This window comes from Marmota flaviventris, chromosome 19 (genome assembly GCF_047511675.1).
Source record: "Marmota flaviventris isolate mMarFla1 chromosome 19, mMarFla1.hap1, whole genome shotgun sequence".
NCBI classification, from domain to species: domain Eukaryota; kingdom Metazoa; phylum Chordata; class Mammalia; order Rodentia; family Sciuridae; genus Marmota; species Marmota flaviventris.
The window spans coordinates 17,116,836-17,260,601 of NC_092516.1; the positions used below are offsets into that span (position 1 = coordinate 17,116,836).

Sequence of the window (143,766 nt, forward strand, 5' to 3'; positions counted from 1 at the left end):
CTGCACGAACCCTTGTCCTTACCAAGCTGCTGAGGAATGAAAGGAAGCCAGGGACCCTCCGAAGGCAGCAGTGATGTGGACCAACCCCCTGGAGCCAGCACCCTCCCGAGGGCCATAGACGACCCAGGGAACTGGAGAGAGCTCAAGACAGGAAACCCCAGCTTTCCTAAAGTCCCCGTGGATGCTGACAAAAGGAGATCTGAATTGTGGGGAGAGCCTGTCCTAGGTTACACAGCTGCAGAGTGATTTTTTCTCCTCCGGCACTGAATCTCCCCCCACCCCACCTCCAACCCCCAGACGTCCAGAGTACCATGAAGAATTATGAGGATGTGTGACAGAGGTATCCAGATGTTGATCACCACCGTGGGAGCCTTCGCAGCTTTTAGTTTAATGACCATTGCAGTGGGCACGGACTACTGGTTATATTCCAGAGGCGTGTGCAGGACTAAATCTACAAGTGATAATGAAACCAGCAGGAAGAATGAAGAAGTAATGACCCATTCGGGGCTGTGGAGGACCTGCTGCTTAGAAGGTATTTACAAATTCCTCTCGATGGCTCTGAATTATCCAGCTTCTGATATCTGGTGGGTGTTCAGGGAGCTGTGGAGGCAGTGGTGGGGAAAGAGGAATAGTTGGGATTATTGCTGAGAATGTGCAGGTGTCCAGACTGTTCCCAGCAAGACCGATGCTGTGTGGGATGGAAGTGTTGGATCTTGTTGATTGTTTTTGGTGTAAGCTTCATGTGACGAGATTTGGGTGACACTCGAGGCAGCTTCTGCAGTTGAGATATCTTGAAATCCAGAATCCTCGGGCATGTTGTGAACTGCTTGGGTCTCTGGTTAGAGAAGAGGGTCTTCACAGTTGCTTTGATTGCATTTCAGTGGTGGGGTGAGGAAAAGAGGAAGCCAAGATAGAAGGGAGAGAGAGAGAGAGAGAGAGAGAGACCGACCCTGGTCTGACCTGGTGCATCCTGAGCTATTTCTTAACATGGTCTTTTCAGTTTCTTCTGAGTTTGGTCTAACTAGATATTGTCATAAACTTCCAATGCCAACCAGTATCAGGGTAACATGTGGAAACCCCCACCTCCTGCTACACACGTTTAAAGAAAACTTCCTTATTTATACCTGTGTCATTATTTTGGATCAAAATAAAACGGAAGTGTTAGGAATTGAATCCACCTGCCTTCATTCCTAAATCATCCCCAAACCCCACAAATAATATTTCATGGCATTTACATAAGGTTGATTCCCCAAGAACTGCAGCTCATCACTTCTAATTCTAAAGATTAGAGGATTTGTTCTACATTATAATGAAGAGGACAGAGCCGTTTTAGAATGGGTAGCCTATCTCACTCTTGAACTTGTTTCACTACATGAGGGTTGACTCTCAGTAGCTCTGGGCAGTGCCTGGGTATCATGGGGAGAGAAAAGAGAGATAAAGAAGAAAATCAAAGCCCTGTGGAACCTGGATGCCTGAGGGAAGTCACTGGATTAGAGGGACAGTAGACAGTTTTGTTTTTTTTCAGGCTTCTGAGGAATCTGTCAAGCTTATCACAATGATAAGCAAGAAAATATGGATTTCCTATGTCCTCCCCTCCCTTCCTGTCATAGCTCTCTATACCTGCATTCCCAGTGGCTGATATTGTCAGAGCTTCTGGAGAACTTGCATTTATGTAAATGTCTTAGGAAGTCATGCTATGACATCACTCACTAGTGTAATATTGCACCATCCCTGGCCTTCTTCCCATGCCCTGACTCTGAACAACTGCTCTCCTGACTGTAGCGCTACTACAATTGATTGTGTTTCCAACGCATATTTGCAACTGGTGGGAAGCCCAGGTAGGAAGGGGCTACTTAAATTGCAACTACGATCATGTGAAGTCGAAAGACCCGAGCAAGGCTGCAAATGACCTGTGTAACCTTGGCCAAGACCTTTGCCCTCTCCAACTCTCAATGTATCAATAGGAGCAATGATTAGTTTGCAATTGGTGGTCTTGCCTAAGCATTCTCCAACAGGTTTACTGTATCCAGGGCACTGACTGAAAATTGTGAGATGAATCTTTCTTAAACATTGACAAAATGCTAATATTTGTGATTCTTTGTGATCATGCACAAGCTGGATGGTGAAGTCATTTTCCTTAGGAAATTCCATGAATTCCTTTTCCTATGTTGGCAAGAAGGAATCAAATTATATTTTGGTGATACTGGGATATGGTGAATGTTTGGATGCCTACATAGTTCCAGAGATGGCATTTAAAAAATCTGAAGCACCTCTCAAGCCCCAAATGGCACATAGGTATATCATGTTTTAGTCATTTATAGTCCTTCTGCTTCTTGCAACTAAACCTGGAAGTACCCAATGAAACACCAATTTTGGCTTTCCCCATTATACTCTATGAAAAAAAAAATCTGTCAGAGCAGAAGTGTGGCCTAAAATTTCTGAACCCTTGCTCAGAATTTCTCAAGTGATGGTTTCCTCTTTTTTCCCAACATCATGTCCTACACCCACAATTTGCACAAGGAATTGGAAATCCACCCAGGCTTTCTGTGGGCTTGGTGGGAGAAGTGAGAAATTGACTCAAGAAAGAACTGGATGAATTGAAGATGTGTTCTTAGGCAAGTGAATTCTTCTGAGAAAATTCATTTGCAGTCTTCCTACAATTTGGCCCAGCTAAATCATTTTTATACTTTTGAAATATTAAATACAACAAGATGCACAAACATTAATGAATCACAACAAATTTTTTAGCTAATGTATACAGCCCTATCACTAACATGTAGATGGGCCTGGCTAACATTTGAAATGGGATTCTTTCTTAATATACCCAATATATCAAGTGTTCGAGGAATTTGCAGGACCCTTTGGTGTCTGTATGGTAAGATACAGGCTGTAGGCAACATCTATTTCCATCCTCTGAGATTGAAGATGCATAGCCATCTCCTATTTGGTATCTCTTTTCTGTCCCCGAGCCTCAACATCTTCATCTTCTGGTCCTTTATGTATCCAAGGAGACCAGGGGTGGGAGTGGATCTTGTAGCTCAATTTTCTTACAGATCCAATCAGAAGAGTTCCTCCTTCCGTACATTTTTAAAAGCCAAGAGACAATGTGGCTAATTTGTCCAAAAGAAGAAAATGCTCAGGAGGGACATGGCAGTTGTCTGCAAGTATCTGAAAGGCTGTCATTTGGAAGAGAGATTTGAAATGTTCTATGTAGCCTCAATGTGGGTAGAAGTAGGGACTAGAGTTAAAAATAAATAACTATCCAATGGGGAATGGGAATCTCCAGGAAGCCTTGGAGTCCCCAACATCAATGATATTCACATAGGAGAAAATAACTTCAATTGTTCCTTGACTTGACTAGACATTGGAATCTCATGATGAGTTTTTCTAAAATAGATCATCAGAACCCACAATTAAATCTCTTGCTTCTATATGTCTATGATGGATCGCTAGAATCTGAATTTTCTAAGTCCTCCAGGTAATCATGAGGTTCAAGCCAACACATATTGAGTATTTACAAGGGGCTTGGACATGACTATGTTTGATAATGAGGATCACATCACTCAAGGAAGAGAAGGATATTTCCAGTTTTTATTCCCATAACCCACCAGAATGTCATTTATCTTTAGCCCTTACTACATGCTAACACTGCTCTATGAATTTCAAAAAAAAATCTTAAACTTTTGATGAAATGCTTTCCTGTTCAGAAGAGCTCAGTGATGTAGGTACAATTATCATTAATCTCATTTTATAGATGAGGAAACTGAGGGAAAAAAATTACATAACTTGCCCAAGGTCACAAACCTCCACTCAGCAGTCAATACTTAAAATCTACACTAGGCTGCCCCTCAGAGCATTTGCTAGAGAACATTAATTCGTGTTCTGATGGATAGTTTGCTACTGGTACAAGCATCAGCTCAGGAGAATGCCCAGCCACATGGGTTTTTCCATTCTAGAAGTCCCCGATCTCAGAACACTCAGCCTGTGTGGCATCAGCAGGAGAGCAAGAGCCACCAGATACCACCAACTCAGAGGTGACAAAGGACACACTTTGAATGGGGGAAAAAAAAAAAGATCAACCTATGTACAGACACCCACACTGAGAAACCAAAACGAATGACTGACTCATTATCTGGAAGAGCATGCGAGGCATTCACAAACAATGGCAGCCCGTGAAGTGGAGTGAGAACATGTGCAGTATGGAACTCTCTCATTAAGAAAAACCTCTTCAAGTCCTAGCTACAACCAAAGCAATGTATTTCATGGGTAGAAAGACCACTGGCCTAGGAGCTTGGAAGCTCTGGGTGATATATTCATTTAATGTTACTAACAGTTAGCTCCATCGTGTGACTGGTTGTCCTCCGTTGGAACCCAGTTGACCCAATTCTAAGAAGAAGAACTTATGGTGAGATGGGGGAGTAAGAAATACAAATAAATGTCCGTGTGGCCTAGGCAAGCAGTGTGAAGTGTGAAACAAGTATTTCAAAGTCCTCTGGATTCTATGGGGCAGGGTTTTAGAATACATTTGGGAAGATATATGGTACCTGAAACTTGGTCTCAGTGTGGGGGCAGCAGGGAGTGGTGGGGACTGTGGCAAATTGAAGGGCACAAGCACCATCTAAAAAAGCAACTATGACTTGACTTCAGTTGATTTTCACCTCGGGGAGATGTGCACCCAATGGGGCCCAGAATTCCCTGTAAAGAAAAGCCAGGGTGCAAAAATCTCTTCGATTTTAAAACTCGGGCAACTGGTTTGCCTTCTTAAAAAATCTGGCATTAATTGTTTCCATTGTAGCTGAACTTGGCCTACGGGATGCCAGTTTTGAGTCCCCCAAATTGCCTCAGTGCCCTTTCTAATCCAAATTTTGGATATTTTCATATCTGATCCCTAAATTGTCCTTTATAAGCCAATAATCACTTTTTCAATTCATTTTTTTTTAAATGAACTACTAAGAAAAGAAAGCCCACTTAGGATTTTAGGACAGGGGACTTAAAATTTATGGAAAAGAGGTTCAATAAACTGCTGTTTCTGCTCCAGATGGGCCTAGATGACACCAAACATCTGGCTGAAAAACTGGAAAAAAAAAATTAGCCAGTCATTAGAAGTTCCCCCATATTTCCTCGTCTCCAGATGGTTGACTTTTTCAGCCAGATGGGGTTCCAGCTTTATTTATGTGTTCGGAAGGCTTCAGGGAAGCTGCAAAGATGTGGTTGAGCATGAGGGGAGACAGAGACATCCCAGTTATGGAGGAATTCCTGTGTGCCGAGCCCTGGGCTCCGATGGGGTGACTCACATTTGGCATCTTCTACCCCCAGGAGACTTGGAACGCCATAAGGACCCCTGGGTTTGGAGACACGGCTGCTTAGACACAGTTCCTAAGTAGCCCCTTCTGCTCCCCCAGTCCTGGACTGAATGCCACACACCCCCCCTTAGCCATGGGTGTAGAACGTTCTAGAGCTCTTCTCCCTGTACCCTTCTGTGTTCTTCCTCCTCACCCACAAGGCCCCCCCAAAAAACACATAGGAAGGAGGCTGGGGTCCTAGAATAGGCGTGGGTGACCTGGCCGTGTGTGGGTTTAGTCAGGACTGGGCAGGAAGTAGAGGTCAGAACGTAAGCATGATGAACAGGCAAGTTTCCACCGACTTCCCACCTCGGCTACAGCCCCCCTGGCCCCTTCTGGAACCTCCCAGAGAGTCCTAAGATCCATCAAGTGAAGGGTGAAGAGCTGACCCCACAGGCACCCTCTCGGCCCTGGGAAACCATCTGTTCTTCTGGGCTGGCCTTGTGCTCTACTGATGGCTGAATATTTGAAATCTCATTCTGAGTTGTGTCATCGCTGGTAGAAAGACCCTCCTTATGTTTTTTCTACCTCTCCTGTGTGACTCCACAATCCCACCCATCTTAAGAAGTAGATGCTTTGAAAATACTGTTGTTGGTTTCACCGCTCAAAATTGTATCTTCTGGATTAGAATAAAGGCCCGTGGCTGGCCTGTGTCCCAAAGCTGGGTGATCAGTGTGGTTTATTTGTATGGGGTAACTAGTGGGTGTCAAAAAAATGATTAAAACAAGGAATCAGGCAAAACGAGGGTGCATTCTTTTAACGTTCTCCCAGACTGTGTGCAACAAGTTCACCTGAGAAGTCATTCCATTCTCTGGGGACATATATGTTTAACTTTTCTTCTTCTTCTTCTTCTTCTTCTTCTTCTCCTTCTCCTTCTCCTCCTTCTCCTTCTCCTTCTCCTTCTTCTTCTTCTTTTTTTAATAAATTTGGGCCTAGCTGCTACATATCCCCTAGTAGAAACCTGAGAAAATGCATACATATAATTTTTGGTCAGTAGAGGGACACATGATTTCTGTTCATTAAAAGAGATAACCCCAAAGATTGTGGATTTAGTACTTGCTTTCCAGAACACGAATCCGTTTTATATCTAACTTAGCAATCTTACTTGAGAACTTTTTCCCTGAAAAATAAAATAACCCAGTTTTTCCCTTCCTTATAGTTGAGTTGGAAAAAAAAAATCTGACATAAACTCACTACGTATTTTAGAAGAATTGTCTTTTTTTTTAAGCAATTTGAAAATTATGCTATGACATGGGGAAGTCCCCCCAATGAAAACAATGTTTCTGAGGTTGAAGAGAAACCTGGAAAACCCCAAGGCTGATTTCCTCCTCCCACATCCTTGTGACCCTGGCAGAACGCACCGCTCCAATAGAGGAGCCGACGTGCCTTCACAATTTATTCAAGACCAGAGTGGATGCTGGATAATAGCAGGGGTTTGGGGGCCTGGTGGAGTTGGGGTCTCATCTGGATCCTCCCACTTCCTGACTGGGGGACCTTGGAAGTCCCTCCCCCTCTGAGCATTATTTTCCTTACCTGCCGAAAGGGAGAGAACAAAAACAGCAAGTGCTCTGAACGGTTTTACGTTTAGTTCTTGTGGCTCCTTCAAGCTTCTGAGTAACACATTGGCCATGAGCTCACGATTCATTCATTTTAGACGATATCTATTTGCAAAGAAAAATGGTGGTTAGCCTCATATACCAATTTCTCCCCTTTCTCCAAATACTTTGAGTTCCTCTGCCTGTGGCTCCAAGAGAATCATGCATATCAAACAGGGGACCTGGGAAAAAGAGAGACTAGTATCTCATCACCAGATTGGATGCGCTCAGGTACCAGTCTCAGCAAGGGAGTTGGGCGGGGAACAGGGTGGGTAAGTGATGGGGCAGCCTTTTTGGAATGGTGATGCCCTGTGAATGGACTGGTTCCAGTGATGGAGAGCTGAGTTTGAGCCATTGTGCGCCTGTCCCCAGGCAAACTGCCCCTAGCCAGGTCTGCAAGTTGCTTGTGAAGACATTGCCCTACCCAAAGCTGTCTGGCCTTGGGGTCCAGCCGAGGCTGAAAGTCACCCACACTCCACTCATCAGACTCACACCTTGGCCCAGAACTCTGTCTACCCAAAGGGAAGAGGATCTTTTAAAAAAAATGGTACAGGTCAACTTGGGTACCAAGTGCATGGGTCTGTGAGTGGCTGATAGCAGAAGCCAACGCTGAATAGGAAATCCTGCCCCAGAGTTAGATGTGCCACATCAGGGAAGGAAGTGGCGGTGGGAGGGCACCCTAAGACTCTCCACTAGTCAATGCATGTTCCCTGCTGAGAGTCAACATGTAGGTCCCCGCCACACAGAGAGAGCCCAGCCGTGGGTGCTGGCTGGAAAAACTGTAACAACCAATCAGAAAGATTTGCAAGGTCACCCAGCAAAATGAAGTGACAGGTTGATTTTTATTTTCTCTCTCTCTCTCTCTTCCTGCTCTGGTCATGGGTCTCTAAGGGAAATGGGATTTGCTATCGTTTGGAAGCATAGAAATCTCCTCCCTTCCCGAGGAGAGCCAGTAAAGCAGAGATAAAGGAGGAGCATTCTGGATTGGAGTGGCATTTCAGGGGTCTGCTGAGGCTTGCTCCCCAATGCCGCAGATGAACAGCAATGTCTAGAAACTTCTCAGCCGAAGAGATATCCCTCCAAGGAAGGGGCTCATCTGTGGCTACTTCCTGTGAGCTTGGGTGGGACAGCTACCTCCAGAGCAAATCTTCCCTCCTTCCTGGAATTGGTAAGCCAGAGAGGCAGTGTTATGGATCATGAGGGTTTGCTTTTAAGGGAGCTATAGGAGTGGACAGGCCATGAGAACCAACCCCAGAGAGATCCAAGGACCAGGCCCTGAGCCTTTCTTTCTTTCTTTCTTTTTTCTTTCTTTCACAGATTCTGACACACACTGATGTCAGGCACTGTTCTCAGGAAGCACTCTACAAACACTGCTTCATCTCCACGACTTCCTCCGGAGATAGATCTTATTATTATCCCCATTTTGCAAAGAGAAGTGTGCAATCAATCAGAGCCAGGATTCAAACCTCACTCTCTGCTGTCTTTTATTACCTAATGCCGGCCTAAACAGGCTGCACTGATCTCATAATGGGCCTTGTCTACTTCTGGTTTTTCTGCTCCACTAGCAAGAGGACGGAGGCTCAGAGGGTAGCTTGTCCAAGATCATGCTTCTAGGTGACAGGGACGTGAGCCTCAGCCTCACTCGCCCTAACCATCACACTACACTGCCTTGATTTAAAAGCCCAGGCCTAACGGGCTAGGTTTCCTTCTACCTGTCTGCTCTGATGTCAAGGAGAGTGTGGTATCAATCACTAGCTCTGAGCCATTCAATGACTAGGAAAAAAAAAATTACTCCAACAGTTGCCACAAGCAAGGTCAAGGTCAAAGAGAAAAAATAGTGAAGCCAATAAGAGTTTTAGCCTCTGTAGCACTCGGCTGTGAAGAAGCACTGTCTCTGGAGGTTCAATGCAAATTTTTATTTTAAAAGGTGACGTGTCAATCATTTGGAAGTGAGAAGCACAGGCGTCTGAGGGGGGCGGGGCGGTGCACGTGAGCAGACCACTGGAGGGCCTCACATCTTCCCTACCGGGCCAAGTGTGTGCAAACTTGGGCATGCCATTAGGTTTGTGGCTGTCCCCCTCCCTGAGGATTAATCTTGGCACAGTATTTATTTGACCTCTTTGAGCTTTCGACTCTGGGTCAAGCAGAAGTCAAGGATTCCATCCCCAGTCCACCTCCTGGTTTTGGGTTTGGACAACTCTATTCCACAGGCAAAATCCATCTGCAGCCAAATCCCCAGTGCATCCCTCAGAGGCCAAAATCATCTCTGAAGAGCACCAGTCAGTGCACCCATGTACCACCAGGCCTGATTTTTGCTGACCTTGGGCTTGAGTGGACCAGAAATGGGCAGATGGATGAAATTTGGGGCGGACAGGTCCTAAAACCAACAAATATATTGTTACCATCCCCAAACTCTATTCGCCACCTTTCTCTGAATCACCAGCCTAACGCCAGAGCCTGGGGTATATAGTAGATGCTCAATAAATATACATTACTTTGTTGCTGGAGGGAGGATAACTCAATTACCTTGCGCTTCTCCTGGTGTAAGCACACTAATCCCTAACGATTGCTGTTCTGCTCCTGAGTGCTTACAAACCACCCTTTTAATAACATATCCTATTATGCCGGTCATGATTTTTTTTTTTTTTTATAATTCAGCAGCCTGTAGTTTATGGAAATCTGGCTTTCCAGTCTTGAAAAAAAATTCTCCATGCTATTTGTCATCTGTTATTTTCCAGTTTGTCCTTGAAGATTGTCCAGAATAGTTCAACCATCGCATCTTAAAATTCCTCCAATACCTTGGGTGCAAACTTATTGTGTGGACATATTGTGTATACACCCAGCAGACTGCTTCTATTCCTTGTGCCTAAGAGTCTCTATATATATTTAGTTACCTGGACGTTTAGGAAATGGAATTTCCACTACTCTATATTCTGTAGCATATGCTGTTTGGTATCATGCATTGCTGCTCTGGAATCCGATAATACCTACCTGTTAAATGAGAGAGATTCAAAAACTCACGGGTAACGACTGGGGGGCATCTTCTCTCATCTAATCCATTACAAAATTCTACTGTCGCCCGTGGAAATTGGTTTTGGCAGAGGGCAGTTAATAGAGATGCATATTTACAACAAATCATTTTGACCCTTTGCAAATCCCGGGGCCGCAGAACCAATTAGCTGTTTCTCAGCTGAAGATGCCTTAAAAATCTGCATCACCCCATGAGTTTGGATTCTTCAAAATATTGCTTTTCACCAAAGATGAATCTGGCGTGGGATCAAAATGTTCTAGGTGTTTAGAGAAAAATAAAAAAGATCAAATCAAGAGGCAATGATGTTAATCAGAGTCAAAGGGTCTACTATGCAGCATAATAATTGCCCCTTGTGCCTTTGCACTCTGCGATGGGGGGAGGATTCAGCTCCTGAGCAGTGGGGAGATGGCAGGGTTAGGGATGGAAGGAATTATAAGGTCTGGACCAAGGAAATCAGGGCGAGGCCAGCTCTGGAGGACTATTTGCCAGCGAGAGTCCCTGGGGCTTAGCTGCAGGGACCTCTCATCGCCTTAAGAAGTAAGGAATCATTTCCCAGCACAAGGGACTCCTTCCAAATCACCCTGACACGGGGCGCTGGGGTGAAGTGGACACCGAAGTTTGAGCTTCCTTGAGAAGGGGACACTTCATTTACAATGTGAAAGAGGCGAGAACCAAGTCCAGTGGTTGATGAGGGAAGGGCATTGAGGCAAAAGGAACAGCAACTGCAAAGACCTGAGGTCTCAAGGCAGCTGTGTGGCTGAGGAGGAGGGAAGTGGGTCAGTCGAGGTCCTGGGGGAGCCAGGCCACCCCCAGGCCTTGAAAGGAGCTATAGGGACTTTGACTTTGACTCTGAGCAAACTGGAAGCCTCTGGGGAATTTTGGACTCCTGTTCTTGAGTTTGCCAGGTCTGAGTCTTCTCCACGGTGTCACCTGCTGTGGTTCGTCCTGTGACTGTCCCTTCTTCCCTCAGGCAAGAACTTCAGCTGTCTCTTTAAAACCTTTGCCCTGCTCTGTCCTCAGCCTCCTGGTGACAGGGCGCCGTGAAACAGCATCTCAGCCTTGTCCTCCTTCTTCCCCTAAAGAGGAATCCATGGTCCCTTATGATTCTCAGTGTTTTAATTCTCCCTGGGGCGGGGAGGGGGGCGGTTTAAATAAAAAGTGACATCCATGTAGAAACTTCTGGCACTGATGGAACCTTGCAAAGATCTTGCAGTCATCCTTCCTGCCGGGCAGCCCCTCTCCAGCTCACAGATCTTCTCCCACCCCTGCGGCTCAAGCTAGCACGTCTTCCCTGCAGGCCCCCCATCCAGCCTGGAGAGCCCATCAGTCATGCTAAACGAAGGGTTTGCAATTGGTGGGTACTCTGGCCGGGGTTCCCTGCCCTCTGGGTACCTCTCCAGCAGCCACTGTCTGCTGGACACAATGCCAGGTCCTGAGGACTTGGACGAGGACCAGGGAGACAGAGTAGGTAAGCTAACAACCATGAAGGGGAGGTGCAGGCAAAGATGGCGCACCCAGGTGAAGCTCCTGCAGCATCGAGTAGGAGGCCCTGGCTTAGTCAATGTTGGGGTTGTCATGGAAACGCTCCCTTAGGGCTTCTGCCTCCCCAAAGTGCCTGGTCCTCCGGAGGTGCTCGAAGCACTTTTGCAGAACACACAGAGGCTTGTGGAGAACACACCACCGAGGACTGTCCTCTCCTGGTCCTGGGAGTTGGAATCCAAGGGAATTCAGACCTCCTGGCCTCTTCCCCTTAGGCAAAGGGGACAGAGATCCTTGAGGACCCTTTGAGTGATCACACATTTATTAATGAAAAAAATTATTATTGAAAAAAATTGACCCTGGCTATTCAATTATAATGGTTTTCTTTTTTGCATGGTATTTTTCCTGGTGTATTTTCTTAATCAAAATACTTTCAAAATGTATAAGTGAGAGGCTGGGGCACAGATAGAGAGCTTGCCTAGCACGTGTGAGGCACTGGGTTCGATCCTCACCACATAAAAATAAATAAAATAAAGGTATTGTGTCCATCTATAACTAAAAATCAGAAATATAAAAGTAATGCAAAAGCGCATTTTTATTTTTATTTTTATTTAAAAACATTTTAAAGCCCACGTCCTTTTATTTATTTATTTTTGGTACTGGGAATTGAACCCAGAGGTGCTTAACCACTGAGCCATATTCCCAGCCCCTTTTTTAAAATTTTTATTTAAAAACAGGGTCTCACTGAATTGCTTAGAGCCTCGCTAAGTTGCTGAGGCTGCCTTTGAACTCACAATCCTCCTGCCTCAGTTTCCCAAGCCACTGGGATTACAGACATACACCACCAACACGCATTTTTTTTAATATAACACAAAATCTAACTGAGTTTATCTTTGTACCCTTACTATAATCTCATCCACTCCTCCTTCCCCCAAAATGATTGCCATTTCCGTTCCAATGATTGCCATTGCCATTGGTGAATAGCTAATAAATATCATTTCCTTATTTTTCCACCCTACCAAATCAAAGGGATGAGAGAGGGTATGATTTTCCTCTTTGAGTTCAAATTCTTCAGAATCTACTCAAAAGCTTTCTAAAATCTATCTTATTATGTATAAAGGCACTTAATCATTCACACTATTTTAAAAATTAAATCAGAGAGAAGGGATTTTAATGAGAGTCACCCACCTCCTCTTCCCCAGTGCAAGTTATTTTTTTAACCATTTCTGATTTGGTTCTGCCGGTGTTCACCCACATCCCTAAATAATATGTTTGTCTATTTCTTGATTTATCATCTATTGACTTCCTGCCATGATACGGGAGGACTGAGCTAACTTACTCCACCCTCTGTATCGATTAACTTTCTAATTTTTAAAAGTAACATAAATCTTCATTTCTTTTCCCACTCACCTTGGATAGAATGTCTTAGCCTCCTGCTTTCTGGGAGGAGGATGGGCACATCCTCCATCAGCCTCTACCTGTGTCTGTTGGTTATATCTGTTCCTCATTGTCAAGATTCATCCGGGTGCGTCCTGTTCTGCGGCTGCACCAATACCTCCCTGCTTGGGCTGTGGACAGACTCTGAAGTTGGACAGCCAATGGCCATGATGATGACTATGTAGATCACATCCGACTCCAAGTGAAGGGGTTTTCTGTCAATTCCCCTTTCTGGCTTCGATGTCACCATCTCTGAGTCACTGGAAGGAAAATATCCAAATGGTGTTCACCAGTTGCTCAAAATTATGTCGTGTGTGTTTACATCACAGTTGGGCAATTTAGTACAATTTTCATTTTTTTTCCCCTGGAGTTTCTGAAGGACCCAAGGGGGTTTTTAACATGTTCTTTTAGAGCAGAATTAGGTTTTTCAAAAAACACAAGCCCTGTGTGTGTGTGTGTGGGGGGGGAGATCTTTCTGGAAGAATTACTCCTCTTTCCCCACCTCTTTTTCCTACTTCTTCAGTAGAGTCTGAGGTTGAGAATTCAAACTCTCCCACCATGAGCTCAAGCAAGCTCGAAAATCAAGTCAACCACATAGGACCGTCTGACTTCCGGTGCGTCACTTAAGCTGAGTTGGTTTCCTCATCTAGATTATCATTGCACCCACTCATAAGGTTGCTATGGGTACTTAATATTTGGATGGCACTTAGAAGAGTGCTTGTCACACATAAGTACCAAGGTGGTGGTGGTGTGCTTATCCCATTTTCCCGGAATAAACAGATTACACAGAATCTCCTCATCTGCACTGTTCTGTCAACAGCAGGAAATCATCTGGGCCATGGCTGCTGTATCCCCTAGAATTTTCTCCAGCCTCAGAGAAGACTGAGGCAAAGCCAAAGATACAGTTGATGGAGACCCCTCCCAGGGAACCAGGCTCACAGTCTTTAGGGACCAAGTCTTGGGCCTGATTCTTTTCAAAGTCGCTGATAGGGTCATCAAAATGTTAGGAAATCTATGTCCCTAACATTCTCCTAGCTTCTCAGTGTTCCTATTCTCGTAGCTTCTCAGTGACAGCAGCAGGATTCAAACTCGGGTCTTGCAAATCTGAAAGCCAAAGTCCTTAATTCCGATGCTACAGCCCAGCCTTCTCAAGGGTGGACTTCTACCAGAGCCAGGGGGCAGGGACGCAGGCTTCCCAAGATCCTTCCAGAAAGTCCACAGCATCAAAACTGTTTCAGAGTAATCGTAACCTCCTGTTTGCCTTTTTCATTGTGTTGACATTTGCACTAATGATGCAAAAGCAGACATGGGTACACCTGCTGGAGCCCGATCACAAACCATGACAGTGACTCAGTCGGCATTGTGTGAATTACCACCACTCCTAGGCAGAGAAAACATTAGTGTCACTTTAAGATATTCCTGGCGGAACAGCAAGAAAAACAGAAAAGAAAAAGTGTTCATTTTATTAAATCTCAAGGCTTGAGCAGTCGATTTTAATAGTGTGGGTAACACAGTGGGAAGCATCTTCGAGGCACCTCAGATGCAAAGCCAAGTGCACTGGTGGTCTCTGGCAAAGACCCTCGGGGGTCTGAGTCGTGAGCTGCACTCGCTGCTTTCCCCCCCCCCACTACCCCATGAAACGTCATATTTACTTGAAAGAATGACTGACAGGCAAATTATGGTTATTCAGACTTGGGTATTTGGCAGATTTTTTTTTTCAAAAAATGAGCTAAGTAAGCCTGTCACTTCAAAGAAAGCAACTAACAGTATTTGTTGCCAAGGATAAAATTCAAGGTTTCAAGTGAAAATTCCAATTTGGGAAAACTTGTATCTGGCCCCATGAACCAATGTGATGTTCTTTTTTTTTTAATATCGTGTACTGAAATGTGGCAAATTTAGAAGACCTGCATAAGTTAGTGAATCAATATTTCCCAGAAAACCAATGCATATGCCCAGGAAAAGATCCATTCAAGGTGCAAGATGAGAACAATGGCTTTTAATAGGCCAGAACATGAAAAGCTAATTAATATGGTTTCAGATTCTACATTGCAACCAGCTTTTAAGAATCTACACTTGTTGAGATTTGGTGTAATAAAAAAGAACAACATCCACAAATATTTTCGCAGGGTATTCAAATATTCCTCTCTTTGCCATCCACATATTGGTGTGAGATTAGATTTTCTTCATTTACTTCGGCCCAAACAACCTTTGGCCAAGGATCAAATGCAGAGCCAATGAGAATCTGACTTCTATGAAGCCAGACATTGAAGAGGGTTGCAAAGAATCTAAAAACAAATGCCACTCTTCTCATTCAATATTTTTTTTTCTGGAAAGTATATTATTTTTTTTTTCATGAAAATGTGTTATTGATGGTAATGTGCAACTGGGGTTGCTCATCATTTGGAAATGAATTGAAAATTTAAAAGTTTTTTTTTTTTTTTTGCTTCTTTCTAATTCAAGAAATACCAAATAGATACAAGTCACAAAAACAAAAAGCTCAATCATTAAGCATGAAGCCAGACGGAGAGCAAAAATTTGAGGGCTGTATTTTAATTCTGATGACAAATTTCAGATGGTCCAGGAGAGACACTGAAAGAGTCATTTTCTAACCTTGTCACATTGGCTTCTGGGCTTGCCTTTCCTTCTCCGGTGGGAGATGAAACACGGTCCCTTGGTGAGAACTGCCTTCTCTGTTTCTGAGTTCTTTTTTAGTTGCAGCTAAGCAAAGCCATTGTTCCTCCATTGCAAGAGGCAATGGGGGACTTCAGCAGCCCCCGGAAGAGGTGTCTTTGATTAAAATGCAGCCCTGCTGGTGTAAAGTCTGATGGGGCCCGGAGGACGCGTAGCATCTTGTGTCTTTGTTCACAGTGACAAAGCCAAGCCACAACTCCACGGAGTCGGGATCTAAGTGCAGGAAAACCATGCTGTAGCTCCTCAGGCGTTTGGTGGCTTAAATTTATGTACTGTCCACTTTCTACCCTATAAGCATAGAGACTGCGGTGAGGATGCAGAGTTTATAGGATGGAAGGGACTACTGGGAAGTCTCTGAACACACACTCCCCTTGGCCCATCTGCTGCTAGGTTCTAGAAAACAAAGAGAAATCAGAAGAAAAAAATAAGGCTGGGGTCTGCAGCCCGGTACATCTCTTCTGTTTCTTTGTTGCTCGCCCAGCCCCACATCTGTTCCTCTTTTCTCCTTCTGGGAATGGAGTTCTCGTTTTCTTTGGGGGATCTCTACGTCACCCTGTTCACAATCCGTGTGGTTCATATGGAACCGACCCAAGCCCGGCTCTCAGGATGAGTATGTGACCTAGGAATGACCTTGAAGATTACCATAAGGCACCTGGAGTTTACACCAGGCCAGTGATTCTCAACAGGGACATTTGGCCATGTTTGTAGACATTTGTTTGGTTGTCACCATTCGGAGGGGAGCAGTACTGGATCCCGTGGGTGAGGCTGGGGAGACTGCCAAACACCTGGCAAAGCACAGGGCACCCCCTACACCCACACCAGCAAAGGACTATCAAGTCCCAAATGTTGAGAGCATCAAGGCCGAGAACCTGCTGGGAGGGGAAGGGGGAGCCATGGGAGGGCTGTAAGCAGAGGGGCCATGTGACCTGAGTCGGAGCTTTTACAGTGAAGTGGCTATTCACAGACTGTGGCTACTGCAATCGCCCTGGTAAGAGAGGACTTGAGAAACGTGAAGCTCATGTGATCTGGAAATAGACATTTGGAAACTGGCGGAAGTAAAGAGCAGAGGCTTAGTGGGGAATGAGAACCTCGGGTAAGCTGTGACACATAGCGCGTAGGTCCAGACACAGAGCCCTTGGGAGCTTCCGCATGTCACAGTAAAGTCATAATCTCCACATCTAACATTGCACGTGCCACACCTGCTACGCTACATAATTTACATGATCACATAAGCAACTCTTACTGTCCCCATCTGGCAGAGAAGAAAACGTACACACAGAGAGTTTAAGCAACAGACCCAAGGCCACACAGGTAGCTATCACCTGAGACAGAATTTGAACTCAAAGGCTATGAGGCCATGGCTTCCCTCTATAACCACCAGGCTACCTACCCAGATGGAGAAGAAAGAATCTTCCAGAAGAAAAAAAATCACAAGTCTCAGAAGAGCTGACGGATGCATGAGAGTTAGGGAGACCTAAGCAAGGTTTCATCTGGAGGCTCCTTCTGGCTGGACTGTAGAGAGCAGAGTGGGGAAGGGAAGAAGAATATTTGAAGATGGATTATGAGGACTTAGTGCAACAATGCAGTAACAATGGATTCCCATATTAAGGAAGGGGCAGAAGTGATAGAGGCTTCGGCCAGCACTTTGGCAGATACTCAGAAGCAAGAATCGGACAGAATTTCCTGATGATTCTATGTAAAGGGTGAGGGAGAAGGAGGTCAAAGACTCTTCCAGCCTTCAGATCCCCTTCGGTGACAGCAAGCTCAGTCATGGAGAGGTGGCGAGTTAGCTTTTGAACACGTCGAGTTTGCAGTCACCTATGTGACATTCAAGCGGGGCTGTTGAGGGGGCCACTGGATCGTCTGCTGTGGTGCTCCTGGGGACATCTTGTCTAATTATTTCTACGCTTTCTGATCACAAAACACTCAAACATGCACATCCCAACCCCCGCTAATTGTAATCGAGACAACCCGATGAAAAGGCCATTAGGGGAGATTCCGGGTGACAGATGAACTGATGTTAAAAGTCCGCGTGCGACATCAGGAGGTCACCGCGGTCTAATTGGGCACGGATAAGGTTTACTGGGTCACGGGAAGCAAGTTGTGCGTAACCATTCTGTCAGCCCCTTGCCTGCTATTTCTGACTTATCTTCTGGTTTTGAGTGAGCATTAAGGAACCCTTTCATAAATGGTGACCTTTCGAAATTTGAAATGATGGTTTCTGGCTAATTTCCATAGCAGCCCTGGGGCTGCTGTTTGAAGGTCATGGGCTGGAAGCTCTTGACTTGTCTGCACCCTGTGCTCTCAACCATAATTTGGAAAAGGGCAGTGTTATTTTCATCCTTAAAATGCCTATCATTCAGATGAAGGAGCATCTTCATGGTTGTGTGGTCAAACATGGTTTGAGGATGAAAAATGTAATAAGCTTATTTAAAAAAATAAAATAAAATAAAAAAGACCAGACCCAATCTTTTGTGCAGAATTCAGGAGCCTTTTGCCTGAAGTCGTAGTAATACAATAATACTGTCCATGTTACCTGGAAGTCTCTGAGTGGCACCAAATTCTGTTTTAAGACTGGAGATACAGAGAAAGGAGAGAACCTGATTGGTTCACATAACTGGAGAGTGTAGACAGGGTTAGATGTATGGGGTTGAATCTATTGTTTCCTTTGCTTTCTGCACCGACTCTATTTTGAAGCCATGAATGGGCGACTCAGGAATCCACCAGGATGCTCTCTTCCAGGCCAGAATCCAGCATGAGTAGGCGTTTCCTGCCCAGCAAGCAATTCATTGGCTGGGGTTAGGTCACGTGCCCACGACTGAACCAATCACTGCAGGAAAGGGGTCTCAAAGAGCTGATTGGCTGAAGCTCAGTCAGGGGTTCCAATCTAGGAGTAGGAGAGCCAGAGCGCCCCCGCCCCCCAGAGACAGGTGTGCTAATAAACAGCAGCTGTGATTGGTGGGCTGCGACCTGTCCAGAACTGTTCTAAGCAATGTGCAATATTTTTTTTTCTCATTTGTTCCTTATAATGACCATTTGGGGTAGGTATTATTTTATCACCTTTTTAATCATGAGGGAAAAAAATTGTGATAATAAGTAAATTGTCCCAGGAGCCACCACTGATAAAAGACACAACCACAGAGAGGTGAAGTCTCCTTCCCAGAGACCCCCAGGAGATTCCAATAGTGGAATCCCGATACATTCAGGCAGCCTGAGAGCCCAGCCACAGCCTTCTGTTACCACCCTGGGAGAGGATGGAGTTTCCAGATGGCCACTCTAACTTAACACTCTGCAGTTACAGAGGCTTTCAAATATGATTTCGTTTTTTCCCCCTCCCAACAAACTTTATGAATGAGACTGGATGCAAGAGCAGCATTCCCATCCCCCATGAGGAACCTGGGGTTCAGATTCATTGATCAGCTCTAGATCAAACATGGAGGCAGCTGGGCCACAGGAGAGTGGAATCTCATGCCCACCCCTTCTGACCCCGCAGCAGCGGAACCTAAGAGCTTGGTAAATGTTCAGGGCTTATCCCAGGCTTTTCCAGAGGACTTACCTACATGTGCCACCCCCTTGCTACTTTCTGTACTCCTTATAGGCAGAGGTCAAAAATCCCAAGAACTTGGACACAAAATTACCCTCGCAGACTATAAACTGTAAACCTATTTATGCATCAATGTGTCCATGTGAAATTTATCTTTTGTCAAATTCACATTCATGCATAATAGATATGCACACATACACACATAAAACAGATTGATTTCTGAATATTCTAATGTGATTTTTAATCTATATTTTTATTTCTAAGATTCTGTCATACTGGTTTTTGAATTAATGTAGCTTTGCAAGACTCTGAATACTACATGGGCTTCCTTATCGATATCTTAACTCATGATCTGATTTTCCCAGCAGATGTTCTGACTGTTCTATCAGCTTGCCAGAAAAAAACTGGGATAGCAATAAAGATTTAAATAATAGATTTATTTGGGCACAATCAAAACATTGATTTCATATTTTAAATGTCTCTTTTATTTGTTAATATTCTATTCTATGTCTTTTAGAGAAATTTTAACATTTTTCACATTCAAGCTGGGGATAGTATTTCTGGGTAGTTTCTATATTTTGGGAAAGTCATGTTACTTTCCAGGATATTTTCCAAGTTATTAATATTACTGCTATAGAAGAAAGCTACTATTGATCTGTGATTATCTATTTGTAAGATGCTTGAACTTTTCTTTTACTGGTGCCTATTGTAATTAATTTCATTTAGGTTTCTGGTTATACAATCTTTTTTTTTTTTTTTTTGGTACCAGGGATTGAACCCAGGGGCACTTTACCACTGAGCCACATCCCCAGTCCCTTTTTATATTTTATTTGGAGACAGGGTCTCACTGAGTTGCTTAGGGCCTCGATAAATTGCTGAGGCTGGCTTTGAACTCACAATCCTCCTGCCTCAGCCTCCTGAGCCACTGGGATTACAGGCGTGAGCTACCACACCCAGCCTCAGTTGTACAATCTTATCGTCTATAAATAATAGATAAAGCTTCACGTCTCCCCACATTTCTTTTCCTTGGGATGAGGTTTAAATCGCAGTGTTAGGTAACGTAGTGGCCATGGACCACCTTGCCTTACTCCCCACTGTAATAGCTTCCTGTGAATGGTACTATCAAAATGTCACTACATGGCATAAATGTCTGAGTAGACATCTCATAATTCACACAAGCCCAGTGATCTGCATTGTAGTAACTCCTCTGAAGTGAAAATTTCCTGCAGGATTTTACCAAGAAGCAGGGTATTTTCCATTGGTTGAGACAGGTTTTCTATATTACTGGTATTTATCAAGGTTTCCACTAATGTCTAGCTAACTAAGAATTTCAATCAGGCAAGGAGGTTTATATATTTGGATATCTATTGAAATTATAAAACTTTTTTTGTTTTGTTTTTAGTAGCAGGGATTGAACCTAGGGGCACTCAACCACTGAGCCACATCCCCAGCCCTTTTCATATTTTATTTAGAGAAAGGGTCTCGCTAAGTTGCTTAGGGCCTCACCTAAGTTGCTGAGGCTGGCTTCAAACTCTCGATCCTCCTGCCTCAGCCTCCTGAGCTACTGGGATTACAGGCATGCACGCACCTGGCTGAAATTATAATTTTTTAACCCTTTTGTTTTATTAATAGGACAAGCTGTATTAATGCCTTTCATCTTAGCAAACTAAAGCTTCCATTCTTTGTAATAAATCCTTGGGAGTCATATTTTATTTTTTGTTATAATGTTGAAATAGATTTGCTAAAATATAATATGGGATGTAGTCACCTGATCAAGTGATTTTTCTATACTCTGAAATAGACTAAAATGGCAGGTAAATGTTCGTATAAAAATTTATGACCTGGGGCTGGCCTTTTTTTTTCTTTTCTTTTCTTTTTTTGGTGCTGGGGATTGAACCCAGGGCCTTGTGCATTTGAGGTAAGCCCTCAGCCAACTAAGCCACATCCCCAGCCCCTTCCTGGGGCCCTTTGAAAGTGGTCTATTAGTACCTTCTTTCTCATTTGTCAAGATCAGGAGTCATTTCTGTTTCCTAGAAAGCCTTCATTTCATAGAAATGTATAAATGTTGGAGTAGAGCGTTCAACAGTGTGATTGTTTACCACTTATTTTCTTCCAAGTCTGCCTTTTTTTCTTCTCTGTTTTCTCATTTGGTCTCCAACTGCATTTTTAATTGGTGTCCTCGCCTCTCCCAAGATTGTGCCACGAAGTTGTCTTTCAGTCTTCAAACTTCAGGCTTCGAGTTTCCATCTTTTTCTGGGCTTTCTCGTGTATTTTTGAAGAGGTTGAGAAGAACCGTCGAAGGGAAGCTCGCCAAATGCCATTTTGAGTAATAAATTCTTGCTCCTGTTTTTTTAAAAACCCATATTTAAAATTTCATCTTGTTGAGGTTCACAGGTTTTAGTGTGAGGAGATCCTTTGGGGGATCCTAACCCACATCTCGCAGAGTCACTGGCTGTCTTGGGGAAGGGACATCTGCCGATGGGGTTGACTAGATTGTCACCTCTGTTCTCAGAAAGTCGTTGGTGATGCCATTGGACAGGGGAAAGTTCCCGGATGCAGTCCTGGGGTCAGGGAGGCGCTGAGCATCCTCAGCACCGAAAGTCGCACCTGTGAACTCCGGTGCGGTTCCCTGAGCGCCCCCCGGTGCAGGTGGAGTCCGGGTTGTTCACTCCTATTTCCCACACGCTCCAAGACTGACTCCGGTGTCCCCTGGTGCTGGTCTGGCTTAGACCCATGAAGCCAAAAAGATGTGACCCCTGCTCTCAATGGACTTAAGTAGGAGAAAATCCTTTCTTGGTTGTGTGATTTCCTGTAGCGCAAGGTGACCGCAGCATTATTTTCTTATATGTGTGAACGTTGATAGTTCTAAGTTCCTTCTTTAAAGATTATAAAAGCATGTATTCTGGATATGCGTTCTTTATTGAATATGCATATTAAAGAATCTTCTCTAACTTAAAAAAAAAAAGATTATAAAACCAATGTATTTACCAGCAAAACTCTCCAAAAATAGGAAAAGAAGTAACAGTACACCCTGCTGTATTCCTCCCCTGCCTCACCCTCACTGACTCCAAACTAGCCATTGTTAACAGTTGTATTTCCTCTACACCCCTCTTGACCCTCAAAACACACACACACACACACACACACACACACACACACACGAGAGGGCCATTCTTTGCCTTTAGAAATTGAATCACGTGTTAGACATTACTCTGTCACTTAATCTCCCCCTGATACCTTCCGGCTATCCTTCCAGGTCAACAGATACTAACTCAGTCTTTTTCATGGTGGCATAATATTCCACTGGTCAGAATCCCCCCATTTATTCAACCATAAAGTGGACTTTTCACTCTATTTCCAGTTATTGCTGTTGCTATCCTTCTTATTCCCATATCCTTGTGTACTAGTGCTTTTGTTTTTCTGCCTGGGCTTCCAAAAATGAGACTTCTGGATCAATTAGGGCGTAGTCTAGTAGATATTGTCAGATTATGATTTTAAAAGATCGCAGCAAGGGGGGATTTGTTATCAGACCAATGTCTTTATTAGTAAGATAAAGAACCCCACACTTAGAAAGGAGATCCCCCAGAAGGGGATGGAAGCACAAATGTGAGCCCTGAGTTTCGGTCTGACCTTGGCCTTGGGCAATGGCAAAACCAAGTCTGGCCTCCTGTTTTGTGGTGGACCTTGTTCTGGGAACAATAAAGGCAGCGTTGCCATTTATTGAGTGTTTTCTGGGTGACATGGCAATGCCTCAAGCCCTCAGCTTCCACCTCACTCTCATTTCTGTGTATTTTTAGTTTATTTTTATTTTCTAATTTTTATTGTTTTGGTACTGAGGATTGAACCCAGGAGTGGTTGACCACTGAGTCCCATCCCCAGACCTTCTATATTTTATTTAGAGACAGGCTCTCGCTAAGTTGCTCAGGCCCTCGCTAAGTTGCTGAGGCTGGCTTTGAACTCGAGATCCTCCGGCCTCAGCCTCCCGAGCTGCTGGGATGACAGTGCATGGCCCTGCCCCACCCGCCTCGTGTTCTGACCACCACGGGGGTTTCTTCCAATGATGCCATTGCCGAGTCCCATCTGCCATGAACCCAGACACTCGCCTTGAGCAGGGTCAAGGCCGATCCTTGCTTCCTGTCGTGAAGGAGGACACTCCTGGGTAAGGTCCTTGCAGTGAGTCTGACCTGCAGGATGTGGGCCCTTCACGGGGACCTCTCTTTGCTCTCTCTTGACAGGAGACAGTCCTAGCTGGAGTGCAGACTCTGGGATCAGTTGGGAACCCACCTGTGTCCTTCAGCAGTTGTCCTGAGACTCTAAGCCTCCTGCTCTCTTGGCCCATGGCTGCCCGACTCAGTCTCCTGTCTTCTCCCAGAGCACCGTCCCCTGGGGGGACAGGCCATGTCCCTGCCCCTTGGCTTACAGGTCCTGAGGCAGCACAACACTGGCGGGTGTGGCTTCGTGATCATTACATTCAACAGTGTTTTAAAGTAACGGCGAGGGCTCTCAGGAGAGAGGGACAGTGAATTCCCGGTTATCGAGGGCTCACCGTGGGACAGGTGCTGTCTTGGAACCTAATAAGCATTCACTCTGCGGAGCAGGAATGATTATTTCTATATGGTAGTTTTCTATGTAGTATTATTTTATAGTCATTTCTATGAGCTGTAGACATCCCCACTGAATGAAGAAGAAAAATGAAATTTAGCAGAATCAGGGTGACTTTGCAAGAATCGCCTTGGTGGTGGCGATGGTGGCTGTGACAGCATCTTGAGCCTTTTCAATGAGCAGTCATTCATCTCAGGCTCTGTCTGCACTGTCTCTGTTAGTGCTCGAAGCCACGAGTCATCCAACCAGCAAATTCTACTATTATTATCCCCGTTCACAGATGGAAAAACTGAGGCCCCAGTTCAGTGACTTGCCAAAGGCACTTGGTGATGGTTGGCACTCCGGTCTTTCTGATTCCTTAGAAGGGCCTCTTCCGCTTGCTTTGGAAGGGAAATCTTCTGTGGCAGTGATTCAAATCTAAACATCCAGCTTCCTGGGCCACTCTGAGATGCAGTGTCATGCCACCACCCAGGAGGCCTGGGGACAGGAAGCCAGATCCCATGTCCCTCCTTCTTCTGGACCCCGTGGGCAACATGATTCTGCATCCTGTCTCGTGGCTCCACAGACGGTCTGTGCTTGGCACGGCCCGCTGTCCCCATGGAACATCTGTGCCCACTACTTCTGTGAGTGATTCTATTTTCCACACATCCCCAGCTCGTTAGAAAGCAAGGCTCCTATTTGTTGGTGGATGTTTGCAATCTGAAGCCGAAACAGACAAGAAAAATGATTGAGCTGATTCACGCTGGAGGGGAGTCTCACACACACACACACACACACACACACACGCACGCACAATTAGTGAGGACCGATCTCTGGCATCTGATCCAAGGCCTGAGGTGACTTTGTCCACCCAGGGGCCATTTGGCTCTTGGTGACGCCTGCCCAGTGGGGAGATGGTCATGCAGCGATGGTGGTCTTCCCCGACCAGGGCTGCAGCCCAGCGTCCTCTGGACCAGGCAACCAGGCGAAGTGTCAATGTCCTAAGACACCCTCCCTCAACCAATGTAATGTGAAAGCTGAACTAAGCAGCGCCCCGCAGCCAGGCCAACCCGGGGCCCTGCACAACGGTCCCTCTGCCCCTTTACAAATGCACAGAACTTCCTCAACATTCCTCTCAGATTTTCCACTTTTGGTCTTTGGCCAAATGCAATCTTTAAAAATACACATTTGGCAAGAATCTGGAAAAAAAAATCCCTTCAGATTGTTATGTGATGGTGGGGAAAGACACGCTTTTTTTTTTTTTTAAACTCTAAAAAAAGCACCTTAGCATTTTGTAGGCTTTTATAATTCTCAAACAGCTGAAATGCTAAAACTTTCAAGTTGGCAGGATTGAAACTGAGAGCTGCAAAGCCGGTTCCCTTTGACAGGAGTGGGTTCCTCGTCTTGCAGACGGGTTTGATGGACCGGCGTCCTGAGCCTTCAACACAGCGGGTGGCCACCCACCGGCAGGGAGCCCTTCACCCCTGGGTCTCCATCTCCCTTCTAGCTGCAGGTACAGACCACTCTGGGAGCCACTGTGGGGCTAACCCACAAAGGCTACCCCACTGCCCTCCTAGCTCCTGGTGGTGTAGCCTAGTGGTTAGGGATTCGGGCTGTGAAACTAGACCCACCCAGGGTTGGCAGACTGCCTAGTTCCATTGCTATGAATGACATGACCTCACTCCAGCTCCTCTGTGCCTCGGTTTACTGATCTGTAAAATGGGAATCATCCTGATCTGATGGGATTGCCACGGGGCCCAAGCAAGTTAATTTTTATAAAGGGCCTTAGACCCATACTAAGAACCCAGAGGTCATTCCATAATATTGGCTATCGCTTATTAACAAGACAGATGTGGGTCAGGAGCGAGGGACCGGGGGCACTCCCGCCTGGAAGGAGAGAAAGGCTGGGGATATAGCTGGCAGGGGTGAGATTAGCCCAAAGTCCATCAATAATGAAGACCTACTATGTGTCAGAGACTCTCCTGGGATTCAGAATTAACAGTTAGTATATTGGTGAGCTATGCCCATTCAGTTTCTAGAAAGGACTGAAGGAGATTCCTAGCCATACAACATACATTGGGGTGATTTTAAATTATACCCCCAAAAATGGGAATATAGAAAAAAAACAAGAATGACTCTAAACATGTGTATGGTGATGATTTAGGGTAGTTCATGAAGTTGCCTGCAAACCAAGCTTCCCCGAAGCCCCTTGAAACCAGCATGCGCCATCAGTCAGGCCGGGTCCAGGGCTCGTCCCTGGACAAATCATTGCATATCTCAGAGTTCTGAGTTTCTTCACCAGTGGTGAGAATAATGATTGTACTCCTGGGTCATTTTGAGGGTAAGACAAAATAACAATCGTAGGTAGATAAGATTGTTTATCACCGCTCAGCCATGCAGCAAGTAATCAATAAGTAGTAGTTCAATAAAATTGACCGTTTAGAGATTACACAACATTCCTTAGTACCAAGATCAGAGAGGAATGCCCCCCTTCCTAAGAGAGAGAGAGAGATGTCACATAACAAGGCACAGTGACCTCAGTGGTGGCCGATGGCAAAATCCCCAGTGCTCAGGACCTTGGCAGAAGCACAAGTGCAGTCCCAGCTCTGCCGCTGACCAGCTGGGTGACCTTCAGGATGCTGCTTCACTTTGCTGAGACTTGTCTTCATCTGTAAGAGCAGAATGGCAGGACCTCCCCCCTGGGATGGTTCTGGAAATGAAAGGCGGTTATGATGAATGAAGGACTTGAACAGGTGGGGGCCGATGACCCCCGGTGGCTGCCACGTTGGTGGTTGTCTTGTAACTGATCAGGGGTGATGCGGAGTGTCAGTCAGAGTACTCGGGAGGCCTGCGGCCCTGGCCTACCTCTCAGCCACCCCAGCCGTGGAGCCACGAACTTCAAGACTGCACTGCAGAGTTCAAGTGCAGCTGGGCTTATCTTGCCAACTGAGCACCGATCCTGCACAGCCCTCCCTCGGTACCCAGGGGGACGGCTCTCAGGACCCTTCACAGACACCAAGCCCACAGATCCTCAAGTCCTTCCTATAAGATGATGTCATACTTCTATGTAACCTAAAGAAATCCTCCCATAGGTGTTAGATCATCTCAATTACTCCTAAAACAATGTCAACTCTAGGTAAACAGTTGTTCAATGGCCTAGTTAGGGAATAATGACCAGGAAAACCGTCTATATGCGCCCAGTACGGATGTGATTCTTTTTTCCTGAATATTTCCAATCTGTAGTTAGTTGAATCAGAAACCCACCTGTAGGCTTAAATCATCAAGAGAAAAGTGCAGAGAGAATCCTTTAGGGGAAGAAGATGAGGGACAATGGAAGGACCTGGGCCTGCATGAAAGGCCATTTTAGGATCTTCTTTAGAACAAAGACAGATGCACGGCATGGAGTTATTTGTGAGTTATTGCAGTTAGGAGCAGGCTGTCCTGGGTTCAGGGTCTGCTTCCACTACTTTCTGGCTGTGTGACCTGCAACAAGTTGCTTAATCTCTCTGTGCCTCTGTTTTCTCATCTGTTTAAAAAAAAAAAAAAAAGACAATATTAGTGTACCTGAACTTCATGCTGTTGGAGAAGGATTGCGGGAACTGGTACCTGTGAGATGCATTCAAAGCATTGTTCAAGGAGTCCATGAAGGTGAGGAAGGGCAGACCGTATGGAGGAAAGGGATCAAGGGGATGCCATTCTGAAGGGCGGCAGAGTGGAGTGAATGCATTTTAGGATAAGCCAGTGGGGACAGAGAGACTGAGGCAGAGGAAGGCTGGCGATTGAGGAGGTAAAGACACGGGGGCGACAGACAAGCTGGGCTCCTGGGCACAGGTGGAGCGGATACCCGGCCGCGGAGGAGGAGGAACACACGCGTTGGGGCTGAGCAAGGTGGCAGCTAAGTTTAGCGCTGGAAGGGAAGGCTCTGAATATGCATGTCCCGTCCCACTGTGCCAACCGCACGGGGGAGACGCTGGCGCAGGGATTCCTGCAGGCTGCGCTGTCCCCAGGGTCACCGATCCCCTGGACTCTCTTCAGGGGCCCAAGAGGGACCCTCCTCGCTTTTGATAAATGAAACTAGCTCATGAGCGGCTTTGGATCTGCAGGGGCCTGGATTCCCTTTGGACCCCAAGAAGCTCTGCTCTCCCATCCCAGGCTGAGACCCTCCGAAACCCAAAAGGGTCCTGGTGGGGTTCCTGTCCCCTGTCCCTGGAGCTCAGGTCCCTCCCACTCCTGCGGCCACACCCTCCCCCAGCCCCAGCCCCCAGCCCCCCGATTCCCCTCTGCTCCTCTCCTCCGGCTCCCTCTGTATCTCGCTCCCACAAATCTATATTCAGTTTCTGTCTCCCAAAAAGAAAAAGGCGAGTAGGAGGACAAATTGTTTAAGCAACGCAGCTATTTTAACAAAATGCTTTTTTCCCTTTGAGTCAGTCCTAAGAAATTTGAGTAAAATCTAAGCCGGAATGAACTTTAAAAAAAAAAATTAAATGAATTAGGAAAAAGTGTACCCCCCCACCACCACCACCCCAGGTAGAATGGGGAACAGGGGAGGGAAGGGCCGGGCCCATCCAGAAAGGAAACCCACCAAGCGCTTGCTGAGAACGGACAGCTGCCAGACGAAATGGGGACCCTGCTTCTGCTGTGACAAGGCTGAGAGTCTGCGGTGCCCAGCCCCGAGGCCAGCCGCTGAGGCTCCTGGGAACACATGGAGGATGGCTTGTGGCCATTCAGATCTCAGCCACTCGGACCTGGGTCCCTCCCTAAGTCAGGAAGTCCTTACCCCTGGGATTTAAAGGTCCTGGAGCTGTATTTACCCATGAAAAGGCTTCTCTGTTGGAAGAGCCGGAATCCTAGCTCTGACCTCAGCAGTAACAGTAACCAGAGCGTGGCTCACTCCACATTTCCCCCACTCTTGTTCTAGAAAGTTCATCAGAGCGCAAATGAGTGGGAACAGAACCTGCACTCATGAATAAGGATAGAAAGGATATCATGTGATTCTTGAGCCACTGAGATTAGGTGCCTCTCTCTCCTAGATCCATGTTGATTTCAGCTTGAGAAAGCTGAGGACCAGAGACACTAAGTGGTCTGCCCAGCGACATTCAGCAGAGGCTTTTCACTCCCCTGCAGGGAACCCCAGGAAAGAGCCAGAAGGGGAGATTGTCTCTCACAATGGGCCCCCTGCATCGGACTGGGAGATCCATGCCGGGGAAACCTTAAAAACCCATCCCCTGCTTCTCCTTCCAATCTCCTCCCTCCAGCCTCGTCCTCAGCCGCAGGAAAATATTTCCATAGAAAACGACTCTTGTCTTATCTCCCTTCTGAGAAAAGGTGCTGCTTTGGAGAAAATGGATTCTTCCCACAGACCTGGTGTGGTGCACCTGCTTGTAGGTGGAGGAGCAGGAAGGAAAAAAATCTACGGAGCCGTAAAATTGCTTCCTTGGCTTCTCTGTAAACTCATCTTAGGACACTGAACGAAGATTCTAGAAAGTCCCCACACACACACACTCCAGGCAGCTGGGCCAGCCTCTGCTTGGCTTAGGAATGAGAAATCCCCTGAGTCAGCCCGTGTCAAGGGACAGGACACCATCCCTGCTGGCAGCCAAGCTGCCCGGCCACAGCCTGGGGGTTCCCGCCACTGTTCATTAGCGCTGGCCACAGGCTGCGGGGAAGTCTGTCTGCTCCAACGGGCAGAAGGTCCGGGTTCCGGGGCACTGGAGGAGATAATTGCCTTTTTATCCAGGGGACTCTTGGCAAGGGGGTCAGGTGGCTTGCCCACTTCAGAAAGTGCGGGCGGATGATGAGATAAAGCCACGCTGGCCTCCACTGCTGGCCAACACACAGAAGAAGGGTGGTGCGGGAGCCGCTGTGCCGCTGTAGAGGGAACGACAAGGGACCGGAGGGGACTCGGGCCTGAAATCTCGCCAGGGAGGACAGCCCTGTGACAGTTCATCTGGCAAAATTAGGAAAGGGATCCTTGCCCTGAATATTTCATACGACTGTCTTGAGAATTCAGTGGGATGCGAGGTGGGAAAGGGCTTTGAGGATCATGCCCCACTTCATGCTGCATTCATTCATCCCTTCATTCATTCATTCCTTCACATTCCTTCATTCATCCCTTCATTCATTCTACTGGTGGATGGCGGTGCCCCACCCTGGGGATCGCTGGTGCCAGGCAGCCAGGGTACCTGCCCTGACGTCCATGTGTGCACAGCAGTCTGTGCTGAAGAGCGCCCTCCAGCGGCCAAGTCCTGACCTCCACCTGCCTTTTGAGGGTGAAGAGGTTACCCGGGATGGAATTCAGGGGCACTCGACCACTGAGCCACCTCCCCAGCCCTATTTTGTATGTTATTTAGAGACAAGGTCTCACTGAATTACTTTGCACCTTGCTTTTTGCTGAGGCTGGCTTTGAACTCACGCTCCTCCTGCCTCAGCCTCCAGAGCCGCTGGGATGACAGGCATGTGCCACTGCACCAAACTGGAGCCCAGATGTGCTCCCTGGAGACCCCGACATGTCACAACTGCCACCGAGATGCTGGCTTTGGAAGGCACCTCCTCCCTGCCGAGTTCCCTAGGGTGCCCGCTGGGACTGGGAACCTCCAGAGATCTCGGCTGGCTGTTCCCCGGGCTGGTGTTGGCTAGCTCTCAGCCTTCAGAGATGGTGCAATTTCTGCCCGGGCTGCTGTGATTCTTTGAAGTGTGAGTAATAAAAACAACTGGCATCTATTGAGTGCTTTATATGCTAGGTGCTATGCCGAGAAATCATACCTCAGCACAGACTGCGATGGGTGTGTCTCTCCTTCCCCACATGCACGTGGGGAAGAGTGGTCTAGGCTTTCCTTTCCTGCACGATTCACATACTAACTCATTAGTCCTTAGAACAACTCTAAGGGGTATTAGGATTCTCTCCATTTCATAGATGAGTAAACTGAGGTGCAGAGAGCTTAACTAACTCTTCAAGGTCACTGTTAGCAAGCGCAAGAGCCAGGATTTGAACCGGGGTCATTGCTTTAACTAACAAGCTCTGCGTCCTCTCAGGAGGACGGCGATTCTGCAATTTGATGCATCACATCCAAATAAGACATAGCTTTAGATCCAGGTGTGAGTCTTCCCGCAGGATGGCGAGGTGGGGTGCCCCCGCATCCACCCGTCCACCAGGGCTGACCCCTCTCCACGACCTGGCTCCGGCTCCTGTCCCCTTCCTGGCACTTCCATTTAGGGGTGTGAAGTCCATCTTCTCGCCTTCCATCTTGGTTTCGCCTGCGGGGTCTCAACGTGGCTTCTTGGTTTCTTCTCCAGGTCTGTCTTCCCAGCCTGCATCTCAACAGACTCCCTTGCAGAAAACAAAATGAAACCTCTTCCTCAACAGACTCCCAGCTGTGCCAAGAAACTAATCAATTACAGTTGAGATAAGAGCTGGGGGAACAGCAGAGGAGGCAGAGGCGGGTGTGGTGAGGCGCCTTATCTCTGAAGACACGCCTCAGCCCTTCCTTGCAAGAGAAGGGCCTGGCTTGCTGGGGACCTGCGCTTCTCCCGTGGAGATTTCCACCTCTGCTGCTTCCCCACAATGCCTCTCCCCTCCTGCTCTCTCCTCCTTCCGTGAAGATATTCAAGAATTAGTCCTCCTCCTTCTTTCTGGGTGTGCATGACAACTATCGCTGTGTCTGAATAATTAAATTAACTTCCTATTATACAACCAAGACTCTCAAAAGACCGTCAGAGGGAGGAGAGAAGGGCTTCTGGTGCCTCCTTGAGTCACAGTTCTGAGGAAGTGATCCCTGGGTTGGAGAGAGCGTCCTCGTCATTCAGAGTATGCCAGGCAGATTGGGTCGGCGAATGGTGCTGGAACTGTCCCGCACACGGGGACGGGAGCTAGAGAACAGTGGGGCTGAGGGGCCTCAGTCCTGGCTGCACAGGACCTGGGGACTGCCTAAAAATGTTGCTATCTGCCCCCCTCCTCCAGATCCACTCAAATCAGATTCCTGCGCAACAACTGGTTTTGAAGCCACTCAGGGGATTCTAACTGGGGTGGTACAGGAAGCAGGGCCTCCAAAAACAAAATTAAAACCTCTCTAAGCTTAGAATTTCAAATAAGAGAGGACACATCCATCCACCCATCCACCCATCCATCCACCCATCCACCCATCCATCCACCCATCCACCCATCCATCCACTCATCCATCCACTCATCCATCCACCCATCCACCCACCCATCCACCCACCCATCCATCCACCCATCCACCCATCCACCCATCCATCCACCCATCCATCCACCCATCCACCCATCCACCCATCCATCCACCCATCCACCCATCCACCCATCCATCCATCCATCCATCTACCCACCCACACATCTACCCATCCACCCATCCATCCACCCATCCACCCATCCACCCATCCATCCATCCACCCACCCACTCACCCACCCACCCATCCACCCATCCACCCATCCACCCACCCACTCACTCACTCAGCAAGTATTTATTGAGAACCTATTATTCACCAGGAACATCGGAGTCTCCCCCAGACTCAATACCCAGGGCAAACACAGAAACCTCCTTGGCTAGAATTTAGACATGGAACCCAACATGCTAGAACTTGGGAGACTGAGACCTCCTAAGAGTCATCTAAGGAAGGAAGAAGCACCCAGTAATGGGTTTTTGGTAGATTTCTATAAGGTTCTAGAATCTTTCCACTGTAAGTTGCCTTTCTTTTTCACTACAGAAGCAATGGATTCTCTTTGTTGTTGTTGTTGTTCTAATTAGTTCTACATGACAGTAGAATGCATTTTACACATCATACATAAATGGAATGTGAAGCATTCATCTGGTTGTACATGATGTAAAGTTGCACTGGTTATATAATTTTATGCACATAAGGTCATAAAGTCTGATTCATTCTACTATCATTTCTACCCTCATATGCCACCTCCTCTCCCTTCATGCTCCTCTGTCTAATCTAATATACCTCTACTCTATGCCCCCCTTATTGTGAATTAGCATCCACATATCAGAGAAAATATTCAGCCATTGGTTTTTTGGGATTGGCTTATTTCACTCAGCATGATAGTCTCCAGTTCCATCCATTTACCATTTACCAAATGCCACAATTTCATTCTTCTTTAAGGCTAAGGAATATTCCATTATGTATATACCACATTTTCTTTACTCATTCATCCACTGAAGGGCACCTAGCTTGGTTCCATAGTTTAGCTATTGTGAATTGAGCTGCTATAAATATTGATGTGGCTGTGTCACTGTCGTATGCTAATTTTAAGTCCTTTGGGTATAGACCAAGGAGTGGGATATCTGGGTCAAATGGTGGTTCTATTCCAAGTTTTCTGAGGAATCTCCATACTGCTTTTCAGATTGGTTGCACCAATTTGCAGTCCCACCAGCAAAATATGAGTGTGCCTTTTCCCCCACATCCTTGCCAGCAAGTAATGCATTCTTCATTATAGAAAAAAAAAACTTAGAAAATAAAAAAGGTTGAAAATACAATTAATTACCCTTATAATCTGAGTACAAAAATAATCCCCACCAAGTGTGTGTGTGTGTGTGTGTGTGTGTTTGTGTGTGTATGTTCTAAGTTTTCCATTATTTTTAACCCAAATTGAATTATACCATAGGTTTTTTTTTATGATAAACTTTTTCATTTTGAAAAACATAATGATCATCCTTCCTACGTCAACATGTATTTTACTGTACCATTTAATGACAGCATTTCATTGTATGAAGTACCATAATTTATCTAGTTAATCCCCAATTCTTGGGCACTTAGCTTGCTTCCCATTAAGAACAATAGGTATTCACACATGCATATCACTGCAAATAAATGCAGGCACACATTCATAATAATTTCCTTACGATGGAATTTCTAGAACTGAAATTACAGAGTCAAAATTTAGCCTAACTTTAAATAAATCTTTTACTTTGGAATAATTTTCAATTCATAGAAAAACTGTAAAGGCAGGACAGGAAGTTCCTGTCCACACCATTTCCTGTTGTTAAGGCTTCATATTAAAATGACGCAGACAGTTGTCCTAACTAATGAACCAACATCGGCACATTATTATTGACTAAATCCCATGCTTTATTCTGACGCCCTTAGTTTTTACCTAACATCCATCTTCTATGATCATCTCCCGCTTAGGCTGCTCTAGGCTGTGACAGTTTCTCACTCTTGCTGATTCTCAGTGACCTTGACCCTTTGGAGAAATACTGCCCAGTCACTCTTTTGCGTCTTTGGAGTTGTCCTCTGATAACAGGAGGGGGTTATGGTTTTAGGGGAGGAAGACCATGAAGGTAGAACATCCTTCTCATCTCCTCGTCGTAAGAGGACATCTTTTCAACGTGACTTGTCACGGATGGTGTTGACCTTGAGCGCCAGCTGAGATTGATTGACAGGTTCTTCTGTAGAGTTGCTCTCTCTTTTCTTCTTTCCCTCCTGGGCACATTGGAAGGTAGACATAAGCACAGCCCACGCTCATGTAGTAGGGAGTTAGTGTCCATCTCCTCGGGAGGTCCAGGTCCTCACGGGCTACTGCGAACTCTTCTACCCAGGAGACTCATCTACTCTCCCCCATTTATTTATTCACTCATTCATTTATATCGGCAGGGCTGAATAGACATATATTTTATACATTGGCTTATAATTCACTACTGCATCACCCATGTTGCTCAAACTGTTCCTTTGGGAACTCTTCTAATTTGTTCCATGTCACTTTATGCTACTCTGACATCCCTCTAGCAGTTGTTTTTTTCTGGGGTACCAGGGATTGAACTCAGGGGCACTCCATCACTGAGCCCCACCCCCAGCCCTATTTTGTATTTTATTTAGAGACAGAGTCTCACTGAGTTACTTAGCACCTCGCCTTTGCTGAGGCTGGCTTTGAACTCGCGATCCTCCTGCCTCAGCCTCCCGAGCCGCTGGGATGACAAGCGTGCGCCACTGCGCCTGGCTTCTATCAGTTTTAATTTTGATCACTTCCTTCTTTTCTGGCACCACAAGATCTCCCGGCTCATACCTTCTATTCCCTGCCCAGATCCTGGAAGCAGTTGTTTCTCCAAAGATCCCTGGTGCCTTTGGCTGGAGGATGGTGTTAGAAACCAAGATCTGGGTGTCGGATGTGCTCATTGCTACTGGGACACTGGGCCACTCTTGTTTCTAGGTGCTCTCAACGGTCAGAGCTTGGAAATGTTTGTGTGTGTTCTACTTCATCAATGGGGACATGCTCAGAAGTGTTTTATGTCAATCCATCTATATACAAAGCTAAACAGGACTTCATAATGGTGTCTCCCATTTGAATCCAGTTCACCTGAATCCTGGTTCACCTCCCTTTTCCCCTCCTTGAAGATTAGCAATATTTTAAAAGCTTTTTGTTCATCTTGCTTTTTGTAAATTTTATGGGGATGTGGGGGAGAAGAGGTGTGCCCTGAATCTATTTGCTGCTCATCAGGTTTTAATCAGCTGACTGCACCAAGATAGTCCAGTGCACCCTAGGATAATCATTCTCATGAGACTTAGAGCTTATTTTATTTATTTTTTCTTGAAGAGATCAAAACCTGAAAGTACAGCGTGCACAACTCACCCACTTTGAGAACCAGAGACCATTAATATCAAAGAAAAAGTCCAGATGGAAAGCAACGGCTGTTTCTATGTTTATTTCTCACTTTGTAGAGTCTTCTTTGGAGCTATGACTAAGGCCTTTTGATCTGAACTGCTTCCAAATTGCCTTTACATTCTAGATAAAGAGTCGGTCTTTGGTCCCCACCTTGGGAGCCGTATACCTCAAGAGGAGAACAGTGGGCTGTGAGCTCAGGTAGGGCTCACAATGTCAGGTGCCTGCAGAGCACTGGAGGGTGACCTGGGGAAGGTCTATCACCAACACGAAATCCACGTGGCCTGTTATAGGAAGGAGACTGTGTTGCCAGGTGTTCTGATTCTGGGGACAGAAACCCAAACTAGATTTTTGTGTGAACTCCTGCACTTTGTAAGCTGTTGACTGTGATTGCCAAATCTTCCCCAAATGCTGTAAGAGCTAACCAAACTATGACCTCTGGCAGAACCACCAGAGTAGGATCTTGGTACCTTTACTCTCTTATTGATAGAAAAAGAATAGCAAGTCAATGACATGGGACTCTGTGAACTTTTTTTTTGCGCGGGGGGTGGGGGGGTTACTGGGGATTGAACTCAGAGGCACTCAACCACTGAGCCACATCCCCAGCCTTATTTTGTATTTATTTAGAGACAGGGTCTCACTGAGTTGCTTAGCGCCTTGCTAATTTGCTGAGGCTGGCTTTGAACTATCGATCCTCCTGCCTCAGTCTCCCAAGCCACTGGGATGACAAGCCAGAGCCACCTTGCTGGCTCTGTGAACTTTTTTTTTTTTTTAAATATTCAAAAGAGGTCCCAACTACTAGAAAATCTGCGTGGCATTGGGTCATTTTGTATCCCAAAACATCGACCTTTCTCCATTTCCTGGGTTGGGATCTCGATTCTCTGGAGGTTGAGGAATTAATACTGGCATTGAGCAAGCCAGCAGACGCAGTCCAACCCACGCCAGTCCACTTCTCCGTGAAGTTGGAAGAAGAATGGAGTGGTGTCCCACCGCCAAAAATGGTCCCCAGGAGCACTCAGGCAGGGAAAGATTTCCATCTGCTAGCCACGGTACACCCCTCATCCCCTGAGGACTTGGCTGCTTCTTTTGATTTCCTGACTCCTGATTCTTTTTCTCAGGGATCTGGGGATTGGTTTGAAGGCAGGGGATGGGACTGGGGGAATTATTCTCCAACTGGGAGCGTCAGGCCTCCAAATGGAATCCATGCTTCATTCATTCATCTGGGCAGGGAGCCTGGACTCTCTGACCCAAGAGACCTATTAGTTGGCAACAAGCGTTGAGATATGGGTGATCATTTTCATAGCGCTTTACCCCTGTTTCTTCTTCTGGTCTCTGTCCCACCCCCCTATCTGCTGTCAGAGATCTCTGTGGCTGGGAGACAGATCTGGGTTGGGGAGTCATCACCGGGGTGAAGTTGGGAGAAGATCGTTCTGAGCATCTACAGAGATGACACAGGTAGGGGGTCACGGTCAAGGTCGTGGACACTGGACATGGCTAATCTCTCCCACTAGCCTGATGCCCAGAACCCCCAGGGCCTCGGGCGGCGAGTGAGCAGCAGTTACTCAGCTTTCCTTCCTCCTGACTCCTCCCGACTGATCTTCCGGCTCCCATTCCAGTCTGTTTTTCACATTGTTGTAGCCTCCGTAATCTTTGGAAAACATCCGTAAGGTCGCTCTATCCTTCTGCTTAATATTCTCCAGTGGCTTCCCATGGGTCTGTGAAAAAAATAAGCCTCCTTATCGCAGCCAAAAACCTTGTTACTCAAAGTGTGGTCCTCGATCCCCACAGTTTGTAAGGGACGCAGCTACTGAATCCAACCTACGGACTCAATCTGCATCGTCACAAGGTCCCCTGGGGATTTGGATGCGCATAAATTTTAAGAAGCTAGGCTTCTGGGGGGCTCCCCACCAGTGTGTCCTCCTTGCTGGACGCACATCTCAACTCCTGGGGAATTTTTAAGACACACCTGGACCTGGGCTCCATCCACCATGGGGTGGGGGCGGGGATAGGTTCTCAGCATCCATTTGCTTTGTTTTTGTTGTTTGGGGATTGAACCCAGAGGCACTTTGCCACTAAGCCATCTCCCCAATTCTTTTAATGTATTCAGGTTTTTCTTTCTTTCTTTTTCTTTCTTTTTTTTTTTTTTGGAGACAGAGTCTTCCTAAGTTGCTCAGGGCCTCGCTAAATTGCAGATCCTCCTGCCTCAGCCTCCTGAGCCGCTGGGATTACAGACATGCACCATCACACCCAGCCAGCACCTGTATTTTTAAGAACTGCTCACGTGGTTAGTTGTAAGTCGCAACAGGGGTTAAAACAACTGCTATCCCTCATGGGCTCCTTGCTCACCTCTCCAGTGACCTATCCACCACTGTCCCCTCCTGGTGGACTCCGACTGCATCAGGCCTTTCCTCATTCTCTAGGAAATTCTTGTGTCCTTAACCCTTGCATTCCCACAACCTAGAATGGCCTTCTTGTGGGTGTGTATTATCCATTTAAGTGCCACCCTTTAGGGAGCCCCGCCTTAAGATCCCCCCAACCAGCTCTGTGTCCTGTGGCCCTGTTTTATCCTCTCTGATGTGTGACGTCTGCAAAAAACTTGCTTCCACGTCTGTTTGCTTCTGCAATGGCTGTTTTCCTTCATTAGAATTTCAATTCCAGGAAGACGGGCATCGTGTAGGTTTTATTTACCAGCAAGATTGGATTAATGGCCTACCACGTCTGTGCTCTGGGCAAGAATGTGTGCGAGCCGAGGAGAGGAGAAAGGCTTTGAAAAATGAGACTTGATTTCCCCCCCCCCCCAAAATGATCAAAACAGACATCATGGGAAAAGATTTGAATGTGTTGACTTTCTTACCCATATTTTAAGGAGAGTGTGTTTTTTCAAATTACACCTGGGAGAGGGTATTACCAACTTCTTAGCACTTGGAGCTTTTTAAATGTTTTCGCTTCATTTGAAAGTATAAGAAGCACATGAAGAGATGCAGACATCCTAAGCTTACAACTCAATGAAACGTCAAAGTGTTACCTGTGTCACCAGCACCAGATAGAGCCCCTGAGAGGCCCCCGAAAGCCCCTCACATGCTCCTGTGGTCTCTGCCCGTCCTGGGAATCACACTAACCTGACTTTTTTTGGTATTAGGAATTGAACCCGAGGGTGTTTAATCACTGAGCCACATCCAGCCTTTTTTAAAAATTTAATTTTATTATTATTATTATTTTTATTTTAGAGACAGGGTCTCACTGAGTTGCTCAGGGCCTCACTAAGTTGCAGAGGCTGGCTTTGAACTTGCGATCCTCCTGCCTCAGCCCCCAGAGCTGCAGGGGTGCCACCCTGACTTCCAACAGCCCAGAGTGAGGTTTGGGAAGTTTTATTCCAACACAGCTGCCTCTACGGACCAGTGGCCAGGACAGCACCTCACCACACAAGGCACTTTAAACACTGGATTAATGATGTGAACTCATCGCTTCCCTCCTGTGATCTCCATTAACATCTTTTCTGGAGAATCCAAAGGCGTGTGACTCTCAGAGGCCCAACTGTCAAGTTTTAGTGGCAAAAAAGTGACAGGCGGCTATTGCAAACGCTGGGCTCTGGGTGATCCCGAGGCGTTCACGCGGGTGTCCCAGGATGGGAGACCCTGGTCCTAGGGCAGCCTGCGCATGTGGGGTCCCAGGATCGGGATCCCCCAGCCCCTCTGCTCACCTGCCGTGGACCTAACCCCGAGTCAAAGGCTCAGAGCGCATGGCCACCTCCTCTCAACCCATGGCGGTGCCTGGTGCCTTGGCCAGGTGACTTTGGTGGAAGCGGCCTGCTGAGCCCTCCTGGGTGCTTGTCCCCAGCGTCCTGCAGCTTGGGGATGCTCTCGCCCCTGGGATTTCCTTTGGAGCCAGCGCCTTTGGGTTTCTGTGGTCTGGCTGCAGCCTGTGGCTCCGTCCTTCCTGTGGCCTCTTGTATCCTGACTTCTGGCGGATGCAGTGGTGCCCAGCAAGGGGACAAAGGGAGTGGCGGTGTCAGAAGCAGAAAGCTCCCCCACTAGTCCCCTGTGTGCAGGTAGGGCCCCCCAAGTCAAGGCCCCCCATGGCATGGACGCCTTCTAACCACTGGACTCCCAGTGCTGTCTTGTGTCCCATCATTTGTCCCTCCCTCTGCCCCTCCCTTGGCTTCCACAGCCAGGTAGCACAGTTTTCTCAAAGTTCACCTGTCGCCAACCCGGAGGAGCCTTCCTGGCCGCCGCCCTTCCTGCTCTGAACTCCTGCCCTCCCGGGGTTCGCGTGCATGTCCCCGCACACCCACGGTACAGTTTGCCTTAGATGGGGCCCTTTGCACTGTCACGGCACAGTAATCACGACCTCTCATCCGGCTGCCAAGCCCCCTACCCAGCCTCCCCCGGAACACTCATGCAGTCCCCACCCCTCCCTATGAGGTCCCTCCTGGCCCCAGCCCCCACTCACAGATGGGACAATGAGGCTCCAGGCTGTGGACTCACCCACGGTCCCTCGACTAGGAAGAGCAGAGCCAAGGCTGGCCTCTCGGTCTGCATGACCCGGGTGGCAGGGGCTGGGGCACTGTGACCTCTTCCTGCGATGGAGCCGCAGCACAGGTGACAGGTCCCTGGCCCAGCCCTTCCCTGGGAACTGCCTGAGCACAGGACAGCTGTACCAGCCGAGGTCACCCTCCCAGCGGCACCCACGTCCAAGGCCTGGGCTCTGCCTTTGTCAGGACATCTCTACCTGCCATCGCAGGGCCGTGGTCCCCGTGGGACTGGCTGAATCTGCTGTCACGACTGCACCACAGTCTGCTTCCCTCGCCGCCCCACCTATGGGGCTTTTTCCCGGGGCCCCTCCCTGTAAGCCTCTGGCCTGCGGATCTGTCTCAGGTTGTGGATCAGAGCAAACGCAGCCCAGGACAGCCCCGGGTGCCCGCTAAACACCTGGCGGCACTCTCCGCAGGGCCTCAGTCTGCTCAGCACAGATGCCAGCAATGGAATGACACAAACCCTGCCTCTCTCTGTGCACCTCTGAGTGCTCTCTCGGGCTCCCCGTCTTGCTGTGTGATCTCCTCCTCTCCCGTGTTCTCTGGGCATGATGCCATCTGCCGCGATACAATGCAACCAACAGAGCCTCAGCAGAATTAGTGCTATGTGAACCTTCAGTCTTCAAAACTGTGAACTAAGTAAGCCTCTTTTCTTCCTAAAGTACCACGTCTTTGGTATTTTGTTATAGCATCAGCTATTGGACTAAGAGAGAGACTGGGGAGGGGCCCGGCTCCCTCTTTCACAACAGCCCCCCCTTAAGACTTCACCAGGGTCGCAAGAGAGTGACATCAATTCCTTCCAAGGGCAGGCCCCCCAATGACCTCCCAGCAGCCCCACCTCTTAAAGCCTCACCATCTCCCACCACTGCCACACTGAGGATCCGGTTTCCAACACAAATCGCATCCACACCTTAGCATTCCGACACTCCGTGCTGAACTCGTGACATGCATTACCAGGGCTTATTGTCCTGGCCTGGGACAGGGCTTTTGACTTTATGACACTCAGAAAACCTTGCTTGAATGAAGAGACAGGCCCCCCCACGACCCTCTCCTGCCCTAAAGAACCTGGATGGCGTGTGCGACTTCCCTGGGCATGGCCTCTCAGAGTCCAGTGCTGCCCTTCGTCTCTGTAAGGGCCCCGTCTCCTCTGCCGCTGTATCCCCCGACTTCCTGTCCAGGCCTGAGGCCACTGTAAGCACGCCATTGATGGATATGATCAAGGGTAAAAGCAAAGAGTTCTTCAGCTTTGCTGATGTGGCTACTAAGGCACAGACACGCCAAGCAACCTACCTGAGGTCACACAGCTAAGAAAGCAGGGACTCAAGCTCTGCGCACAAGCACTTGATCCCTGGTCTGTGAATCTCCAGAATGCCCAAAGTTGAGTCATGTGAATAAAAAAAAACAAGGACTGAGAGTCTACAGGGTAGAGAAAGAAGGCAGAGAGCAAATGATATTTACTGTCTAACCCATGCTAGGCGTTTTCCCACACTCTATATCTTTTACTCCCAACAGCTGGGCTGTGAGATAAAGGAAGCTCAGAGAGGTTAAATAACTTACCCAAGGTCTTCACAGCTAATGTCAGAGCCAGGACTCAAACTCGGGCCTCCTAACACTGGTTAGAAAAATGTCACTCTTTACAGAAAGTTTCCATCCACAAAATGTTTTCTGCGTGAGAAATCACCAGGTAACCTCCCAGCTTGGGTGCTGACCTCCCGACGGCTGCCGGGTGACTCATTCGTCTTGGTTTTGTACACAATCCCCAGCACAGCGCCTGTCAGTGAACAGCTGAATTACGATTCACGGAGGTCCACGCAGGGGTGCCTGGGAACAAGCTGTGTAAGCCACGACTTCTCCACAAAGCTTTCGAATCATCGTCTTAAAGCGTAAATCAGATCCTATCCTGCCATGGGATGGCAGGGAGGGGCCTCTCTGAGGTGGTGACATTTGAGCTGAGACCTGAGTGGAAAGGGGAGGCCGCTTGGGGAGAATGTGGTGAAGATGGATGTGCGAGGGTCCTGGGGCAGTGAAGACCTTGGTGCATTTGCTGTGGCTGGAGCACAGTAACCAATGGGGGTCCAGTGGTAGGAAGTGAGGGCTGGAAGGTGCACAGGGGCCGGAACATGGAGCACCTCGTGGCCCCTGGCGGGGATGTGTGGCAAAATATCTCTAAGGAAAAGAAATGAGGGAGCCTAGAAGTGGGGGATCACAGAGGAGGTCACTGGAGCCATCCGGGTGACTTGTGACTAGGACCGCATGAGGCAGAGAGGCTGCCAGAGACAGGAACTTTCTGCAGATTGAGTTGATGGAAGCCTCTGGCAAGTCTCCAAATGAAAGGGACCACATCAAGAAGAGGAGCTTTTGGAGCCAGGGAAGACTTGCCAATGACAATGGCCCTGACTTTGATGGTGTTTGCCGGCCGCCTGGCGCTTGTCTAACCCCGACACATGTTACCCCCTTTAGTTTGCATGAAACCCTAAGACACAGGTATCCTTGTTACCCCCATTTTATAGATGGGGGAAACTAGGCACAGAGAAATTGTGTGATTTGCCCAAGGTCGTACAGCGAGTAGGTGGTGGTACTGGGATGGGGACCTGGGCAGCTGGCTCCAGAGTGTGCGCACTGGACTCTCATCCCAGATTCTCCCCCCCACAGAGGCACGTTCCCCAAGCAGGAGCTTAGGGTTCCCACACCCTGCCCAGAGCCCCTGTCCATACGCACAGTCATACGTGCCCAGGGGACCGGTCCTCCGACGACGCTGGGGGTCAGATGGGGGCGTTCTCCCAGGACACCTAAAAAATGTCCCTGCAGGGAGCAAATCCTAGGAACCCCCAGGGTCCTGGGTCCTGGCTAGAAGGGACCCAGGGCCTTGGGACATTCTCGGGAGCTTTCCTTTGTGGGGTCGGGAAGCAGGACACCAGCGGCCGGGCACCTGGCTTGCCCCTTTCAGCCTCAGGGCGGCAAAAGTTAGGAGCCAAAGCTGCCCAGATGGACGCCGTGTCTCCATCTCCCCAAGGATAAAGTGGGGACCGTGAATGTCCCCTGGGACTGTGATGGGTCACCCACAGAAAGCGCCACAACTGGGGACCACCTAAGCGCGTTTCAAGTACGCGATGGTGAAATGAGCCGGCGGCCAGTGAGGACCGGGCAGAGGCGGTGCCCTGGGAGCCGGGACTGTGGCCCGGCGCGTCCTCCCTGGACGTGATGGCTTCGGGGGTAACTTGGAACCAGCGTGAAGTCAGTCTTCATCCCTGCGCTCTTGGTGGGAAACCAAGGAAGGCGAGGGGCGTGGCCGGAAGGCGAGGGGCGTGTCCGGATGCGAGGGGCGTGGCCGGATTGAGGGGCGTGGCCGGATTGAGGGGCGTGGGCTAGCTGGAGGGGCAGGCCTGGCCGGGGCGGGGCCGGCTTGTGCGGTGAGTCCCGCCCCCTGGAGGGGAGGCTGCAGGTCGGGCAGATCCCTAGGTGCACGCAGCCCACCAGGCGTGGCCCCTCTGGTGTTCTGCAAGCCTGGCCAGTCCTCCTGTCCATAACTGAGCCAAACATCTTCTCCCTCCCTGTGGATGCCTTTGGTTCCTTTTCCTGATTTGATGGGTTGCAAAACAAAGAGAAGTGGACCGCCAAAGGTACTAAAGCCAAAGCCAGACCCACTTGGGTTCTAAAGCCCAGCTGTGCTTCTTGGCACAAGTTACTTACCTCTCTGTGTCTGTTTTCTCATGTCTTAAAAAAAAAAAATTGGGTGATGATAACTACCTTTATGGAGTTATTGTGAGAATTAAATAAACGTATACTTCTCCCATCTAGCAAGCACTGAATAAATAGCAATCCCAGGGTGTAGAACTATTTATCTTTTCTTCAAATAACAATGGCTAAGACATATTCATAAAAACATTCATTTTTTTTCCTCTAGGAATTATATATATATATATATATATATATATATATATATATATATATATATATATGAGCTCCTTTATTTCTCACAGCAACCGCCTGAGATAAAGCTTATCATATCCAATTTACGGGAGAAGACAATGAGACTCAGAAAAGTAAAGCAACTTGCCCCAGATCACACAGCTTGAAGTGGTACTGCTGGGATTGAACTCAGGCAAACGTGGCTTCAGAGGGAGGCTCAGGATCTGTACTCTAGGCTGTTCCTTTAAAGCCAGGCTCAGAGACGCACACCTGTAACCCCAGTGACTCAGGAGGCTGAGGCAGGAGGATCACAAGTTTGAGGCCAGCCTCAGCAACTTAGTGAGACTCCATCTCTAAATAACTAAATGTCACAGGGTTGGGGGATAATTCAGTGTCAGAGTGCTTGCCTAGCATGTGCAAAGCCCTGGGTTTGATCCCCAGCACCAAAGGTTAAAAAAAAAATCTTTGGCACATTTATGTTTTAAAACAAATTCTATTTTCTACACCTTTCAGAATCAAGAAAAGATGAAACTGGACCTATTTGTAATTGACATGTTTTTAATTCCTTAGAACAGCTGCCCTCGAGCTGGCCAGTGTGGGTCACTCGTCTGGGGGTTCTTGGGCCATACTGGCCCCTCCCTTCCTGGGCCACCCCAGTGAACCCCACCTCGGGGCTGTCATTCTGGCTGTCCCCACTGCCCCTGGACACTTTCGCCCAGAGGCCACTCCTCCATGTCCCCTTCATACCCCTGACCCTTCATCTTCCCTCCTAGCGCTAAGTACTATCCCCCGGGCTGTAGACAGCAGCCCACAGCCTTGGCCCTGGATCTGCAGACCCAACCACAGGTTGGAAATATTTGAGGAAAAAAATTCCATCTGTCCCGACCATGTGCAGACTGGATTTTTCTTCTTGTTATTTCTTTTTATTTATTTATTTATTTTTGGTACTGGGGATTGAGTCCAGGGGCACTTAACCACTGAGCCACATCCCCAGCCCTTTTTTTTATATATTTTATTAGAGTCAGGCTCTCACTGAGTTGCTTAGGGGCTCGCTAAGTAGCTGAGACTGGATTTGAACTCTCGATCCTCCTGCCTCAGCCTCCCGAGCCTCTGTGATTGCAGGTGTGCCGCCATCGCGCCCTGCTCCTTGTTATTCCCTCGCAGGACAATGTAACAACCATTGGCGTGGTGCCCACGTGTATTGGGTACTACAAGTTGCCTAGAGATGGTTTGAGGCGTAAGGGGCCAGGCTGGGGGTGTAGGGCAGGGGCAGAGCATTTGCCCGGCATGAACAAAGCCCCGGGTTCGAGTCCCCAGTATTACACAAAGAACAGGCGGCCAATCTCATAAAGTATAAAAGAGGGTGTCTGGAGGTGGTGTGCAGATACTATGCCTCTTTACATAAGGGAGTGGCGTATCCGCAGAGTACGGCGTCCAAGGGGTGTCCTGGGACCCACTCTTTGTGAATGCTGAGGGACAGGGGCACTCAGTGGGGTTCAGGGCAGATGGGGAGTCCTTTGTTCAAACACGGTAAGAATCTCAAGTCAGAAGAGGGCATTAAAAGAGGACCTGGCTGGGCTTGATGGTGCACACCTGTAATCCCAGGGGCTCAGGGGGCTGAGGCAGGAGGATCGCAAGTTCAAGGCCAGCCTCAGCAACTCAGTGAGGCCCTAAGCAACTCAGTGAGGCCCTGTCCATAAATAAAATATAAAAAAGAGCTGGGGACGGGGCTCCGTGGTGAAGCACCCCGGGGTTCAATTCCTGGTACCTCCCCTCCCAAAAAAGTAGCATCTGACACTTTTCAACATGGGCCCCTGTGTGACTGCTGTGGTGCCCACAGAGAGGTCCCCACTGCCCTGTATGCCCTCAACCCCAGGGCAGCCTGGTGGCCCCGGGTGGCTGGAATTCCCTGGGTTCCAAGGGCTGGGATTGACCCTGACCTTTTCCCTCAGGGCACCACCATGTGGAAGGGTCCCAAGCCCTGTCCTCAGGGACACACGGACCTAGACAGCAGCCTCTCCGGGTCCCCCGCCCAGCAGAGCCAAGCCCAGCTCTTCTCTCTGGGGTTGATTAGCCATCAAAATGCTCTGGTGTGTGGGCTGCCGCTCCCCCACGGTATAGATACATATGTCCCTGCGAGCCCACGGACGCCACAGCACATATGTGGCCGCTGCTCTCGGAAACCTGGCAAATTCTCCAAGGACTCGCCTCCTCCCCCTTTCCCCTCCTCCCCCTCCCCCCCTCCTCCCCCTCCCCCCCTCCTCCCCCTCCCCCTCCTCCCCCTCCCCCCTCCTCCTCCTCGATGCCTCTGTCACCTCTATCCCCACCCAGGTAGGCCATGGGGCAGGGGAGCACACGGTGAGCAAGACCCCAGTCCCCAAGCTTGCCAGGCTGCGGGACCCTCTTGGGCCACTGCACAAGGAAGCCCTGGGTTCCTGCAGGATGTTTCAGTTTCCACCTGGATTCTTAGGGAAGCTCCTGAAAAAAAGGAGTGGACCTATCCACCTGGCCCCCCAAGAAATGGAGCTCCGGCCTGCGGGCACGAGCTGCCCCGCCCCCATGTCAGCACCCCCAGCCCCTCAGCGCCTCTCAGAATTATTCTTTCCTTCTTTTCTTTTCTTTTTTATTCAACAAGTGTTCACTGAGCGCTTACCCAGGCCACCCTGCCTGCTGCCGACGTGCTGTGTGTCTTTCGCCAGGATTTATCCATCTCTGTGTCTCACCCAGACAGTGGGGGAAATGTCCCCCCCATCCCCCCACCCCAGCCCCCGACCCAGGGAAGGGACGTTTGGGCTTCTCGGTTATCCTTCTGCGGCATTCAGAATAACCCGCCACTCTCTTCCTCCCATTCTGGTCACCACCCTGACCACCAGCACCGTCATCTTCTTAACTGACAGGGTTTCCTGAGCACATACTCTGTGCCAGACTTCCAGTAGCACCATGCCCAAGCCCACAGTTCCTGTGTCCACCCTCCTGCTGCCTGATTATGGGGTCTCCTGGAAGGTGGGTGGAGGAGGAGGAGGAGGAGAGAGTCTTGGGGAACTGGCCAGGATTCAGAGTGAGGCCGCCACATGGCTGTGGGGAGTCTGTGGGAACACAGGGACATCTATATCTATACGGCGAGGGCTGCGGCAGCCCCCACGTCCGCTCCACAGACGTCTCACTTAATCCCACAGCAAACGCAGGGTTTGCACGATCATCTCTGTGGGGAGAAGGAACTCAGGCTCAGGCGTGGGAGGAACTTGCCCGGGTCACACGGCCCGGGAGCCAGGCTGCAGGAGTCGCTTCGGAGTCTCCCCCACTTGGAGGACCTCAGGACCCCCTGGGCCTTCCCCACCCACTGGACACTGCGCTTAGGCCCAGCTTCGCTTCTCAGCTCCCCCTCCCTGCTGGCCCGGGCCTGGCCAACCCCTGGACGGGTTGCCCTTGAGCCCCACCCAAGTGCCTGGCCTTCTGGAAGCCTCCACCGCCTCCCCTGAAGTGGGTTTCCCCGCCCTGCCTCTCTGCGTCCCCATGGGGTGGACGCCCTGCTGCCCACTGGAGCCACCTCTGATGGATCCGTCCTCACGGCCACTCCACTGAGAGCTCCCAACCCCCTGAGCCCCCCGCCCGACCCTGGCTGTGCCCATCAGCCCTTGGTTCCTGGGAGTGAGTGGCATGGCTCTGCCCAGGGTCCTGATACGGTGGCCCCCTGTGGGGTAGCGACCAACAGAGCTGGTCCGAATCCCAAAGGAACAGCATATTTCAAACAGAACTTGGTTCAGATTCCAGCGCGGCTACTTGAGCATCCAACCTGAGATAACTTCACGTCCATGACCTCCTAATGTCCTCATGGGCAAAATATATTTTATAAAATGCACAGGAAATCATGTCACATAGGAAAAAACCATCGAATATGGTGACGGAGACTGTGATATCTGACACCCACCTCCTAGGGAACTCCCAAGGACAAAGGGGTCCCACAGGGGGAGCCATGGGTCGCATATGCTTTGTTGTGACATCGTGAGGGTTGGCGGGTTTGGAAGCCTAGAGGTGTGGCCCCACCCCAATGTCCTTAGTGGTGGCATCTGTGTTCGCAGATAGCATCTGTGTATCTACTTGCTGTTGCTGTAATAGAATACCTGAGGCTGGTTCCTTTATCAAGTAATGAGGTGAGTTGGGCTCACAGATTGGGAGGCTGAAAGTCTGGGATTGGATGGCCACATCTCTTTAGCCACCTTGACTGCTCCGTGACATAGAGAAATGGGAAGAGAAACCACCGTGAGCATAAGAGGCCAAGTACATGGGGTGACCTCGCTGTGTAACTGACTCTCTCCATGAGAGCATCCTCAATCCCTTCCAGGGGCAGCGCCCCGTGACCTAATCACCCTCCACTGTACTCAGAGGAACCTGCCCCCAGGGGCTCCTGGTAATTGTAAATGGGGTGTGCTGAGGTGTGCAGAACAGAAAGACCCGAACCCACAGCATCTTCCTCTCCCAGGAGCTTGTTAGAAATGCAGAGTCAAGTCGTGGGCTCCAGCCCAGAGCTGCCGAGTCAGACTCCCCGGAGATGCGGCCCAGGCAGGGCCCGCAGGGGACTCTGCACACCCTGAAATGTGAACGGCGCTACCCTGAAGGAGGGCTCGTGAGACGGGGAATTCCAGCCCCCGGGCCTTTGCACAAGCCGGTCTCCCTGCCCAGCTGCTCTCACTCTTGCTCCTAGTGTGGCCACTGTGCTCAGCAGGGGTGTTGGCTCTGATGCCTCTGGTCTAGGCTCCCCTAGCCAGCGGCTGTCACTGGCCACCTGAGCACCTGTCTCACGCAGCAATGGGCTCCCCTCTCTTCTCTCTGGTATTCACAAAGGCCTAATGTCTCTGCACCCACAGAACCTGGCGCGGTGCTTAGCACAGAGTAAGTACTCCGTCTTCCTTTTTTGGATGAATGCAGGAACAAACAGCAGGTTCCTGAGCCAGGCGCGGTGGCGCACGCCTGTCATCCCAGCAGCTCAGGAGGCTGAGGTAGGAGGATCGAGAGTTCAAAGCCAGCCTCAGCCAAAGCGAGGCCCTAAGCAGCTCAGGAGACCCTGTCTCTAAATAAAATACCAAATAGGGCTGGGGATGGGGCTCAGGGGTCGAGTGCCCCTGAGTTCAATCCCTGGTACCCAGAAAATCCATGTCCCTACCCCAGATTGAAGGGACATGGGGGTAACTGGGCAGGCCACCCACCAGCCCCACCAGTAGGCGGCTCCTCCACCAGGCGCCCACCCTAGCTGAGGTGTGGCCTCGCGACACAGCATCTGAGAACATGTCACCACGCGGCGGCGAAAAAGCTGTTTCCTTTTGGATTCTGGGCCTCTAGCGGGAATGGAATCACCTCACTTTGTTTTGATTGTGTTTATTTTCACAGTGGCCTTCTATTTATGGCCAAAGGTACCAGCTTTCCATTTACAGTCGAGTTATGAAGTTTCCGTGGAAAACGTATTTAAGTTAGAGAAGAAACACAGTTGCCTTAAAGAAGAAAATGGAAGACGGATACTAACATATGTGACATGGACCTGTGACAAAAGAAATCAAGACCAGAAACTCGGGGTGGATAGATCCCCGCGGGGCAGAGCCACAGCCTCGGAGGCAGGGGAGCCTCGGGGATGGGGGTGTTGGGATTTTTTAGGAAGAGATGGGGGTTCATTTGCCCTGGGTGACTTAACCATTTGGGGACAACACTTCATGATCAAGTTCATTCATTGCTCTGCGATAAAACTTAGTAATGGCCCCAAGAGGGGAGGTAGAGAGAGGCCAGGAAGAGGGTCTCCGCTGGCTCGGGTCAGGATGCACTGCTGGATGGACTCCGAGGAGTGTGGACCTCAGGGATGGTGCTGGTCGGCTGTTCATCGCTGTGACCAAAAGGCCTGAGGACAACTTCCAGGGGGAATGGTTCTTTGGGCTTGGAGTTTGAGAGCTGAGGTCCATGGAGGACCAGCTGCCTTGCTCCAGAGCCTCGTGGCGGAGGGACGTGACCAAGGGCCAGGAAACTTCTTGGCAGCAGGAGGCAGAGAGAGGGGAAGGGCCGCAGGGACAGGAATCCCGCCAGGTCGTGCCTCCAAGGCCCCCTGGCCTCCAGCCTCGACCCTCCTGCCAAGTCCTGATGAGGTCCCAGTTCTCACCGTCGGGTCACTCCGCCTGTGACCCCCGGGGACACCTCATACCCCGACCATAACAGGGATCATACCAATGCCCACGTACCAGCGGAAATCCCGGCTGAGAGTTAACGAGAACCTTCTGGGCCCCACGCTTGGCCCATTTGACGGTCTGTAACCCTCAGGCCACCGCGGAGAGGGACTTACTGAGGTCCCTTCCCCAGATAAGGAGCTGAAGCCCTGGTGCCTAGGGGATGGATGCGGAGCCAAACGGGCTGGAGGAGGGGAGCGGGGGGTCGCCCCCAACTCAGACCTGGCCCCGCCTCCCCGTCCCCCCATGAGGACTCCCCTCCCGACCTGGATCAAACTCTGACAGCACCAACACTTCATCCTGCGACCCCAGGCACCCAGTGGGACGGCCTGGGGAAGCGCTCCGGTGTTTTGGGCACCCCAGAGGGAACCCTGGCTTCCCTGGGGTCCGCCATGGGAACTGCTTCCTGGCTGCTGTGATTCTTCTTTATTATTATTATTATTATTATTATTATTATTATTATTATTTTGTTACCAGGGATTGAACCCAGGGACACTTTACCACTGAGCCCCAGCCCCAGCCCTTTTTAAAATATTTTATTAGAGACAGCAGGGTCTCACTGAGTTGCTTAGGGCCTCGATAAATGTCCCAGGCCGGCTCTGAACTCGCGATCCTCCTGCCTCAGCCTCCAGAGCCACTGGAGTGACAGGCCTGCAATTTCCTTGAGCTTGGGACCTGCTCCCACCTCAGCAACCAATACACTCTGGACTGACTCTTTTTTTCCCTAGAGTCCCCCATTTTTTTTTAATTGAACACTCAAACCTGGTGCCAAACCATTCTTAGCTAAACATATTTTTATATGTTACCTATGATTTTTTAAAAAAGATTTTCAAATTGGAAATATGCAAGAACATGGAGTCCAAACAGTAAAGTTCTGTTACGATCCATTTTAAAAAATAGAGTGTAAGCAGCGAGAGTCGCCCTCCCCCAGCCTTCTGCCAATTAAAGTCGATCCCTTCCTCAACCCACAGAGGTAACATTTTGAAAATTGCTCTCAATTTTTCTCCTATGTGTATTAAGACTTTTCTACGTCCAGATCTTTATCCATGATTATTATGTCTATACCTAAATCAGTATCTACCTGTTAAACTGTCAGTTCACACACACACACACACACACACACACACACACAAATGACCTATATATGGTTGCTCAGGTGGTGCACTGCCCAATTCCTGAGGCGATCATTCACATGAATTGCCTTATGATCCACTCATAGGTAGTTTTTGCCTGACCAAAAAAAATGAAATAAAACCTTCCAATATTGAACTACAACTTTTAAGAAATATATATATCCCTTGTGGACATTTTTCCTGGCCATAGAGCTTCCTGTTTCTCCGTGATAGCTACCTGTCAGTCCATAGTAGGATAAATCTCAATCTCAATGGCTCTCACCCTTCCTCTAAGGAGGCTCATCTAAGATGTCTCCAGGCTTTATCACTCTTACACTGACCTTTCAATATTCATAGCAGCCTTGTGAGGATGGCATCATTATACCCACTTCAAGCTAAAGAAATGGATGTCCAGAGAGGTGGAATAACTAGCTCAAGGATGCACAGCTCTATAGGGTAGTTCCGCAATGCACCTTAGCTCAGCCTGCTCTCATGTTTACGTAAAGCATTTGGTACGGAGGTTGGATCTCAGTCACTCAATAAATCAACAGCACCATCTTTATGGGTTCACACTGGTAAGCACCACCTTTCCCTGGAAGAGCAAGAATTTTATTTAGCACCTACTATGTGTCCAGAACCTTAATAGACATTTTTAAATTGAATTCTCAAAATGACAAAAAGAAAGCCAATGAGAAGCACCAGCATCTCTGTTTACAGAAAGCTGAAGTTCAGGACAGATAAACGGCTCAGGGTCACCTGGGACGTAGCAGAGCTGGGATCTGAACCCCCATCTCCCATGCATACAGATTTCAGCCCCAAATCCAGGTGTGTATGAATATAGCTTTATTTTTCTGCAGGTGAGCTGGATTTCCTAATTCCCTTTGTCTTCCTGGGCCTCACACAGCTTTCCCCGTCTCATTTCCGAGCACAACTATTTACTCTGGTCACAGGCCCAGAACTCGGCTGTCCTGGGTGCCTCTGTGTACCCCGCACCTCACACTCAACACACCAGGTCTTGTCGGCTCTGCCTTCAAACCACAGCAGCCCCTCGGTCCCCACAGAGAACGGGTTTCAGCACCCGCTGTAGCCCCAATCCAAGGGTGCACAAGTCCCTTATATAAAACGTCACCTTCGCAAGCTCCGCACATACCTGGAATCATCTCTTGATTGCTTACAAGGCCCCATGCAATGTCAATGTTATGTAAATGGTTATTACCCTATTGTTTAGGGAACAATAACGAAAAAGAAGATCCAGCCTGTTTATGTCCATCACAGATGCCATTTTTCCCCTAATATTTTCAATCCGTCGTTGATTGAATCCACAGATGCAGAAGCAGCAGACCCCGAGGCCCGGCTGAGCAATCTCGCCTGAACACGAGGGCTCCTCCCGCCTCCAGGGATGCCCACTTCGTCCCGGCTGCCATCACCCATTGCCCCCACCCGATGGCTTTGGCCCCCAGCTTCCCCCAGACGACTGTCCACCCCGAGGCCTGGGGACCCCTGACATACACATCATGTCGCTGTCCTGCCCGAGCTCCTGACCCAGGCCCCAGCAGCCTTGGAACAGAGCTCAGTCCCCTGCCCTTCGAGGTGCACAGGTCCCCCTCCCACGTCCAGAGTCCAGGGGGAAGCCAGATGGACAGGGTCAGGTCCCTGAGGACCTCAGAGGCTGGGTTATGGCCCCCCAACTGGGGGACGCACCTACGAGAGAGAGAGAGAGAGAGAGAGAGAGAGAGAGAGGCTCTGTGCAGGGTTCACAAGACACTCCAGACCCCGAGACGTGCTCTAGGGGCGAAGCTAAGGGAGAAACGACAGTAAATACAAAGGACATCTTGAACACACTCGCAGTCTCAGCTCCAGCCAGGAAGCCACCCGATGGGTTTAACGGAGGCTTGGACCTCAGTGGTCCCTGGGGGGGCCAGGAGAGAGGGGTCCAGGGGGAGACAGGCGGATGTGAAGGCGTCCAAGCCACAAAGCACGTCCTCACCAGCCTGCATAGAGTGGCAGACACATCTGGCACCTCTTGGCCATTATAGCCTCTGCTTTCCCCAAACACAGTGACAATCACCTCTGACAATGCCGGACACCGCCTCCACCTGCACACGCGTGCGCGCACACACACACGTGCACAAACACACGCTCCTCTTTTTGGGCACACCCTGCTCAGACACAGCCCTGCCACACCCCCACTGATGCTCGGGGCTGGGGGCAGGGAGAACGGGCCATCTGGAGGAGGGGACCCCATCTTTCTCCTGGCCCAGGACCCGCGTCCAGCCGGGAGTTCTGGAAGGACGCTCAGATCCAGGCAGGTCAGAGGGGGCCGGCCAGCCGTCACCTCCCTCTGCCAAACCCCAGCGCGGTGTTTGCTCCACACGCCAGGACTATTCCTGGATGTCAGGTGCGGTTAATGGTTGCTGTGGCAACCACCCATGCTTAATGAATAGAAGAGAGTCAAAGACGCCAGATAAATGTCAGGGCCCCGGATGGATTTGCTGGCGAGCAAAGCTGGTGGCGCTGGGCAGAGCTGACCAGCGGAGGTTGAAATGAGCATCGCAGGGCAGCCGGCTCCCTTCCCAGCCTCAGGTGGACACCGTCAGAATGGGACCAAATGTCAAGCACGTGTGGCTCTTTATAGCCACTGTCAAATGCGGGCTGTGTACGTGTGGGTTTTCTTTTTTTTTTTTTCTTTTTTTTTTTTTTTTGCGGGTCTGATTCTGGAAATTATTTATGGAAATTGAAAGGAGCAGAAATCCAAGCACAGGTCCCTGAGGAACGAAGAGACACCACTGGAAATGAATAAATAAATAAATATGAACTAGGCAGGCTGGCACCCGCCTCTAATCCCAGAGACTCGGGAGGCTGAGGCAGGAGGATCCCAAGTTCAAGGCCAGCCTCAGCAACTTAGTGAGACTCTGTCTCAAAATAAGACATAAAAATTGCTCCAGATGTAACCTTCCTGTTGGAAGACTTCCTATGAGTTTCCTGAATCCACTGGGTGCTGCTATCCCCGAATATCTGCGACGGGATAATTTATAAAGAAGAGAGATCTATTTCTCACATTCAATGTTGCATTAGGGATTCGGTTTCTATTACAGGCAGTTTGGGGTTCACGTTCAAACATAGCGCAGGTTTGACGTGGCCTCCACCCTGAAACCCTCTGAAACCTCCAAACCCACCTTGTGCGTCCCCCAGCTGAGGTCTCAGTCACCGGCAGAGCCTCGGTCCTTTGCAGGCGTGTTGGTCCTCGGTGAGTGCCTAGCTAGAGACCTGGAGCCCCTCTGGAGGTCGGGGGTGGCTCTCAGACGCTGGTGCACGTCAGGACCCCGGCAGAGCCCGTGACACCACAGGTTCTCGGAACCTCCCACTCAGCCTGTGTGCAGAGGGCCCAGGACAGTCTCACACACGGGAGTCCATCTTCCTTGGGCACCTCTGGAGGAGAGATGTCACTGCCTGCAAGCAGCCGAGACAGAGAGGCACCAGCCACGGCCCTTGCAGTCCCCCAGCCCCTCTCCCCAGAGCCTCGGCCGAGCAGTGGCAGCCCATGTAGTCTGCGGGGGGGCGGGGGGGGGGGGTGAGGTCTCCACTGGGGGAAGGATCAAGGCTTCGGGACTCTAAGCAACCGACTGTCATTGACATCCAACATTAAAATAATGCAGCCAACTCTTCACTAAGGAAGATCACTTTGGATTTTTTCTATTACATTTTAATGCTCTTTTGTAAATCATTTCCAGGTCTCGCTTTCTCTTTCTCCGTGCCCCTGCTTGGCTGGCACCCCAAACCCATGATGCCTTGTGGGTTCATCCTATGTCAGTGTTCATGGGGTTTGGGGGTGCCCTACGGGGAACCCGCCTGCAAAGGTCAACTAGAATCCACCCTGTGGTCTGGACCAGGATGGGTTGTCTCTTGGTTTGTGCCACAGGACGGATCAGACCCTGGGCGCTGGGTCAGGTTGGCGTTTCAGTTGGATCCTCAATTAACCAAATAATTAAGGACCATGGAAAATATTTCACCCCAACCCTCCACGGCTCACCCCCAGTCCCAAAGGCCCTCCACGTCAGGCTCTTCAGAAATCAATCAGGACTATTAACTGTGTGCACAGAGGGACAAGGGACACCAACAGCCCATCTCACGTCTCCAAGTCCCCCCTTCTTGGAATCTAAGGCAGGACGCTCTGGAGCCTGGGCCTGCCTCTCTCTCTCTCTCTCTCTCTCTCTCTCTCTCTCTCTCGGTGGCTGTGTGGAATCCAGCTTGACCTCAGCCCCATCCACAATGTCAGCGGCACCTTCAAAGGGTTCAAGGTCACGCTCAGGGATTCCTCTATGATGCACTTCTACTCCGGCTCCTCTGCAAGCCCTAGGCATCCAAAGACATCTTTGAAAACTCTAAGTCAGATTGCCCTTCTCATTCGCTGGAAGCTTCTAAAAGCATGACCCACACTTTCTCCCAGCTTCCGGCCAGGCTGCAAGGTGCACCATGTTCTGTGCCTGCCGCTGGGTGAACGTGGCCTTATTCTGCTCTTTCTCTCTCTCTCTCTCTCTCTCTTTCTCTCTTGCCCATTCAGCTCCAGTCGCCAGACACCTGCCTTGTTAGCCTCTGACCCTGTGGTTTCCAGATGGTCCCATGAATGGGTCCCTCTTGTCACTCAGCTTACCCTTCCCTGTCCAGTCAATCTCTCCATGGTCCTCCCTGACCCATCCCACCCATCCCAGCCGCTCTCTGTCCCTCCAGGTCTTGGGGCTTATCACTCTCTGAAGTTATCTCTGTCTCTTGGCTGGTTCCTCCGATTCCTCCATGACCTTGTTTACTCGGGGTCTCTCCCCATCAGACTCCCAACCTAGATGGCTCTGTGTCCTGATGGACGCCTGCCGCCCAGAAGGGTGCTTCGCGGGACAGAGGCGCCGAGGATGGTCACCAACAGCTCTTCCCTAACATCAGAAGAAGCTGCTGATTTCTCATTAACTCACTCTCTCTGTCTCTCCTGCTTCTCTTATTAGAAGCGGTGACTCTTAATTGCTCTACCCCAAGTGCTTCCACCGGCTCAGAGAGACCCAGCTTAGTGCAGGGTCCTCATTATCCATGAATTCATTATCCGATCCCTGCAAAGGCAGAGGCAAACCCACTCTGTTTCCTCCGGACACGGGCAGGAAAGCCCGACCGCTTATAAAACATCCCAGCCCCCACCGCAGCCCCTGCCCCATCCACTCTCCTGGTCTCTGTCTGGTGGCCCCTCAACCCCACCCGTCGCCAGCTCTTGGGACTTGGCCAACACAGAGCAAATAGAAGGCGCCCTGTGATGACCGATGATGATGGCCGTGGGCCAAGGAGAGTCTGCCTGCGGGACACAAGCCAACAATGGAAGAGAGAGTATTGATAAAGAGGATGACAAGACAGACCATCCAGTGATTTGAATATCAAAGGGTGAGCAGCCGCCGCCCTCAGGAAAACTGATGCTGTGCTCAAACTTTTGTGGGTGTGCAAAATGACCCACTTTATGATCCTGCTGCGAAAATCAGGCTTCATGATCCCATCAGGGAAGTGAAAGGGTGGCATATGGGACCATCCTGCGACTGTCTGAAAAAAATGACCCCCTCCCCCATCCCACCCCCTGCCAAAAAGTCAACATGACTCACTTTTTTGTTTGTTTGTTTGGAGGATTGAACTCAGGGACACTTCGCTACTGAGCCCCATCCCCACCCTTTTTTTAGTTTTTATTTAGAGACAGGGTCTCACTGAGTTGCTGGGGCTGGCTTTGAACTCGCGATCCTCCTGCCTCAGCCTCCTGAGCCCCAGGGATCACAGGCACGCGCCACGAGAGACCTGGCTGACTTCCTGTTTTTGTTCGCCATAAGCGGAGTTACTCCCAGCAAATCTGCAAGAAAATCTCCCAAAACCCCCAAACAGTGGCTGAAGAAAGCCAAAGTAGCCCAGTCAACCCCAAATCAGTGACTCGCCCAGCCGGAGCGGCGGTCACCCCAAGAGCTTTTCAGAAATACTTGGGCCCTGGGCTGGGTGGAGTACTAGAGGAGCACACCCACGGCCCTGCGTGCCCTCCCTCGCACCACAAAGAACCAATTAAAAACTCAGTCCTGACCCCCTTGCAACCTTCTCCAAAAGGGTGGCCTATACCTAAATATCTTAGAAACCTGCACTGGGGATTCTGACATGTACCTGGTTCTAAGAGCCAGTGCTTTGAAGTGAAGTCTATTTTTTTAATTTTGTCCTATGTATTTGCTAATGTAATAGAGGGAAAGTAGAGTGCTTCTCCATGGTCGTGTTGGATTATTAAAATATAATGTGAATTACAGTTTTGTTATTTTACTATTAAAATGTAATGTTGGCAGCGTCAAAAAAAAAAAAAAAGAAAGAAAAGATGAGGCCAAACAAACATATTTTCCTAAATCAGAATCTCGCGTTCAAGATGATGTCGGAAGCACCTCTTTTTACTTCACCTCTTTTTACATTTCCTGTGAAATGGCAGCCCCTGGTTTTAAGCAGACTTGTGAGGGTTGTGGTTCTCCACCTCAGTTGCACAGTTAAAATCACCCAGGGGGGCTTGAGAACTCCACATGCCCCAAATCTCTAGACCTAGAACCCGAGCCTTGGTAGATGTTGGGTCTCTCTCCCTCCTCGAGGCGAGAACCCTGTGAGCCCCGATCGATGATCACTGTTTCGGGCAAAGCCTGCTCTACCAGCAGGAACCCAGACATTCTTCCCGTCCAGAGGTGGCTTTTGTTTCCTTAAGCCACGTACTTGGGAAGCGTAAACAAACTTGATATTTGCTCCTCTTTCTAATATCCCAAGGCAAATCCATTACAATGAGAATCCAACAAGAGACGCTCCTGGCGGGACCCAGAGCCCTGCTTTCTAACCCGCCTCCGTCGTGAGCTCTGAGCTGGGCTCTTGGGGCCTGGTATTTGGAGGCTGAGGTGGGTACCCAGCTCTAGGCACTGGGTGAGCTGAGGTGGGGGGGCTGTTCCCCTCATCAGGGCACCGGGTGACTGTCCCTCTGATGGGTCACATAGCCACCAAAGCCTACCTCAGCACCACCACTGTGGGCTGTGCGTGGTCCTGCAGAGATGGACGTGGATGGTCCCCACTGGAAGTCCATCCAGAGGCCTTGGTGACATCTTCTCCGTCCAGTGGACAAGGCACATCACGGGGAAACCTGTCCCTACCCCCATTCAGGATCCCCCTTCAGGACTGCAAACTTAGAAAAGCTCAGCCTGAGGTGACAGGCCCACTTCCCCAGGCCTCTCTGCCCCAGGGTCAGTATTTCTTGACTTGAGGCCCAAAGCGCTAGACGGTAGAGCTGTTCTCCAAGGACCCAGGAGAACCCTCTCTGGTCCTCGGCCAGGCTTGGCATAGCAGATGGTCTAGGTCTAGTCCCTCTAGAGGGTGACACTCCTCAGTTTCCTGAATCAGACCCTCTCGGCACGTACACACCCATGGACCCACATGCACTGGTCTGCACATGCGCTCGTGAGTCTCTGTGAGGGAGGGAGAGAGACCATACTCTCTGGATTCCCCCTGATTTCCTCTCACTTCAGGCCCAAAATAGAGATGATGATACTAACCCGAGGAGCCGTCCCCTGTCAATCACATCTGCGAGCCCAGCGTCTTGTTAGGACCATCAAGAGGACTTCTGCTAAGAGGTGTGGTGCTGGAATTAGACTTTGCTTTGATGGCTTAATCTCCCATCTCTAAATGTGTTTGTTGAATTAACATACACTTACAGAGGACTCGCCATGGACTAAGCATCGCTTTAAGTACTTGACAAATACGGACTCCTCCACTCCTCATAAAAACCCAAAGAGGTAGATCCTATTAGGTACTCATAGCTAAGTAACTTGAAGCTGATGTGTGGCAGAGTCAGGATTCAAACCCACTCATCCTAACCCAGAATGCCCTCTCACCCCACTCTCTGACTGACAGTAGTGCCCCCTTTGTGGGGCTGTGAGGAACGCCCCAAGAGTCCTTCACCTTCACCGGGTGCCTGGAAGAGTATGTCTAAACAAGCAATGGATTATGTAATGGGATTTCTTCTGAAACTCCCAACAATCAGGAGATTTTCAATACTTTCAAAATGAGGGTATCCAGGCTCAGGGGAATAAATAAGTTGCCTAAGGTATCTCAGTCAGTTTGAGTTGCTGTAACAAAACACCAGAGACTGAGTGGTTTATAAACAACAACAAAAAATTCTCTAGAGTTCCAGAGACAAAAAATCTGAAGGGTGCCCCCACAGCCGGGCTCTGGGAAGGACGCTATTCCAGATTTCCTACTGATGTCTTCTCCTTGTATCTGCCTTTGTGGGGGAGGGCAGAGAGCTCTCTGGGGTCCGTTTTATAAGGGCACTAATCCCATTGATGAGGACTCCACTCTCATGACCTACTCACCTCTTTCTACCATCCCATGAGGGGGTGAGGATTTCAGCATGAGAGTTTTGGGGAGACACAAACATTCAGCCTGCTGCACAAGATCATCCACCAGTAGGTTAGTAAGTGACAGAACAAGGATTCAAAGTTGAGCCTGGGAAAGCTCGTCCCTCCCCCTCCGTAGGCTGAATATGCACCCCTGGCAGAAGAGGCGGCCTGTTTCCCTCAGATTGCAAGAATCTGACTTGTGTCTAAAATCTCCCAGCCAAGCAGCCTTATCCTCTCTTTGTGATTGTTGATGACCATTTTGAGAGACCAGGTTTCAGAATGGGGACATTGGGCCCAAGTCACTTGAAGTGTCACTCTTCTTGGTGATGGTCAACAAGAGCTTTCAGACTTGAAAACACAAATATCTCATTTTTCAGACCCTTTCCCCACCCTTGCATGTCTGGAAGCTACCCTGGACCGTGTGGGTCCCTCAGACGGTCCGAAACCTCGTTGCTTTCACCTAAGAACTAGGGCTGATCTTGGTCCGTGTGCAGCCCACCTCCAGGATATCCCAAAGGGCAGTGCTGAAGGGACAGGCCAGAGGGCAGGGAAACTGCCATTGTAGCCCCCTCCTCCCACTGGCCTATGGGAGTGGATTATGTAATGGGATTTCTTCTGAAACTCCCAACAATCAGGAGATTTTCAACACTTTCAAAATGAGGGTATCCAGGCTCAGGGGAATAAATATCTTGCCTAAGGTATCTTAGTCAGTTTGAGTTGCTGTAACAAAATACCAGAGACTGAGTGGCTTATAAACAACAACAACAAAATATTCTAAATATTCTCTAGCCCCATAAATCCAGACTCTGTGATTACGTGCTTCTTGTTTTCTTTATAACATCTCTGGGCCTTAGCACCTTAATGTCCCACCCCTGGGCCTTAGCACCTGAATGTTCCCTCGAGCTGAAAATCTCTTTCCCGGGTCCTTCACACACCTGCCTTCACCTTTTCTTTCTGCTCTGAGATCAAATTTGGTGTCCTTCAAAGCACAGTCATCTTGCTCATTCATGTATGGTTCCAGAGTCTCTCTCTGCAATGAGAATGTGAGCTCTGAGGGCCAGAATCTTCTGTCCTGCCCCCGCCACCCTCGTGAATCCCTAGGACGGAAACCCAATCTTCACAGTTGAGTTCTTCTCTCTCACCTCCCGTATCCCAGGATCCCAGCACCCCTCCCCTCTCACCTGTACCCACTGGGTCTCTCCCGAAGGCCACCAGCCACTCATCTTCCACTCCCCACCCCCAGCTACGAGCTCATTTTCTCTTATCACCACATGAGCTATTCCTTCTGCTTTGAGAAACACGCCTCCCTTTCTCTGATCAACTTCTAATTAACCTTCAAGTCTCGGCTTAGACATGATTCCATTCATCATTCCGTTCACAAAAAAAAAAAAAAAAAAAAGTTCTGCTGATTTATCAGGTGAGAGCATTTGGGGTTGGGGGGAGGTGTGCTTCCCCTTGAACCCTGTCTGTACTGCTTGAATTTTTTTCCTGCACATATTGTTCTTCCAATTTAACAAGGATTATCTGAAGATGGGAAAAGGAACGGTTTCTTGTTTTCTTTATAACATCTCTCTGCATTGAAAAATGGCCTGATAAATGTTATTCTTAAAGCCAGTACCACAATGTCTTAATTCTTGCAGCTTAGTGGGTAGGACTTAATATCCCATGAGAAATCACTTTACTAAGCCCTTTTCATTCATTCTGATATATTTTTTTTTTCCTACCAAATTGCTTTCAGCTTCCCAAATAGACGAATTCTTATCACCTGGAAAAAAAAATGGTCCTCTTATTCCATTTTTTAAAAATTATTGCTTCTAACACAATTCTTATGCTAACTAGAACTTGTACGACTATCTAGTAAATAATAGAGGCGATGATGTGGATTATCTAATTCTTGATTTTAATAATATCTCCAAGGTTTGTCTTTAAGGGGTGTTCGCTCAAGGGTGCATCTTTATTCATGTGACGGGTGTTTTCTTCCACTGTGGGAGCTGGAGATGAACTGCTGATATCGTCTTTTCTATCTAGGATGAAGCCAGAGTCCTAGGGATTCACGGGTGGCCAGGACAGAAGATTCTGGTCCTCAGAGCTCACATTCTCATTGCAGAGAGAGACTCTAGACCCATAAATCCAGGCTCTGTGATTATCCCTCAACAGCTCAGGAAATTTCTTCCGGTTCTGTCTCCCATTCTCAAACTCTTCCCAAGGTCCTGCAGTCCATTGGTTCTCATGCCCAGTTCTCACGCCTGCCCAGGGCTGGTTCTCCATCACCTCTCCCCTGTGGCCCCCGGTTCTGTCTCCAGACCACACTCCTTTGGTCCTCTTCCTGGTTTGCTTCTCTCTGCCCCAGGGCCTTAGCAGTGTTGATCTCTGTGTTCTGACTTGCTCCTTACCTTTTAAAGGTTTTCAACCTCTCTCTTGATTTCTTTCTGTGCAATTGGTGGGAAATCCAGCCCCCTTCTATTTCCTTGGATTGACTGATATGGGGAAATACTCCTAAGAAAATGTGAGAAGAACAGCATGATCTCAATCTTGTTAAGTCATTTTTGTGTGAAAGCACAAGAAAGACGAGGGGGGGGGAGCCTGAAAGGAAATATATATATATATAAAAATGCAAAGCAGTGGTTATTTCTGGGAGCTAGCAATATGCTACCACAGGAATGGCCAAGTTCACTTTATAATGAGTGTGTGGCTCGGGGTGCCAGCAGCTCCATTTTCAGTGTGGAATCTTCCTTGAGGAAATTCCTGTTTCCCTTTCCTTTTATATTGCTTTCTAAAATCTCACCATGTCGCCGATGTGTCTCTGCTGGTCCTAAAATACCTACCCAAACCGGCGATAGTAATAGCTGTAATTTATTGAGTGCTTACTAGGTGCCAGGGACTGTAAAAAGTCCTTTACATCATTGCCTGATTAAAAGATTTATGTGCAAAGTACCGAGAACAGCGACTGCCACCGTAACTACTATTACTGCCGCCATTAATTCTGGTGACAACTCCCAGGAGTGACTATTATTATCTCCCTTTGGTAGAAGATGAAGCTGAGGTTTTGGAGAGGTAATCTGGGGCAGGCAACCACAAGGAGTAAGCGGCTGCTGAGTCAGGATTCTCTCTAAAGGGTGACTCCGAAGACTGGGTTCTCACCACATTTTGACTCTGGGGTTATAAGCTGAAATATCTACAGGGACAGGGAAGCATCCTAAGTTGGGGACTTTGGCCAATTGGAGAGTTCATGCCCAGGCTGAAGAGGGCTGCTGATGTCCAGCTACAAAGGGTGTTGTCCCATGCAAATGTGGGACGGACGGAGCACCTCATTTTTTTAAAAGAGAAACTGCCAATCAGGCTTTCGAATGAGATACCTTGAATTTTTTAAATTGTATCGACACGTGTAATTTTTTGAAAAAATGCATCAAAACATGCAATAAAATTTTGCAGGTAAGAAAAGCACAGAACTATTTATTTAGCAAACAAAAAAATCACCAAACCAGTCTGCAACTAGATTTTTCTAAAAACTCACCACTATTTGCTTTGGAGGGACCAGGCTGAATTATTGCCTCCATCTCAGGAAGGGACCAACCCCTCTTCACTTTTCACTTGTGACTTCACAACACAGAAATCATCAGACCAGGGTTCAGCAAGATGTTTCCAAAAGGGCCAGAGGGTAACTATTTTCAGCTTGGCTGTCTCTGCCATACCTCACTCCGCCACAGGAGCATGAAAGCCACCATCAAAACTGTGTCAATAAGTGGGTACAGCGGTGTCAATAAAATTTATCGACACCCGAATTTGAATTTCACGTTTTTCATGTGTCATGAAATAATATTCTTCTTTTGATTTTTTTTTCGAATCATCTAAGTACACTAACACCATTCTTCGCTCATGGGCTGAACAGAAACAGGTGGGAGGCCACTTTAAACCATGGAAAGGACACTGGTGCCTGTGACTTCAAAAGCCACTGGTTCTGAGTCCCAGTTTCAAGCCACCTGGAGTCATCTGAGTAAGGCCATTTCACAAGCAGATGCAGGCAAGGGCGTGGCTCCTAATTCCCACAGCGATTCCGACTGGGCTGTTGGAGGAGGGTCCACATTCCATTTTTCGCCAGGACCTTCTCTTCCCCAGGAAATCTTTTGTGGAACAGGTGAAACTGCTAACCTGCCCATTGTTCCCTGGAATACATTATAGAAAAAGTATAAGTTGATGGGAAGATGACTGGTGCCGTTCAATGCCACATCAATAGCGGGGAACAGACCACAGAATGACCACTAAGCCACCTATCGGGGGACTTGCTTGCAACTCCAAAGCCACTGAAGGGAGAGCAAGTCACAATAGTGCTTAGGAACCTTGACCTTGGAGTCAGCCAGACCTGCCCTTGAGTGACGCAGTTACTAACCACAGCCTTGTTAAGCCTCTCGGTTTCCTCACCTATCAAATGCGTAGACTGGTCCTGGGGCACATGGTAAAAGGAGAACCTATAAGTTACTTATGAGGATTTATTATCCAGGCAAAATACATAAAGGAAACTCTGAAATCTGAACAAGAAAAAAACGAAAGGCCTTTTATTTCAATATCAGGGAAGACGATACAGGTTTGTCTTTTCTTCCGAGAAACTTCCTGGAGACTTCTCTCCTGAATCCTTTCCTTAGTTCGAAGTCTATTCTTTGCCCGGCGAGCTGGGGATCAGAACCAAAGAGATGTTCTACATAGCTCATTGCAATTATCGTGAAATGTCCCTGGGGAGCCTACTTATGATAGAGGTTAAATAGATAGTACTGTTATCATTATAAGATAATAATAGACATAATAATAGTAGACATGAGAGTAATGGTTATTCATAGAGTAATGATGAAATCACAGGCTTTGGAGCCTGGATTCGAATACCAATTCTGCCACTCACTGACTGGGACACCTCCATTCCCCTCTGTGGCTCCCCTGCCTCGTCATAAATGTCACTATTAATCGACCTTACCTCCTGGGGTGCAGGGGGCGAGAGTCAGTGAGATAAGGACTGTAAGTTTTCACCAACGTGCCTGGCTCCTTGGAAGGACTTTATAACTGGCAGCTGTTATTATGATGTGCCTAAAGCTTTGCAGAAAAAATTATCTCCTGTTCATGAGTGTGGCTTTTTTTTTTTTTAATATGCAATGACTGCTCTGAAACACAAGCTCAGCTCTGTCTGATTCTCCCACCAACAACAACACTCTTTCTCACCTCCCTACTGTCTTTGCAGACAGGGAAGAGGACAGGAATGCATAATTTCATGCTGTGTGGCGGCCAGATGAGACATCCTGAATATTGTTTGTCATTTATAAGAACTGACAGAGCCATTAACTGCCCCAGAGAATGGCTAATTGGCTAGTTAATAAACACCCACAATGATTATCAAACACACACACACAAAATGAGTTAAGTCCAATCTATGCTGAAGAAAGGAGAGGAAGTCAAAGGCTGACAGTTTCTTTGAGATGTTTCCTCGACAATTCTGTGGTTCCTGAAGGGGTGAGCCACCCAGCAAGGGACAGGGAGCAGTGACTCTGCAGAGCAGGGAGAGGGAACAGGAGAGTCCTGTGGTCTGATAGGAGCATTGTCTGAGAAACTAGAATGTTCCACAATGTCTGGATTCAGATCTTGATTGGGAACCTGGCTTGACCATTTATTTACCTGAGTGATTTCAAGCAAAATTCTTTTATTTTATTCATTTACTTTTTTGTTAAAGAATAATAGGACTAACTTTTTAAAGTCATGTGTGTGTATATATATATATATAATTTTAGTTGTTGATGGACCTTTATTTTATTCATTGATTTATATGCAGTGCTGAGAATCGAACCCAGCACCTCGCGCATGGTAGGCAAGCGCTCTACCACCACGCCACAACCCCAGCCCTCAAGCAAAATTCTTCAAGCCTGATTTCCTCATCTATAAAATGGGAAGATAAATTACTAAACATAATCCCCACCTCTTTTTCCTTTCACTTGGGGAGAGGTCAGACCCGACAGTGTCCTGAGACCTGCTTTCATATTCCTACTTCTTTTGCTCTTCCAAGGTGGATGCCAACGTCGTGCAACATGGAAGAAAGAGAATATTTGAGTCTTTTCCTTTTTTATTTAATGAATGGCTTGCCTCTAGTGGAGTGCTCGCTTTAGGTCACTGTGACAAAATCCCTGAGATAAATCACCTTTTAAAACAGGAAGAGTTTATTTGGGCTCACTGTTTCAGAGGTGTCTGTCCATGGTTGGTTGGTTGGTTGGTTGGCTCCATTATTTTTTTTGGCCTGTGGCAAAGCAGAACAACATGGGAGGGCAGGTGATACCCCAAAGCTGCCCACCTCAGGGTTTTCAGGGAGCAGACAGAGGAAAAGGCCCGGGATCCCAATAATCCCTTCAAGGGCATTCTCCCAATGACCTCACTTCCTGCCACCAAGCTCCACCTCCTAAAGGTTCCACCACCTCCCACTATGTCACTGGCTGGGGACCCATAGACCTTTGGGGGACATTCAAGATCCAAGTCAGAGCAGCTCGTCTCTTTTTTTGTGTTCTGTATAAAGATGCGATTGAGCCTCCCTGGGCCCAGCTTCCCGACAACCAGGGGAAGGAACGGTCCCATGAGGTCAAGGACTCAGGCTGAACCCGTTGGGTTCTCAGGACCACGCTTGTTTCCGCAGGGGCTTTCCGAGGAGTGTGCAAGAAAATCGACCACTTCCCTGAAGATGCAGACTACGAACAGGATACAGCGGAGTACCTCCTACGTAAGTCTCTCCTCTTCCTGGCTTTCTCTTGGGGGAACCGGGGGTGGGATGGCAGGGTCCCCTGCCGTCCACCAGCTGCTTCTGAGTTTGAGGTCCCTCCATGTCCACATCTATGTGCAAAGGAGCAGTTCCAGGCGCCACTAGACAGAGCTATTGACAGGGTTCTGAGACCTGAGTCTCTTAAGTCTGAGACCTAAGTCTCTTTCATTTTTAATGAACTAGAAACAGGGGTGGGAGAGTGGGTTGGCTAAAATGGAAAGGTCCTTTTTAGTCTACTTAGGATAAAAATCTAAGAAATTTTCTTCAACTTGAATTCAAGTTTTCCCCTTCCGCAGAGGGTTGATTGGAGGTGCTAATGGGCGAGGTGCTAATGGGTGGGGTGCTAATGGGCGAGGTCCCCAGGGGTAAGTCCTAGGAGGATAAACACAAACCAAAGTTCACTTTCCTTTGACTTCCCTTCAGTTTCAATCCTACTGGGACAGGGCCAGTGTCGCCATAGGATTTTTCCAAGGTCAGTACCATGGATCTGATATAGACTGTCACAACTAAAGCACATAGGAGCCAGTGGAGTGTGGTGACTTCAAGCAAGGGCTCTGGAATCTGACAGATCTGGGCTGTGACCCTGGTTTGACTCCCTCCCAGCGAGGTTCAACCTGGGGCAAGTTGTCTCACCTCTTAACCGTTCTTCATCTATTCCGAAACGGAGATTGTCATGTCCTCTGTCTGACAGGGTCATAAAAATTAACTAAGCTAATAATGCACAGTACGCTTAGCCCCGGGCCCAGCATGTAACCGTGAGGCCGTGTGTGTGTGTGTGTGTGTGTGTGTGTGTGTGTGTGTGTGTGTTAGCTCTGGTTTGTTGCAGGGGATTATATTGGCACAGTTCAGCCGCAGAACCGAGGTATGGCTTGTCATTTATAAGAATTGACAGAGCCATTAACTGCCCTAGAGATTGGTTAATTGGATAGTTAACAAACACCCACAATGATCATCAAACACACACAATGAGTTTAGTCAAGTTTATGCTCAAGAGAAGAATAGAAGTCAAACTGGTTCCGGCCCAGAGGGAACTTGGTTTGGGGTTTACATGTCATTTCTTCAAGAACCTGTTTTCAGATCACTCAAAAGGAAAATTTCACCGGCGTTGACTAATTTGCTCTTCAGAAGTGTTAGACTTCGGGTGATTTTTTTTAAAAACGGTGATTATAAATTAAAACTCCAAGAAATTTTCCTATTCAGCTTCTGTGTGTTAGCTCCTACCTCAAGTGTTTGGGGGCTGGGGATGTAGCCCAGAAGTGGAGCACGCACTTAGCAGGCAGGAGGCCCAGGGTTCTAGCCCCGGCACCAGAGAGCAAGGAAGGAAGGAGAATTTTTAAATTAAAATCATTTTCATCTTTAGTCATGACGTGATTCTAGATGCATATGGCCGTGAGTCTACGTATGAACCTTTAATAACGTAACAGGAAAAAGTTATTGTGGAAGAGCTAATGTGAAAAGAATCGTCGTGCCTAGGCCCACTTTGCACACGGAACACACTGTTCATCTTTCTTCAAACCCCTTATATCAGCAGCTCAAAGAGATTTGGTGTGCAAAGTCAAAACCACATTTGGAGCTGCAAGCTTATCCAAAGCTTAGGGTATGACATTAAGGAGAAAAATCTCAGGCATTTTCTTCAACTCAAATACATGCTTTCAAAAAATCTCCAGAGGGTAGAACTTGGACCTCCTCAAAAGAGAATAGCTTGGACGTCATGACCAGTGGGATTTCACCAGCGCGCCCACAGCTGATCCTTGTTTTTCTTTCCGACTTGGACGAAACATTTTGATGTTTGCTCTGTTGGAGGCTCAACAGAACCGTGACTGCTATTGCACAACTCGGAAAATTGATTTTTAAGTTCTTTGGAGAGGTCAATTACTTTTCCATCAAAATGCTTTTCTCCCTTCTGGGAAGGTAGAGTCCTCTGTTCCTTTATCTCCCCTCAGCCTACCTCACGGTTCACGTAAGCTTCACCAATCTCCACACCATCTGGCTAAGTTGAAGGAGGACCCTTAAAAGAGCCCACAGGTCAGGAATATTGGAATCCCCGACTCAGCCACGGAAGGCCAGAGTCTTGTTCCTGCAGGGATCTCCTTGCCCATCCAAGAGTATAGGCTGCTAATTCTGTTGGGACCCACAGTCCTGATGGGATCGGACCTCTGCACATGATGTTTTTGTTCTATTCCCTTTTTTATGTGCCCTTTGGGGTAGGCTGCAGCTTAAACCCGTATGTCTCAGTCTGCTCTACACTGGTATAACAAAATGCCTGAGGCTAGGTAATCTATAAAGAATAAAGGTTTATTTGGCTCACAGTTCTGCTCAGCCTCAGGTGAGGGCCTCCTGTCTGCATGACATGGAGGAGACTATCACATGCTGAGATAAAGCAAGCGTGCCAGATGGGGTCCCACTTCTTCATCTCCTAAGGTCACCAGGGCCGTCGTGGGGGACCCACCCTCATGACTTCCTCTAATCCTAATTACTCCTTACCCACCTTCAAATAGCATTAACATGCAGATTTGGGGATTCTGTTTCCGGTACATAAATTTTAGGGGAGAGCACCCTAGAGGGAGGTTTCAAAGGCGTCTGGAGACTCCCCATAACATAGCGTGGACTCGGCAAAGTCCTACTCAGACTCGGATGGTGGAAGGACCCTGGATCAAGCTTACCTCCCCGCCCTGAGGCGTTCCCTTAGCTCCAGCCAGTGCAGTGGTCAGCTTTTTATCACTGTGACCAAAACACCTGACTTAAGGGATGGGAGATTTATTCCGGTTCATGGTTTCAGGACACTCAGTCCATGGTCAGCTGGTTCCAAGGCAGAAATAGTGTTGGAAGGTCCTGGTGGAGGAGGGCTGCTCAGCTCACGGCACCCCGGGGAGGGGTGGGGGAGAGAGAGAAGGGGCCGGGAGAGGACAAACCCCTCCAAAGCAGGCTCTCAGTGACCTACTTCCTGCAACTCCCCCCTCCCCCCACCTCCCATTCAGCTGAAAATGGATTAATCCATCCACCCACTGATGGGGTCAGAGCCCTCAGGGTCCAGTCAGTGCCCAGAAGTCCAGAGCACCTCTGCCCTGGCTGCACTGGGGACCAAGCTTTCAACATGCGAACTTTCAGGGAACATTCCAGATCCAAACCAGGTCAGAGACCTTGAGAAGGAGAAACAGGGAAAAAGACAATATATATATATATATTTTTTTTTTTCTGAAGCCACCATGTGACCCCCTGGGCTAAACCGTACAGGGTGGACTCCAACCTACTCAGAGAAAATGTCAGCAGATTTAAAAAAAAAAAAAATCCTGCCTTACAGACACCTGTAGCCAGAGATGACAGAATCTGTTCATGTCTTGTTCATTAAAAGTTACTTAATGGTTACTTTGCCACTTTGAAAACTGCCACGTTTACATGTCACATATTCACACATTGCAAATATACACTGTCACAACCAACGTGAGTCAATCGCTTGAAATGTTCAGATCTTTTCCTTTGGGCACATTTCAAAGGTTAATCATTTTTTGGAAAAAAAAATTGTAAAGGATTCTCTCTCTCTCTCTCACCAAGTAAACTCATCCCTTTGAATATTCAAGTGATTCCTGTCAATACGCAAAGCAAATGTTCACTTTAAACATCAGTTCGCAAGTTCCAAATGGGCGCTTGAAGCCACTGGAGGGGGTGGATCCCACCCCCTTAATAATTTGGGGGGTTCCAGGCCAAGAGTCCAAGTGGAAACCCGCAGGCCAGATATGTGAATTTTTAGAAATTATCAATGAGCTGCTCTCCCACATTTGGGCTCATAAGAGATCAGTTATAGCCACACTCAGGACCGCAGAGCCCACGCCCTGAGATGACACGGCTTACCTGGGGGCTAACGAACACCAAGGTGAGCCTGCCTCCTGTAGGGTTAGGGTGAAGGGAAATCGGCCCTCTGCCCCTGAAGGTCCATGGAAATAAGCTGATTGCATCAGTCAATTTCTTGTTGCTGTGACCACAATACCTGATAAGAATAACTTAGCAAAGGAAGAGTTCATTTTGGATCATGGTTTCAGAGGTGCATGGTCGGCTCACTCCATTGCTCTGAGCCCAAGGTGAGGCAGAACATCATGGCGGAGGGGCATCCAGAGGAGCACTGCTCATGGCAGCCAGGAACAGAGAGCACAAGGTCCCAGGGAACAGGATACCCCCAAGGGCAGGCTCCCAGTGACCTGCTCCCTCCAGCCACCACACCCCACTTGCCTACGGTTACCACCCAGTGACTGTCTAAATCACCAACCATCGATGGATCCATCCACAGACTCAGTGACAGTTCTCCTAACCTAATCATTTCATCTCTGAACGTTCCCGAAAGGACATAGGAGCTTTGGGGCGGGGACTCCTTATGTCCAAACCACAACACTGACATAATATGTCATGGACATTAAGAAATGGGAGAAATAATCTGCAAATTTATTAACAAGCAAAAAAACATCACAACGTGTTGGAAACCCACAGGAATGTGCTTAGACCCTGTGCAACGTGATGGAGAAGCTTCTTTCTATACCCCTTTGGCTGGGGGTGGGGGGCCCCATAAATGAGGTAAATGATTTTTCAGGGGACTCCATGAGCCTGGAGAGCACACGGTGACCTGGGGCGGGGTCTGGCTGGAAGGACAGGCTGGGTTGTAAATGATTCCCTCTGGGACTAAAATAGAGGCAAGGGTGTGTGACCAAAGTCCGTCCAGGGGTGTTGACAGACTCAAGTCTTTTTTCCTGTGAAATGAGTTTAGCGAGTGAAAACCCAGGAAGGAACCCAAGGTAACGGCTTCTTCTTTAGTGGGTCTGGACCTCAGGCAGATAAGGGAAATGTGCAGAAAAACCTCTCCCTGTGCTTGAGGGAAGGACGAGGGTGTGCGTGGGGCTGGGATGGGGAGGAGACAAGGTCAGAGGGACCTTTAATTCTGAAGTTGCTCTTTGAAAGCCTCTTCATTTCCTTTAGATCAAATTAATCAGCATGCAGGGAAAAAAAACCAAAAAACGTTGTATTTCCACGTTACCATTCTCTGAGCCCCAACCCGAGCCAGTGTGTGAGCAAAAATCTTCAGAACAGCCAGCACAGGCGAGAAGCCCACAAAGGGACTGATCCCTTCATGTCCCCAGGGTGACAGGGTGGCAGGATCCTCTCCTCTGTGCCCGTCTTCCTCTAGCAGGTTTCTAGGAAGTTTGAAACTGCTCCCAAAATGTCACCATCGCAGCTAAGGATCAAGAGGGGCAGAGTTATCTGGGGCCCTGGACAGCCCAGACCCTTGCGTTGGGTCACTTGGGGCAGCCAGATTGAATCAAATGCTAGAAGCATTCTGTCTTCTCTCTACCCCTGTGAGCTCAGCTCCTGACCCCAGGGCTCCTCCACTGTCCCCTTCAGATAATCCCAGAAATCTGAAGGTAAAAAACAAACAAGCAAGCAAGCATTTCTTTAATTTATTTAAACACAATCATGACGCTGTGGAGAGAGCTCTTGTCCGTGGGGTCTTGAGCATCTCTTGGGTGGTGAATGGAAGTACCCGGAGCTAGACCACTTCCACTGTGGTCTAGCCTAGGACACTTCACTGTGGTCTAGCCTAGAACACTGAGTAATGCAAACAGCTGTGAGTCCTCCATGGCCCAAAAGAGCTGCGTCCCTCCCTGCCCCACCCTCGTGTTGCTCCTTTGTCAACACAGATGCCACCATTGCTCAGGGCTGACAGAACTTTTCCTCTCCCGTCCACAACTGCTCCATCAGCAAATTCTGTCAGCTTCACCTTCAAAACATAAAATAAAGTGCCCGTGCCTCTGTGGTTGTTAAACATTCTCCCTGCAGCCAGCACAGCACCTGGAATCTAGTAGGTGCTCAAAAAATACGTGTTGAGTGAATAAATTCATTTGCTCATTCAGTGACTGAATGGGTTTTCAATGGATATGAGCAGGCTCTGCACTACGCAAGTGCAGGTGTGTGCTGGGGAAGATTCTGCATGTGATGAGCATCGAACGTTCTGATAGGAGTCCCCGCATCCAAGGCTGGGTGCATTATCTGCAGATCCCAATACAAAATAAAGATCTTGGGCTCCTCGTTCAAAATGCAGGGGGGAAAAATCATTTACTGTCTTCTGCAATCTCTCTTCTGACCTGTCATAGCATTTTCTATTGGTTGTTTAATGTCACACTCCCCTGGGCCTGGGGACACTGTTAGAGTGAGTGCTAACCCTCCCAGGGGCCTGGGGCTTACACCTGCCCCTGATTCTCCCTGTGTTTATATGCACAGGCCCATAGCAGGGACAAAGGATGATAGTGGTCACCGAGCAGAGGCAGGAGAGGACAGAAAACCCGGCCCAGGGAGTTGGGGAGTTGGGGAGGTGGACAGTAGAGAAGTTGTGAACGAAAGCTCACAGCTCACAGTGCAGAGCCCTCTGTGCCCTTGGACTTGGCTTCCACCACACGGATTCAGAGACAAAGGTTGTTAAGACTCTCAGGACGGTGACTGCAGAGTGCCAACCCCTTCCCAGCTCAGGTCCCCAAGCAGACGGCACTAACCTGGGCCCACATCACATGTGGCCTTGCTCTGCAGCTTCTGCCCCGTCTTCCCCTCAGGGACCCCCATGCCCGTGGCAGGGGGACCCGGGGCGGCCGGTGTGCAGGACGCGGCCTCTCTCTTCCTCTCCACAGGGGCTGTGAGGGCCTCCAGCGTCTTCCCCATCCTCAGCGTCACCCTGCTGTTCTTCGGGGGGCTCTGCGTGGCGGCCAGCGAGTTCCACCGCAGCCGGCACAATGTCATCCTGAGTGCTGGCATCTTCTTTGTGTCTGCAGGTGAGTGACTTGCCCCAGCCCTGAGATCGTCACAGACCCCCAACCTGAAGCCAGGTGGACAGAGCCATGCTACCCAGGGTCCCCTCCAGGAAAGAGCCAAAAATAAAATAAAATAAAAAATGTGCAATTCGTTGTGCTAAAGCAGAGCACGCGAAGAATTTCATTAAAACCAAAGATGCCAAACCTGCAGCTGGAAGTGGGGAACCGGAGCAGCTTGGGTGTACCTGCCAGGGCTGCACCTCTCTGTCCCCCTGGGCATGCTCCGTGCCAACTTTGGACCTTTGAAACGTGCTTATTGTAAACCCCACCCCTCTCAAGACACATCAGTGCCCCTTGATGGCATGCGACAGAGAATCAAAGGACCAGGCAGGGCTTGGGGAGGAGGGGACCTACCTTCTCACCAGTGACCACCTTCCAAGGTTTGCACAGCACTCTAGTCCCCAGGTATCCACAGGCGACGCTTTCCAAGACCCTCTGGTGGATGCCGGAGCTGCAGATAGTACCAAATCCTCTGTGGACCACTTTTTCCTACCAATACACAACTTATGATAAGGTTTAATTTGTTAATGAGACATTAACAAATATATTTTAAAAATATATTCTATTTCTAATATAGAACAATAAAAATAGAAGAGTCATAACAATCTATGCTGATAAAAGTTCTTTAAAACTTATGAATTGGGTTTTTTTTTTTTTCTGGAATTTTCTATGTGATATTTCCAGACTGCACATGAATAAAACCCTGGAAAGTGAACCTATGGCTTAGGGGAGCTGCAATGGCGGGATGTTTATTGAGGTGGGGACAAGGAAGGCTAAGAGAGGGTGATAAACAAGACAGGGGTCCTCCTGGGTTTGAATCCTACGAGGCCTTGGGAAATGTCACCAAGACCCTGTAACTTGGTTTCCTCATCTGGGAGATGGCGAAATGATAATCGTATCAACTTCCTGGGGTGGTTGGAAGGAGACTGAGTCAAAGGGACCACAATGTTACTTCTCAATAAATTCCTAACATATTCCACAGTCGGGGACCCTGTAAATCCCTGCTCAGGTCCCTTCCCCACTGTGTACCCTTCTACAAAGTGAGGATGTGAGAACGTCTGGCGGAGTCTCTGGGAAGCCACAACAATGACAGGCCAGGGAGAAAGCCACCACAGGGTGGCTGTGGCCTCTCTCTGGGCTCTGGGTGGACAGATGTTCCCAACTGGCAAACCCAGGGACTTGTTTTGCTTCGAGGCACGTTTCTGCAACTGGTCGGCCCCCTCCTGGCTCTGACCCAGCCAGAGCCTCAGAACCAGTGTTGTGCTGATGTGACAGTTTCCCAAGAACAAGAGAAGATCATTATTTTATCCCCCAAGGGGATTGTTAGGGAAGCATGTGTGTCGCCAGCAACTCTGTCCACACAGGGCTATCATGAGACATGGCAGGTAGATTAGGTTCAGAGGAACTGCAGAGCCCAGAGGGGGATCCCAGAGCTTGGGGTCTAAACCAAGACCCCTCCACCAACCTCCCCCAGGAACCCCAAGAGTCTCAGGGCTTTTTTCCACTTATAAAATGGCGGAAAATGGAGGATTCAACACTCTCTAGGGCTCTTTTTGCTAAACTACAAAAATCAACAACTGTTTATTGAGCACCTACTGTGTTCCAGGCACTGGGCATAAATAATAATAACATGATCTCTGGAGCTACTGTGCCTGCTGGAAAGCTTGCCTCAGCTTCTTCTCTGTTGTGTGACCTTGGGCAAGTCACTTAACCTCTCTTTGCCTCAGTTTCCCCATCTAAAAAATGGAGATACTCATGGCCCTACTTCTTGAGGCTGGGAAGATGAACTGAGTCCCTATACATGAATGTGCCTGGATCATTCCCAACCCAGTGTGTGCCTGACACGGCAGCTGATCCTACGTGCACTGGGTCCTTGATTTTCACGTAAATAACTCCATTCACTCCCGCATTCCATGCTTGCTTTAGGTCAGGCTCTAGACTAGGAGTTGGGGGCCATAGCAATGAGCAAACCTGGAAGTTTACAGTCAGACAGGTGGGACCAAGTCACTGCCCACTCACACCTTGTTCCTCCTGCGCCTCGTCACTGAAATCTAAATCTACTACCACGGCTGAGCTGGGGCTTCAAGTTCCACTTGGAGCTGGGTGCAGAGGCGCATGCCTGTAATCCCAGTGACTCAGGAGGCTGAGACAGGAGGACTACAAGTTCGAGGCCGCCCTTAGGGAGACCCTGTCTCAAAATTAAAAAATAAATAAAAATAACTGGAGATGTGGCTCAGTGATAGAATCCCCCTGGGTTCACTACCCAGTACCAAAAAAGTACTTAAGTTCTGCAGTTTCTTTATCTGCAAAAGAGGAATAATTAAAAAAAAAAAAATCAGGCCTGGCACAGAGTTAGTACCTTATACATAAATGACTGACAGTTCACTTGGCTTCCTGCCTCTTTAACCCAGGTTGACATCTGAGCCTCTCTTGGAACTTCTTTTTCTTTCTTTTTTATTCCCGACCCCCAGCAAGACCCCTTTGGGGGGGCTTCCTAAACTTTGCCACCAAAATGTCCCTGCTAGCGGTGGAGAGAGAGCAAACTGGCCCTGGGGAATCAGGGGGCATCTCTAGAAGCCGCCTTCAGGGAGCGGAAATGCCTTTGAAGTCAGCTTCTCATTTTACTTAAAAATTCATGTGAATTCTGCTTTCTCCTCCTTATTATATCCGTGCTCATTTTAATAGAAAAGAATGTGCCTTCCTTACTAATCTTCCAGCCAAATTGACACTCCAGGAAGAGGGGACCGTTTTTTATCCTGTCGGGTCCCTTGCGGCCTGACACCGAGCAGGATGTGCCAACCCTCAGAGTGACAAATAGCAAGGTGATTAGCATTTGCTGAGTCCCTAATGAATGCCTGGACCCAGTCATGCCAAGAGGACCCACAGCAGGAGCAGACCCCAGCCCTGCCCCTGAGGGCCAGGTCCTAGATGGAGCATAAGCAGAAGTCCCACCCCAAATATTAATAATACCCGTCACCCAGGTGCTCCTGCCAATCACATGGTAGCACTTGAGCAGATGCTGTGACCCTGACATGCCAAGCTTTAGCCCTTAGTTGCTTGATTTGGGGGAGATCTAGGGGAGACCCAGAAAGAATACGGAGAGTTCAAAGAGTGTCAGGAGGACTCAGGAATCTTCTGGAAATGATCACTTACCAACTGGTGCTGGGAATGGTCATGAAGGACAGATTCCATTTCGCACTAATTGCCGGGTACTATGTCAACCTCCTCGGGGTCACTGTTGGCACCAACTCTGAGTGAGACCCCATGAGTAGAGGGTCCAAAAGAGACATTTCCCATCTGGGGTAATAATGTGGGAAGGTACCCGAGATGAACACAGCCCTTAGAGATTCCTGTACCTTTTTGTCATTCTCTAGGGAATTTATTTCTCTCCGATAGGCTGAAAGGAGCTTCCCAATGCTATTCTGTTGGCACTTGGTGGGGGGAACTAAGTCTGCAGACCTCGCCTTTGGGGGAAAACAGCTTTGTGTTCCCCAATTTTTGACACTCAAACATCAGCCAACCCAAGACTGGTTATCTTATTCCACACAGACAGAAAGATGGTCAATGACTGTCCTTGCCCCCTGAGCTTATTAGTTCCCCCAAATTGCAGCCCCAGATCCGTAGACATCTAGTGGTGGATGTCTCCCCCAACACGTTCAACTTGGTGTATCCAAATCTCTGTTCTCTAAACATGGTCTGTTGGCTGCCTCTTATTTTAGTTTGAGATGCCACCAGCCTCCCAGTCACCCAAGCTGACTAGCCGGTTATTCTTGGTCCCTCTCTGGTGCTTCACGGTCCCCGCCTTCTTTCTCAGCTGCAGGATCTGGCTCCCATGGGGCCTCATTTTCAAAGCAAAATTCTCAGCCTTTCTCTCTCCCCCTTTGCCTCTGAATCATTTCCTAAGTACCCCCAGTAAAGTTCTACTGTATTTGGCTCCGATGGCATTTATCCAATCGCCCAACGGTGAGAAATTCAAGGGCAGGGGACAGTCGCTGGTTCGCTTTATCACTCTCATGACTTAAAGCCAAAGATTCTGTGTTGCCTTGTTTCTAAGGGGACACCGAGGTCCCCCTGAGTGCTACCACCCTTGCTAGAGAAGTAGGAGGGCATCTTGACCTGAAGGGGCACAGCCCAGGACGGGAGCTGCAGAAATTCCCCACTTCCCAAGACACAGACCTTGCAAGAGGAGCTCAGCCCGAGGATTTCTTAGCCATCATCCATGTCTCTTCTCCTCCCCACCTTAATTCTGCATTTTCTATCCATATTTCAAGACCCAAAGTGACCTTGACCTTGGAGGTTTTCTCCAACACATGTGTGTATGTGTGTGTGTCTTTTTTTTTTCTTTTCTTTTCCATTTTTTCTCAGGCTTAAGCAACATCATTGGCATCATCGTTTATATATCAGCCAATGCCGGAGACCCCGGGCAGCGTGACTCCAAGAAAAGCTACTCTTACGGCTGGTCCTTTTACTTCGGCGCCTTCTCCTTCATCATCGCCGAGATCGTGGGCGTGGTGGCCGTGCACATCTACATCGAGAAACACCAGCAGCTGCGCGCCAAATCGCACTCGGAGCTCCTCAAGAAGTCCACCTTCGCCCGCCTCCCGCCCTACAGGTACAGGTTCCGGAGGAGGTCCAGCTCCCGCTCCACCGAGCCGCGGTCCCGAGACCTGTCCCCCATCAGCAAAGGCTTCCACACCATCCCCTCCACCGACATCTCCATGTTCACCCTGTCCCGGGACCCCTCCAAGATCACCATGGGGACCCTCCTCAACTCGGACCGGGACCACGCTTTTCTACAGTTCCACAATTCCACGCCCAAAGAGTTCAAAGAGTCGCTGCACAACAACCCGGCCAACAGGCGCACCACGCCCGTGTGAGCGGACGCGGCTGGCCCTGACCGCTGGCCGCGCGCAGCACCGCCTGCGGGGGGCGCAGTGTCCACAGACGTCTCCAAGGTTGCATGGCATGGTCCTCGTGATGGTTCTTACTTCTCACAAAGAAATGAAGACCAAATGGACTCCGCCCTGTCCCACGGGGGTCCCCCCACCCCATCCCCACAGGACCCCCACCTTTCCATTCCCAACCTCTCCAACCGGATCCCTTCCTGTCGTCCCTCCCTCCCTCCCCTCCGTGTATCTGTGCCCACATGTCCTTCTGTCCTTCCTTCCTCCACTGTTCTTCCCTCCTTGGGAGAGGACTTTATCAAAAGTCACAGGGTGGTGGCCAGAGGGGGGGGGGATCTGCAAATCCCCCATCAGGTGCCGGCGTAGCTGTCCCCATTTGTCCACCCAACACAGATCCTCAGGAAACCCACCACCGCCCAGGTGGCCCTGAGGGAGGCATTCACCTTTACGTGTTAGAAAACAAATAATAATAATAACATGACCGGAAATCAAAGATGTCAGAGTCCCGAAGCAGCTAATGTAATAAGCACTCATGTTATTAAAGGTTTTGCCTTGTCGTAATCAACGAGCTGGGGTGGTTTTTTGTTTTTGTTTTTCCTTTTGATTTTGATTTTTTTTTTTCCCTGGGTGCTTCCCACATGAGCTCACTCACCTGCCACCCTCCCCCCCGGGGTTCATCTCCCTCTTAGAAGCTGAATTTCATTCAGTCACACTCCAGCCTCTATAGGAAGGATCCTCTCTGCCTCCCATGAGGCCAGCAAGGTGTTCCCCGTAGATGCTGGAGTCAGTGTGTCCTCCGGGGTAGTGGGAACAGTGGCATTTGAGGTCTAACTGTGGCACCCAGTAGCTCTAGGACCTTGGGCAAGTCACCTGAGCTCAAGTCTCAGACTTCATCTGTAAAATGGGATGTGATAATCTTTCTCTCCTCCACAAAGTTTTGAGGCTTAAATAAAATGCTACAGATAAAACGATGAGCACGTTATAGATAACCAATGAGTGTTTTTAAATGTTTAGATGGATTTAAATTCAGGCTAAGCATTATATTGTTAGTCAGTTCCTACTGCTATAACACAATAGTGTAGACTCAGTGCTTAAACAATAAACATTGTTTTTTTCACACTTGTGGAAGCTGGAAGTTCAAGGTCAAGGATCCAGCAGATCTTGTTCCAGGTAGGGGCTTTCTGCTGGCTTGTGGACATCTGCTTTCCTGCTGTGGCCTCACAAAGTGAGAAGAGAATGTTCTCTCTTCTTCTTAAAAAGCCACAAATGCCATCATGGGGGCACCCACCCTCAGTGACCTCATCTGACCCTCATGAACTCCCAAAGCACATCCCCTTCCAATATCATCATACTGGAGGTTGAGGCTTCAACCTAGGAATGTGAGGGTACAGGGAGACAGAGACCTGCTTCAGGCCACAGCCAAGCATGGCTACCGGACAATAAAAACCAAATGGAAATTATTCTACATGATGGGAAGGAAGGAGACCACTTCTTGCAGGTTCTGAAGTCTCTGGGGAGAGAGAGGGGAAGGAGAGCTGAATATTTTGAATTTTTGATATTAGACAGTATGAGAATATGTCCCCTCCGCCAGCAATGACTTCCTAGAGCACTTTAGGCACACACCCAGCACGCTGCCATTCAAAGATCTTTCCCGTGTAGGACTCCAACTGCAGCAGGAGGCAGGGTCCACCGACCTAGGAGATGACAGTTCCCTAGTATAGCCGTCTAGTGCCCCACATGTGTCAAATCAATTGATTCCCCCAGTATCCCCATGGGGACAGTGTTAGTAATATTCTCATTGACCAATTAAGAAACTGGAGGAAGAAAGATATGGAGCATGTCCAGATTTGACCACATGTCCAGATTTTTATTATTATTATGGGCTGAGAAACTCATATGCACCCTCACACCGTGATTTTTAGTATAAAGTGGCTTTTATTATGAAGTGCACACTGGAAAAAAAAAATTTCCCTTGACACCGAAGAGTCATGACATGCAAATGACATCGACATCAAATTATCTCATTTAATCCTCAAAACAACCACATGCGGTCGGAATTACTGTCTCCATTTTGACAGGTGAAGAAATGGAGGCTCAACGAGGGCCTCTTAGGTGCTAATTAGCATGGTTAGCATTTAAACCTCAGCCTCTGCTTCCTACGGGGAACGAACCCTCGCTGTAGCCACATCTTCTAGACCTCGGTCATCAGAGTCCAAATTTGATGAGATTTTTTTCAGATCTCCATTCCCCGCAGACAATGACTTAACCTCATTTTATCTTTAAGTGGACTCCCTCTTCCCCTTCACAAATATATTTATTGGAGGGTAATCTTAGAGTTTCACTGCTCGAAAAGGGAGATTTGGGATTATTTGCCATAAGCAAATGCACAGACCAACCATGTGATCTCCCAGATGTTGCTTGTCCTAAGCGGGTGGCCAGGGCAGAAGCACAGTGCTAGGGTCTGACACCAAAAGGAGATGCTTCAGCAGAACTGGAGAGGGGACCTCTTCCTCAGTGTGTCACGCAATGTCCTGTGATTCCCGAGCATCTCCTCCCTCTCTCGGGGAAAAGTGGCTTCTGCCAGCCCCGGAGATGGGGACCCCCGAGTTCTAGCGAATAGGAAATGCACCATAAGTGTGAAGCCGCAGATTCCAGCCACCCTGGACCTCGGAGTTTGTCAAAAACGGTGCATACGGGAAGCTGATTTGGGGGAGGAAGGTTCCAGAGTCTTCACTAGCGGGCAGCCAGCCCTGGGGGCAGGGGAAAGCCCTTTCTGCAGAGCCACGCAGCTGGAAGAGGGAATCGGGTCCCTGAGTCCTGGAAGACTCCCCTGCACCCTCTCGGTCTGTCCCCTGCAAACCTTTGACCTGGGGAGCTTCGGGGTACCTGTGCCTGAAGGCTACCCAGCAGGACCCAGTTGGCTGGCATCAAGTAAAGACGAACATCACCCTCCCAGACGCAGCCAGGATCGTGGCCCAGCCTTGTCCTCCAAACCCCTGTGAGGAGCGTCCACACACGAGGCCATCTCCCTATGTGTCAAACATGGGGCTATGAATGTCGCTTAGTTCATCTCACTTTATTGAAACCACCCGGATAGGTGTTGAAACTTGCAAGTAGACAGGAGAGTCGGAGTGCAAACCGTGCGGACCCGTGGCTGCCTGGCTTCCGAGTCAGGCCACAGCTGTCCCCTGAGCTCTCCTGGTCAGGCCTCAGGCAGGTCCTGCTCCATCGCCCGTTCTCCATCTTCTCTGCCCAGGGCTGCACCCCCTCCCAGATCACTCGCTCCTGGATGAGCAGCATCCTTCCGGCAAGCTCAAAACTAGAATCTTCTTGCATGTTTTCTTAATGTGAGGCCCCCAGAACCCGTCTGCTGGCACGTCATACCTTGGTAGAGGACAGAGGCAGCTTGGGCCGACCCCTGTCTAAACCTCTGTGGCTGCAGCTGCCCACATTTGAACCCCAGCTCTGTGTTGATCACCCCCGAGATCTCTGGTGAGATACTCTCCCTGAGCCTCAGCTTCCCAGTCTGTAAAATGGGCACCAAAGTAACACTCCATAGATTCGTTGTGAGGATTAAAAGAGTTTGTGTGCATACAGCACATGGAAAAGAACTTAGAACATCGTAAGCGCCATATAAATGTTAGCACTTACTATTTAAGACATGCCTCAGGTTTTTTCTTTTTTTTTCTACTTGCGTCTCTTTGCATTTAAACAACCTTATCTTCCATATCTTGTCCGCACACATTTCTGCTCTAACCAGGCCAGTGTCCACTGCTCCATCGGACACCCTGGCTCTATCGCACTGTTCCCAATTCTCTGCCTTTACCAATAATCATTATCCCTGACTGAAATGGTTGCCCTCACCTAATCCTCTCCATTCTTCAAGGCCAAGATCAAAGTTCATGCTTTCCATGAATTCTTGTTTCTTCTTCTCCTCCTCCTCCTCCTCCTCCTTCTTCTCCAGGGATTGAACCCAGGGGGTGCTTAACCACTGAGCCACATCTCCATCCCTTTTTATATTTTATTTAGACACAGGGTCTCCCTCAGTTGCTCAGGGGCTCGCTAAGGTGCCGAGGCTGGCTTTGAACCTGCCATCCTCCTGCTCAGCCTCCGGACCCGCTGGGATGACAGGCCTGCGCCAGCGCACTCGGCACTTTCCATGAATTCTTTAGGGAATTTCCAGACCACACAATCTCTCACTCCTCCGAATTCATTCACCCACTCATCCATCCCTCCTCCCGGCACTTTTTATCAGGCACCTACTTTAGGTCCGCAGCAGCCAGCATCTCAACAGATAGGAGCACTGTCCTAATGGAAGGCTCAGCCTAGCAGGAGACAAGCCTCAAACAAGTGACCACATAGATCAACATCAAACTGTGATCTGTGCCATGACAAGAGAAACACAGGGCAAGAAGTAGGAGGGGACATAAACAGGGGTCTCTACTTCTGCCGAGTCATAAAGGAAGAGAAAGAATATCAAGGTCAGACTTAAAGAAGAGCTGGAGTTCTCCACGTGAAGAGAAGGAAGTGTGGAGGCAGGAATGGCAATGTGTGCAAAGGCCCTGAGGCCCGAGAGATGGACGGGGGGAGGGGGCCAGTAAGCCTGGAACACAGAGGGGGGAGAAAAGCAGCATCAGGTGAGATCAGGAAAGAAAAGAAAGCTGGGTCCAGAGGATGCAGCATTATAGGTCGGTTGAGGATTCTGGATTTTGGCCCTAAGTGCGTTCATCAAGAGCCATTTAAGAGTTTTAATCAGGGATACATTAGACCAAATCCAACACGTATCTTCAGAAGTCTAATAAGTTAGGAATCCAGGGACACACCAGTCCCTAAATCTTACCTCTGGAACTAGCTCCTCCAGGGCTTGTATCATCGTCTGCTCCATCCACAGCGTCTAGAAGGTGAACCTCACAGTACTGCAGACAGGACTCGGTCCCCCGGGCCACAGCCAATGAGCTCACAGGACAGCACCAGCCTGAGGCCAGCTCCTCCACCCATGGCCAGGGGTCCAGGATTGTGACCAAACCCAAAAGGTAAGCCAGGCCAATCAGAGGATCTCTACTGGCACTTTTAACTAAGAGGCCAGGGGCAATTGCTAGTTGGCTACCGAGAGCAAGACAGAAAGGACACGGGGCAGCTGTGGGACCAGCGCAGTCACAGTGGGCCAAATGCAAGTTGAAGTTGCAAAACACAGTCTGGCAGAGAGAACCCATGGTATTTAAATGAAATCCAGATTTTTGCCGTGACCTTCAAGGTCTTGAGTCTCCAACTTCATGCCAAGCTACTCGCCCCTTATACTCCAGTCATGCCAGACTCCCTTTTTTTGGTTCCTTAATCGAGCCAAACATCTCTCTGCCTCAGGGCCTTTGCACCTGTTGCTCCCATTTCTTGAAATTTCTTCTCTCTCTTTATACAGAGCCTTGTCATCATTCAGCTCTGTCACCTCCTCAGAGGGAACGGCTTCAGCAACTCTCTAAAGTAGGTGGCCTATTATCTTTATTCCCTTGATAGCTCAAAGTTTTGTAATGTCTTATTTTTGTCGATTTTTTTACTTATTTTTATAGGTTTCTCCTTAAGAACATAAGTTCGGTGACAGCGGGGTCCTTGACTGTCTCGGTCTCTTTGTATTCTCCAGGCCTAACACCTGGGGGGTGCTCAGACATCTGAAGAAGACAGAAAGGAGAGAGGGAGGGAGGGAAGGAAGGAAATGCAGTCTGTGCTATTTTGAGGAAGGCCGAAGCATCTCAAAGGAAGAGACAGTGACTTCCTGGGTTTCGAATAGCTTCCTCGCCCCAGTTCCTTGAGGCCCAGCTGAATCCCATTCTCTTGATTCCTAGGACATTCTTCCAAACATCTCCCCTTTCCTGAACCAGCCTAAGTGGATCTCTGTTGGGGATTACTGAGCCAACACTGACTCAGAACTAATGCTTCTAGAAGCTTCCAGAACTGGGGGACACCTGACCATAGGGGTACAACTAAGCATCCCTCTTAGAAAGAGCAGGACAACCAGGCCAGAATCGCAGTGAGTCCAAATGTCAAGGAAGAGCTTAAGCCGAGCCCAGTGGCACACGCCTGTGGTCCCAGAGACTCCAGGGACAAAGGCCGGACAATCCTAAGTTCAAGACCAGCCTGGGCAACTTAGCAAGAGCCTGTCTCAAAATCAAATCAAAAGGGGCTGGGGATGCAGCTCAGAGGTGGAGCACTGGACTAGCGTAGGGGAGACTCTGGGTTTGATCCCCAGTACTAGGAAAATATTTTTAAAAAGGGAGGAGGAGGAAAAAAAGAAAAAGAAAACCCTCAAAGTGAGTTTAATTCACAAAGATCCAAGACAGAGGAAACCAGGAATGAGTATCTGAGGGTTTAGTAAACCTTTGGTGTAAAATCAAAGCCACCATAAAGACAATAGCTAGGCCAAGTCACCAAGCCAGAAGCAAGCAACTCCTGGAGGTTAAATTGATGAAAGGTTGATGGCTTTTTTTTGTGAATGGAAAGCAAATCAATCAAACAGAAACCAGTCGTTGAGGTAGCAATTTGGACTTAGTGGACGCTTCTCTGAGTATTTAGGTAAAAAAAAAAAAAAAAAATTGTTGACTTAGTTCCAACTTAACTAGCTTCTATTTGCCATTTAAACTTCGACTATCTGTCATAACAAACAGACTCCAAAAGATCAAGCTTAACACAATAAACCGCTATTTCCTGTCCACACAAGGACTACTGCGGTCCCGGTTGAGTGGCTTCTCTGGATGGGTTGGCTCCAGGCAGTGACTCAAGGAACCAAGCTGCTCTGTCTTGTAGTTCTGCCACCTTGTGGCTGCAGGCAGGTACTGCAGTCATCCACCTGGGGGATTCAAGGGAGAGAAGAGGTGGTGAGAAGGTCAAGGTCATGCGCCAAAACATCATCACCTTGGCCCAGAAGTGTTAGAGTCTGTAAACAAGTCTGGATGGCGCCTGGCAAAATGCCAGAGGGAGTGGTTTGTGAAGTAACACCAGCGAGCCATTAAGTGTGGAGATTCCTTATTGGTTGACTGATGTATCTAGTTTATGCTAATTAGATAAGCTGTATGAAATATATAAATACTGCTCCTGTCCTGCAATAAACGGCTTCCACTCCTGCTGTATCAATCTACACAAGTTGTTCGTCACCCCCCGGTTATTTTGCTGCAGCCGGACTGCGGCACAGAAGTAATGCACTTCAGTGCCACTGATGAGGACAAAATGGCATGGTCCTGTCCAGCTCCCATACGGAAAATGTCACCCATGGCAAAAGAGTTGTAGCTCTACCTTTCATAGCGTGTGCACATTTCATGTCTTTGGCAGGAGACTAGTTAGTCCTCTCTGCCACACCCGTAAGTAGGAAAAAAATGTTCTCCATAAAAACAAAACTCAAGGTGAAGAGCCCTTGAGGTTCATAAATTCAGCATTTTAAGATAAATTCCAAGGCCTCCCGATTTTCTATTTCCACATTTCCATCCTTAGACCCCATCAAAAATCAGGTAGAATATCCCATTGTATACAAATACACTACCACATCCCATCCAGGTACAATATCCCATAATATCCAGAGACGACATCCAGCAAGACGACATCCACCTCTTTCCTATGTGTCTTTAAGAGTAAAGAAACCGACTCAGAAGCATTCTATTCAATTTTTTTTTCTTATTCTCACTGGACAAAATGGGATCCTGGGTCCCTAAGCCATTAAGGGTGATGGACTTAATATGGGGGAGAAGAACCAATGGTTGGTTCTCAGCCTCTGCTGCACCCTGTTAGGTTAGCATCACCTACAGGGAATTTTTATTTTAATTCCAAATGTCCAATCTCTACCCCAGAGATTCTTACATAATTGAGCCAGAGTGAAGCTGGACTTCAGAAATCACCAACCGAGAGTTTGGACCCAATTACATTCACATTCGTGTTGAGTTTGGGCCCACGGGTGTTTATAAAAAAAAAAAAAAAAAATCAAAAACTTCTTAAAACAATCAAGCAAATCATGCAAAAAAAAAAATCAAGAACTTAAAACAATCAAGCAAATCATGCAAAAAAAATGTTCCTGGGTGAATCTGAGTAGAGGGGAGAGAGGAGCTCTCTGTTCTGTTCTTGCAATATTTTTGTATAGATTGAAACTATATCAGAATAAAACGTGACCATAAAGGGGAAAAATGGGAACTTGGGCCTCCCAGCCAGGATTTTTCAGCTTTTCTTAAAAAAAAAAAAAATCTGGAAAGACTGGCTCTGTGTTCCTGCAGAAAATTAAAGCAAACCTGATCGGTCAGCCTTCTGAGCCCCCCAGGCAGGGCCCTGGGCACCTGCATTGTGGGCTAGAAACCAGGTGAGCCTGGCAATGCTCAGGTAAGCCTGGGACCAGGCTCGGGAGTCCTCTACATTCTTGTCCCCCCCCCCCACCCTTCTGTTCCAACCTCTCCCAGCCCTAAGTATAGCTTGGATTATTTTCTGCCAAACGCAGCACCTTGCACTTGCCCACACTGAAGCTCGTCCCTGGCAACTCCTCTGCCCACTCACACAGCCTGGCGAGCGCTTCCTGCGGCTTTATCACCAGCGGCTTGGTATTTCACTACCTGGCAGCACTGTCACCAGCCAATGTGGAGTGATGGCCACCCCGTCCACCTCCGGATCAGTCAGGCAAATGGCCAACGGGACAGGCCCCACCGCCGACACCCCGCGGCTCCCAATTAATTAATTAACTCATAACAGCTCCCTCCCCAAGCAGCTGTCTGCAAGCGAAAAGATAAGAAAAAGAGGGGAAAAAAAACAACTGTGGCTAATAAGCAAGTGACAAGGGATCTAGTCTGGTTTGGGGCTTTTTTTTTTTTTTTTTTGGGTACTGGGGATTGAACCCAGAGGTGCTCAACCCCGGAGCCACATCCCCAGTCCCTTTGTAAAAGTTTTTTATCTTGAGACAGGATCTTGCTAAGTTGCTTACAGCCCTGCTAAATTGCTTGAGGCTGGCCTCTTAACTTTTTGATCCTCCTTCCTCAGCCTCCCCAGCTGCTGGGATGACAGGCGTGCACCACCGCGTGCCCAGCATAGATTCAGGGCTTCTTAACAGCAGCATTATTGACGCTTGGACAATTCCCCGTTGCTGGGAGCACTGTCCCATGCAAGGGAGGACATTCAGTAGCCCCCTGGCTTCTACTCACCAGATGTTGGTGGGACAACTCCCCTCCACTGCCAAATTGTGACAACCAAGAATGTCTCGGGACACTGTGGAATGCTTCCTGCAGGGAGGAGGCTACTGTTGCTCTTAATGCAGAATCCCTGGAATGGGGAGGTTGAAGAACTAAGCCTTAGGAAAGGTGGTAACCTGAGTCCATTTAGGGCTCTACAGAGGAAGGACTAACAGAGTTTGAATCAGAAAGCCACCATTTACTGTGCATCCACTTGACAAGTTACTTAACCTCTCTGGGCCTTATAGTTTCCTCACACAAAATGAGGTAATCAGGATAGGATGGGTCACATGGTGGATAGCAGTAGCTTAAAACACATGCAGTGTGTCCGCGTGGTCAGCTGGGGGGCGCTGGGGATGGAGCTCAGGGGTAGAGAACTTGCACAGCATGCACCAAGGCCTGGGTTCTTCCCGAGAACTGCAAAATAAAGAGGGCGGGGAGGAGAGGCTGGGAGACACTCCAGTGTGGCCCTCTGGGGCTCTGCTCGCATTGCCCACTACAGGAGATCAAAGCAGACAGAGACTCTACCTTGTGAAGTTGCGGGTCACATGATCGGGGGGGGGGGGGGAACGAAAAGATAAATTGGCTTTAAAATGTTTCTGCCGGCGAGGTACATACATCATCACAGCTCCTAAGTCCTGGATGAAAATAAGTCACAAGTCCACACCAAACGGGAAGGCTGCAGGAAAGTGACGATTCACCAGACGCTTAGGAAAAGAAGAGGGAATATTGACCAATGAACAGCAGGACTGGCCACGTGCGGTGGCGCGCACCTGAATCCCAGCAGCTCAGGAGGCTGAGGCAGGAGGATCGCGAGTTCAAAGCCAGCCTCAGCAACTCAGGGAGGCCCTAAGCAACTTAGCAAGACCCCGTCTCAAAATAAAAACAAACAAAAAAAAAATGGCTGGGGATGTGGCTCAGTGGTTAAGCACCCCCTGGGTTCAATCTCTGGTACCAAAACCAAAACCAACAAACAAATAACAGCACAACTGTCCCACACAGATAATAATACTGATTTCATACACTTGTTGGGCTGGGCAAGTGAATTATTATACACAAAGTTTCCAGAACAGCATCGGGCGTGTTTTAACTGCTCGGTAAATATTAGCTTATTCTTCTTTATTCATTTTGCAAATGTGTGTTGAGCACGTGGTGGTCCGCTTAACGTGCCAACCTGGCCACCCTGTGGCACCCCGTTCATCAGTCCAACGCCCATCTAGGAGCTGCCAGGAAGGGATCTGGCAGATGTGCTCAGCATCCAGAGTTGGCTTTTAGGTAGAAGGCTTACTGATTCAAAGTTTAATTGATTGTGCTCAATAACCTGGGTGGGCCCGACGGCATCAGTTAAAAGGCTTTAAAAGCAGAACCGAGGCTCCTCTAATTCCACCCGTGGAGAGTCGCAGCAGCATCTGCCCGGGACTGAGCTACATGCTCTGGCCTCCCTCATCACAGGAAGCTCTGGAACCTCCTGCCACAGCCCCATCCTTCCTGTCTTTATAACATACCCCGTTTAAGTCCCTACCCCATGATTGTAGGGGGGTGGCTTTTTGATTTCCCCCCTCCTATACCAGCAAGAAGAGGTGATTTTTATCACTGGAGATGACACCAACTCAAATCTGCATAACCGACCTTCCAACAGTGAGCACAATCAACCCTTACCTTCCGCCAGGTCCCCGCTAGATTTACCTTCCCACAATTCACCACCCCCAGCACTCCAAACCCTTTTCCGTTGCTGGGCCACGTTGCCCCAAATTTACTGCTCTTTGTTAAAATAGTATATAAACTCTGAGGCTTAACCACTTCTTTTTGGAGTTTTATTTCCATTTCTATGAGGGTCCTATGTAAGTGTATGAAATTAAAATATTGGCATCAAACAGTATTTATTATGCCTCTTCTCTTTTCTGTTGATCTGTCTTTTAACCAGTTTAATTTGCAGGGCCCCGGATACTGAACCCAAGAGAGTAGAAGGAAAATGACTGCGTCTTTTACGCAGCAATATAGGAAAGATGACAGAATCCACTTCACGGGGCACAGGGAGGATTAAGCAGGACAAAGCTTGAGTGTCACTTAACACAAGACCAGCTCATGGTCAGTGCTTCATAAGTGAGAACTTCTCAGACCGTTATGAAAATACGAATCCTACTCCTCCTGGACCCCAGTATCCTTGCCCTTAAGGTTCTAGAACAATTTAGAGAAGGCAGACGACTGAATCAGTAGCTAATTTTATCAACCCTAAAAAAGCAGGCAATCGCCACCATAAACCTCTCTCAGGAAGGGGCACTTCCATGAGGATTCCAAATACCCGAGTCCCGCAATCTTTCCTGCCAACCCACCATCCCATCAGGCAATGAGACACTTGGGTTAACCGGGGAACCACAGGAGCCGGCTTCTATCTCCCCTTCCCTGGTCCATTCTCTGGAACCCCAAGGTCAATATCCTCACCCCAGATGTGACAGAGTCACATTAAATCTTGAGCCTTCAAAGTGTCTCAACTTGATCCACATTGTCCCCATCAAGAGGGACGAGGAGCCTAAATATCATTATTGTCCAGGAAGATGGAGGAAAGAGCGGAGGTTGAGAATCCTAAAGCAATTAGTTAGGACAACAAGAGGCAAGACATTATGCAAATGGAGGCCGTGCCACCTTGAGAAGATAATGTCGGCTCTGAGCACAGAGGGGTTTAGCGCAGCCCCCGTCCCTTCCAATCCTGCTTGAACATTAAGCTTCCTTATTCATAATCTCAGGCCTGGGTAACGTCAGGTCTCTGAAACGTTAACACTTTCAATTTCCTCCCTAACGACGTTGGTATTAACTGTGCTGGGTTTTAAATATTTCACCCCACTGGGTAGGAGTGAGAACAGTAATAAGTCTGAGGTTTCTCCAAATAGCTTACACCTGGCTGGGGCTTACACCTACCTCCTGTGTTGGAGGCTTCCCCTGAGAAGCCTTTTCAGATTGACATCATGGTGGGTGGTCTTCAGCAGGGAGTCAATCAATTGGTGGCGGGAAAGCTGGTGGCTTCTGATTTCAGTTACTCTAGGAGAAAGCAAGAGACACCCAAACAGTGGATCTCCCTTCCTCCAAAGCCCCATTGGTGGGAACTGGACTCTTCATTCTTTCTACCCCTTTTTTTTCCCCCAGAAAAGAGGGTTTAATTTGCAGGGCCCGGCTACTGAACTCAAGAGGGTAGGGTCAGAATATTATCTGCTAAGAGAGGCAGGCACCTTTGGAAGCAAACTTCTGCATAAACCCATGGGCAGAGTGGTCTCTTCCTTTTTTTTTTTTTTTTGGTTTCAGCTAAGAACTGGTGAAAGACCCGTGAAGGTCACCAAGACCCTCTGTCTCATCCTTTCAGGCCTCTTGCAGTCACCTAGGCTCATTCTAGTCCTGACCCAGCATGCCCACAAGTGTTCAGGTCCGCCACCTTAACTTTTTTGAACATGTGCTCTCTGACCTTGAGGTGAGCATGCCCAGAAGTGGATCCGCCATCTTTCCTTCTGGAACTATGGACCTCAACTGAGCATGCTCAGGAATGTGCTTACCACCACCACACCCAAAGTGCTTGGGGAGAACTTTCTTTTGCAAATTACCCCAGTGCTCTCCTTACCTGCTGAGGTACTAAGTCTTTCTCCACTCTTTTGTGACCTGGTTGTACTTTTTTTTGGCTTTGTATTCACCAAGAGGCAAAACCACCCTATTCAGCTACAGGAGTGACTCTCTCTCCACCAGCAGAGGACACCCCCGCCCTGGTGACGCCCCACCACTCTCAACACTCCCCCTGGGTGTCTCACAGTGTTTCTGTTCAGTGTCTCCTGGTGAAGCCCAGGCCAGGGGAGATCTTCAGTATAGGACAGTCCCAAGGGGGGACCCCACTCCTCCAAGGTGGACCCCACTCCCCTCTCCCACGCAGAGCCATCACCGTCCAAGGCAACATACTGGGCACCCAGGAAGCTCTGCCCTCTCCTCCATCCCTGGATTCACCCGAGTCAGCGCCTCACTTAACCTCTTCGTAGCTCCCACGGGAGTCCCCCCTCATCCACGGCTCTCCTCTCCAGGGTTCCAGCTACCCGCAGTCAGCCTCTGCCCAAAAGCATGAGATGGAAAATTCCAGAGGTAAATAATGCATAAGTTTTAAATTGCATGCCACTTTGAGGAGTGTGATGAGATCTCACGCTGTCCCCCTCCACCCCACCCTGGACATGTAATGTCCCTTTGTCCAGAGTATCCAAATGGTGTCCATTGCCTACCTGTTAGTCACTCAGTGACCAAGTCGGCCATCTGGTCAACTAAGGAAGTACAGCAGTGTTTGTGTGTAAGTAACCTGTGTGTCCCCCATGCTGTGCAAAGAGGGAGTCGGAGAGGAGGGGCCACAGAGCAGATGCATCCTTCCAGGGCACAGCCCAGTGACCTCCCCTAGCCACACCCCAGCTGCCTAGAGTTCCCACCCATCCATTCAAGCTAGGATGGACTGCTTAGGTCGCAGCTCTCACCATCCAGTCTTTTACCTGCAAATATTCCTGAATTAATACCTTTGGGGACCCCATCACACTATTTTTACTACCCTCTCCCCAGAGAATAGAGCCTGCTTCCCACCAGGGGACCCAGCGCCTCACCATACGAAGGCCTTGTGTGGTACTAGAGATGGAATCTCAGGGTGCTCTACCACGGGGTTACGCCCCAGCCCTTTTTATTGTTTATTTTGAGACAGGGTCTCACTAAGTTGCCCAGGCTAGATTCAAACCTGTGATCCTCCCTGTCTCGGCCTCTGTAGTCGCCAGGGTTACAGGTGTGTGCTACTGCACCTGGCCACAGAGTTCTTTGGTGGCTCTGGGGAGATTCATCTTCTCGAGAGAGTGATCATATCACCTTCTATCACCTCTCCTGCTTGGTCACAGAAAATAACTTTAATTCCAATGCAGCATCTGCTACAGGAGCCAAAGCTGGTTACCTTCAGAGAGACCCTAGGTGAGCTCGGCTTCCAGCTGCCGGCAGGGACTTGGCTCCCTGGATTCCCCCTCTTCTGTCCCCTAGCAATAGGAGAAGAGCTAAATGTTTCATTCTCCAGGGGAAATAAACAAACAAATGTAATAACAAGAGGAAAGCAATGTCCAGGAAAGTATTCCTCCCCTTTGCCCACTAACACTCCACCTATTTGGGGTGAGGAGGCACCAGGATTGAACTCAGGGGCCCTCAACCCCTGAGCCCCATCTCCAGCCCTATTTGGTATTTTATTTAGAGACCGGCTCTCACTGAATTGCTTAGCACCTCGCTGTTGCTGAGGCTGGCTTTGAACTCGCGATCCTCCTGCCTCAGCCTCCCGAGCCGCTGGGATTACGGATGTGCACCTATTTTAATATTATACTATTTTATCATTATACTATTACTATCCATTATCATGTGTTTATTGCATTTCTATTAGTTACATAATTCTTACATAATTCTATTATCAGGTTCTGTGCTACTGTTCCTTTCCCTCTGAAATCTGCTTCTTCCCCTGCTGAGCTCCCACCCCAGCCCCTAATAATGAAACCCACTCCCCCAGCAGCTCTCCTGTGTTGTAGAAGCTGCTGTCTCAGCGGCCACCCGAGTATGACTTTTCCTCTGCCCTTTCAGCTGGTGAGACTTCCTTCTGGTTTCTTGAGAAGGAAGAGCCCTGGACCGTGAACGAGGACTGCAGGTAACATAGGGGCGGTGCTCTCTGCACCCTAGCTGTGGCTCGCAGCTCCTAGGGGAACCGACACCTGACACAAGGTAGGTTTTCCATTGAAAACCAACCCCATCTAGGCTAAGTGAGAAATGTGTCTGTCCCCTCTGGCTTGACCTTGACCTTGCCCCTAAAGACCCAGCTAGCCCAGACCCCGACTGACAAGTTTTAATATCCACGGCCCCACGTTTCTTGAAGATGGCTCTACCCACCCTCCAGATCCATTACTCTCAACTCTGAGTAAATATTAGAACACTTTGGGTACTTTAAAAATAAACAAAAAACAAACAAACAAAAAAACCTATGCCCTTTCTGCAAACACTAAACCTACACCAGTTTCTGTCCCCACAGACTGATGTGTACCTAAGAAAAACAAGTATGCTTCAAGGAATGGTGCTTACATAGTGACAGAGCGGGGGGCCCTGGGAAAACAGCACCTTTTAAAGCTAAGGGAGAAACACCCCTCAGGAGGGAATGAGACCATCAAACTAGTTTTCAGTCTTATAAGGTCAACAGACAAACTGAAAACTTTGGCGTTCGTTGAAGTGGACCCGTCTCCAGAGTGTGGAATTATGGTAATGCCCCTGGAGATGGGAGGCGTCGAGGCTGGCTCAGTTTTTGAGGCCAGGTGGTCAATAGAAAGTGTCAGGCCAGCTCAAAGGACAAAAGATGGACCGCTTTACGGCATCTGTAGGGGAAGGATCTGTCTCTTGATGTCACAGGCAGAGGTGGCTTCTAGCTGCCTCCTGGGCTCTTTATCGTGCATCTTCATTCCATCACCTGTCTCATTACCATCTTAGGTCTCCGGACAGGGTCACTGACATCAAACCCACTGAGACAGGACCATGGTCAGCCCTGTTCTGGAAATCATTTTAGGGACTCTCCTGATGATAAGTAGCAGCTGCAGGTGGTGAGGGGGAAATGCTTGCATAGAAGATTCTCTGAAATAACCCAGGTCACCTTCACCTTGTTCACATAGTGGAATGCACACCCCTAGGGGGAGACCTAAGATGGTAGTGAGACAGGTGACACATGAAGACGCACGATAAAGAGCCCAGGAGGCAGCTAGAAGCCACCTGTGCCTGTGACATCAAGAGACAGATCCTTCCCCTACAGATGCCGTAAAGCGGTCCATCTTTTGTCCTTTGTTTGAGCTGATGCACCCCATCCCCCTAGAAAGCCTTGCCTGTGCTTAAATTCTTCCTGAGTCTGCTTTTATTTCCACCCTCTCTGAACTCAAGGACCCAGGCTCGGGTGACCATTGGAGTCCGATGAAGACAACCAAATTTCCATCATCGATGGGATGGATCAGGACATGGCGGTCTATTCATTCAGTGGAACACCAGGCGCCTGCCCTCATACCCTGCATGGACGCTCCTCTTCATGACACTGGGAAGAGGCAAAATGAACCTGTTGGGAGTCCCCCGGCTCCAAAGACTAACTTCCCCATCCCCCAAGAAGAGCCATCCAATGGTGAGCCCTGCTGGCTCACATGATCCTTACCCACCAATCAGACTAGCCCTGCTGGCTCACATGATCCTTACCCACCAATCAGACTAGCCCTGCTGGCTCACATGATCCTTACCCACCAATCAGAAAGCACCCCAGCCAACTGTCAAACCATTCAACCATTAAACTGTCATAACTGTCAAACTGACCCCTGCTCTATAAATATGCAGAGCTGTTCCTCAATAAACGGGCATTTTCTCTGATGGCGAGCCTTGATCGTTCTTTCAGAACCTAGGGTGACAGAAGTCAGAAGAGTAGCACCCTGTTCTGGTGCCTGTCTACGTCTGCCCCTGGGTGAAGACACACAGGGTACATTTACATGACCATTCGTGGAGCTGGTCGTACCCAGGAGCGGTGCTCTCCACTATAAAACTCCATAAAAATCCTTGTGAAAAAAGCCCAAGTTATATCAAATACAAACCATTTGTCCCAGAGACTCTGATTCACTTGGCCTTAGGTAGGCCCAGACAGGGGAATCTATCTTTTTTCCCAGTACTGAGGATCGAACCACTTTTCCACTGAGCCACCTGCCCAGCCCTTTCTTATTTTTTTATTTTGAGACAGGGTCTTGCTAAGTTGCCTTGTCTGGCCTCAAACTTACTGTCTTCCTGCCTCGGCCTCCAAAGTCGCCGGTTTTACAGGCTTAGGATGGGGCCTTGGCGTTCCATTAGGACCATCAAGAAAGATTTGAAAATCCCAGTGCCCGCCCGGGCTGTTTCCCAGACCCCATTGAGGCAGAATCTCTGGAGTAGGGCCCAGGCATCAGCCTTCTGTAGAACTTTCTAGATGGGTCCGTTATACGGTCAATGGTAAGAACCACTGTTCTCACCTCGACTGCCAAAGACGGCCGCACCCAGATGACTATCAAGCGAATGGCCAGTGACATGACCTTGGTGAATTGGCCCATTGACATAGAATCTGACCCAGCCCTGTCAGTCTTCTCTTTCCTTCCCCCTCCCTCTGTGCTGGATGGAACCTGTACCAGGCAAGTGCTGCGACATCCCAGCCCCCCCCCCATTTTTTATAACAGGTCTTCCTGTGTTGCCCAGGCTGGCCCCAGACCCCCTTGGCTCATACAATCTCCCTGCCTCAGCCTCCGGAATACCTGGGGCCACAGGCACAAGCCACCATACCCAGAGGGGACAAAAATGAGACAGGACTGGCAGTCTCCTCCCCTCACCAACTCTGGGCAAGATGTACCAATGTCCTGCAGTTACCATACACAGACTTTCTCTCCAGGGCCACCTTTAGTCAGCAGCAGCATGATTCCCTAGGAGCAGCTTCAGTCCCCTTTGGTTCTAGAAGCACGTTTCCCGGAACCCCACTTCCCTGTCCGGCTCCAGGTTAGAGTTGCCAACAGCTGGTGCTCTGTGCGACAGGTGACACAGACGTCACCCATCAGCATGGAGAAGGTTCCAGGTGGCGAGACGGATGCAGAGGTGCGAACCGGCTCCAGCCCGACCAGCGGCGACCCCCATGCACCACCAGATGTGGATTCCCAGAGGCAGCAGCGACAGAGCCAGCCACCCTCCAAGGGCAGCCCCCTTTACCCGTCTCCCTCCTGCAGCTGAACATGACTGACATCCGGGCTTTCCCTGCAACCTCCACCTGCTCACCTGTGTCAGGGCCTCTGGACTCCTGTGAGCCCCTTTTCCCTGATCCCCTGACCCCCTAACAGTCTTGGGACTATTTCTGATTCCATCCTGATTGATATATAAGAGAAGGGGGAGCGTGGGTCTTCCAGAATATTAGAAATGTCCTGTACGTCCATCTACCCAGTGGGTTCCCCGGGGTCTACGTCTATTTAAAAATTCATACTTGAGAGGTGTTCCCTGGGCCCATCACAGACTACACCTCACTACCTTTCTAAAAGTGCGACGTTCACAACTTCACCCGGCAAATCAATGAAAGCACAAGGCCTTTCATAGGTGGGGTGCAAGGCCCTTTCTGTCACCTGCATGAGCCACAGATTCCTGTCCCCTTTTATATGCTGTCGCTGCCGCTGCCGCTGGGGCTGTTGAATATGCAACAGTCCTTCCAAGGACTCCTCTGCCTGCTGGCTTTGACAATAAGGGATCATGATTACAAATGGCTTTCGACTGGGGAAGGATCTCTGGTCTTCATTAAGGTTCATTTGTGACGGTTCCAATGGTGGTTTCTCAGAGAAGAAAAGAGAATGCTAATTAGGCCTTCCTAATTGCAGTAGTCACTGATTGCCTGTATTAAAAACATTTGAGGAAGTGTAGCAATTACAGCTTCGGGAAATATTTTAAAAACAAAAGCAAAAAAAAATTGAGGCCTCTCGGTGCAAGGACACGGAGAGGCAGCAAAGGAGCCCCTGCCCAAGTCGGAGTGGACCCTGAGCCATCACCCACGTCTGGGCAGAGCACCCCACTTTGGATGGCGGCCATGACGGTCTGAGGAGGCTGAGGTATTTTCCTCGTCATTCTGCACATGTGGTTGTGAATGTGCCCGCGAAGCAGCGATTTGGGAGAGATGTTTTGCAAACAGTGCGTAAGAATGATACGAACGCCAAGCATATGATACTTAGACCTGTTAAAATCTATATGACCACCTACCGCCTTATTCCCATTTTAAAGATGAAGACACTGAGGTCTTCCTTTGGAGAAAGTTGGAAAGTTTCTCAAGGACACACAGCAGATGTGAGACCCCCCAAATCTGCTTGATTTCAAAACACACGCGCAGAACCAATCCATTATTCTATGGCCTCTGCAGTCCCAGGACCCTGGATGCCACCAGCACCCCAGCAAGGCAAGATCCTATGCAAACTCCCACCACCCCGTCCCACCAGCCCTTCGGCCTGTGTCCCTCAAGAGCATATTTCCAATCACCAAAGCTATAACGACTGACTCTCTTGCCTATCTTGTCCCTCTCCAGCCCCGCACAAGTGTTGGGAAGAACCTCTCAGTCCTCCTACCTCAAGTTCCTTGAGAATGAGGTCTGAGCATCTCTCCATCCCCTTCTCCAATAAGACCTTGGATCTGAGGTCTTTCATTAGCCCTTTGATTCTACTTTGATCATAGTCATCGTTCAGCTCCAAAATTCTTCAACTGCCAATCAATTTTTTTTACTTTTTCCTCTGGCCCTTTGGCCCCCAGGACCCTTATACTGGAATGTAAGTTCCACAAAGGAAGAGATGTGGGTCTGTTTTCTCTCCTGCTATAACACTAAAATAGTAATTGGAACATAATAGGTGCTCACAAAAATATTTACCAAATCACCAAGAGCTTTCTTTTGTCCCAATGCAAGTATGTCCTCTCCGTTTCTAGGCATCTCTTGATGCATGATGGTTTCTCAACGGCCAGAGAAGCATCTATTGTGTTTCTTTCCATGAGTCAGAGTTATAGCTTGGGTCTGGAATGATCCTCAAAGACCTGGTCCCCAGTGCAGCAGTGTTCAGAGCTAGGGGTCTGGCTGCATCAGTGGATGAACCATCCATAGGTTGTAATTGAATGGACTATTGGGAGGTGATGGGATCTACAGGAAGGAGTCTAGTTGGAGGAAGTGGGTCACGGGGGTCAGGCCCTGGAAGAGTATAGCTTGTTCCCAGTCCTTCCTCCTCCTCTCTTTCTCTCTCCTTCCTGGCTGTCGGGGTAAGCAGCCTTCCTCTCTCCCGCCCTTCCGCCATAATGTATCAGCCTCTCCACCAACCTAAACGTAATAGAGCCACCTGACCATAGACCAAGGCCTCTGAAACCATGAGCCAACAATCAATCTTTCCTCCTTTAAGTTGATGTTCTCAGGTATTCTGTCACAGCACCAAAAAGCTGACAAACACAGCTTTTCTAGAATCAGACACAACACCTTCCTAGCCCAGGTGGGTTCACTGGGCCCCTCTTGGAACCCATTTGTATTTCTAAAACAAGACTTAAAAGATGATGACCTTCATGTCACTGGGCAGTGCCAGCCCAGGTAAAGATGATCCCAGATTTACCTGCGTAGTACCTGGAAGAGAGGGTGTGTCAACCCTACGGGTCTTATGTCCAGGATGAAGCAAGAACGAAAACTTTATTTCCATCTCTTAATTGGAACTGGCATCCCAAGAGAAATACTGGTCCATTTAGTGAGGCATGCTAATTGCTTACTCACCTCCTACTGACAGTGATGACAGGCTTGGTTAAGGGTTTTTATTAAGGCCCATTAAAGGGAAGGCTGTGTGGCAAGTTTCTGGGTTTCGTGAAAGGGGGAGACCTTGCACATAGATGCTGAGGGGGTGGGGGAAGGGGGTACCAAGCGCCGGAAGGTGCAGGTGAAAGAGGAGCCAGATTCCGGAGGGCGGAGGACAGATGGGAAGAGAGTAAGTAACGCAGATCACATGCCTCAGACATGTTTTTGGATCTGAAATGTTTTGTTGTTTAATTTAAAACAAATTGAATCTTTTCTGATATATGCACCAGGTGTCATCCTAAGTACTCTGAGTGCACTCCTGCATTTATCCGCCTTGCAATCCCACCAGGTGGGAATTATTATCACTCCCGATTATGAATGAGCAAAGCGAGGCCAAGTGCATTAAAGGAACGCTCGGAGTCACCCAGCTAGTGAGCGGCTGAGCCAAGTTCAAACTCAAGCCCATCTGTTCTGAAGGTCCACGTTTCTGAGCACTGTGATACAGAGGTCCCTGGGCTTGCAGCATCTGGAAGCTTCTCTACCACCCACCAGTCTCTTGATTCATTCTGAAACTAACTTGGTAAGTGTCTGCAATGACCAGAGCACCCTGTCCTGTTTCCTATATAAGCAACGTGTCAAAAAGTTCTCTCGGAGATTGACTCAGATGATTAATTAAGCACAAGCTCTTATATCTTTATGACTCATCGTCTCGTGAAACAAATCTGTAAGTGTATGGAAAAAACAAGAAAGTGCCATCAGATGGCCAGAGACTTGAAGTCGAAGCTGAAAGTGGAGAAGTAGACAGTATAGGAACTATAGATAAACCAAAGTGGAGGAAACCATCACTTCAAACATGGAGAATCATCCGAGAAAGCAGGAATACAGGAGGAGGGACCCCAGCTCAGGGTGAGCCCAGGATCCCAGGATGCAGTCATTCCTTGGTATCATCAGAGGACTGGTTCCAGGACCCAGGTATGAAGGTTCATAAAACAGCATAGTATTTGTTTGTTTATTTATTTATTTGTTTGTTTATTTATTTATTTTTATTTTTCAAAATAAATGACAGCGGAATGCATTACAATTCTTATTACACATATACAGCACAATTTTTCATATCTCTGGTTGTATAGAAAGTATGTTGACACCAATTTGTGTAACAGCAGAGTATTTGAATGTAGCCAATACATATCCTCCCATGAACTTTAAATCATCTCTAGATCACTCATGATACGTAATACAATGCAAATGGTATATAATACTGTAGAAAAAGATCTGTACGTGTTCAGACACAGCCATCATAGTCCTAACTGCATTTTCTATTAGCAGTTGGTTGAATCCCCAGATTTAGGTGGCTGGCTGCACTTGTCAAGGTAATTAACTGGGGAGAATAAACAACCAAGCCAGCCCTTGTGTTAAGCAATGTGACGCTTACCAGGTAAAGGCACTGACAAGAGGAAATTAAGAAGTCCCATGTCCAAATGCATTATGTTGACAATGATTAGCATCAAGAATAAATCGAACATCTTAAAAAACCACAGAAAGGAGAAGAAAAATGTCCCATATACCTACTGTTCCTTATCGTCTTCCTGTTTTTGTTTTTAATGGAAGAAAGTGTAGGTTTTGAATATGTATGAATGGGGGATAAAGAAAGAGGTTAAGCATATAGGAGAGCATCATTTATATAGCAAGATCTCTGTTGAGGTGGATTAGGTTGAAGGCTCTTCCTCTAAAGCAGAAGGAAAAAAAAAAAAACCCTAAGAACAGGAGAAGATGTAGCTCTATTGTGAGGTTGATAGGCCTAGAATTGAGAAAGATCATTCCCTGATAGCCTCTGTTCTTTCTATTTGGAATGATTGCTATATTCTGGCTTTGTTCTTAACATACAATACTTCATTTGAATCTCAAACAACAACATTCAGATTAGAAAAAGAAAACATAGTACCTGTATCAAAGGAATAGTATCCTAAATATATAAAGAACTCCTACAAATCAATAATAAAAAATCAGCAACTCAATGGTTTCAATGGGCAAAAACCATGAACAAATAATTTGCAAAGGAATGAACAATAGGCACAAGAAGTGGTTCTCATTATTGTTTATCATCAGGGTGAAGCCAACAGGAGCTGTCATTTCATACCTATTAGAATAGCTGAAATCATACAGACTGACAGTCTGGTGTCAAGAAGGATATGGAGCAACTATGGCTGTTCTGAACCATTTAGAAGTTTCATATGAAGGTAAATGTATGTCTACAACATGGCCAGCAATTCCATGCCTAGGTATTTGCCCAGGACAAACATTTACAATAACATTTACATGCAAATGTTCATTACAACCTTATTCTTTATAGCCCCAAACTGGAAATGATGCAAATATCCCTCAAGAGGAAGATGGATAAGCAAAGTGTAGTATTGTCCTCACAGTGGAATGTTCCTCCTTAATACAAAGAAATAAACCATGGAAACACACCAGAGCGTGACTGCGTCTCAAAAACATTCTGTTATGCAAAAGAAGTTAGTCACAAGACAGAGCACACTATATGACTGCATTCTGTGGCAGTAGAACTGAATTAGCTAGAAAGGGGCACAGATTGACTTTCTGGGGTGATGGAAATGCTTTTTATCTTACTTTGGGAGGATTATTACACAAATGTATGCAACAGTCAAAACTCATCAAACTGAATCTAATAAATGAACAGACATCAATTCATAGATAGAGAGGCTTTAATATTGTTAAGCTGACAATATTCCTCAAACTGATCTACAGGTTCAGTTCAATCCCTATCAAAATCTTGGTGGCCTTTTGGTTAGAAATTCAGATAGAATTTCAAGGAGCCAAGAAGAGCCAAAGCAAACTTGAAAATAATGAAACTCAGAGGACTCACACCTCTCCCTTTAACACTTAGAACTGAGTTACAGTGTGGCGTTGGCATGAGGCTAAACACATAGATTCATGGAATAGAATTGAAAAGTCCAATGTAAGTCTCACATTTATAGTAAATTAATTTTCAACCAGGGTGCCAATTCAGAAAAATAGTCTTTCAACAAATGGTACTGGGACAACTAGATATTCATATGCAAAGGAATGAAGTTGGACCCCCCTGCTCCACACCATGTAAAAAATAAATAAATTCAAAATTAATAATTCCTAAATGCCAAAGTGAAAGCCTTAAAACATCTAGAAGAAAATACGGTAATAAATTATCCTGACCTTGGGTTAGGCGGTGGTTTCTTAATCATGACATCAAAATCCCAAGTAAAAAGAAAGTAGATAAATTCAACAACATCAAACTAACTTTTTTTGTGGGTGTTTTAAGTGACATCATCAAGAAAATAAAATGACAACCCACAGACTGGGGAAAAAATTTCAAAAATCACATATCGGATAAATTACGGTGTCCAGATTACATAAGGAACAAATACAGGTCAATTTAAAAAAAAAAAAAAAACCATTTTAAAATGAGCAAAAGGTTTGAGTAGAATTTCTCTAAAGAAGATCTAGAAATGACTTCCAAGCTTATAAAAAGATGTTCAACTTCCTTAGTCATTGGGGAAATGCAAATCAAAATCACAATGAAATATCACTTGACACCCACCAGGATAGCTAAAATATAAAAGACAGAAAATTTTATATAAGGGACTTGAGCATCCGTGGCTTCTGAAATCCAGGAGGGTCCTGTGGACCAGCGAATCCTCCGCGGGCACCCAGTCCTTCAAAGCACGAGTGGCAATGTGGGAATTGGAACCCTCCTGCATTGTGATTGATTAGGATCGTACCACGGCAGAGCCTCTTTGGAAAACAGTTTGACAGTTTCTCCAAAAGTTACCACAGCACCCAGCAATTGAACGGTAACCTGGATACCCGTCACTGATGAATGGAAAAATTCAATCCATATCCTTGCCATGGAGCGTATGCAATGAAAAGAAAATAAAGTATTAGCACACGCTACAACGTGAAATGCCATTCTAAGGGAAAGATACCAGACACAAAGAAACATATTGTAGGATTCTGTCATCTGAAATGTCCAGAATAGACCGATCCTATTTTCAGACAGTTGATAAAGTCAACTAGAGGCTTCCAGGCCCTGGAGAGGGGAGGGACGTAGGGGTGGGGTTGGGGGGTAGGATATGGGAATGGGGCTTCTTTTGGAGTGATAACAATGTTCTAGAATTAGATCAGGGTGACAGTTCTACAACTTTGCATGTATACTAAAATCACTTAACCATTTAATTGTACACTTTAAACGGGTGAATTTTATATCACAGGCCCTGACACCTCGATAAAGCTTTTATTTTAAAAATTCACCCTCTGCAAGGTAGCGGGAGTGGGGAGGGGCCACTGGGGACACAGGCTTGAAGCCAAGTAATGAGGTTTGGAATTGGTGGCAGTGGGCGTGTGATAGGATTGCCAAGCAGCGAGCGAGGGCACCCCTGCCTGAGACACAATACCACAAAATTGTCATGGCACCCATCTGCACGGTCTCGTTGCCCGTGAGCACCTTACAGTCAATGGGATGCAAGCTCAGAGGCCCCAGGTGTGAGAGGAAGGTCCCCAGGGTGGAGGCAGGGGGACAGCTTTCAGTAGAGAGAGCGAGGGGGATACCTGCTGTTCCCTCCTGCCCACATCCCAAACACTCCGGCTTTCACACCCCCAAAAAGAAAAAAAAAAAAAAAACGCTGAGGACTTGGCTTGCTGTTTCTCAAGTAGAATTTTTGGAACTAAAATATCTACTAAACCTGCTGCCTTAAGCATCAGTCAGGGGGAAAGAAGAAAGAAAGAAAGGAAGGAAGGCATTTTCCTGGTAATTAAATCTGAATTATTCACAACCTGTTAGACACTTTTTTCCCTCCTGTGATGGAGAAGCACACGTTTCCACTTCTTCCCTGAGTCCTTTGCGGTCAAAGTCGAATTGGAGGCTGAGAGCCTTGGACCTGAGCCAGGGGTCCAAGCCATGCCTTCACCTGGGTCCTCAACAGACCCATCCCCAACTCACCCCCCTCCAGGCCACTCCAAGGGGCTGCTCTTACCAAATGCTTTATTCCTGCCCCCCCCCCATGAATTCCCCCCAAGGCCTGCATATCATCAGGGTTCTCTGAATTGTCACAACTGGCCTAGTTTCAACCAACTGCGGCAAATCGGGGAATTTATTGACCAAAGTAACTAAACCTTGGAAAGACTAGGAAGCAGCTGCCTTCAGGGACAATAAAACCAAGAACCCGGGTACTCCTGCTTGGCACACGGTGACGCCCTCCCTCCCACTCCCCACCACACACCACTTCCTCTCTCCTTTTCTCAGATCTGTTTTCTCCATGAAGCCGGAGACGTGGCCACCCGTGATGGGCAAGCTCACATCTGTCTTACAGCTCTAACTCCCAAAGTCTCCAGGGCAGTTCTGATCTTGGCTCAGGTCACATGCCCTTTGTCCCCGTGAAAGTCATATTGTTGAAATGGAAGCGGGAGGGGTTCCCCGCTCAACGAGGGAAGTGATGTTCCCAGTCAGAAAGGAGTTGAGGTCAAACAAAGCTTCAGACGTCCAGGGCAGCCAGATTCCCACAGCCTAGTGGGAGGAGCTTAAGGTTTGGAGCCAGGACATTTGGGTTTGAATGCAGCTAGGTCATTGAAAAGGTCATTCAAAACTATGTGCTAAATAAAACTCTTTTTAAAATCAAATATCTGGCTTCAGGTATTTTGTGATAGCTACAGAAAACAGACTAACACAATGGGGAAGGTTTCTGATTCATCTTTGTAATCCTCTCCTTCTGTGATCTTGGGATCAGATTCCCTGTCTATAAAATAGGTCTCACCATAAAGGGTACAAAGGAAAATTCCATCTCTTGATAGGAAGAGCTACAAAATATGTGGTCGATCTCGAACCCTAAGTGGAAGTAGCCAGAAGGGCATGCTTCCGGTTATGGGTGGGGGACTTGGGTAGGAAGGAGCAATGGGGTATTCCATGGAACTAGGAAGAGGTGGCCAGTGACATCTGGAGTTGTTGACCTGTAAGTTCCAGACAGGAAAAACGAGTAGGAATTGACCCGATGAAAGAAGGAAGGGGAATGTTCTAGGCAGAGGTAATAGCATGCAAAGAAAGCAAAAATGAGAAAACTCATGCACTCAGGGAGAGAACTTAAAGTAGTTCAATGCAATCAGGGCATGAAATGCAGATGGTGCCGTAGGATAGTAGCAACTGGGGTTGAGCCATGAGCAGGGACGCCACTACCACAGCCACCACCCCAGCCGTGAGCTCTCTGCAGTCATGCTCCCCAGTTAGGTCTTCACAGCAAAAAGCAACAGGGAGTTTCAGACAGTTTTAAGCAAGAAAGGAACGTGATCCAATTTGCAGCGCCTGCAAATGAAGCACATTTGTACCTCCTTTAGAGTACCTCACATGAAAACTGCAGACAATAGCGAGTGTTGGCAAGAACACGGAGCAACTGGAACTCATATGCTGCTAGTACGGTTGCAAAGTGGTCGGATCCACCTTGGCAAACAACTTGGCAGTTTCTTACAGAGTTAAACATACTGACCACGTGACCCAGCAATCCCACTCCTGTAGGTTCACCCAAGGAGAACGAAAACTTATGTTCACACAAAAACCTATACACAAATGTTTCTAGCAGATCTGTTCCAAATCACCCCACACCGGAAACAGCCCAAATGTCCTTCGGCGGGTGAATGGCTAAGAAGCAAACTGGAGATCATTCACATCGTGGAGTGCGAATCAGCAATGAAGAAATAGAGAGAGAGAGGAATAAACCACTGATACACACAGGAACCTGAATGAATTTCAAATGAAATATTGCTAAATGCAGAAGCCAGACTCAGAAAGTTCTTATACAGTATGATCTCATTCGTGAGCAATCTGGAATAGATGACTCTAGGGGGAGAGAGGAGACACCAGGGCTTGCCAGGGGTTAGGGCTGACTGTAAACTGGCGTCGTGAAGGGATTTGGGGTGATGGTGGAATTGCTCTGTGTCCTGATTTTGGTGATGGTTTCATGGCTTAGATGCCCTTGTCAAGACTCATCCGTCTGTTCAACCGGAAGAGTGAGTACGGACGCATGGCATTCTCAAAAAACAAAGTTTTAGTAATTGCATACTGGACAGGTCACTCCGACGGCACCAAATGGACAAGAGAGGGCCGTGACTAGACTCCGATAAGCCACTTGAGACCTGCAATGAGCATCTAAGTCAGTGGTGGTGTCCTGAAATAGGCGGTGGCAGCGATGGAGAGAAACAGGCTCATCTAAGAATATTTAAGAGGAGGACTCCATCGGATTTGGGGACCTGACCGGGAGACTGTGGATTAGAAGAACAGGAAGCCAAGGAGATGACGGATTTAGAGGCCTGGAGGGAGAGTCATGGAAACGATGGGCTATGGGTCCAGCTAGAAAGGAGGTCACTTCAGAGGGACTCAAGGACCTCAAGGACCGGCAGGGCTAAAAGGTCACACAGAAGGTATATTGGGAGGGATTTGGTAGAACAGTTGGCAGGACAGAGAGGTCACCAAAATAGGCCACTGGAGTTTGAACTTTCAGAGCTAGAACAAGGTGCAAGAAAGAAGGTGAGCCTGGTTAACTTTCCATTTGTGGTACCATCTGTTACAGTGAGATTTTGTCTTGTATTTTGAGACGGGGTCTGGCTACGTTGACCAGAGTGGCCTCAGCTCCCAGGGAGCTGGGATTATTGTCCTAGCTTGTGCCCAGCTTGATAGTGAGCTATTTGAGGGTGTGTTCTCTGGTTTGGATGTGGTGGGTCACCTAAGGGTTCAGGTGTTGGAGGCTTGGTCCTCAGTGTGGTGATGTTGGGAGGTGGACCTTCAAAAGGTGGGACCTAGTGGGAGACCATTAGATCACTGGGGGCATCACCCTTGGAGGGGACTAGTAGTTCTTGTGGGACTCCATTTAGTTCCCTTCAGAGGAGGTTGTTGTTAAAGAGTAAGACAGCCTTCCTGTCTTGCCCTGTTCTCTCTCCTCTCTTTCACTCTCTTTTTTTTTCTCTCTGTCTCCTCTCTTTTCAATGTCATCTACCATGAAGTGACATAGCCAAAAAGGCCCTCACCAGAGGCTACCCCATGGTGCACTTTCAGCCTTCAAAACTATGTGCTAAATAAAACTCTTTTTAAAATAAAATATCTGGCTTCAGGTATTTTGTGATAGCAACCGAAAACAGACTAACACAATGGGGAAGGTTTCTGATTCATCTTTGTAATCCTCTCCTTCTAGGTGTTCAGCACCTAGCTCAGAGGTTTATAGCCTTGGATACAGCCCCTGAGGAGCTTAGAAAAATCCTCCAGCCAGGCATGGTAGCATGCCCCTGTAGTACCAGTTACTTGGGAGGCTGAATCAGGAGGATTTCTTGAGCTCAAGGCCAATCTGGGCAAAAATGCTTACGACCCCATCTCAAACAATACAAAACAAAACAAAAAATACCCCCAGGCTTGCTTGGCTACACCCCAGTCAATTATATCCAAACCTCAGTGGATGGGACCCAGACTATACTTTTTAAACTCCCCTAGTGCAGCCATGTTTGATAATCACTGATCTAACTCATTGCTTATTGAAGAGGTTCTCAGCCCTGGCTGCTTAGAATCACCTGGGGAGTTTTAAAATCTGTTTTTAAAATTTACAGATGCCGAGGAGTCACCCCCCAAGGATTTGGCCTTACTTGTCCTGCAGCGGGGTACCTGTATCTATATGTTTAAAAAGCTCTTTGGGTGGTTTTAATGGGCAGCCAGGGTGGAGGATCCGCAGCCTGTCCCGTGGAAAGCACTTCGACAATGCCTGGCGTGACTTCCCTCTGTATTTACAGCCCTCTTCCTCTTCTGGGCCATGGGCCTGTCAACCTAATGACCTCCTCTGTGTCCTCCAGGTGCCTCAAACTCAAGCTGTCCAAGAGGAAACCCAGCCACCCTTGCAGGCCAGGGTGGAACCTGAGCCCTTCACAGTCATGGAGGTTCAGGGAGTGGGATGCCAGTTCTGGAAATAAAGCTATCCTGTGCCCATAAGCAGAGAATAAAGGGAAAAGAGGGTTTGGGGTTTTTGTTTGTTTGTTTGTTTGTTTCTTAGTGTGTTTGGAGGAGTGAGGGGGATGGTAAGCTCATAACTCAAGGTTCAAAGATCTGAAGAGTAGGAAACCCAGCTGGGGGTCATAGGGCGTTGGATTGATGGACAAAAAAAAAGCAGAGAAATGGTTTTTAAGGGAAGGGATTTCAGCCTCATTAAATCACAGACACTTTGTACGTGCTCCAAATAAATGGTAGTGGAAAGAAATGAATGAACCGGAGGAGGCTCCGGAGCCATCCATGTGCAGAGGTTAATTAGCCTACATGAAAAAGTAAGCGGCATCTGCTTACCTAGGGGCACTCTGGGGATTCTCCAGCCATACCGGGCCATCTCATCGGTCCTCAGAGCTGGTGTATCTGAGGTTCCTTTGCCGGGATCACTCTCTCCCCAGACATTCAGCATGGCTCACCAAAGTCGATCCCACGCTCCTGACTCCCTGCAGCTCTTCCTGCTCCAATGTTAGTATGTCCCCCCAAGCTCCTGTGTTAACCCAGGAATGTTCAGAGGTGACATGTTTAGATGATTAGAGCTACAACACATTGCTCAGTGGAATAATCCATTTGATGGTTTAGTGACTCGAAATGATTATTAGGTGGTAACTGTAGGAAGGTGGGGTGTAGCTGGAGGGAGTAGGTCACTGAGAATTATATCCTGGGGGATTATATCTTGTCCCCCTGACTCCTCTCTCTCTCTCTCTCTCTCTCTCTCTCTCTCTCTCTCTCTCTCTCTCCTTCCCATCTGCCATGAATTGAGCAGCTTTCCTCCACACCACACCCTTCTGCTGCGATGCTCTGCCTCACTGAGGCCCAGAGCCATGGAGTCGGCCAACATGGACGGCACCTCCGAAAACAGAGACCAAAATAAACTTTTCCTCCTTTACATTGTTCTTGTCAGGTATTTTTGTCCCAGTGACAAACATATGACTAACGCAGAACATTCGATGAGAAATGGGACGATGGCGGTGACAAACTTCACCATATGGTTCAGAAGACTTTGGAACTGGTTGGCAGGAGAAGTTTGGAAAGATTTGGAGACACGAGGCTGGAGAAGCCTTGGAAAATGGGGTATGCCAAGCATCATGGGTGATTCTGGTGGGAGCTTAGAAGACCAGGATGATGACGATAGGACAGCAGACAGTAAAGACTGTGCTCATGAGGTTTTCAGAGGGAATGAGGTTTCTGTTGGGAATTGGACTAGAGGCCATTCATCTCACCATCTGGCAAAGAATTTTTCTATTTTTTTTTTTTGGTCCATATCCTGAGACTTTCTATGGGGCTGAATATAAACAGCACAGCGTTTAGGCACAGGAGGTGGGTTTCGATGTCAGCTTTTAGCCAGGTATAGCGTGATAATTAGGAGCAGAAAGCAGAGCAGAAGGATTTGGAAAACTTGCAGTTGGGCCAGAAAAGTGCATATAAAATTGAAGCCAAGAAAGGTGTGGTTGTTGAAGAGATTGCTTCCACTCATGCCAACGGGAAGCTAAGTATTTTGCACAGAGACAATAGGAAAGATGTCTTAAGGGAATCTCAGGAATCGGCAAAAAAAATGTACCCATTGCATGCACAGTGGTGTAGAAGTGAAAAGTAATTTAAGAAAACTTTGGGGTGCTCTGCTCAAATAGAGGTGCTCAGAAAGCTAATGGCCATGGATTTATTTCACGGTGCTCAGTAACTCAGGCACTCAGAGGCCATGATCTAAGTGGACCCAGCTACTGCTGGAGCAGGTGGCCGACATTGGCATCATCCACATAGTGTAGAAATTCAGAATGTTGGAGTCAAAAGGTCATGGAGGCTTCCGCCAAGATTTCAAAGGGAGGCTGGGAGGCCAGGCAAAGTGCAGCCCCCTGAGAGGGTGATGCATAAAGCCATGAAAAGGAAGCCAACGTCGTAGTGGAGGCCCCCAGATGAAGAGATATCAGTAACATCTGCCAAGGACAGTTGCTAGAAAGAGCCAGCCCAAGGGACCCTGAGAACTACAACCAGCAAGGCCGTCGGGGCAGGGATGTCCACCTTGGAGCTCACAACTGGCCAGTATGTGCTCCCCCAATCCCGATGCTGGATGTGGAGTTACAGGACCGAACGTTTGCCCGGCTGGGTTTCAGTCTGATTTTGGTCCCGTCTCTTCTTTCCATGCCCCCATTTCTCCATTTTGGAATGGAAATGTTTATTTTATGTCACTGGATATTGGATATGCGTAACGTGCTTTTGATGTTCACAGGGTCTCGGAGCAGGGTTCGCCTGGAGTCTCAGAGTCTTTCCACTTAGACTGAGCCATGCAGGAACTGGGAAGAGGCTCTTGGACGTGGACTGAATGCATTTTGCCTTGTGAGATGGGCATGACTATTACGACATCACATTCCTTCTCTATGAATTCTTATAAGTGATCTAGAAATGATTTAAAGTGTAAGGGAGAATTGTGTAACCCAGGCACAAATGCTATCCCATTTTCTATAAGAGACTTGAACATTCATGGATTCTGGTATCTGAGGAGTCCTGGGATCAATTCCCCACAGATACAGAGGGATGACTGTATTTTTTTTATTTTTATAAATTTTGTCTATTAAGTGTTTCTCCACTAGCCATAACCCCCATGCCAACAGGGATTTTTGTCTGTTTTGTTCCCTGGCATATCCTAGAGCCTAGAACAGTGCCTGAAAGACAGCAGGCCCCCAATCAATGAATAAATGCATGGAGTAGTGCAAAATTCAGACTGAGTCCAGATATTATAACCCAATAGGGTAGGATCCAGAAATGGACATGTCCACCAGGTGGTTCTAAAGGAGATGGTCAAAGGCCACACAATAGTAGACACATTTCTTAGCAAAGGTTTTTTGTTTTTTTTTTTGCCTGGATACAACTCTCTTGACATCCGGGTAGCAAGCAGGAAGCTGAGGACCAAGGGGCTCAGGATCCTGGCCAACTTCACTGGATTCTCTCCTGCACAGAAAACACATTTCACATCAGGTGATTTGGCAGAGGCAGTAAGTGTGCATGGGAGGCAGGTGTGTGGGTGGCCAGTTCCTTGGAGGACTCCTCTCTGTGACAGTCTAACTACACTCTGGGCAAAGTCCCATGTGGAAGAGCGGCTAAGCCTCCCGTGGGAACAAGCCTTTGCCAAGTCGGAATCGGAGCTTGACAGGGAATTGAGGTGGCACCTCACCGCAACACTCCGCTTGGCCAAAGTCCTGCTTGACAGCCACGTTCGGTGGTGACAGCAACAACGGGCTCTGGGAGGTGGGGGGGGGTGGAGCGCACAGGCTCAGCAGGCCTATCCCTATGTATGTTTATGATATCACACCGATATCAGGAATGTATCACGCAGTGGACAAATAATAATATAAGGCATAAAATGCTCTTCATTTTAAATGGCACCTAGCCAAGGGATTCTTATAGAAGAACTCCTTGATGAATTTTGCTGAGCCTTGCGCTGCAAAAAAAATAAATAAAATAATATATATGTATAAATACATTTGTACATGTGTATATATGAATGGAATTTTCCATTTCATATTTCATGGATCACAATTCGCTGTGAATAACTGAAACCGCAGAAAGTGAAACCACGATATATTTATATACTTCAAAACACAGGGTAATAGTAAAAGGAAAATTATTAGGAAATGATGTCTTTTGAGTATTAACTTTTAAAACAGAACGTAGCTCATCATACGTTTATATCATTTAACTTTTTACAATGGCTGTTTAATAGCCAGCGTGCAAAAATTTAACAATTTTCTCTGCAAAACCAGCCCCAGCACAACACTGCGCAGATTCCAGTCTTGGGAAAGAACTCATTCACACACTGGGAGAATCCAAGTTTTCCTTACTTGCCGGATGATGTTAGCCTTCCATTGCTGTAACAAAGTACCTGAGGAAATCAACTTAAAGAAGGAAAGATTTACTCTGGCTCACGGTTTCAGGGATTTCTGTCCATGGCCATTCTGAGGCTCTGGTGTATAGAACACCATGGCAGAGAGCATGTGGTGGAGCAAAGCTGCTCACCTTGTGGTGGCCAGGATGGAGAGAGAGAGAGAGAGAAGGAGCTGGGGACAAGATTCACCCTTCAAGGACATGCCCCCAATGAACTATCTCCTCCAACTAAGCTCTACCTGTTAAGGTTTCCACTCCCTCCCAACAGCACCACCATCTGGGGACAAGCCTTCACCCCAGGAGCCTTTGGGAGACATTCCAGAGTCAAATTATATCAAGGACCAAGGCAGGCTCACCTCAGTGCACAGATACGGGGATTGGCACATGGTGAGGTATTCAAACTCCATCTTCCTAGACGGTCACAGTGTCGCAAGCCTATAATCCCAGAGGCTCAGGAGGCTGAGGCAGGAGGATCACAAGTCCAAAGCCAGCCTCAGCAACAGTGAGGCCTTAAGCAACTCAGTGAGACCCTGTCTCTAAATAAAATACAAAACAGGGCTGGGGGTGGGGCTCGGTGGTCAAGTGCCCCTAAATTCAATCCCCAGTAACCCCCCCAAAAAAATCCATATTCCTTTCATTCTATTTCTCACCCATATTTCATTGTTCCTAAGCTTAGATCATGGTCACAGAATCAGGGGTCCCAAGATGGTGTTCAAACATCAGTGGATGAGTAAGAAGGTTTTATTCCGCAAGAGACATGTTTTCTTTAAGTGAAATAGGAAGGAACACTGGATAAATTTGCTGCATACCCAAGAGCTTTTCAGGGGCTAAAAACCACCATCTTATTCTAAAGTTCAGATTTTTCTCAGGAGCATCCAGTAAGTAGTACAGACTTTGGAAAGAGAACCTCAGACACAAAACTGAGTGAAATCATCTTGACAGACAGGTTTTAATGGTGCAAGTCAAGACCAGAAGGAGGAGAGTGAGGGAGGAAGGTGGAGGACCTTTGTGTCTGCAAACAGCTCTGCCCTGGCCAAGGAGAAAGGAACCCACAGATCCAGCCAATTCCACTTGAAAGAAGAACAGGAAACAACGTTGTTCTTGGGGATGCAGCATCCCGGGACAGGGAGGGACCGGCTGATTTAAACAGGTTCTCTTCCAGCCCCTTGTTACCACAATCCTAGCCAGAGGCCTGACTCTGGGGATCCAACGATTCAGGTCCTTCACTCGCCTCAAAATCCAAACAGAAAAGGGAGTGGTAAAGAGTATGGAAGGAACTTTCATATTGTAGCTACACCAGGAAATCCAGGGGACCCGGGTCCTTAGACCTGTCTTTGAGGGGTGGACAGACCCCTGTCCTGGGGTTTTACAGAATGAGAAATGGGTGCAAGGGTTGGGGAGGGGGGGGGGTTTTGCATAGCTGGAGGCTTTTCCCAGCTGCCAAAGCAGGTGATGTTGCTGGGGTCCCCTCTGTCCATCATTATCTCAGGATTGGCCAGGCAGGACCTTGTAGCTTTCACGTTAATGGATGTCCTTGTCACACCCCCGCTGCCTTCAGAACAGGATATCTTCCAATGCTGTATCCCAGCTGTGAGAAAGTCTGGCGGTTCATTTTCAAAATCTGGTATTCAGCCTTAATTGGATCCTACTGTAGCCCTCCCCTTTTGCTCGCCCTCATTCTAAAATTAGCCAATCGTGTAGATGGTAGCCCCAAACTCCTCCAATCAGAGTGAAGGGCAACTGGAGCTGTGAGCAGGTGGCGGCCCAACCAGGTGCACCTGCTAACCAGGTTCTAGGAACCGCCCTTCTGTCTGCCCCAGACGGCTCTCCTAAGCATGGAGGACAGACTTGCAGTGAATCCTAGTCTTCTGCTGTCCCTTGCTGCCTGTCTGTGAGTTCTGTCTTGCCAGAGTCAGGGACATTGATGGCCAGTGCCCTGTGAACCTGCTTCACATGTCAGAACCATGCAACTGATCGGACCTGGAATTCCGGACTCACAGACCCTGTCTGAGATAATAAATGTGTATTGCTATTTTTTAATAATAATAATAATTAATAATAATACTGAGGAACCACAGGGTTGGAGAACATTCTGTCCTTCCTGAACTCCTGAGATCACAGCCACTTTCAGCCAGAGAATGATGGGTGGGTGAGGGAGGTGGGTCTCCAGTGTGGACAACTGTTGGACCAAGGAAGGACCTTTGGGTACATCCCTCCACTGTATTCTGCAGGAGGAGACATTTACATCAGGGGATCGTCCTAAGCATGGAGAAGGAAAGCAATAGACATTTATGTTTGGAAGTTTGAAAAAAACAAGGAAATATTCTTGTATGTTCAATAAGACTTTATTTATGAACATTATGACATTTCATATACTTTTTCCTCTGCTATAAAACATTACTGCTCTTTTAATTTTTTTTTAAACAAGGAAATTTTATGGACAAAAATTTGCTTTTATAAATGCCAGGTGTCCTGGTCCTGAGAGAGGGTGCAGACTGTATGTCAGGCTCCCACAGGGAAGAAACCTTTTCCCCCTAACGCAGCCTCCTCATTTCCCGGGGTCATTTCTGCCTGTTGGCTCTTATTTCTGCCCTCTGTGGGCAGCACATTAGGGAAACCTGAGCCCTGGGAGTGTAAGAACGGGAGATGTTGTTCTTTTCTTTGGGTGAAATGGAAGGAAGGCTCGATAAGATCATTGCAGGTGTAAGAGGGGTTTTTTTTAGAGCTTAAGATGGCCCTTTTTCATTCTAAAATTCAGATTTTTCTCAGGAGCATGTCATAAATGGGCCCATCTTTTCAGACTTTGACATTTGGAGAACAAACACGTTGGAATCAAAGTCAAGCCCTGGAGACACTCCTTTTGCCTGAGAGATGATGGAGGGGGCGAGGTGGGTACGTGTGTTGTGAAGGGAGATCCCATTTGTGCCTAAACACATCTGGGCTTTGGAGAAGGCCAGGGATCATGAGGTCCTCTGGCCTCGTCCATCTTCTCAATCTGTGCTATGTAACTGCCCACCACAGGCGGTCTTGGGAACGGCAGTTAAATTTCAACGGCTGTTTCTCAGTCTCACTAGCTGCATTTCAAGTACTCCACAGTACTGAAGCCCAGTCCTCCTTTAGAAGCCCCTTCCTAGATTTATTTTCTGTTTATTTATTTTTTTCTAATTGCCTCTCCCCCATGAAATTTTTATAACACAGATGAGCTGCGTATCTCCTCATGTACTGTGTCTGTGTACCTGTGCTTCATATGTAAATTCTTTCAGGGTTTTGCACACGCACACCCAAAGCCAGGAACCCGTTTTTGACCCCTGAAGCAATACGATGCCACCAAGATCATGTGTGTTATATGAACCAGAGCCCAGATCAGGGTGAGGGCAGTGAGGTGCCCGTGCTCAAGGTTTAAGGAGGGGCTCCTCACCCAGGGTCCTGCAGATGGAGGTTGGTACCTGAAGTTCAGAGCCTCCTTAATTTTTGCCCCCTCCGTACCTCCTGTGCCTCACCCTTGTCTGGGTCCTGATCTGAACGTTGCTATCCTCACAGAAAGTTGTATTTGATTAGAATTTTGAAAAGATGCAGCCAAGAGGGACATGAAAGTCCATTTGGAAAAGCTGTCCTTTAGTCCAGGGTCAAGTCCAGGCCAGAGGTCCATTGTTCTTAAACCTGGCTGCTAATTAATGAAGGATCATTAAAACTCCTGATGCCTGGGCCCTGCCGCAGGACAATGGGGTCTGAATCTCTAGGAGGGAGGCCTGGGGAGGGGACCTTTCTCAAGCTTCTGGGTGATTCTAATGTGCAGCCTGGGCTGAGAATCCCTTCTCTGCACATCAAAGGCCCCAAATCCCAGCCAGTGAACACACCTGAGGGACATCTCCACTGATACCCCCAACACCTGACCGTGCTAAGTTGAGGTGTTGCAGAGCTGGGGCCCCCAAGAAACTGAGGCAGCAGGAGGAGCCCCTCTTCAAACCCTTGTGATCAAGTCAGAAGGATTCAGACATGTTGCTCATAATCACAGGAAAGAGTTTATTGGAGGAATAGAGAAAAGGAAAGGGGGTACTCTCAAGGTAGAGAGGGGTCCTCTCAGAGAAGAAAGGACAACATCCCTCTCCGGCACTCTGGTTTTATTATTGGGGATCCCAGAGAAGTTTCCAGAGAGTCCCACCCAGGTCCATCTCTTGACTTTTAAGGGACAGCAGAGTGACATCAGACTTTCAAGTCCCCACTGCCATGACAACTCTAGGTCACTTTGGCCCATGCTGACCAGTTCTAACTAGGTTCTCTTTTTTTTAATATTTGTTTTTTAGCTGTAGTTGGACACAATACGTTTATTTTATTTATTTTTATGTGGCGCTGAGGATCGAACCCAGGGCCTCACACATGCTAGGCGAGCGCTCTACCGCTGAGCCACAACCCCAGCCCTCTAACTGGATTCTCAGCCGTACATTCTTATACATTTTATGATTAGGAGGCTCTATCTTTATCTCCCAGAGTTTCAGGATCTGGTCACCAAAGTCTCCTCCTTCAGGGTGACTTGGGTTCCTCTTATCAACATGATGTGGGGCCTGCATTTCTCCTGCAGTGAACAGGTAGTTGGCTGAGGAGTGTCGTAGCCTGTCCACTGGGGCCAGGCAGGGCCGCGGGTACATGGCATCTTGGAAAACCAACCATGTGGGGGTCAGCACCGTGGGCCCGTTTTATAGAATTATTCTCTTAACGTCGTGTTCCCACCCTCCTCATCTGTCTATCGGCTCTGTAACAAAGGGGGCTTCGGCTGCTGTGTGGGAAGCAGGGCTTAAATTGGTAAAGGAAGATTTGTGGTGTGAACACGTGGAGCCGTGCTGTGTCCCGGGAATTTACGTCATGAGTATCACAGGGTTAAATCTTGTTTGTTATATTAAACTTTCTCTGCAAGACTTAACCGGACTCTGTAACGGAGCACCGTGAAATGGCCATGAACCCCGGGAGGTTCTCAGATCCAGTGAGGACTGTGGGGATTCATTGATTAACATACTTCCCTGACCTTCCATCGGCACCAAGGAGACCATCTTAAATGTCTTTAACCACACGACCCTTGTTGAATGCAGTGGTCACTTCTCATGAGTCCCAGATGAATAAAAGGCCCACACTGTAATGACTAAAGGTGTTGGCAGGATTTCACCTCCTCTCCTGGGTGACTCTCATAATGAGAGGGGGCAAAGGATGGGCAGCTGATCATCAAAGACAAGGAAATGGGTAGATAGCGCTTCCCCATCAGCCGTTGCTAACAGCCTCCAGAGGAAGGGGAGGTCGACTTTCCAACTCAAGAGACCACCCTCTAGACGGCTCCCTGGCTCTCTTCCTGCCTGTGAGTCCTGTGGGCTGAGAAGAGAGGAAACCTAAAATCTATAAAGAGGCAAAACACCCCCACTCTCTTGGGCTCAGCTCTACTGGGTCCCCTCCTCTCCAGGGGAGTCTGTCCCTGCTGTCTGTCTGTCTGTCTGTCTCTCCCCCCCCCCTTCCCTAACAGGATTAGGGAGACAGGGTCACCTTTTCTTCCTGGTCTTAGGCTTTCTTCTCTGTCCTGGAGCACACACCCACCACAGGAAGGAGACGGAGCCAGGTCTAGGAGGTGACTCTCTCCCAAATTAACAAGTGAATCACTGTCCCCTACAGGGCACCCCTGGACTGTAGGCTTTGAAGAGTCTCTTTAAAATCCCCCTGTTCTCCCAGAGTCACGGCCTCTGGGACTGCAGTCCCCTGGGCTTCTCCTCTGCTAGCAAAGCAATAAACCCTCTCTTTCCTTTTTTTTTTTTTTTTCAAAACTGTGTCCTCGTTATTAAAGTGCCAGAGACTGGCATCAGGGACAAGAGGGGGGCACCTCAACTCAGGATGTGAGGAACACGTTCACCTGCCCAAACCCAAGAAAAAGAAAACCTGAGGCTCTAAGGACCATCTTGTAAGGTCAGGTGTCGGGTGAGCAGGTCCCCAGGGTGGTTACAATAGCTCTTGATCCCTAGAGGGCAGGGTCCCTCCCTGATCATCGTTGGCTGAGTACTGTGGGCTTCTGCCGTCACCTAGGACTCACCATCTCCTATTGGGTGACTTCCAGAAGTATTCCTGTCGTTGTTCCACCTCCCCTTGTTCTCTGGTGGCAGGAGAGTCCCCTGGGACCCAGTGCACTGGGGCAGGTAGGCGGTGGGTCAGGTCAGCCCCTCCCGTCCCCCCTGTGTGTCAGGAGGCTGTGAATTCTCCACACTGTGGCTTTCCCTGCTTGGGGCTTGCCCTCCTGAGCTCTGCCCCCTGTGGCATTCCTTAGATCCCAACGTCACACTGACCGCTCAATACTGTGTCCTGAAAATGGACCCCCAGACTTCCTGCTCCTCATAAGGATGAGTAAGGCTCGTGACAGATGTTGCCGGAATGAATTGGAGGGTGTGCGGATGAGAGGCCCGGAGATCTGTTTAGGAAAGCAAAGAATATGTACATCCCAGAGAGAATTCGGTCATCTCCAGGTAACGGACACTTGGGGGATCTCAAGCTCTTCTTTTAAAGGAAACTTGGGGAGGGACAGGCTTGGGAAGGTATGTGGGGATGACATTAGTCTGGCGATCACAAGACCCTTGGTGGTGGCCTGGTCATTCTCAGGATTCTCAGGCTGACGTGGTCTCCATGATCTGATTAGTAGATAATGTTGGAAAATCCCTAAGTTACAGGTTTCTTAAAATACCCCACCTCTCTCTCTGCTTATTCTACGTATTATGTGGGCCAATTAACAGTGCACAGGGTAATTTCCATAAGTGGGTGAATTTCCAGTAACTCTAGGATTTGCAGATTTCCCAGAAATTTTGGAGTGACAGGCCTGAGAGCAGAAATTAGTCGGGGAGAGACTGGGGAAGAACTGTAAGTGGAACAAAAGACGAAAATTGTATTTTCTTATCCTTCCTTTTATCTCCTTTTTAACCTTTATTCTTTTTATTTCTTTCATCCTACCTCAATACTAGGGAGGGAAGGTTTTAATTCTAAGTACCGTGAACCATCACCTTCACACCAGTCTCCATCTCTAACATTGACACATGTGTGCGCGCTCGTGCGCACACACACACACACACACACACACACTCATGTAACCAAAGTCCTAGACCCACCAGAGGCCCGACTCTGAGAGACCTAATGATCAGCTACTTGACCCTGAAACCAAACAGATGGTGAAAAGCAGGAAATGGATTTATTCAGGGCCAAGGAGGCTGAGGCAGGAGGGTCGCAAGTTCAAAGCCAGCCTTAGCAAAAGCGAGGCCCTAAGCAACTCAGTGAGACCCTGTCTCTAAATAAAATACAAAATAGAGCTGAGGATGTGGCTCAGCGTTCAAGGGCCCCTGAATTTAATCCCTGGTATCCCCTCTCCCCCCAAAAAAGAAAGGACGTTAGAGATGGAGGAATAGATTGGAGATAAAAGTTGGGAGGGGGTTCCAGCCTCCCCAGTCTCCCCTTTGTCTTCCCAGTAGAGATGCATTGAATCAGTTTCCTTCCTGCTTTGCACCATCAGTTTTTCCACTTGGTTTTGGGGGTGCATGGCTAGACCTGATCCATTGGGACCCCCCGAGTTGCTCTCTGGCCTAGGACGTCAGTTGCACACTAAAGTCAGGGTAATATGGACCCTGGATGCTGTGGGTGTTGTTTTGTCAGGAAGAAAAAAAAGAGGTAGAATCTCTAGCATCGTTCGTTTGGTATTTTTCTTTTCTCTTTGGATTCATACTTATGGATCCCAATCTTGCTTTATTTCTCTCGGATACCAGGCCACTGGTCGGGTAGGAAAGTGTCCAAGTCTCTTCCTAAGAAAAGAACCACAGGAGATCCAGAGAGAGACAAGAGAGAAGAAGACCTGGAGTAAGTTATATAGGTTTTGCCAACCGGGGACAGGCAGTGCTGTCACCAGGAGGCACCCTGTCCCACGTGGGGTGGCAGGAGGCAAGACCAAAAGGCTCTCCGTTCCAGCAAGGCTCAGATCTGTAGGAAAACAGGTCTTACTCAAAGCCGGCTAGCTTTGAAGGAAGGTGGTAGAAACGTCACTGTTTCAAAAATTCTCTCTCTGAAAAGCTCTGGGGAGAGGAACGCTTTTAGGAAGGCAGAGGGTAGGACAGAAGGACAGAAGACAGGAGTTCACGGGGTCTCAGCCCCTGGAGTCCTTTATCAGATCAGAAGGAGCTAGGACTTCCTGGGTCCAGGGTCTGTATCCCCCTTTGAGATCAACACATTGTCTTCTGAGGAGAAAAAAGGGTTCCAGGAGGACTTCTACAGAACGTTGAGTAACAAAAGAAAGGTTGTTCGCCCAGCAGGGGTGGTGGTGGTCCATGCCTGTCATCCCAGGGGCTCGGGAGGCTGAGGCAGGAGGATTGCCAGTTCAAAGACAGCCTCAGCAAAAGTGAGGCCCTAAGCAGCTCAGTGAGACCCTGTCTCTAAATAAAATGCAAAACAGGGCTGGGGATGGGGCTCAGTGGTTGAGTGTCCCTGAGTTCAATTCCTGGTATCCCCCGCTCCCCAAAAGAAGAAAAGATGTTAGAGATGGAAGAATAGATTCAAGATAAAAGTTGGGAGGGAGTTCCAGCCTCCCCAGTCTCTACTCTCAGTATGAGGAAGCCATTCCCTATTTATGATGGGGGACAAATTCAGTCTGTTTCAGTATGTCCTAGGCTTCAACAAACACCAACTAACCAAGCCAGGGGAACACAACGGAGTCTGTGGCCAAAGCTCTCTTGAAGTGATGAATAATTCCTCTCACTTTTTTTTCTCTATATCTAGAGGAAGGGGGTGGGAGCACTGAAACCAGAGTTTCCCCACTTCCGCCTGCAGGTGAGGTCTGCACAAGCCGCAGGCCTCTGCAGCCAGGAGTGTTGAGCTCTTAATGGCAGGCCCTGCCCGCCTGCGTTTCAGCCAACCACAGCGGCTCGCCTCAATTTCTTCTTCTTCCTGGTTCTTATCTCATGAATTTGAAGAATGAAATCCACAGATCAGGATGTGAGTGTGAGCATGGGGTGTCTTCAAACACACAAAGAAACAAAACTCTCACAGGGTGCACGGGGGCCCAAGAGGGGCTGCCATCTGTGCCAGTCTAGGGGTTTATAGAGCACTTGGGTCAATGCTCTCCGTCCAAAATTATGCTAATCAGGGGTTTGGAAAAACGTATCAATGCTCTTGGTCCAAAACTATGCTGATTAGGGTTTGGCAAAGTACTGATGCTATTGGTCAGCACTGAATCCCGTTCAGGTTTGCCTTCCTACAGTTTTCTCCCTGCTTCTTGGACAGTGGGAGGTTGAGGCCAGTGAGTGGCGCATGCTGGGGGCAGGGGGTGTCTGGAGTTACCCCACTGCACAGAGCTGGTGCCTGCACTGAGCCAGGCCAAGCTGTGCTGGGGTGACAGCTCAGTGCACCTTCTTTCATCCACAGCACTGGCCCTCCCTGCCTCAGGCCCCATTCTGAGGAACCCACCCACGGGGTCCCTCTGCTGCTCCACTGCCACATTTTGGCAGGGACCAGAGGGATAGCTGCGCTGCCTGGCAGCCAGGTCATGTCCGCAAGACACTCGAGAACCTGGGTAAAAGTTTCTCTCTCCTCGGCTTTCTCGGAATGTCCTCCCCAGATGTAAAAAACAACCGATATCAGCGAGTGGCCTTGCATCTGTTGGGTCTCAGAAAATGATACCCCAAAGTATGGGGCTTTGGCATCCTGAGTAGTCTGCCCCAAAGAAGAGCCAAAGTCTCCCTGCCCTCCCGTGTCTCACCCTTCTCTCTTTCCCCTTGCACAGGAGAGGTTTTCTCTGAAGTTTCTTTATCTGCCTGAAGATAGATCCTTCAAAAGGGAACTTTACTGTAATGTCCAACCTCCCTGGGAGTCTCATCCTCCAGGGAAGATTAACCAGTAGGAGAAGAGATGACCACACCCAATTGCGCAAATCCTCTTGTTACAGGGCTGGGCACTTTGGGAAATTGAGCCCTCCTTCAAACCCCAATTCTTGCAATCAAGTCAGAAAGACTTCAGGCATGTTCCTCAGAGTAGCAGGAATGAGTCTGTGAGAAGGGATGGGGAGAAAGTGTGTCCTCTCCGAGAAGAGAGGGACAGCGCGCCTCTCCTGCACTCCATTTTTGGGGGGGATCTTTAAGTTTCCAAAGAGTCCCACCCAGGTCCACCTCTTGACTTTTAATTGACAGCGAGATGACATCAGACTTTCAAGTCCCCAGGGCCATGACAATTCTAGGTCACCTTGGCCCCTGCTGACCAGTTTTAATTGGATTCTTAACACCATAGATTCTTACAGATTTTATGGTTAGGAGGAACTCTCCTGATCTCTTTGTTATGGGATCTGGTCTGCATTAAGTGTCGCAAAGGTCCCCTTTCTTCCCCGCCACTTTAGGGTCCCTGGTGTCCCTCTTATCAAAATTATTTCTGGTAGTTTGCTGAAGGATCTAACATACCCCGTCCACTTAAGCTTAAGTACAGCTGCTGGTAGATTGCTTCTTGGAAAAGAACTCATGAGGGGGTCCCCGCACCCAGCACTCCCACCTCTCTGTCCCCTGTCACCCTAAGGCAACTTCTGCTGCCCGACAGACTCCATCTGCACAACATGACGATTTTTATTCACCACGCATGGCCTCCTCTCCTCTCCCCCGGCCTTGACCGTCCCTTCCAGGAACTCCACGCCCCTATTCCTTCCTGTGGTTCAGGATGCTCCAGGACTTGGACCACAGGGCCCTTCCGTGAGGCTTGCATCTTTTGGGACTCCAGTGATTGTGTGCATAATTAAAATTGTTTTTCTTTTCTCCTATTCATATGTCTCTTGCAGGTTCATTTCGTAGACCCAATTATTGCACGTTCCTAGGGTAAGGCAGAGGCCTTAGGTTGAAGGGGGTTGCTAAGACTGGGGTGTTTAACCCACTCTCCTTAGCTCCTCCAAAAATCTGTTGGTCCTCTACTTAAACCAGGGACACCCAGTCACTCCAGCTCAAGACTTTAAAGCCTCCCAGTTACCCCTTCTATTAGGTGCTGTAGACCCTCTTGGTTCTTACCTCCCACTCTCTTCTCCCTGACTCCCTCGTTCCCCACCTCCGTGGCCGCCATACTTCTTCTAGCCGCCATCATCTTCTGCCCTCACAATAGTCTATTTATATTATTTCAAGATTACTTTCCATTGCACAAAACATGAATATATTATCATTTTTTTAAAAAAAATTCAAACAATACAGATCATCAAAATTCAAGGAGGAATGATGGTAATTTGTTGGGAGTGTTCCAGATATACTTTTTTTTTAGGTCTATTCTTATAGAAAAAAAAATTTTTCAATTTTTTTTTCCCCCTTAATATCCATGGTGTCAGAAATGGTTCTGTTTCTTTCTTTGATCATTTCCTCTCTCTTGGAAATTTCACTGCAGTCAGAGCCACCTTGTTTGGTCTGCTGTACAGAATGCACGACGTGACCAGCACCGGGGGACAAGGAGTCCTGTTTCTCTGTTTCCTGGTCTCTCTGCGGCCTCCAGTGATCCCCTCTAGAGGTGCCTGGGTGGGTGTTTCCAGAAGAAATTAGCATTTGAATCAGTAGACTCCCTAAGAAAAATCCACCCTCACCCACGTAGGCAGCAGGCTTCCATCCTTCTTGGGCCTGATCAGAACAAGAAAAAGCAGAGGAAGGGCAAATGCAACCTCCCTTTTTTTGGGCTGAGGCATCCAAGGCTTTGAAATTTTCAAAGAGGAAAAAAAAAAAAAATTGAGAACCTGAGAAGAGTCAAGAAAATATTGGTGTTGAGTGTGAGAAACATGCTCACCTGTAGCCAGACCCAAAGAGCAGAGTAAGAGACACGAGGTAGGGCAAAAAGTGAGGCCTGACTTCCATGATGATCATGCAAGATCAGGTGTCTAGGGGAGCAGGCACCAAGATGGTGGTCCCCTATTGGGTCATTTAAAGAAATACACCTGTTAGCCCAAAAGGACTGGACCCGCTGCCAACTTCACGGATCATCTCAGCTTTGAATTTAGGAGTGAAGTTTCATGCAGGAATGGGGTGACGCCTCTGATGGATCCACTTTCCTGGTGGGTGACTCCCTGTTAGTCTCGAATTACTTCTTAATAAAAGCCAAGGAAAAAACTAATTAAAAATCGCCTTTTTTCACCCATGGTACTTGCCAAAATGAGTGACAAGGTACTGTCTCACCGCTGGAGAAGCAATTAGAAGGCGCCTATTAAAATTCAAGATGCAAACATCATTTGGCTCAGAAATCCCACCTGTAGAAATCTATTTTCCCGAAATGAAAGCCCCAATACACCTAGAATCACCTTACGGAGTCACACTGCAGGATTTTCATCATTGCTAAATAAGGAGAAATACTCCAATGCCCTCCAGTAAAAGAATGGTTGAATAAGCCAATGAGTTAAATCTAATTGATCTGAAGGGATGTCCACATAATGGTAAGGGCAAGTCGAGCAAGAGAACTAAGCATATTGTACCGTTTTTGTAATCGAAGCCAGACCAGAAAACAAACCCATCAACCCTGCATAACCTACGTATCAGGATATGCCCCTGATTAGTAACCTTAGATACTTCCAGGATAAAAGAGGTCAGAAATCATTAGCTTTTACCTAATTCCTTAATTCTTGAAAATAAACATCTAAGCCAGGGGCGGTGGAGCATGCCTGTCCTCCCAGCAGCTCGGGAGGCTGAGGCAGGAGAATCACGGGTTCAAAGCCAGCCTCAGTCAAAGCAGGTGCTAAGCAACCCAGTGAGACCCTGTCTCTAAATAAAATACAAAAAAGGGCTGGGGATGGGGCTCAGTGGTTAAGTGCCCCTGAGTTCAATCCCTGGTACCAATAATAATAATAATAATAACAATAATAAGATAAAATAGACACCTATTAATATAATTCTTGCAAATCTAATAAAATCAAAGGCTGCTGCTCCCACTTGTTCTGAAGGGCACACTCCTCAACATGACATATGAAATCCCCCTGGCCTGACCCCTGCCACTTCTATGGCTTCTTGTCTCCCCCAATGGTTTCTTAAATAGGGCATCTTGCATCGGCCTCTGGACCCTCGCACACTAATCCTGAAAGCAGCGTTCGTTCCCTTTTCCACCTGGTAAAACTCAGTTTTCAAGACCCACCTCCAAATGGTCCCCTCCACTGTCTCTTTGAATCTCGATGGCATTGGCACTGTGTCGTACTTTGTGTGTTCATGTGCGCACATCTGGGGTGCCACCTACTTTGTGCTTGGCCGGCATGCACGAAGGTTTGGATGCTGGCCGAAAGAATTAAAATTAATCCACTTTGTGTTTTACGTCAGTTTGACCCAGCGATAGCATCACTGAGGCTGTGTTTTGATGGCTCGTGTTTTTGATGAGCCGTGGCGTGTGTGACATTTTATAAATAGGCCCCTGGGGCTTCATTGGACATTTTTTTTTCAAAAGTTGAAACACGAGCAACCACAGTTTTCCAATAACTAGAACCCATTTTTTTTTTTAATTTGGATTGAATTCATGAGTAGGGAATAAAATATGGATTTGCTTTTTTGGAAAGTTCCACCAATAGTCTCACCTACTTTGCTGTCTCCTAATGGATGCAGTCCTGGTCCTGAGCCTGTCTGCACTTGGATCCATTCCCGGCCCTTTCCCAGCTCTGCTCTGTGTTGCAGAGAGAAGCTGACTCCTGGTTGCTAGTTCTCCAGGCTTCTTCTGGTCCAACTGGTTCCCAGCTGAGCTTTCCTGATGGCAATTGCTGGAGGGAGATTGGAAGGCAGATGGAAGGGAGAAGCCAAGGTACTTCTTCCTGTCCTTGCTTCAGTCACCAGCCTCCCCTCCATCTCCTCCACCCCTCCAATCCTCCATGGGACACTCCATCCCTCATTCCTCTTTTTTATTCTGATTACACTGGGATCCAGTTTTATTGCTTCCTCTTTGTCTCTGTAACCCAAGAGAGCAATAGTAGCTCTCTGTCATTGCTAAATCTCTGGGATTTCCGGTGTTCGTTTGCTTTTGCTATGAAACAAACTACCCCAACGTATAATGGTTTAGAGCAACCGTTTGTTTGTGGCTCACAGTCTGTAAGGTAGCAATTTAGGGCTGGGATCATCTGGACAAGTCTTGGACTCTGCTCTTAGCTAGGCCTGCCCAGGCACCTGCAGTCAGCTGCCAAGTCTGCAGCAGGGGTCCCGCTTTGGCGGGTCCATGTCGTCTCTCATAATTCAACCCTCTGGCCCAGGCATATTCAGTTGGTTCTAAGAAAAAAAAAAATCTCTCGAAGCCCAAGCTTGGAACTTGTACCATATCACTTCCTCCCAAAGGAAGTCGTAAGAGTTGCCCAGATTCAAGAGTAAAGAAATTAGCTCCATTGGTTGGCAGGAGACGAGTCATCTGGGGCTATGTTTGCAGTCCACCACACCTGCCCGTCCCCTCCTCCATCACCGACATAACCAAGTCCCCGCATCAACTTCCTGTGTGGTGAATAGGAGAAGTGGTCACTGTTTTCTGGATGGACCCTGTGTGTATGTTTGAATGTGTGTGGGGGAGAGAGGTGTGGGGAAACAGGAAAATTCTATTTCTTGTGGGGACCTTTCACTTCCAACGTTTCTGCGATGCATACCACGGTCCACACTTTTTTTTTTTTTTCCCAAATTAGTTGATTTGACCCTACATGCACTCAGAACTGAAGAAGATCTTAGAAGATGGAAAGGTCTCCCATGATCTGGGATAGGCAGAATTAATATAGTCAAAATGACCATCCTACCAAAACTGTTACACAGGCTTCATGCAGTTCCTATCAAAATCCCAATGACCTTCTTCATAGAACTAGAAAAAAAGCAATCATGAAATTCACTGGGAAAAAACTAAGAGACCCAGAATAGCCAAAGCAATCCTCGGCGAGAAGAGTGAAGCAGGAGGCATCACCATACCAGTCCTTAAACAATACCTCAGAGCAATAGGAATAAAAACAGCATGGTGTTGGTACCAAAATAGACAATGTAGACCAATGGTACAAAATAGAAGACACAGAGACGATACATACACTCAGCAAAGATGAACTGAGTATGTCCCTTGTGGCAAACAAAAGGTATTATGGGCCATGGGGAAGGGGGCAGTTCATGGAACTGAATAAGGCATGGTGCCTGTCTTAAATGAGTGAATACTTGTAAGGCCTGAAAGGCCAGATACACACAAGTACTGAATAGTTTATGCCAAGATGAGGAGGAGGGAGAGGATGACCATGTGTTTCATAACCTATAAAGAAAGATGTGTTCGTCCGCTCTTCGTTACTATGACAAAATGCCTGAACCAACCTACTTAAAGGAGGAAAAACTTATTTTGGCTCACAGTTCCAGAGGTTTCAGCTCATAAATCAGTCCATTGTTTGGGGCCTGAAATAAGGCAGAACATCATGGCAGAAGCGTATAATGGAGGAATACTGGATGCCTCCCAGCATCTGAGAGCAGAAGGGGACAGGGACAGGATATAGTCCTTACAGGAATGCCCCCAAGAACCTCGTCCCTTCAACGAGGTTCCACCTCCTACAGTTTCATCACCCCCTCCCCATAGTCCATTCACCTATGAATCCCTCAATGGATTAATCCACTGATGAGGTCAGAGCCCAGATGATCCCATCACAGCCCAGAAACCCCACCTCTGAATATTGCTGCATTGGACACCAAACCTTCAACACAGGAGCCTTGGGGGGACATTCCAGATCCAAACCATGACAAGAAGTAAATATACTCTGATGAGAGATTTTGTTCTGTCTGCAACCTAGAAAAGCCGGTGCCAGGAGAGTCAAGCCTTCTCTCTGTTGTTGGCCACTCCATCTCCACCGCCTGACAAAAGACCAACATGTGCTAAGTGGTCAATAAATATTCATTGAATGCATGAATAAAAAATGCACACACACACACATCTAACAGGAGGCAGATGTGGAACAAGTTAATTGTGAGAACAGGAGAAAACTTCCTAAAAACAGGCGAGCTCAGAGATCTAGACTGAGAAAGCATGGTCATATTTTTGACAGGAGGAGAAGAGGGCTGGATGGAAATCCAGGGGACCGGCTTGCACAGAGGGGCAGCGGGTTGCAGCGTGGTGACCGCCCTGAGACGATGGGGCTGCTTCCTCTTAGGTTCACCCAGGTATAATTGTCACCTGCATGTACACACTTCAGGGTTAATAGGGTCGTTTCTTGGAGCCCGTCTCACTGAGTACTCAGAAAACAGCTGGAGGTCTGAATGGCCCCCTGTGGGCCCACTGTGTGGACCTTGGGACTACTGCGGGAAGTGACCTCCCCCACCCACCCCGGAAACCCAGGGGCAGCTCTGCATGAATGGGTACAACTCGAGCTTGGGCAAATTTGTCCTTGTGGTTTGGGTGTTTTTGAATATGTGCCTAGAGGCTGCGGCAGTACATCCCTTTTTAGAATCCAGACAAGCACACAGCGGGGTGGGGGGCAGTCAGAGGCGGTAGCATATCACAGCATAGAAGCTGGGCACCAAGTGTGAACATCAAAGAAGAGGTCAACTGTTGGGAGCTTACATACTCTCTCCTAAGGGGAAGGGGAATGGGATTACAGGCAACTTTTGAGGAATAGCAAATCATTTTTCGGAGAGTGAATTATATTATGGGCTTGGAGAAACATACAGGGGGCCCCCGGGGCAGACTGCATTGAGCATCAGAACAGAAATGGCTCTCTTTGGAATATTGAATGGGACCAAAATAGAAGACAATTGGTGTGTGACAGGCGTCCATCCAGGTGAGCCGACAGACTTCAGCCTTTCTTCCTGGGACACGGGTTTAGTTGACAAAGCACAGAGGTGATCGTCTTCTTCCCTGATAGCTGGACTTTGAGCAGAGAAGGAGATCTCAACGTGAAACCTCTTCCATTATCTGCTATTTTCCTTATGGCTTTGTTTTGTTTTGTTTGTTTTCGTTTTGTAGTGCTGGTGATCAAACCCACAGCCTCCCGTGTCATACTACACCACCCCACCACATCCTCAGCCTTTTTTTTTTTTTAATTTTTTAAATTTTATTTTAGGCCAGGGTCTCTCCAGGTTTCAGAGGCTGAATGGCCTCAAGCTTTTGATCCTCTTGCCTCGGCCTCCCAAGTAACTGGGATTACAGGTGTGCTCCATCACACCCAGTCCTCTATTTGCTCTTTGAATTCCTTTAATTAAAAACAACTGGCATATCAGGACACTATATTTGGGGTGACAGTCCCTAGATTCACCCCCCCCATACTGCCAAACCTTACTGATTCTTTTTTTTTCAATTTTTTTATTGAAGTGAATACACCTAAAATTGGCCATCTTAAAAAAAGAGGAAAGGAAAAAAAACAGTAATAAAATTTACCTTATTAGTAATTTTAGAGTGCTGCGTCCATTCATCGTGTGCGCACATCACCACCGCCCATCTCCAAGACTCTGCATCTGGTAAAACTCGACACCCAGGAAACCACAACTTCTCATGGCAACCTTCCCCCAGCCACCGGCTCCTACCATTCGACTTTCTGAACCTCTGAATTTGAATGCTCTCAGTACCTCGCATTGGTAGAATCATGTGTCTTTCCATGTAGGCTCATTTCAGTAGTGAAATAACATCCTCAAAGCTCATCGGTGTAGTAGCACGTGTCAGAGTCGACTTCCTCTCCTCAAGTTCAGTGATATTCCATGACGTGGAGGTACGTTGGCTGGTGCATTCACCCACCCATCAGGAACGCTTGGGTTTCCTCCTCATTTTAGCTATCGGGAATATGCTAAGTTGAACACTGTCTTAACAAGGCTCAGTTGCCATTGGTAGGTATATGCCGTACCCAGAAGTCAGGCCCCAGGGATCCTTGTTAGCGTTGAATAAGGGATGGCGGGTTTTCCAAAGATCGGAGGAGATTCACACTTTGGGGTGGAGGTGTGGGGTTCTGTCCTTCTGAATCAGAAATGGGAGTGAGTGTGAGAAAAAGAGAGCTGATACAGAGGTCAGAGACCCGGCCCCCAGGTCCTTGTCCTGAACATGGGTGGGGTTCCTTTGGCATGTGGGGAGCGCTCCCAGGGAGCCTGGTCTCTGTTTTCAGATAAGGTGATCTCTAGAGCAGATCGCCCAACCTCCCCGCCCCCCCAGAAGGGCTGGCTCCCCGCTCTTTTTGTGCATTTCCACAGCGCGGAGCTGGTGTTCCTCGCTGCAAAAGGCATCACGAAATCACAAAGCCGTGACCATGAAGATCCGCTGTGAATGAGAACATGACCTTCAAGAGGGAAGGCCTCGTTTATGAATTTTTAATGTAAATAGAAACAGAAAAGAACCTGCCGGTTATGGGGGAAAAATAAATAAGTAAGTGGCTTAAAGGACAAACTTAAGAAAAAACTCCCAGAATCTCTTTATTTTCTTTTAGAACAGAGAGATAAAAGTTTGGAGGAAAAGAGGGGAGACATCAAAGATAGATATATGGCAACTGTTTGGGTGAGCTTCTTTCTTCGCTGTGACCATAAGACCTGACGGGAGCAATTTTAGAAGAGGAAAAGTTTATTTGGGGCTCACGGTTTGAGAGGTCTCGGTCCACAGATGGCCGACTCCGTTGCTCTGTGTCCGAGGTGAGGCCGAACATCTTCTTAAGAAGAGAGAGACAAGAAAAGAAATGTAGGACAATCAGAAAACAGAGACAGAGCTCTGCTCAGTAAGGACAAAATATAAGCCCCAAAAGGGATGGCCTCAGCAACCCACACCTTACCTGCCTACAGTTACCACCCAGCTAATCCCTATCTGTGGATCAATGCACTGATTGGGTTAAGGCTCTCCTAAGCCAATCCTTCACCTTTGAACTCTCTTGCATTGTCTCACGTGAGCTTTGGGGGGACACCTCGTATCTGAGCCATAACAACCACCAAAACCAAAGGATGGAACCCAAAAGCCAAAATTGTAGCCTTCAGCAGTTGGGCACAGAGTTTAGGAGAACAGACTTCAACACTAGAGATACCCAGGCTCAACTCTGAGCTGTGGCCCTTTGAACTGTGTGAACTCGGACAACTTGACCTTTCTTTTTCGGGTTCTTGGATTTTTCTGGAATGGGTTGGGTTGACTCGTGAGGATAGTTAGGAAACCATGTGAGGTGATGTTTGTAAAATAAGACTCGTGAAAGGTTTGAACACAAATGCTCAATAAATGTCACCTGTGATCGGCTAAATGGTGTCCCCTAAAAATCCCTATGTGGAAACCCTCACGCTCGGTACCTTAGCACATGACTGTATTTAGAAACAGTTCCTTTACGGCATTGGTTAGGTTAGGCCACGAGAGTGGGTTTTATATCCAATCTGACCGGGTGTTCTTCTCAGAAGAGGAAGTTAGGACCCAGACAGACACCAGCAACGCTCAAGCCCCAAGGTAGGTCTGGGAGGGTACACTCAAGGGGCACCATCTGCGAGCTAAGGACAGTGGCCTGCAGAGAAGTCAGACCTGCCAACACTTTGTTCTTGGACTTCTAACCTCCAGAACTGTGAGGAAATACCTTTCTGCTATTGAAACCGCCCGGTCTGTGGCATTTTGTCAGGGCAACCTAAGGTCACTGTGTCACTGAGACCAAAATACTTGTCAAGAACCATTTAGAGGAGGAAAAGTTCATTTGGGGTTCACTGTTTCAGAGGGCTCAGAGCATAGACAGCCAACTGCTTGCTCGGGCCCCAAGGGGAGGGAGCGCATCATGGCAGAAGGGCCGGGGGAGGAAAGCCACTCAGGTCATGGTGGAGTCAGGAAGCAGAGAGAGAATAATAGGGCCACAGGAAGGATGCACCCTTCCAGGGCGAGTCCCCAGTGACCCTCCTTCTTGAGCCGTGCCCCACCTGCCTATAGCCCCCACCCACTCAGTCCATTCAAATTAGGACCCGCTGATTAGGTGACAGTTCTCATTATCTACTCATCGTGTCTCTGAATATCTCTGCATTAACAGGGGCTTTGCGGGGACACCTCATATCCAGACCTAGCAGCCGCCTACCACTGTTATTAGTTAAAAGTTCAAATGCAGAGCTGGACACCAAGGTGCCCTTGGATTTCCATTCGGATAAAGGCGCCTCGGACAGTTGTGCAGAAGCAGCCAAGGTCCCCGCTCATTCCCGCCCTGCCACAGTGACTGACTCGCTGCAGACACCACCTCTGACTCACAGTGTCTCTGGTCTCCACGGTGGGGCGCAGAGCTCCGGAGAGACCATCTGACAGGTGCCATGAGTCAACTTCAGGGAAGTCTCTGGGATCCCAAGACCTGCTGCCTCCCCAGCCCTCAGCTCCTCTGGGCTAAGCCAAGAGGATGCCACCCCGAAATGACGAGGCTCTTCCTTGATTTCCATATCATCCAGACTGCCTTCCCTCCAGAGGTCAGAATCTCAGCCCAGATGTGGTTTTAAAATAGTCCTTTCCAAAGCCCCCAATTTAAAACCTAATTACATGTTCTTGCCAATTAGAGAAGGAGTCACCTTCCCCAGTAGTGGCAGAGTCCATAATAATTCATAGTCTGAAAAAAAAAAAAAGTTCTCTGCATGCTCTTTCTCCCCACTGTCTGCTACCCCCACCAGCAGATAGCGTAGGAACTTCTGCCATGATTTATCATCTTGGTAAAGTTATCTGACCTCTGGCCCCGATGAATTATCTGTGAGACGGTGTGGACAGCGCCTGCCGTTCGGGGGATCGAAGGAGCTCGTTCGTTCATTCATTCAACCGATATCTATTGAGGAATCTCCTAAGCACTTATTCTTTCCTTCAACAAATATTTACTCAACATCTACCATCTACCAACCTTCCGGGGACACGGCAGTGACTAATATCCACGGGCTCTCATTTCTCAGAGGTAAATATTTCACTGGATCAGGGGGTCTTACAGGACACGAAAAGTACCCTACACAGACCAACAAACAAAAAGCTTAATCTCTCAGTTAAGACAGAGGATGAATTTTCATAAGTGAGCTCTGAGAGGAAGGCAGAGTCCAGATCAAACAGGGCCTCCCCGGCCTCTGTCAGATTGAGGGGGGCGTTAATTCAGGGCATGATACAATGGCTCTTAAGATTGACTGCACACTGAAGCCACCCAGAAACTTTCAACAAATACCGAGGGTGGGGCCCCAGCCCCAGTAACTGTCAGAGAACTGGTCTGAGGTGTGACCCCGGACATTTGGGGTTTTTTGCTTAGTTAGTTGGTTGGGTTTTTTGGGGTTTTTTTTTGCTTAGTTGGTTGGGTTTTTTGGGGGGAGTTGGAGGGAGTATTTTGGGGGGGTGGGAATACCAGGGGTTGAACTCAGGGACATTTGACCACTGAGCCCCATCCGCAGCCCTATTTTGTACTGTATTTAGAGACAGGGTCTCACTGAGTTGCTTAGAGCCTCTCTCTTGCTGAGGCTGCCTTTGAACTCGTGATCCTCCCATCTCAGCCTCCAGAGCCGTTAGAATTACAGGCCTGCGCCACCGTGCCTGGTGCATTTGGGGTTTTTAAAGCTCTCTATTGATTCCAAATGGGCAGCCAACTTGGAAGGATTAAAGGTTGAACAGATGGGAGCTACGGAGGTCACTGAAGGAGAGCGTTAAGCAGGAGAGGGACAAGATCTGTCTTTAAGAGAGATCACTCTAGCTGCCACACAGGTACAAGACACAACAGTGCCCAGGATCAATCAATACCCAGTGTTTTCTTCTCTCCCTGCATCTGACAGCCCTGAGACATCTAGAATTGCTGAGCATTGCAGAGGGAAAACTCAACCAGAGATTGAGAGGTAGGCGTCTCACTGAAGGTCTGCCCCCAGCTAGTGACTGTTTTTCTTTCTCTATTCCTGGAACTGTCCCTCATCCCCTCCGGGACGCGGAGCCTCATGTCCTGTGATTTTCAGATCCAAGCTTTGTACCTTCCTCAGCAACTCCAAGGAACACCCTCCCAACGCCCCCCTCCCCAGGAGAGCAACTCCAAAGACTGTTCAGAAGCAACTTGGAGAGTTTATTTTGATGAAATACAATAATTATCATGCTTAGCAGCTGTTGCTATTTAAAATAAGAAAAACCTGGGCTTGAATTTAAACTGTTTGGTTAAAGCATGGGCCCCCCCCCACCCCACCACCACCACCACCACCACAATCTGGTCCAACAAAATCAGACATTATGAAATCCACAGAAGAACCGGAGCTTGTTACAGGAAGTTAAGATGCAAATCATATTTTGTTTCCAATGAGCCCGATGAATGCATAATTTTCCACAAAGAAATGCTCTTGTGTCGGGGATCCTTTTGCCAAGAACTAAAGTTCTGAGCCGCAGCTGTTAGCAGAGTCTGATTGTCCATTTCAGACCCAGGGATTTCTGCTTTTCTAAGGAGGATTTGGAGCAAAGGCGGAAAGAGGGCAGAGCCGCTCTAGCCAATTGTCTTCTGGAATGTTCCCTCCAAGATCCACTTGCGCTTCCTTGACTACCATTTTGACCTCCAAATACACAGAGACTGGATCTCCCCCCCCCCCCCGTCGAATCTGCACCTACCCCCACCTTATTATCCATTCAGAAGGGGCTTCCCCCTCCACCCTTCCCAATATAATGAGTGACCCCAAGTTCAGCATCTTCTCTGAACTTGGGGTCACTCCTTATATTTCTATAGAGTCTTTTGAGTTCAGGTGGAAGGAACCTCATTTAAGTGAAATAAACATATTTTTTTTAAAAAAAGGCAGAAGAGCCATTATTTGTTCTGGCAACTGATAAGTGCAAACACGATTTGGTTTCGGGCAAACTGGACCCAGGGGGAGGTTACAGGAGCAGGATCTGATCAGAGATGAGTAAAAGGATACAAGAGCAGCCCTCTGGGCCCGGCGTTGGCTGCCGTGGATTTTTGAAGGCACCCGTTGTCCAGTTGTGCCGTGTTTCCCGGGTGTAGACGCAGACACAGCCAAACCCGGGAATCTGAATGGAGCTTGGCCTGAGAGGTTGGGTAAAAAGATAGAAGTCGGCGTCCTCCCCTGAGATGGTGTGGGCTGAAAAGGGGCGCCGGGGTATCAGACAGGGGCAGGTGAACTGGGAGAGGATGAGGTACTGATGGCCACTCCAAGGTGGAAGGGTGGGAAATGGTGGGCACCGAGAGGCATGCCATGTGATTTGAATGTGGTCTGTCCCCTCCCAAAACCCATGCTGAAGTCAGTCCTCAAGGTATCAGTGTTGAGAAGTGGCGAATGTGAGAAGTGAATGTGAGAGTAGATTGTTATAAAACAAGTCCCGCCTGCTGTGTTTTTATCCCTTCTGTGTGTGTCCACTGCCCTTTGGCATTTCTACCATGTTATGATGCAGCCAGATACAGCAGCCTAATCTTGGCCTTCCATTCTCCAGAATTCTGAACTAAACAAACCTCTTTCCTTTATAACTTACCCAGTCTCGGGTGTTCTGTTATAGCAACAGAAAACCAGCTGAGACACCTATACCAGGGCATTGAAAAACAAAAACATGGGCTGGAGTTGTAGCTCAGTGGTAGAGTCCTTGCCTAGCGCGTGTGAGGCACTGGGTTCGATCTCTGGCACCACATAAAAATAAGCAAAGGCATTCTGTCCATCTATAACTACAAAAAAATAAAATAAAATAACCCACAGATCCTATTTGAGAAAAAAAAGAAGTTGAGAGAAGGAAAAGTGAGTCCAAAAGGAAAACTAGGTAGACTGGAAGTTTTGAGCAGGATGAAAAGAGATAAGGAACTTCCAGAGGGTATAGCATTTGGAGGTGAGAAATGGGGAAAGTTCATTTTTAGGAAGACTTCTTGTGTATTTTATGATGTCTATTCCCCACACCAACTTTGCTGCCATCTCAAGACCCATTCAGTAAGGAACTGAAATACTTCTCAAGGTTCTTGGCAGAAGGAGTCATATGTCTTTTACTTGTGATGCCATGTTGAGAATTAGGTTTGGGGAAGCCAGTCTTTCCTGTGTTTAAATGAGATATCCACCTGGAAGTTTCTTAAGATGAAGATCTTTGGGACCCAGGCTGTAGCTGTGAAAAAACTGGGGAAGTAGGGTGGAGGTGAAAGTCAAAAGGATCAGGAGGTCAAAGAACTATTAGTCTAAAGTATCCAATGAATAATGCAGGTGACAGCCCGTATTTGTCTAGAAGGTGAGGACCTTGGCTCATACACCAAAGTCTTCCATGAATGGAGGGGAATGTCCTGCAAGGAGGTAAATTCCAGTAATGAGAGAGAGGACGCGGTATATTCCAATGGCTGGAGTCTCAAAGGAGTGGGGGTGATTCCAAGCCTGTGGAGAGAGCTCTAGGAACAGGGCTCCCAACGCCCTCCTGTTTGTGACCGGGAAGAAGGCTGGGTGTGGAGAATAAACAGCCCTTATTTGCAAGAGTTGCAAGGGGAAGCCGTTTCCTTCAAAGACAGTTAAAATGGATTCACGAGGTCCTTGAAGTTCATGGGCAAGTAGGGTTAGGAGAGAGAGAGGATCGTGGGCAAATTGGGTCAGCAAATAGAACCAGAGAGTTTGGCTCTTCAGATGGCTGACTCCTTCTTGGATCCCATCATCTCCAGTATCCCTGCCTCCTCTGGTCCTCTCTGTAGCATTTCTCTGTTGATTCCCATCCTGGTACCAAAGGACATTGCAGTTTTTAATCTGTTTATTACCTGGTCTCCCTGCCCCCCGCCCGTTGGTAACCGCGACCACCGTTACAGTATGAACTCCATGAAAATGGGAACTGGGTCTCTTTATTCTCTGCCTTATCCCCAGCACCCAGCATGTAGTAAGTGCTCAATAAAAAATATGTCAAGTTAATTCATTAAGGAACAGATGAATGCATTGAATGAGCATCATTAGAAAGGTAGAAGATAGAAGAATGTGTTTGGTTGGGGAGGAACAGCAATCCCTCTGCCCTCTGAGGGTTGGGTATTTGAGTTTGTGAAATAAAACTAGCCGTAGACAGACCCAAAGGAGAAAAGATACACATCTTTACCACCCAAGTTGGGGCATCCCAGGAAAGACAAGTGAATACCCCAAAACTCATGGAGATCTGTGTTATGGTGTGGAGGTAAAGTGTCCCCCCAAAAGCTCACGTGTGAGACAGTGCATGAAGATTTAGAGGAGAAATGATTTTGCTCATCACCTGATGGGGATTCACTGAGTGGTGGCTGAAGGCAGGTAGGGTGTGGTGGAGGAGGTGGGCATGGGGGGCATGGCTTTAGGGGATATATTTTGTATCTGGACAGTGGAGTCTCTCTCTGCTACTGAGCATCATGTGAGCTGCTTCCCTCCACCACACTCCTCCGCCATGATGTTCAGCCTCACCTCGAGCCCCCAGGAATGGAGCCAGCTGCTGTCTATGGGCTGAGACCTCTAAAACCGTGAGCCCCCAACGAAACCCTTCTTCTTCTACAGTTGTGCTGGTCAGATCTTTTAGACACAGCTGCAAAAAAGCCAAGTACAACAATCTAGAAGCTCAGGAGAGAATAAATGGTTTTGGGAGAAGGGCTTTCGACAGAGCCTGGGTGTCAGGCTGACCTCCGGTCGGTCCCCTCTCCTGCCACCTTCCCTGATGGCTGAGGTTCCTGGAAGGGGATTCAGGAGAACTGAGCTGCTCACGGAGCATCTCCCGCAAGGGGAGCCTGGACAGAGTCCCCGCCTACATTTGCTGTCCTCCTGAGCGTCCTCGGTTTGAAATCCACAGCAGCGTATTTGGGGACGGCATTCCCTAAGGCTGGGATCTGCTCCCCACAGGCTGGATGGAGGACGCGATCCCCAGGGACAGCTCCTTCCCGGCCTGGTCGCAGTATCCCAGGAAGGAAGAGACACTTGCTTAAGCCCACGCTCCCGCCAACGGGGATTGGTGAGCTCCACGTTCCAGCCTAAAAATACTCCTCTCTGATATCAAGGACGAAATTTATAAACATGAAAGTGGTTATTACGGTTTAATCACAGGCTTGGTGGTAGTGACTCTGGGCAATCTCTCGGGGGCATTCAGGAGAGCAGAGTGAATCTGCCATGGAGGTGGTATTTTTAGCCTCCTCCACCCCCCCCCCACTTCCAACCCAAACGGGAACATCCCTGCAGAGAGTCCCTGTGACTCGCTGGGCCCCACCCCAGTCTTGGCTGCTCAGAAACCACAAGGCTGGGAGCTAGGGGAGCAGCCGCTGAGCCAAGGCTGAGTACAGGCAGGGACGCCGCCTGGGACCCATCTCATTCCTTGTCCGATGAGCCCCTGAGTCGGGCCCTAGAGCCAATGGATACTTCTGTTTTCTGTGGCAGAGTCACACACCCCTTCCCCGGGGTGAGGCTCCACTGAAAGTTCAATGCACCTCTTGGAAAGGGAGAGGACTGTCCCCAAAGGAGGTTTTTCTGTCCCCAGGATTGCCAGCTTGGACCAAACAAAGAGGGCACCTGTAGGCACTCAGAGGATTTCTGGAGCCTAGAAGCTCAGAGCCGGTTCAGGCCACGAAGCAAGACCTTGCCTCTGAAGCTGGACGCGGTGGCACAGGCCTAGCATCCCAGCTCCCCGGGAGGCTGAAGCAGGAAGTCCCCAAGTTCCCAGCCAGCCTCTGCAACTTAGCAAGGGATGCAGCTCAGGGGTAAAGTGCCCCTGGGTTCAATCCCCAGCACCAAAAAGAAAGAAATTTCTATCTCAAAGAAGAAAGAGAAAGAGATGAAGAAGAAGGACAGAAGCAGAAATAATCCCAAGGGCCTGTGGAGTCCTTCAGGACTGAGCCCTAGAGCCAGGAGCCCAGCGGAAGCAGGTTCCCAGACTTCATTTCTGTTCCGTGCTGGAGGGTTGGAGAGGTCACGTTTGCACTCCACAGCGGAGGGAGAGGTCTACTGCAGGCATGAAGCTGTCTGGGCTGGGGACAGGAACTAGCCCACTCCTTCCCACAGTCCCTGAATAAAGGCCATGCAGTTCATGATGTGTGCCACCTGGCTCTGGAGGCTGAGGCAGGAGGATCTCAAGTTCAAGGCCAGCCTCAGCAACTTGGCAAGGCCCTCAGCAACTCAGTGAGACCCTGTCTCAAAAATAAAAAATAAGAAGGCTTAGGGGTGTAGCTCGGTGGTAGAGCATCCCTGGGTTCAATTTCCAGTGCCCAAAGTTTTAAAATCATGTCGTTCTTCAAGCTTCTGATTTGCTGAGTATGTTGCACTTGCTGTAAGTTGGTGTCCCCAGAGTGGGTAAGAAGTACGCAGAGTCTCCGGCTTTCTCTGCAAAACCACAAGGAAGCCACCATTCCTAGGCTACTGTTGTCACACACTGCTGCCACCTGATAGCCTTGAAAATCCAAGCAGGGGCTGCAATCCGCTGGTCCACGGCAGTGTCGTTGGCTCCTAGCCCACACAGCTTGGCTTATGATTATTCATAAGCAAGGTCTGCCTCCTCCTCAAGGGACCCTGGGTGTGACAGAGAAATCCCCAAGCCTGTCTTGGAGTCTGCGTCTGACTGCTTGGTCTCTCATCACAAGATGCCGTAGATTATGCGGCTTTGACAACAGACAGATACGGTCTCACCGTTCTGAAGCCGGGAAAATCCAAGATCAAGGCCAATGGGGATGGGTTGCCTGCGAGGGCTCTGTTCCTGGTTTACATATGGCCACAAGGAAAGGGTCCTGGGCACCTGGAAGGTAGGCTAAGCTCAGCGATGAAGGTAGGCGAGGTACATCGAGTGCATTTTCCATTTACAGTGGGTTTATTTGAATGCACCCCATCATACATTAAGAAGCCCGGTAACTACTACATGTATATAATTCAAGAGTCGTTACTAAAGAGAGGATTAGAAGTAAGTAAGACAGTACCGTTAGCACAAAAGGACCCGGCCGACCCAAACTTCACGGATCAGCCAATTCAGGAACAGAGTCACGCCTCTGATGGACCCACTTTCTTATGGAAAATGAGCTACTGGCCAAAGGGGGAGTTTGTGCTTATTTAGGTTCTACTGAGAGGGGGCCTAATTATTGCCAGAGTTTGTCTAATGGAGGGTCTGGGGTCAGCAATCAGTGGACCAGATGGACGTTCAGTGGTCAGTACTTATCTCTTTCCCTCCAGGGTCTCGTACTGTCACTGAGAAAGGGCTTGTTTGGGGAAGGGTCCATAAGTGAGCTTCTTCTCAGAGATCGTCAGTCTAGGCTTGGATGGATATTTCCTCCCCAGGGCTTGTCTTGTGCCTGGGAAAGAATATATTGGGAAAGGATCCGTGTTATCAATGTATTGCCTTCTTCCTCATCCCCTCTTCCCAGGCCACACTATTTGGGGATTTTTTCATTTTCCATACCTAATAAATACTGTCTGGGAAATAATACTATTCAATGCCTAAAAATAAGTAGGTGTGAGATGGTCATGATTCTATCTGATGTCTCTTCTTATTTGATTTTGTCTCGGGGATTGAACCAAGGGGTGCTCTAACACTGAACTGTATCCCCAGCCCTTTATTTATTTATTTTTAATTTTCAGACAGGGTCTTGCTAAATTGCTGAGGCTGGCCTCATTTTTGCAATCCTCCTGCCTCAGCCTCCCTGAGCTCCACCGAGCTCAATTCTGCGAATCTTATCTTTAAAGGACCCTGATTCAATAGGATTATGATCTCGTTTAACCTTAATTTCTTCCTCTCTCCAAGTACGGCCACATGAGTGGTCAGGGCTTCAGTGAATGGAAAAATTGGGGAGGGAGACACAAGCAATGAGTCCAAAACGCAGTCCTTATTCATTTCCCCTTCTCATTTCAAAGGCCCACACTTCTGTCCCATTATGTGCTCTCTTCTCTCCTCCTCTTTTCCAGTTCTGAGAATTTTTCTCTCCTCAACAGCAGGAGATTTTGATTCAGCAAATAGTCTTAATCTATGGTATAAACCATGACTTCCACTTGAGAAGCTCAAGAGGGCTTCTGACATAACATTCTTCCTAAAGGAAATGGGCAACAAATTTTTCTTCTTTGTAGGGGCCACTCTACCCCCTGAACTACATCCCCGGCCCTTTCTTATTTTTTATTTTGAGACAGGGTCTCGCTAAGTTGCCTTGTCTGGCCTCAAACTTGTGATCCTCCTGCCTCAGCCTCCCAAGTGACTGGGATTATTCACCTGGCCAGATTTTTTTCCTTTTTGATTGCCCAAATAGAAGAGGAAATGAAGGAATGAAGGGAAAATAAGGAGAAACTATGAGAAAAACAATTCATTAATGAAGCAATAGTATCCCTCTGTGTAACTGATCAAAATATAAAATAATCTCAGTATAAGTTGTCTGGGGGTTCAACTCAGTGGTAGGGTGCTGACCTAGCAGGAAGAAGCCCTGGGTTCCATCCCCAGCACCTAAAGAAAGAAAGAAAGAAGTGAGATCGTGATGATTTTTATTCCATCTTAATTAAGAGGGAAAAACAAAGGAAACAATTTGGGTTTAAAATCAGAACATTCATAATATAAGCAAGCTGCAGAGCGGTGGGAATGGGTGGTCTCCTTTTTATGAAAAATAAAAACAGATGGTTTCATGGTTTATTAAAAAAAAAAAAAATCCTGAATGAACCCCCAGCTATTCACAGTAGTGACTTCTAAAGAGGGGGGATTCGGGAGGAGGGGGGTCTTTATTTTTTATTTTCTACACATCTGCATTTAAATAAGTCTGATAAAATTTGAATGTGAAGAATAAAATGCTAAAAATCTGAGGCGGGGAGAGGGAAAGAGCAGATTCTCAAGAGGAAGTGTTTCTTTTGTTAAAATCCCAATGAAACAAGGTTAAGATGCAAACTAGTTGGGAGCAGAAATCAAAGAAGGAAAATCAATATGAAAATTAGAACAATCCTGCCCTCAAAGTTTTTTGAGAAAGAAAGGAAGGAGGGGAGGGAGGGAGGGAGGGAGGGAGGGAGGTGAAGAGTTAAATCTGGATCAATGAGGAAGGAAGGATGATCCATATTAAAAAATTATAGGAGAATATCAGACCAAAGTGTTGTCAAAGCTCAGTGCTTGTCCCTGACGCCAATCCACTAACAAGGACACTGATTTTTGTTTTTGTTTCTTAATATTTATTTTTTCGCTGTAGTTGAACACAACTTTCTTATTTATTTTTACGTGGTGCTGAGGATCGAACCCAGGGCCTCCCATGTGTTAGGCCAGCGCTCTACCGCTGAGCCACAGCCCCAGCCCAAGGACACAGCTTTGAGAAAAAGAGAAAAGAAGGTTTAATGCTTTACCCAGGGGACCCCTGTCCCAAAGGCTGTGATTCTGCCCATAGCAGGAACAGGGGACTTTGAAAGAGGGGACTCCAAGGCTACCTTCACGGGTTCTCTGTTGGAGTGGTGACTCTCTTGCTCATTCGCGGGACAGTCATTTCTGAGCTCTCTGGTGCCCTCCCCAGAGTCTGGATGACTCGTTCCTATGGTGGCCGTGTACTCAGGGACAGATACTCTGCTTGGATGGGGAAGAAAGGTGATCCTGTTTCCCCTGAGATCAGGGAGGAGCAGGGAGAGATCAGGGAGGAGCAGGGAGAGAGGAAGAGGAAGAAACCTGTTCATTCTAGAAATAAGTCTCAGTGGCAGAGCAGCCAGGGCTGCAGGCAAAGCCCAAAGTGAAGCACTGTTCCAAAGGTTTAGAGACGCAAAAGAAAGTGGGGCCAGTCGCAAGGGCCCCAGCAACTCGGAGGGCTGAGGCTGCAGGGCCACAAGTTCAATGCCAGCCTCAGCAACTTGGTGAGACCCTGTGTTCAAAGAAAAAAGACAAAGAACTAGGGATGTAGCTTGGCGGTAAAGTGTCCCTGGTTCAGTCCTTAGTAGAATAATAATAAATAAGTAAATAAAAATAAAAGAAAGTGAAGGCTGAGCATGGTGGCGTACTCCTGTAATCCCAGCAACTCAGGAGGCTAAGGCAGGAGGATCACAAATTCAAGGCCAGCCTGGGCATTTAGCTACACCCTGTGTTTAAATTTAAAAAAAAAAAAAAAAAAAAAAAAAGATCTAGGGATATGGCTCGATGATAGAGTATTCCCAGGTTCCATTCCTAGTACCAAAATTTTAAAAACAAAAAAGAAGCCAGGGGTTCTGGCTCATGCTTAGAATCCCATCGGCTCAGGAGGCTGAAGCAGGAGGATCACAAACTCAAGGCCAGCCTCAGCAATTTAGCAAGGCCCTAAGCAACTCAGTGAGATTCTGTCTCTAAATTAAAAAAAAATTAAAAACTGAAAAAGATCTATGTTGTTGTTGTTTGTTTGTTTTGTTTTGTGCCAGAGATTAAACTCCGGGGTCACTCAACCACTGAGCCACATCCCCAGCCCTTTTGAGTATTTTTTTAAAATTTAGAGACAGGGGCTCACTGAATTGCTGAGACTGGCTTTGGCCTCCTGAGCCATTGTGTTACAGGCGTGTGCCACCACCCCAGGCCTAGAGGAAGATCTAGGGACGGGGCTCAGTGATTAAGTGCCCGTGGGTTCAAACCCTAATACCAAAAAAAAAGAGGAGGAGGAGGAGGAGGAGGAGGAAGGAGATAGAGGTAGAGAAAAGAGGGAAGAAGCTGGCCGTTAGTAACACCCAAGATTGAAACTTGGTTAGCACAGTTTATGTCTGGCTTCCCTAGTGAAAAGCCCCCCATCAGAATCCCCCCTTGTCCTGATAGCACCTGGGCCCTTTCTTCTGACCCCAGTGGGCTTTCCTGAGCACCTACTTTGTGAACAAAAATAGGTTTGATCTGGTCACACACCATTCAGTGGAGGGTGTCACCGGCTGGGTGGGTTCTGATGTTCTCTGTGAGAAAAACCACACACAACAGCAACGGGGAACTAGACGTTTCACGGGGACTTTGCTGGAGCAGAAGGGAGGCTCAGCCTTGACCAAGAATGTCAAGCTGTCTTGGGACAAAGGAGAGAGCCACTTTCATTCCCGTGAAAGGGGGGTAGTGCGGGGGGAGGCTGGAGGTTTAGGAACGTTCATTGACTTTAGAAAAAGTTTGGAAAGGCGTGTTTTTCTTTTCCCAGGTGAGCACTTACACTGGAGGGAGGGGTGGCCAGTGGTCAGCCTGGTACCGAACATTCCAGCTCTCGTATCAGTGCACAGCCCGGGTGCACATCTCTGCCCCGTGGTTAGGGATGAGCTGCTGTATCTGGTAAGAGAGGTGGGAATGCAAGAAGGCACACATCAGGGGAGGAACAGGTTGAGGGTCCTGAGAAATTGCTGTTTCAGTGATTCTCAATAGTTTTGTCCTTTATGTTATTTGTCTGGGGACAGTCGTGGCCAGAGCGTCCTGGCCCATAAGACACCCGATATCAGAAGTGCCAAGGTTGTTGGAGGGTGAACAGGAAAGGCACCCGCCAAGCCTTCAATAGCTGGCAAAGTCAGAAATAGAGGTTCAAGAGCTGGTAAAAAGCACCAAGCTCTTAATGGCCTTC

The 143,766-nt window shown here is 48.2% G+C and overlaps 1 protein-coding gene and 2 long non-coding RNA genes across 4 annotated transcripts; 1 reads left to right on the plus strand and 2 right to left on the minus strand.

Moving 5' to 3' along the window:
- Positions 1 to 321: 321 nt before the first annotated feature.
- Cacng3 (calcium voltage-gated channel auxiliary subunit gamma 3) lies at positions 322 to 77,989 on the plus strand. Its single transcript, XM_027948623.3, has 4 exons — positions 322 to 532; positions 66,148 to 66,231; positions 72,933 to 73,073; positions 77,478 to 77,989. The coding sequence occupies exons 1-4, from the start codon at positions 322 to 324 to the stop codon at positions 77,987 to 77,989; spliced, it is 948 nt and encodes a 315-aa protein (XP_027804424.1).
- Positions 26,066 to 41,235, minus strand: LOC114103040 (uncharacterized). The gene is made up of 3 exons (XR_003584590.2): positions 41,136 to 41,235; positions 26,965 to 27,226; positions 26,066 to 26,410 (listed from the first exon to the last, which is right to left on the minus strand). It is a non-coding gene; the product is annotated as an uncharacterized lncRNA (long non-coding RNA).
- Positions 77,990 to 122,628: 44,639 nt separating the features above from the next.
- On the minus strand, positions 122,629 to 129,114 carry LOC114103062 (uncharacterized). Of its 2 annotated transcripts, none has more exons than XR_011705426.1 (4): positions 128,814 to 129,114; positions 127,108 to 127,294; positions 125,029 to 125,208; positions 122,629 to 123,000 (listed from the first exon to the last, which is right to left on the minus strand). It is a non-coding gene; the product is annotated as an uncharacterized lncRNA (long non-coding RNA). The 2 variants fall into 2 exon arrangements; XR_003584599.3 differs by having other exon boundaries at positions 127,138 to 127,294; positions 128,814 to 129,103.
- Positions 129,115 to 143,766: the final 14,652 nt, after the last annotated feature.

Excerpts from the sequence above, each read along its gene's own strand:
- Cacng3 (XM_027948623.3), top strand. The coding sequence starts at position 322 with ATGAGGATGTGTGACAGAGGTATCCAGATGTTGATCACCACCGTGGGA. Across the intron at positions 533-66,147 it reads GAGGACCTGCTGCTTAGAAG|GGGCTTTCCGAGGAGTGTGC; the intron begins GTATTTACAAAT and ends TTGTTTCCGCAG. Across the intron at positions 73,074-77,477 it reads CATCTTCTTTGTGTCTGCAG|GCTTAAGCAACATCATTGGC; the intron begins GTGAGTGACTTG and ends ATTTTTTCTCAG.